Below are 123,237 nucleotides of genomic sequence, written 5' to 3' on the forward strand. Positions count from 1 at the left end.
GTGGTAGGATTAGGCGTGAGCCACCGCGCCCGGCCCTTTTTTAACTCAAGAATGACATAGGCCAGGCGCGTTGGCTCAAGCCTGTAATCCCAGCACTTTGGGAGGCCGAGACAGGCGGATCACGAAGTCAGGAGATCGAGACCATCCTGGTTAACCCAGTGAAACCCCGTCTCTACTAAAAAATACAAAAAAACTAGCCGGGCGAGGTGGCAGGCACCTGTAGTCCCAGCTACTTGGGAGGCTGAGGCAGGAGAATGGCGTAAACCCGGGAGGCAGAGCTTGCAGTGAGCTGAGATCCGGCCACTGCACTTCAGCCTGGGCAACAGAGCGAGACTCCGTCTCAAAAAAAAAAAAAATGAATGACATAATTGGCTGTGAATGGTGGCTTATGCCTGTAACTCTACCACTTTTTTTTTTTCCTTCTTCTAGATGGAGTCTCACTCTGTTGCCCAGGCTGGAGTGCAGTGGTGCAATATCTCGGCTCACTGCAGCCTCCGTCTCCCAGGTTCAAGCAGTTCTCCTGCCTCAGCCTCCTGAGTAGCTGGGATTACAGGCAAGTGCCACCATGCCCAGCTAATTTTTAGTAGAGTCGGGGTTTTACCATGTTGACGAGGCTGGTCTTGAACTCCTGACCTCAAGTGATCCGCCTGCCTCAGCCTCCCAAAGTGCTAGGATTACAGGTATGAGCCACTGTACCTGGCCAGTAACCCTACTACTTTGGGAGGGAGGCGGGAAAATCACTTTAGCCCAGGAATTTGTGACCAACCTGGGCAACATGGCAAGACCCCATCTCTACTAAAAGTACACAACATTTGCCAGGAGTGGTGGTACATGCTGACAGTTCCAGCTCCCTGAGAGGCTGAAGTGGGAGGATCACCTGAGCCTGGGAGATGGAGGCTGCAGAAAGCCGAGATCACACAACTGCACTCCAGCCTGGGCAACAGAGCGAGACCCTGTCTCGAAAAAAAAAAAAAAGAAAAAAGATTATCCAAACAAATGGAAAACATCTCATGTTCATGAACTGGAAGACAACATTGTTAAGATGGCAATTCTTCCGAAACTGATCTACAGATTCAGTATAATCCCTATCAAAATCCTAGTTTTTTTGCAGAAATCAATGAACTGATTCTAAAATTCATATAGTTTTGGGAGGGCGCGGTGGCTCATACGTGTAATCCCAGCATTACGGGAGGCGGAGGTGGGTGGATCACTTGAGGCCAGGAGTTGGAGACCAGCCTGGCCAACATGGCAAAATCCCGTCTCTACAAAAAATACAAAAATTAGCCAGGCATGATGGCGCCTGCCTGTAATGCCAGCTACTCTGGAGGCTGAGGTGCGAGAATCACTTGAACCTGGGAAGTGGAGCTGAGATCATGCCACTGCACTCCAGCCTGGGTGACAGAGTGAGAGAGATTTTGTCTCTAAAAAAAAAAAAGTATAAAGTATATATATACGTATATATAAATGTGTGTGTGTGTGTGTATATGAGTGTGCGTATAAATCTCTTGACAGCGCCTTGCACTCTGTCACCCTGGAGTACAGGCACATAATCATAGCTCACCGCAGCCTCAACCTCCTGAGCTCAAGCAATTCTCCTGCCTCAGCCTCCTGAATAGCTGTAACTACAGGTGTGCACCACCACACCCAGCTAATTTCTATTTTTTTATTTTTTGTAGAGATGATGCCTCACTTTGTTGCCCAGACTGGTCTCAAACTCCTGGATTCAAGCAATCCTCCTGCCTCAGGCTCCTGAAGTGCTGGGATTACAGTTGTGAGCCACTACTCCCAGCCTGGTCAACTGTTTTTTTGACAAGAGGACCAAAATAATTCAATGGGAGAAAAAGTCATCTCAACAAATGGTACTGAAACAACTAGATAATCACATGCAAGAGTAACAGTTGGACTTCTACCTCATACCATATACAAAAATTAACTCAAAATGGATTCCAGACTTAAGTAAAAGCTAAAACTGGAAAACTCTTAGAAGAAAACTAGGGGGAAATCTTCATGATATTGATTTTACAACCCAAAATTGGATCTGGCAATGATTCCTTGGATATGACACCAAAAACAAGCAAAAAATTGAAAAATAGATGTTTTAGATTTAATCAAAATTGACAACTTTTATGCAAAGGACTACTGAGTGAAAAGAGGCTGGGTGCAGTGGCTCACGCTTGTAATCTCAACACTTTGGAAGGCTGAGGAGGGCAGATTGCTTGAACTGAGGAGTTCAAGACCAGCCTGGCAACAGGATAAAACCCATCTCTAAACATACACACACACACACACACACACAGTGAAAAGGTAACCCAAAGAATAAGAAAATAAATTTTAAAATGGACAGGGCTGGATGTGGTGTCTCACGCCTGTAATCGTAGCACTATGGGAGGCTGAGGCAGGCAGATCACTTGAGGTGAGGAGTTTGAGACCAGCCTGGCCAATGTGGCGAAATCCCATCTCTACCAAAAATATAAAAATTAGCCGGGCATGGTGGCACGCACCTGTAATCCCAGCTACTCAGGGGGCTGAGACACGAGAATTGCTTGAACCTGGGAGGTGGGGGTTGCAGTGAGCTGAGATCGTGCCACTGCATTCCAGCCTAAGCGACAGAGACTCCAACTCAAAAAAAAAAAAAAAGCTCTGAATAACATTTCTCCGAAGAAGATACACAAATGGTCGGTAAACACAAGAAGAAATACCCATCATCATCAATTATTAGGGAAATGCAAATCAAAACCACAATGAAGCTACTCTGCCTATGGAGTAACTATTCTTTTACTTTCTAAAAGTAACAAAATAAAAAAAACAACTACACACACAATGAGATGCCATTTCATGGCCATTAGGATGGCTAATATATATATTTAAAAAGCAAATAAGATTACAAGTGCTGGCTATGAGGTAGAGTAGTTAGGATACTTGTAATTTACTGGTAGAAATGTAATATGCCACAGCCACAAAGAATTACCACATGATCCTGCAGTTCCATTTCTAAGAATAGATCCAAATGAACTGAAAGAGATTCTAACAGGTATCTGTAAACCAATGTTCACAGCAGCATTATTCACAATAGCTAAAAGGTAGAAACAATTCAAGTGTCCAATGATAGATGAATAACAAAATGTGGTATGAATACAACAGATTATTCAGCCTTAATGAAGAATGAAATTCTGATATATGCTACAACATGAATGAGCCTTGAAAACATTATGCTAAGTCAAGTCAGACACAAAAGGACAAATACTGAATGATTCACTTATAGGAAGTACCTAGAACAAGCAAATTTGTAGAGATATAATAGAATAGTGGTTACTAGGAGAAAGAAATGAGGATTTTTTAATTAATTAATTTATTTATTTTGAGACGGAGTCTAGCTCTGTCGCCCAGGTTGGAGTGCAGGGGCACTATCTCGGCTCACTGCAAGCTCTGCCTCCCGGGTTCATGCCATTCTCCTGCCTCAGCCTCCTGAGTAGCTGGGACTACAGGCTCATGCTACCATACCCAGCTAATCTTTGTACTTTTTGTGGAGACAGAGATTTGCAATGTTGCCCAGGCTGAGATTTTTTTTTTTTTTTTTTTTTTTTTTATGGGTAACATTGCAAAACCCTTTCTGTTGCCCAGGTTGGGATTTTTTTTTTTTTTTTTTTAACTCTACATGGGTAGAGTTTCAGATTGGAATGATAAAAAAGTTCGAGATAGTAGTGATGGTTGGAAATCAATGTGAATGTACTTAATGCCGCTGATTTGTATACTCAAAACTAGTTAAGATAGTGGCCAGGTGCAGTGGCTCACGCCTGTAATCCCAGCACTTTGGGAGACCGAGGCGGGCAAACCACTAGGTCAGGAGATTGAGACCATCCTGGCTAACACGGTGAAACCCTGTCTCTACTAAAAATACAAAAAATAAGCCGGGTGTAGTGGCGGGCGCCTGTAGTCCCAGCTACTTGGGAGGCTGAGGCAGGAGGATGGCGTGAATCCAGGAGGCAGAGCTTGCAGTGAGCCCAGATCGTGCCATGCACTCCAGCCTGGGCAACAGAGAGAGACTCAGTCTCAAAAAAAAAAAAAAAAAAAAAGTTAAGATACTAAAATGTTGTTATATATATTTTACAATAAAATAACAAAAAGGCAACCCACAGAATCAGAAAATATTTGAAAATATGTAAGAAACTTATATCTAGAATATGTAACTCTTAAAACTCAGTAAACATATAACAATTAGAAAATGGGCAAATGATCTTAATAAACTTTTTTTTTTTCTTTTTATGAGACAGAGTCTCGCTCTGTTGCCAGGCTGGAGTGCAATGGCGCAATCTGCACTCACTGCAACCTCTGCCTCCCGGGTTCAAGTGATTCACCTGCCTCAGCCACCCAAGTAGCTGGGACTACAGGCACGTGCCACCATGCCCAGATCATTTTTTTTTTTTTTTTAGTAGAGATGGTGTTTCACCATGTTGGCCAGAATGGTCTCAAACTCCAGACCTCATGATCTGCCCACCTCGGCCTCCCAAAGTGCTGGGATTACAGGCATGAGCCTCCACACCCAGCCTTAATAGACATTCTTTAAAAAAGATATACAAATGGCTAATAAGCAAATGAAGAGATGCTCAATATCATTAGTTATCAAGAGAATGCAAATCAAAACCACAATGAGATACCATTTCACACTCACTTTGATAGCTAGAATAAAAGAGTAAGTTCATTACACAGTGTATGCTTATACCAAAATATCACATGTACCCTATAAATATGTACAACTATTACATACCCATAGAAAATAAAAATAAAAACATCCCCCAAAAGTCAGATGAGTGTTGAAAGGATGCTGAGAAATCAGAACCCTCAAGCACTGCTAGTGGGAATGTAAAATGGTACAGCTGGTTTGCAAAACAGTCTAGCAGTTCCTCAAATGACTAAATGTAGAGTTACCATATGACCTAGCAATTCCACTCTTAGGTATGTACCCCAAAGAAATAAAACTTCTACATGAATTTTATCAGCATTATTTTTAAGAGCTAAAAAATGGAAACAGCTCAAATGTCCACCCACAAATGGATAAACAAAATTTGGTATAGCCATATAATAAAATACAGTCACTAGAAAAAAGTACTGATACATGGTACAACACAGATGAACCTTGAAAACATGCTAAGTGAAAGGAGCCAGTCTATTGCATGATTCCATTCATATGAAAGTCCTGAATCAGAAACCTATGAACAAGTTCGTAGTTGCTTAGGGCTGGGAGTGGAGCAGGACGGGAAACAGGGGAGTAATAGCTGAAGTGTATAGGGTTTCTTTTTTAGGTGATGAACATGTTCTAAAATTGACAATGGTGATGGTGTCCCATGTTTATAAATATACTATAAACCAATGTACACTTTAAATGGGTAAATCATACGGTATGTGAATATTTAATGAAGCTAAAAATAGCACCCAAAAAAGATCATTGACAAGAATGAAAAGTACTTATTACACCTAGGAGTTACTTTTCATTTATACATCAAGGTTTTAGAAAATCAAAACACAAAATCACAGTATCAACCCTACCTCTGTGCCTCCAGGGCTCTCTCCAAATAGATATATTGAAAACCTACATAAAAGCGCTAGCATCCACACAAGACCCAGTCAGTAACATAACCAGTCACTACTACGAGCTTAGTAGGAACAGTTCTAAATTGAGCTGGAAAAAAAACCTGTGGGGGTGGAGTGGAGGGAGCTAAGCAAATCAGCAAAAAACAAACCAAAACAAAAAACCTTCCCTGGCTTCCTTTCATAAGGTCAGAGGTTTTAAATATATAAAGAAAAAAATATACTTCCAAAGTCTTGTACACAGGTTTTCTTGGAAAAACATGCAAGGCAATTTCCTTTACATGAGTGGGGCAAATGTTATATTGTTCTATGTGACTCGATTGATTTATATATGCTAGTTAACAAGGAGAATTAGTATACTGTTCACCAATCACACTAAAGCAAGAGAAATGGGTTATACTGCCTACTCTCTAGTCCTAGTGAGTCTCAACTTCTTGAGGATTTCGGTGACATTAGCCTCCCTTTCACCCTGAAAAAGAATCAAAAGTCGAGCTCTGGCCAGCTTTTAGACACTTCCTCTCTCCCCCAAAATGATCACTTAAAAGCAATCTTTAATGAAACACACACAAAATTTATGCCATTGACAGAAATTTATTCTTCCATTAAGACCACAGCAATGTGAATTGCCAATTTATAGCTGCAAGTCCATCCAGGATGTAAGCTAATTAAGGATGTTTCTCTATCAAGAATAAGACTCCTATGAAAAGAAAGAAATCACTCAAGGAAAAAAATGTAAAGTTCTCCACAATAATTATATTTCATTTAAATTTGGAAATAAAAAAAGGCTCTGTAACAGCAATTGATGTTATCCCTTTATCCTGATAGATGCCATAGAAGGTACTAATCTACACAGGTTCCTCTTTACACAACACATGCTGCATTTAGACACTTAATATATGAAGCTTTCTCTTGAAGGCACACATAGGCACACAGTAGTTACTTTGCCAAATAGGCTCAAGGTTTTAAGAGGACCATTTGTTAACGACAGGTGCACTTTGTAGCTATCATATCTTCATACTCTTTATAGGCAATTGAGCCATCGGGCTCAATGGTCAAAACACTCAAGGGGCTGTATTTGGCAGGTACACATGACGGTCTTGGCACTGAGGAGTCCAGCTTCTCGTAGATGATGTTCTGTACCATGGTGTGAACTGGAGAGCCATACCGATGTCCAACTGCCCTTGGACAGTCCCCTTTACAGTATCGAGGGTTGTACCTGTGCGGAGCCACAATCCAGTTGTCCCACTTCAGCTGACTAAAGCTAAGTCTAAAGTCATGGAGCTCACACTCATTTTGGGGAAAAAGAAACTGTTTGAAGTATTCACTCAGATTGAAGGAAGCTGGGACCAAGGGTTTCTTCAATTCAGAACTGACAGTTTCCTGACCTCTGCGGTGACGGTGATGGGAAGATCTCCCATCCTCAGCAGCATCTTCTCCCACAGGATAGGCAGACAGACTTCTCTCCTGGTCAGGACCCTGGGAAGGCCTCCTTTTATAGTAAAGGGAATACCACCTGTGATAAGCCTGAGCACTTGTGTCATTCAAATATAAGATCAGTGAGGGGGGCACCAGAAGAGTCATGTTAAACAAACCATTCTGTGCTGAAGGATGCTCCAGCTGGTCTTTCATGCATGTAAAATTTATAGACATATGAATGCTTCTCTTGTTGGAGGCCACTAAAGGTTGAAGGAGGCTGGTGACATCAATCTCAATCCATTTATGTTTCTTTCCAAATTCAAACTGTGAGTTAAAGGTTAATGAGTACGGAGCTCTGCGGAGAGTCTTGCTAGGAGACTTTGGCTCCTTTATCATTAGGTTGCACACACATTTGACAGCAGAGGAAAAAGAAACTGAGTTGTTGATAGTGTACAACAAGACTGACTTGAATAAGTGTTCAACGGTAGTAATGCGATCCAGGTTAAATAACAGGTCCACTGATGGAAGGATTCCTAAGAAGAAAAATAATCTACCAGTAGTGCTTGAATATGAGTCAACATAACAGGTAGTCAAGTCAAAGAAATAGTACTTCGTAATATGCTTTCTCCCTTCTCTTTTCCCCCACTTTCTCAAGCCTCAAAAAAAAAAAAAAAAAAAAAAAAATGGCGGTTAATACAGAAAAGGAAGGCAATTGGTACCATTACTAATTCCCAGCAACCGTACTGGACATTTTATCTCCAGAAAGTCAGATTTGATGGTGAATTAAAGTAACAGGGAAGCACTACATTCTGAAGTTTCTTTTTCTTTTTTTTTTTTTTTGAGATAGGGTCTGTTACCCAGGCTGGAATGCAGTGGCACCATCATGGCTCACTGCAGCCTCAATCTCCCAGGACCAACTGATCCTCTCACCTTAGCCTCCCAGGTAGCTAGGACTACAGGCATGAGCCACCACGCCCAGCTAATTTTTTGTTTTTGTAGAGACAAGGTCTCGCTATATTGCCCAGGCTGGTCTCGAACTTCTGGGCTCAGGCGATCCTCTCACCTCAACCTCCTAAAGTGCTGGGATCACAGGCATGAGCCACTGTGCTCAGCCTGAAGCTTCATTCTGAGCAATTTGCTCCAAACACAGAAGCAGTTGATAAGGAAAGTAGTATTTTTCTCTTGGACAGTCTCTAGAGGGAAAACCATAATAAAAACACTTACCAGACTTATTAAGATGACATTCTAAGCCCTAGTGAAGAAAGTCAATTTAAAACAATGTAATTGTCCTAGTTAATTTAGAACACTTGAGAGGAAAAACGGATGCTCTAAAACCACTGCATTAAAATATGATATTAAGGAAGGAGAAAGGGTTTTAAGCAGACAAAACTACCCTGTTGAGTTAGAATGATTTTAAATCAAGAGCTAGTAGATAGAATTATTTATTTATTTATTTATTTATTTATTTATTTTTAAGATGGAGCCTCACTCTGTCACCAGGCTGGAGTGCAGTGGTGCAATCTCAGCTAACTGCAACCTCCGCCTCCCTGGTTCAAGCGATTCTCCTGCCTCAGCCTCCCAAGTAGCTAGGACTACAGGCACGTGCCACCACGCCCAGCCAATTTTTGTTATTTTTAGTAGAGATGGGGTTTCACTACATTATAATTTTTTAAAGCACCACACCCAACTGCTGAGTCAAACTGTGGACTGACACTTTGTTCTTGTAAGGATTGACTCTTCCAAATGGGAACTTTAAGCTTTTCTCTCACAGAAAGTAACAAACGAGAAAAATACCCTATTTAACATTTCACACCAATAGCTGTAAGAGAAGTTTAAGGCCCATTCCTGGGCCAAAAGCTTGGTGGACTAGAAAGAGATGCTAACATTCTCTAGCAGCACTTCCCCTCAGCCCTGAAAGCCAGTAAGTCTCTGGTATTGCTTTAAAATTCCATCATATTAGCCCACCTTAACCAATGAGAGCATTAGGAAGAAACAATAAGCTCAAGTCCCAAATTTGTTTCAATTGGATATTGAGTTTTATGCAAAATAAAATGCAATTCAAGGAACTAGGCTCAGCTCTTTTCTGTAATTGAAATGCAGAAGTGTCTATCATCTTCCCTCCACCCAGTTAACCAATCTGCTCTTACATACCTGTTACCTGGTCTCCAGGAACCTGCTTGTGCTGGGTACAGGGGGTGAAGAGCCGAACAGTGTTGTAGAGGTGACTTCTATTGGATTTAGGAATCCCTTCCTTGGTAGCGTATGTCTTATAGAGCTTCTTCATGTAGTGCAAAGCTCTGGAGTCTGGTTGCAGCCTAGGTGCCCCACCTCGCCCAACAGATAGAACTTTGAAAAGCCGGGGAAGGAGGCCAGCTCTGTCTCTCTCATCTATAGGCTGCAGCAAAGACCAAGGTGTAGCCCCAGATTCCAACCCAGCACTAGCAGCAATCTGAGCATCTCCCCCAGAAGCCCGAGAACCAATCTGAGCATCTCCCCCAGAAGCCCGAGAACCAAGGCTAACAGGAAAACACAGCCAGGCAAAGCAGTAAAACCAAAGGAGAAATTTGTTGGGAAGCGCCATGGCCTGGGAGAACTAGTGAGGAACATATTTCTCCATGCCAGTCCTCTTCCTAAAAGCCAGGAAGAGCCTAGCTTGTTCTCTTAAATAAATCTCAGGTGTGTGGGTGGACTAGGGTCGCTTCTGTAATCAGGCCTCAAGTATGCCTAGCTGAAGATGATTTTTATCAGCTCTATATCGAGCAGCTGATAACACCTTATTTTGCCAATTAGTTCATTAGATACAGATTTAGTTGGTTAGCTTTCCTCTCTTTTCCCCAGGCATTTCTTAAAACCTGTTATTGTTATACTACCGGACTAGCTATGTAGCTGAAAGTCTAAGATAAATTGAGGAATGATCTTAAATAAAATCTCTCATTTTTTAAAGAAATTTGGATTAAGATGTTTGCAAGGTGCCTGCCGAAACTTCGGAGGCATGTGGAAAAGCTAACCAATTATTCATGATGATACTCAGATCTGTTGGTATGCAACTTATGGTATTAGGTTTACTCTTCCTCTCAATTTATCTTCACGGCCTCTTGCACTTCCAGGTGTTTACAATATGTAATTATTCGCTGCATGTTAATTTGAGGGGTGAGAAAGTCACAACTGGCATAGAAGTTCCAGAGAGCAGAAAACCGTTAGGTTTCTCAGTCCTCCCAGGTGGCTGGGTACAGAATATGTACTTGGAGTACTGGAATTTTATTTGCAATGTTCTTAAAAGAGGACATCGCCTTTAACTTTGACTTATTTTTAAATATAACAACTTGATGTCCCTACTGTGGTCTGCACACTCATCTATACATATTTTGATTGAAAGGTTTTCGGATGTTTGCAGATGCTATAACATAAATGAATGTTTTTTATTATTATTATTCACCCAAATGGTCGTAGAATTCGCTACAATATTTCTGTCCTTACCTGTAATTCTGTTCTTGCCTTGGAGCTGAGACCAGGCTAGACATTAGGGTTTTAAAAAATGAGGCAAAGGAGCACCATGAAAAGCTGAAATGAGGGGATATCCAGCGCCACCCCGAAGAAGACTATGCTGGAAGAAAGTCAACCCACATAGTACAAGATACAAAGCCAGTTTGTGCAGTACCTATATGAGAAAACTAAGGTATGTCTGCAAAATACGAGTTGACTGCCTGCCGAGCCTCCGTGGGCCGTAAGCTGTGTTATAAAACACACCCAACTGCTGAATGAGAGCTTAGTCCTAGATTAAATATGGCCAGCAATTCCATTAACAACACTGACAGACGCCTCATGGCAAGCTGTACAGGACAACAGCATCGTCAAGCAGAATGCACTTCAGAGAAAACACAGTAAGGCCTCTCACCGGACTTCCTTGCTTCTCACGTGGGGAGAGGAAAGAACTGGGGCATCGTGATACCCCCCCATCCCACGCAAACCATCTGGGAGGCGGTCTCAGCATTCATCAGTTGACGATTATTCGATTATTTTTGTGGCTGAATTTGAGGAAACGTTTGTATTATCTCTTGGGAACGTTTACAGCCTGCCAGTGGACTCTACAACAGAGGTTACCAAGAGAAGCCTTAGATGTGTGTCCCTGATTGTGGTGCTGGGGTCGCTGATGGCTTGAAAATAACAGAGCCCCCTTTGAGTTACTGGCCAAGGCCAAATAAAACCTCGTGCTCCTTTGCTGTGGGGCGGTCCGGCCTCGGGGCTCAGAGGCGCTCTGTCCACCGCTGGGAGAATTCGCAGGCCCCAAGCTCCTGGCCAGCGCGGCCCCTGAGGTCGGCAGGCCCCTTGCTCGTCACCTCGTTGTTCCCTCACCCGCCTCCCGCATTCAGCCGCTTCCTGACTGGAATTCCACAGAAAGGCCGAGGGCTGAGAAGTGTGAGCGCCTCCGCCTGTCCACTGTCCCCCAAAGTCAGTTCAATCCCCGACGTCCTCCGCTAGGCTCCACCCCACCGGCCCCGGCGGGGCCTCCAAGGCACCGCCCACCTACGGGTCACCCAGTCAGGCCACTTCTTTCTGGGACAAACGCATCATCCCTTAAAGACAGCAGGAAAATGGCATCTCCCGGAAGTTACCTCACGACCTCCAAGCGCGGCTTCCAACCTTGCCGGAAGTGACGAAAGAGTCAACCGGCTCGGTGACTGCGGAGGGCGAGCTAACATCTGTGCGTGAGTAAGAGGCTGGTTGTGCAGTGTTGGTGGACCCTGGGAGGCCACGGGCGCCCCGCTGGTCTGGGGTAGGATAAGGAGTCCAGGGGCAGGAGTCTCGGGTTGGGGATGGTCCGCCGCGGGGACTGCGGCGCTTTGCGAAAGCGAGTCAAGCGCCTGTCCGCCCTCGGTCCTGCAGGGCCGTCGCCACGATGGGCCGCGAGTTTGGGAATCTGACGCGGATGCGGCATGTGATCACCTACAGCTTGTCACCTTTCGAGCAGCGTGCCGTCCCGCACGTCTTCAGTAAAGGAATCCCTAACGTGCTGCGCCGCGTTCGGGAGTCTTTCTTTCGCGTGGTGCCGCGTGAGTGCCCTGGGCCTGTGGGAGCGGGAGGCTGAACCCCAGCAGCAGCAGCAGTCCCTGCGTCTCCCCTCTGAGCGCTGGCGGCCGGGCAGGCGCTCTGTAACTTGCCGTACACACCTTTCTCGTTGAATATTCCTGACCGCCCTTAAGCTGGTCATATTATCCTCCCCATTTTACACGGGGAAAACTAAATTACAGAACTGAAATGACTGGCCCAAGGTCACTCGGATGATTCCAGCGTGTTCCTCTGAGGTCATCTTTATCGAGTTCTTACCAGTGGTGAAATGCTTTGAATTAAACGTGCAGCAGATAGTGATGATAGTTGCACGGCCTTGGATATGCTAAGAACTACTTAAGTGTATACTTTAAAGAATACAACAGGACTGAGACCTTTTTTTTTTCTTCTATATGTCTTATATATGTGCTCTGTTTACTCTCTTAATTTTTAAAGAGTTTGTAGTGTTTTATCTTATCTACACATGGGGGACTGAAGAGTTCGAGAAATCCAAGAGGAAGAATCCAGCTGCCTATGAAAATGACAAATGAGCAACGCATCCGGATGACGGTTCCCTGTCTCTGAAAGACCTTTTTCTGGAAGAGGAGTCTGCATTGTAGTGTCTCAAAGACACAATAAACTTCCTATGGTCTGCACTGTTGTGATTTTACATTTTTGTGAGTAGAATCCTGTGTGACCACTAAATATTCAAGTTAATGAAGCGCCCCTCCTCAGCATGACTCTTGACGTTTTGCCTGGTCTTGGGTTTTGGTGAAAGAGCAGGGCTCGCCCTTTGTTCCATAATCTACAAGAAAGTAGCTGCAGCTACTCCTGCAGCTAACCATTTGTGGGTGACATGGGCTATGGGGAGTGCTGGTTCTTGGCCCTCTGCTCCCATAACAGCAATAAAGTCTAGTAACTATATTGTAATTAGTATGTGTCAGGTACACTTTTATTTTTTACTTTTTGAGATGGAGTCTTGCTCTGTCATCCAGGCTGGAGTGCAGTGGTACAATCTTGGCTTACTGCCATCTCTGCCCCCTGGGTTCAAATGATTCTCCTGCCCCACCCTCAGAGTAGCTGGGATTACAGGTGCAAGACACCACACCCGGCTAATTTTTTGTATTTTTTGTAGATACAGGGTTTCACCATGTTGGCCAGGCTGGTCTGGAATTCCTGACCTCAGGTGATCTGCCCACCTCAGCCTCTCAAAGTGCTGGGATTACAGGCATGAGCCATGGCACTCCGGGCCTCAAATACTCTTCTTAGCTACACAAATGAACTGTTAAACCTCACAAGCACCTTTAATGTATCCTCATCTGGTAGATGAGGAAACAGGCACAGAGAGATTAAGTAATTTGCCAGAAATTATACAGCAGTGAAAGGTGGAGTCTTGCACTCAAGTGATGCTCTTAAAGCTATGCTCTACTGCAGGGGTGTCCAATCTTTTGGCTTCCCTGGGCCACCCACAAAATACACTAACACTACAATAGTTGATAAGCTTTAAAAAAATTTGCAAAAAAAACCTCAGCATTTTCAGAAAGTTTACAAATTTTTGTTGGGTGGGATTCAAAGCCATCCTGGGCCGCTTGCTGCCAGGACTGCGGTTGGACAAGCTTGCTCTACTGCCTTTCCTCCTAAGGCGGGCCTTAGCCTGAAGGGATATAAGCTGTAAAACGGATGAGGTGATCTCTTGGCCTCCACAGCAGTTTTCTGTTTCTGTGCCAGGAAGCCAACAATGTTTTCAACCGTATGTGGTTCATAAAGCCTCAAATATTTACTCTGGCCTTTTATGAAAAAAGGTTTACACCTGATCTAAAGCCTTTAAATTATCTTTTTGGTATTAAAGGTACCATTTTCCCTTCTCCCACTGGCAGATGGTGGGGGTAGGTGTGGTTGGCAGTTTTATGCCTCTAGTTTCTTAGAGAGGCTACTCTAAGCTTCAGGGCATGGATCTCACTTGTGGTAGCGGGTATGTGGAATATGATGAGTTGTCATAGCTCAGTCAGTACCATACATGACATGGGATCTGAGATCCGTTTTTAGAAACTCTTCCTGCTAGCAGCAACTTTGATTCTGGCTCAGACTTTTTTTTTTTTTTTTTTGAGATGGAGCCTTGCTCTGTCGCCAGGCTGGACTGCAGTGGTGCGATCTCAGCTCACTGCAACCTCTGCCTCCCGGGCTCAAGTGATTGTCCTGCCTTAGCCTCCCAAGTAGCTGGGACTACAGGCACACACCAACACACCCAGCTAATATTTGTATTTTTGTTTTTTTTTTTAGCAGAGACGACATTTCACCATGTTGGCCAGGATGGTCTTGATCTCTTGACCTCGTGATCCACCTGCCTCGGCCTCCCAAAGTGTTGGGATTACAGGCGTGAGCCACTGTGCCCGGCCAGACTGTATCTTTATTTATTTATTTATTTATTTATTTATTTATTTATTTTTATTTATTTATTTATTATTATTTTTTTTTGAGACGGAGTCTCGCTCTGCTGCCCAGGCTGGAGTGCAGTGGCCGGATCTCAGCTCACTGCAAGCTCCGCCTCCCGGGTTCACGCCATTCTCCTGCCTCAGCCTCCCGAGTAGCTGGGACTACAGGCGCCCGCCAGGTCGCCCGGCTAGTTTTTTGTATTTTTAGTAGAGACGGGGTTTCACCATGTTAGCCAAGATGGTCTCGATCTCCTGACCTCGTGATCCACCCGTCTCGGCCTCCCAAAGTGCTGGGATTACAGGCTTGAGCCACCGCAGACTGTATCTTTATTATCCTAAATACTGCTATTGCCTGTTAAGAATCAAAAGTTAAGATACTTCAAAACATGGCTGGATGCGGTGGCTCACGCCTATAATCCCAGAACTTTGGGAGGCTGAAGTGGGTGGATCACTTGAGGTCAGGAGTTTGAGACCAGCCTGGCCAACATGGTGAAACCCCGTCTCTACTAAAAATATAAAAATTAACTCAGCATGGTGGCACACACCTATAATCCCAGCTACTCAGGAGGCTGAGGCAGAATCACTTGAACCTGGGAGGTGGAGGTTGCAGTGAGCAGAGTGCCACTGCACTCCAGCCTGGGTGACAGAGCGAGACTTCAAAACAAAACCTAAAAGATGAACTACATTGTGAGGCAGGATATGGGGAGAAGGCTGAGTCTTACAATCTTGGGCTTGTCCTCTTAGCCCATCACTTCCTCATTATGTGATACAGGGAAGAAACCTACCTTCATGAGCCTTAAGCTTCACACCCATAACATGGAAATATAAAGTTCTTGCGGCCGGGCGCGGTGGCTCAAGCCTGTAATCCCAGCACTTTGGGAGGCCGAGACGGGCGGATCACAAGGTCAGGAGATCGAGACCATCCTGGCTAACACGGTGAAACCCCGTCTCTACTAAAAAATACAAAAAAAACGAGCCGGGCGAGGTGGCGGGCGCCTGTAGTCCCAGCTACTCCGGAGGCTGAGGCAGGAGAATAGCGTGAACCCGGGAGGCGGAGCTTGCAGTGAGCTGAGATCCGGCCACTGCACTCCAGCCTGGGCGACAGAGCAAGACTCCGTCTCAAAAAAATAAAATAAAATAAAAATAAAGTTCTTGGGCTGTGATGATGGTGAAATGAGTGACAAGTGTCTGTCAAGATGGTATGGGTTTAACATAGGGCAACTGAGGAACTCTTCTACCCCACCCCCAAAAGACAGGCCAGTTTTCCCATTTTTCTCTGTCCAGATTCCTTCCCAGCTCTTGCAACGTATTTGGGTCATAGACTTCTTTGAGAATGATGAAAACTGTGGACCCATCCTTACCGTGCATAGCTTCAAAAAGTTCATAGCCCAGGGGAGGACCACTGCTTTGAGAGGCCGTTAATGTCTTTCTGCCTCTGGTGTTTGCCCCAAGCTGCCGGGTAGATGGCCACCCTCTCCCATCTTGCTCGCCTTTTTCTACACTTAGACTATTTCTCCCTGGTTCTTTGACTCCTTTGGAGAGACCAGCTCAAAAGATCGAAACCCATTTTCTCAGCCCAAACCAGGCATTGAGCCTATTCTTTTTATTCCAGGAGTGCTCTACTGAGATGACTGTGCCGTAAGCCCTGTGATGTGCGGAGCTTCTGCTTTGGATGAAATTAGTCTGCTTTAAGCCTGTGTCTCATCAAAGGGCTTCCCTCTCTAAGCTTGGAGGAATGGATCTCACCTGTGTGGCAGGAGTGCTGAGGTGGTGTGTGTGTGGAATGTGGTTTTAGTCGCTCAGTGCTCCCATACATGATCTGGGATCATTTTAGGGGACATTCTATTTGTGTAAGTCCTCAGAGGAGGACCTGAGTAAAGCCTTTTAAGGATGGACAACTGCTGTGGGTTTCAGTGCTGGTAACCCATCTGGAGCCTCCAATCCTGGGTATGGATCCCTTACCTGCTATTCTGGCATAACCACTTGCTCCATTTAACCTTTCTTTCTCCAAATGCTCCTGCCCCCACAAGCGTTTTTAATCTATGGGCTGCAGAGTCTGGTGAAAGGAACGCCCTCGCTCTTTTAGTTTGCAAACAGTCCTCAAAATGCAGGCCTAGGGTAGGCCCAAAAGTCTATGCCAGTTCCAGCTAGCAAAAAAGCAAATACACTTTGACCTTTTGTTGAAATTTTACCTGGTAAAGTTTTTCCATTTCAGAGTCTTTCCTCTTTTATTAGGCATCTTCTGCTTAGGGACAGCAAAAGGTTTCCAATTACTGCCAACTCCCAGTGATCGACCTGGAATGTGTTTCAAACAGCTGCTCATGTAGCTATACCCTCTTTCTCCCATTTCATCCTAAGCATTTGCCTCAGAAGCATAAAATCTCTGAGAGTTGTATCCAGAGTTACCAAGCTCTCGGCTATCAAATCTGCTTCAGTCTCATTTTCTTCTTGTAAATTAATCATTTGAACCCCCAAAGTGACAGAATAGGAGACTAAAGCCCAAAGAGGGGAAGGGCCAGCCTACTGGCAGTTGCACTCTGTAGACCCCAGGCTGCTGCTTACCAGTCAAGCATTCTATCTTCTTATGGCTGAAACTGTTAAAGGCTACTTAGGTCTTTCTATTGGATAAGGAGCATGTAGTTACGTGTATATTCACTGAGCAAAACACTTGATTGTAGAGTCCGTGAATTTTTTTTTTTTTTAATTTCAAGAAGAGGCCTTCCCAGTCTCTCAAATGTGGGATATCTGTGGACAAATGCTGTCAATTCAGCTAAGTGCTGCCTGGATGTTGCTTTGAGTTTGATTTTTGTGCCACACTTAACTAAAACAACTAGAGTTCACGTAGACATATGTTAAAATACTTTCCCCTTCCCCAACAGTGGTTCCTTCAACAGTGACTAATGGATTTTTTCTTTTGGGGAGAGGGTGGCATACAACATAGAAGCTTGAACCAAAGTCCTCTGCAGTGTTGTCACACTCATGAAGATGAATGGTCCTTTCCCCCTACACAGAGGGGCAAGGGCTTCAAGCTTTCTTTCCTTGACTGTGTTATCGGCTTTACAAATTAACACAACAGGCTAGTTTGATCCTGCTAGAAGTACAGGAAAGCAGAAATGGAGGAGTGAATTATTCATCTTTTGGATGAACAGTTTCCAAATCCCATTTGGCGCGTCACTCTAGACTGGTAAAGGGGAGGCTGGCACTGAGGCCACAGACCCAACTGGCTCTAGGACATCACGTTGTTCAGTCCTTTGCTTATCTAATCACATTTGTGTTCTTACCCAATGCTCACTAGGTCACCACATAGCCACTTCCCCTCCCAACAAAAGTTCCCAGTTAGGCCCCGTCTGGGATCATCCAGTATCCAAGCTCAGGGGTGAAGGGAGGGAGCAGATAACTAGTCTCAACTGGTTAGTTGGTATATAGGTCTCTTCTCAGTGTTCCTAAAGTGCATGCAGTGGCATCCCCCTCAAGGCCTAGCTCCATGAGTCTGAGAGGACTAGAACCAGGACAGTCAGATCTGTGGTCACATCCTGCCCAATTCCAGTTCTGAGGTCCATCAAACCATCTGCTTCTCCCTTGGCAAGAAGCCAGTCAGTGGCCATCCTTTTCTACCTTCAGCTGTTGTGCATCTCCTCCACTTTTTCTAGGGTAAAGGAACAAGCAGGTTCTTATCCAAATACCCAACCTGTGAAGATGAGACGGCCCTTGGGAAGAGGTATTAGCCACGTTTTCAGTGTGATGCCTGGCAGAAAGAATTTATTGTATTTGTCTTAAGCTTATTATCCTCCCAGGTCATAGGAACATCTAAAGTTCAATGAATCTCCTTACTCTGAATTCACACCTTTCCCCTCAAACTTAAAATGCCCACATCATTTCACTAATACCCATAACTACTCATGGTTTAGATACATGTCCTCCCTTGGTCTAGAAATCTGCAGCAGTGGGCTGGGCGCGGTGGCTCACGCTTGTAATCCCACCACTTTGGGAGGCTGAGGCAGGCGGATCATGAGGTCAGGCGATCAAGACCATCCTGGCTAACACGGTGAAACCCCGTCTCTACTAAAAATACAAAAAATCAGCCTGGCGTCGTGGCAGGCACCTGTAGTCCCAGCTACTCGGGAGGCTGAGGCAGGAGAATGGGGTGAATCCGGGAGGCAGAGCTTGCAGTGAGCTGAGATCCCATCACTGCACTCCAGCCTGGGTGACAGTGCAAGAGTCCATCTCAAAAAAAAAAAAAAAAAAAAAAAAAAGAAAGAAAGAAAGAAATCTGCAGCAGTTCCTACTTAAACTGATGGATGCTTTGGGCTTTGGAGGTATCTCGTCCCTATGCCTGCTGCCCTGAGGAAGAAAAGGCCCCACTCAACTACTGGGAAGAAAGCCCATAATTCAAGGCGCTTAATACAGTCACTACACAAGCTATCCCTCTGATTTAGGAGATCTTGTTACCTCCTCATCTGCATGTGCTTAAAGACAAAACGAAACCTATAATTATTCATCACCTGTGGTCCAAGTAAGTCTCACATCCAGCCATTCCCCTGAGAGGGCAGGAGGCCAGACTTTGAACTTTGCACAGCTGGGTCTTCATTTTACTAGTGAGATGAACTGGAGCAGATTAGGGTGATAGTCCATCTAAGCAAGTGGAGGATCTGGGGAACTGTAGACCTTGCTGAAGCATCCTTCCACAGAAAGGAGATAAGGGCCTTAACCAATTGCCTGTACACAATAGATCAGTGCTGCTTTCCTAGACAAGGCCCAAAGGGGTCAACATTATTTCTGAAGACTTCATTATTGGAATTCTATGGGAGTGATCTCACTGAGCTATTTTGGAATAGCAATGTGGCTAGTTGCTTGACCTCCCTCAGTGGTTTCACGTGGCTTTTAAAGGGAAGGAAGGGCAGTGCTGACTTGTGGTAAAATGGGCAACAGGGTCCATGCCAGCAACACAATCACTCAAAGTCCAGATGAGGGATCAGTAAATACAACGTGCCTGAAAGGCAGCCCTTGAGCACACTCCTCTGGTAGATATTAACTTATTAAATTGATTCTGATTACAAATACAAACTTTGCCCCCATCTCACCTGGTAACAATGTAAGAGTCGATGTCAGTCTATAAAAGGAAGTAGGAACTGTCCCTGGCTTTCAGGCTCCAACATCCTCCCTCTGTCAAGATGTGGCACCTCAAACTTTGTGCAGTCCTCATGATCTTCCTCTTCCTGTTGGGCCAGGTAAGGAGGGAAGGATACATATGTGTATGTGTGGAGTGTGGAGATGATAGTGGTGGTGGAACTTGAAAGCTAGATTCAGTCTGGAGGAATGGTTCCTCTGTGTCTACAGCATCTGGGGAATGATCATTCTTCCAAGGTGTGCAGCAGGGTGTCAACACTTCCATATGTGAATGTCTTTGCCCTACAGATAGATGGCTCCCCAATACCACAAGTGAGTTCAGCAAAGAGAAGGCCACGGAGAATGACCCCATTTTGGAGAGGGGTTTCCCTCAGGCCCATTGGAGCCTCCTGCCGGGATGATTCTGAGTGTATCACAAGGCTATGCAGGTACTCCACGAACCTGGGAGCAGGGTTGGGCCAGAGAGCCCTGGAAAGCTGGGCAGAGGAGTGACGAGGGGACACATGAACCTAAGAATAAAGCTGGGATGGAGGAGTTCTAGGCTGAGACTGGGAGCTCCATGGAAAATCCCTTAGGAGTTAGAAGCCAAGAACAGCTCCATGTGGGTACCATGAAAGAGTGGTGCCTTTCCATTCTTCAGTCTTTCCTGAACTGGATAGATCAAGCGAAGAGGAAGGAAATACAGCATAGGAGGCCCTGGTCATCCCTAGACCCAGTCTTAAACTACCCTTTCTTTTCCCCTAGAAAAAGACGCTGTTCCTTAAGTGTGGCCCAGGAATGATGTACATACCAGGGGAAGAAAGGACAGCAGTCACCTCTGGCAATGCTCCGTTCTATGGAATATTAACTGCATTTTGGCTGGAGACACACAAGTGAAGCAATCTTGTATTTTTAATATTTAAAGGCAGATGTATGCTTTAAATTGGTCTCCATTTCTTCTTAGAATGTTGATATGTGGATAAGTATAACTAAACTTGTCAATTTAGAGTTTATTTTTCTATGGATACTATTAAATGTCTCAAATTGAAATTTTAGCAGTTTGGAATTCAAGCTTTTGAGGGAAAGAAGGATTCACTTTGTATACTAAAGAAAAAACCAGCATTGCCCAATAATGTGTTAACTTCTCAATCTGGAAAGTGTGGTGACAGCTACATAATCAACAGCTCCGTAATCAACTTCAGTAAGTTCCTAAGTTGTGGATCCCTTCATTCCATAACTCTTCAGGGAGGTGTCAAAGGTGGTCACGCTTGGGAGGCTGAGGCAGGAGAATCACTTGAACCTGGGAGGCGGAGGCTGCAGTGAGCCGAGATCATGCCACTGCACTCCAGCCTGGGTGAGAGAGAGACTCTGTCTCAAAAAAAAAAAAAAAATAGATGGTCAAGCTTGGCACTTGCCATCTAATGAAGCACCCAGGTTTGTCTATGACTGCCTGAACATAAGGTAGAACAGAAAGAAAGATCTAGTTTAATAAAGCAATAAAAGCCCAAGCCACCAAAAGCACCAAAAGAGATTTATGTTGGGACAAGGTGAATTTTGACATATGCACAAGGACCCATGGCCAGCAAGTTCAGAATTTCTGTAATCAGAAAATGAAACCTCAGCTGGCGGGAATAGACTTTTAAAGAGTAGTAATGGACCTTAAGACACAAAACAAGAATTGCATGGAAAGGGCTCAGTTGAAGAAATATGAAGAGCACAGTGTTCATTAACTTTAATACAGAAAATCTATTTGATATTTATTAAACTTAGTTTCTCCAGCTATGGTTTGGCATTGTACAAAGCATCTTAATGACACAGTAAAGTTAAAAAGATCTTTACAAATTGAAATGTGATACCCTTGTCTCCAAATATTTTAATTGCCATAAATTTGTTTAAAAATACACATTAAACGCATGTTTGACACTCTAAACTTTCTATACTCTCAATACCACAAAATACATATAATATACTATACAGATGTGGAAAAATCTAGTTAGTATATAATACTTTGCTCACCATTAACAGCTTTATCATGTGAAATGCACATACTGACTTAGAAATCCTAGCTTTTGAGCCCCAAGTACCTCTGAAATTTTAATGTATTGCAACAAATAAAAATCACAGTATATAATTGAAATTCTGGTTGAAAATGTCAGATGCCTAAATATTTTGGATAAAAGAAATGTAAAACAAAGATTTGGTTCATGTACAAAACAAAGGCATCCTATCAGTCACTAACAGTACCTTTCTGCAAAATCAACAGGCTTTTAATTTATCAGTGACATTACCTCCCCTCCAAAACCCTCCCCAAATATCAAACAATTATTTACCAAATAATTTTAATTTCAAATAAAAGGATTTTCAATAAATATATAAGCATTTCCATCCTCCATATACAAAATTTCTTAAAACCATTCAAAACGGAGGCTAGATAGAAATTTTCATAACTGTGCTTACCAACACCACAACTGGCCCTCAAAGGTGGTGCCTTTTCAGGCAATGTCAGCTGGCCAGTTCTGTTGGTGAGCCCCCCCACCCCCCACCCCACCCATCCCAGTACTGTTGAATGCTCATGTTAATGATTTGCCAGGTGTGTGCATAAAGTTGTAAAATGGGGACACTTCTGGAACAGCAACAACAAACTCAACAATATGGAAAATCATGGCATTGATTTGAAAGGCAGCATTTCCAAATTGATATTTTCCAGAGAGGAACATACCAGGTAGAAAAATTCCAATGGTTAAAAGCTGAAAAGAAATCCCACATGGAAGCAGTTAAGAGGTCAAAACTGAGTATTACTAGAATTTCTGGGTGGGAGCTTTTTTATTTTTAAGAATGGCAAGTTATGGTTAGCTGAGTATCAGCGGCAAGGAGAGGTCAATGCTGACATTCCTGAAAGTCAACTTCTTTACATGATGACTACTTAGGCTGCTATTTTAGGATACTTAAAGATCTCTAAGACTTGGATTAGACTTAACTTGAATACCTTATTCTGTGACCAAATTACATGAAAAGATACACAGTTATTCTTTCCATTCCCTTTTCTGGAGACAGCAAGTTCTAATTAACCATAGGGTTCATGTGAATAGGAGCTTTGTAAGACCAGCATCCACTTTACAAACTATTAATAATTTACTTTTTGTCACTTGCTAACTTGGTTTTGGGGTCTAGAGGTCTAAAGTGAATTTCTCCATTAGTGAGTATCTGAAAGACGTGCTCACAAACATGAAAAATTTGGCCTCTTGTTACTACATATTCCAAGGCATTCAATAATTATCTCTTCTATTAATTTTACTGAATAGCAACCTTAGATGTACAGTATTATTACTGGAAAAAAGCCTGCCTCTTCAATACATTAATGCAAAAAGCTGAAATGAAATTTATGTTCCATGTATTAGGGGATATACAGATATGATAGTTGTCTATATGGGTTTGAAATGCTCTGGCTCCCCAAGTTACTTAGGTTTTTTAAAAAACATCATCACAAGCTGCCTAACAGTCACCCCCAGTAGATGTTCCTGGGACCCAGACACAAACTCCTATAAATCAAAATATATAATGAGGCCATACTGTTCAATTAGCAACTGGAAAATTAAAATCTTTCCCACCCTGTAAGAGCCCTACGACACTACAGAAGGGCTCAAATACATTTTAAAAGTTAATTTACTACAAATCATAGTAATTAAGCTTTAACAATCTAAAGGAATACACATTGCACCCTTGAACATTAATATTCAAGGTGTCAACAAGAAAGTGTCTTAGATCAATTTAATAAATAATGTGGAAATAGTTGCACTAAGCTAAAATACTAAACACACACATTTTTGACAAACTAATTTCATGTTTTCATACATACATACATATATATAAAGTGTGTATGTGTACATAATTTTAAGATCCAAAGTTGCATACCCTTACACCTAGAAGAGTGCACAGTATACCCCTCCTCTATATAACTAAGCATCACTGACTGGAACAATCACTGGCTGCTCTGACACTCCACAGAGTACTGGCCTCCAGAGCCAGAACTTTCATTCATAACAGGTGCCTTTTGTAGGCTCTTGCTTCAGAATGCAAGCTCATTCATGAAAAAAATGTACCAACGTTTCTGTCGTTAAATACAAAATGATGCTGTCTGATCTGTCTGATTAAACCTTTAATGAAAAGAAACAAACAACAATTTTTAAAAAACTAGTGAATCTAATAAAGCCACAAGTGTGTCATTCAAAGTGCAGCCCAAGTGCCTATGAATCCGCCACTGTGAGAGCTCCCAGAAACACAGGTGACTGTGGGCTCACGCACACACTGCTCTCCATTGCTTTTACACTAGAGAATTAGATCAATGATGGTCAACCTTCTCCACTCTTCGGCAGCTATAGCTGTAGGTTTATCTGAAGTACTCACTGTGTATAAAGTCACTTCTTGGCTACTTGCCCAGACAAAGGTAGCACTGAGGCAAAGAATGGGCTGGATGCTCTCTAGCCAGACTGGAGCCTGGGCTGAACTGTGGAAACTCCCCTGAAGGGGAATACTCCCCACAGCCCAGCCCAGTCCAGCCCAGGCAAGACTACTGTGACGACTGCATCCACTGCAGTTGGTTCGTTGGTTGCTTGTAAAGAGTCTAATGGTGTATAGGCTGCTGCCTCCTGGCATACAAGTGTAGTCATAAAGAGCAGTCAACAGAGTAATTGTTAAAATAGTTGTTGTTTCTATAATTAACCATATATTCAGTACAAGTCTCAGACTAAGTTTTTAGCCACTTGTCAAATTCAGTTTTAAATGGTTAGAAAACACTGAGGACACCTATTGAGGAGGGAGGGAGGAGGGTCACCTGTAAAGGAGTCCAAAGTATGTGCTGGAGCAGATGATGACAAAGACAGAACATCTAAGAAGACAGACGTGAAGGAAAGGGAGTAGTATTTCCATACACTATGACATTGAAAATTCAATCATTTACGATAGGATTTTGATCCACTGCCCATTACTACCTTGTGGGAAAAACCCTCCACATTGAAAAGGTTGAAAAATTCATTCTCCAAAAATTGACACAGTTTTAAAGAGAAAATATTAGAGCAGCACCATAAACCATGCAGGAAAGTCTGCTTTAACAAAACATCAGTGTGACCCCAGAAATGCTCCTGCTGCCTTTCAGGACATACAAGAGACTAGAACACACTAGAACGTAGAGGTATCCCATTGGCTGTTGTTGCTGAAAGTCTGAAAGCCCAGAGGATATTCTTTCCATTTCTAAGACATCACTGCAAATTAAGGAATCTGAGTCAGAGAAATCAGAGAATGACAAGACATACATGTACTTGATTAACAACTATTATTTCTTACTAAATAACTATCATGATCATTGAGAAGTTGTCCTCTTATGGAAAACTGTTCCTAGAACACACTAAGATTAAGTTAGAAAGATATCAGAGGCAATTTCTCCAAGGGAAACTGGTTAAATTCAACATAATTTGTACATCTCAATTTTCAATGATATCTAAAAACAATCTGAAGTACAAAACAGTTAAGAAGCTCTATAAACATGAGGCCACAAGGACAATGAAAGTTCACTAACTTCAGAAATAAGTGTAAAAAAGACTCAAACACAAAGGATTCACTGCACTACTGGACTTGAAACTTTTCTATGCCTTTGTTCCCCTTTCCTATTTCAAGCCTTAGCAATCATCTACAAATAGTAGTATAATCTTTTTTTCTGACTGGATGGATTCATTTCTGGAATGGGGAGAGGGACAAACTATTTTTCAAAGCAGCATTACCCAATTAGTTAGACTAAGTCATGTACCAAAGCAATAGCTTTTCTGAAAGAACTAATCTTTATAGGACCCTAAAGAAAGATTTAAAACGAAAGAGAATTTAACATTATTATTGTAGAAGACCAATCATGTATGGACGATCTGGTCCTAGTGTAAAACTTCAATTGTAAACAATCCATAGAGTCTTCATTTAAAGGTAAGATTTAAGGCACACCAAACATGATAGGGGCATGAAAAATAAAGTATAGAGGGTACATTTCTTACCTTAGACTTCTATATGCACCTTGCAGCAAAAGGTACTTTGATATACAACTCTTACAGAGCCAGCTTCTTAAGCTCTACCCTTGGCTCCCCTCCCTGTCCCGAGAGCTCACACTGAATCAAGTTAGGTACACTTTTCTAGTGTGAAATTTTCTGATTCCATCAGAAACACACATCATTGAAGAGGGCCTTCATAATACAAAAGCAGTAAACACAAGATAGGTTTAAAAAGGAGAAATTCATTATCTCTACATCAGGCATTAGAACTGTAAGTTGTATAGCAAAAGCACACACCGAAGCTCCAGCCTGTTTCTGTATCAGTCACTGCATGCTCATATCAGAGCATCACAATCCAGTATGAGGGGGAAAATCTGAAAAATAACTCTAACCATCAAAGATAATCAATTAAAGACACATAGGCAGCAATCCTCAGGAGTTGGATCATCCTTTTTTCCACAGTAACTTATTCTGTTTCGATTAAGTGTCAAATAATTAGCAACAAAAAATAACATATGGTTTTAATAAAATCCGTAACGTTCAGGATTGTCCTTTTATGAAACCCTTCAACACAAAATGCTTCTTCTAGAAAGTTTGCCCTCCCTCTTTTGTAATGCATTAAATGCAAGTTATAGTCACCGTGTGATTGCTGTAGTGTTAACACACATTCACAGTTTTTGAAATAATGCATACCAAATCAGACACATTTCATAGTACATACATGTAGAATGCCATTTTCTCATATTTAAGTGATTTTTTCATGTGTAGAAGAATATCCTTAATAGTAACTGTAAATTCCACAATAATAAAATTGGAGTTAAGATTTCAAATATCAGGTCAGGTAGTAGGTGTAGAAAGAATATGTCCTTATTTTAGATGAACCAATTCTTACTCTTAGAACAGCTACCACAAAAAGATATTAGGTAATAAAGCTCCCGAAGTATATAAATAAAAATGTCTACATTAAATTTATGCTAAATATTCAACAGAGTAAATTTATAGGCAGAAATAACTAAGTCTTAAACTAGCCCCAATCTGGGAACTTAAAAAAATTAAAATAAATAAAATTTCAATTCATTAGCTATGAATTGCAACTGGAATTTCAATCTTATCATAGCTCATGGAAACCATCTTATCAATGTGCTGCAGAATTAAAAGCATTTAAATAACTGTTCACATTGGAAATATTAAAGGGGCCAACTGACATGATGGCTTTGGGTTATCAAAAACAACAACACATGAACCAACGAGGAGAAAACTATTCCTCATTCTTAGTGTCGACTAGGTGGTATGTTATGGCAGTTTTCCTTCATGATGTGACACAGTGTTGTGGAGAAAATCAGAGGCAACGAGAATGTGTTCAGTTCAAGATACCAACTTGGCATCCTGGCGAAGCCAGTGCAGTCCCTGCCGGGTATAACGAACTAGATCTGTCATGATGCTTGCATTAAAGATGAGAGGGCCCATTACTTTATCCAGTTCAGCAAAGAATTCTAGAAAACCAAAAATATTCATTAAATGATATATACTCTTTTGAATCACTGCTTTAAAATTATGAGATTATAAAATAGCATTCATAAACTCAAAAAATACCTCCTTCTACACTAAAATGCTTACTGTCCATGTTTTAGAGCAAATCATTCCACAGTCTCTCAAGTTATGTTTGTTCCCTAAGTCATGCAACATTTTAAACAGAATGTATCATCAGAAATTAAGTGTTAGGTATAAGCAGGATTCCATGAATGGAAATGATAAATTGCTATTATGTAGTAAATATTATTAAAATGAAGACTTAGTGCCATAATGTGCTACTGATCACTCAAAACATTTTGTGCTTTTGTATAAGAAGCAAGTGATACAAAAAGGAGGATGTTTTTTGCGGGTTTCCTGTAACAGCCTCTGTGAGGTTAGATACTTAAGATTGTATCAAACTTTCAGCTACAATCATATGCCATGAACCAACTGATAACTAAATCTCATGTTTTTATTTATTTTCATTTATTTTTAGACACAGTCTCCCTGTCGCCCAGGCTGGAGTGCTGTGGCGTGATCTCGGCTCACTGCAACCCCAGTCTCCTGGGTTCAAGCGACTCTCCTGCCTCTGCCAAATACAAAATACAAAAAAGGTTTTTTTTTGTGTTTTTTTTTTTTTAAGTAGAGACGGGGGTCTCACCATGTTGGCCAGGCTGGTCTCGAACTCCTGACCTTTGGTGATCCACTCGCTATGGCTTCCCAAAGTGCTGGGATTACAAGGTGTGAGCCACCATGCCCAGCCACAAATTGTATTTTTATAAATACAGCTTTATGTTGAATGTTGGGATTCCTAGCCTGAGCAACGTAGTAAGACCTTATCTCTACAAAAAGTAGAAAAATTAGCTGGGTGTGGTGGCACGCATCTGTAGTCCCAGCTACTCAGGAGGCTGAGGCAGGAGGATCACCTGAGCCCACCCAAGAGGTAGAGGCTGCAGTGAGCTGTGACTGTGCCACAGCCTGGGTGACAGAGTAAACCCTGTCTCAAAAAAAAAAAAAAAAAAAAAGTTGGGATTCCACTTTTACCTTTCTCTCACCATAACCTCTCTTTAGGGATAGGAATCTTTCATTTTCATCTGATTACCTGTTCATACTGTATTTAAATATACTCTGTGACAAAATGACACTTGATTGGCTAATGTAGTGTTTCTCTGCAAAGGAAGAGAAGCTGCATGCAAATATTTGCTAATAACATCTACTAAATAAAATGGTGGTTATACAGTACTTTCCAATAAGGTCTTCAAAGACTTTATAATTCTCAATGTCTTTGGTTTGGGAAATAATAAACTTTTAAGGGGCAAAGCCTCAAACAACCTAATTTTAAAGAATGTTAAGAATTCTGGCCGGACGCAGTGGCTCACACCTGTAATCCCAGCACTTTGGAAGGCCAAGGTGGACAGATCACAAAGTCAGCAGTTTGAGACCAGCCTGGTCCACACGGTGAAACCCCATCTCTACTAAAAATACAAAAGTTAGCTGGGCGTGGTGGCGGGCACCTGTAATCCCAGCTACTCAAGAGGCTGAGGCAGGAGAATTGCTTGAAACCAGAAGGTGGAGGCTGCACTGAGTCGAGATTGTGCCACTGCTCTCCAGCCTGGGCAACAATAGTGAAACTCCATCTCATTAAAAAAAAAAAAAAGAAAATTTCTATGCATTTCCTAGTCTCCTTTATTTCATAGGTTTCTTCCAATACACTTAAAAATCCAGTATGAATATGCTTTCTTATACATTAACCTTCTCAGATGTACAGAGGTTTGGATGTAATCCTATGCCTATTGCCAAATTTACTGTTAATCATCCTAGGGTAGAACATATATTTTATTACTTTTATGGTATGAGCTACATTTAATGTGCCAGACTAGAGGCACATTCATCTTAGACCAAGAACTATTTTCAGTTTAGTTTTGTCACCAGAATCACGAGAGGTATCTTTTGACCAAATTCAGTTTCATTTAGTGTAACTGCTAAGCAATGAAGACTATTAACAAAGATTATCATTAACTCTAAAGTAAATAATAAAACTAAATATAGACTAAATACTTACTTAACTAAATTACAAAAGTTCCTTCTAACAATTCCATCCCTTGAAGTTTATCCAGAAACCTACCTACCTTTTTGCTCTTTGGAAAGCTGTTCAGCTTGGTCCCAAATTTCGGTGGCATAGAGGAAGTTGGACGTGACCTGAACATAGCTGGCTGCCATCTGGTGGATCTTCTGTGGAATGGTCACTGAAGAGCCACTTGCAGAAGCACTACTGGCCCCAGATGAATAATTTCCTGAATTGCCTGGTGACAGCTTTGGAGAAACGGGGGAAGGCATCCCCACAGCTTTGCTACACAACAGAAATAGGAAGCTTGTTCATATGGACATGGTGAGCATTATAAAATCAAGTACTACTAGCTCTTTCTTCATGAAAGCATTTAAAATGTAAAGATTCTCTTAAACTAGATGGGTTTGCAGACAACTACAATTTCTTCTAAATAAGTACTATAATCTTGTAATTCATAACCTTATTATCTTAGAATCTATACCCTTTGATTTAATGAAAACAAGAGATGGACAATAACTGAAGAAGTCATGCACCTTGTTAGTGACAGTTCAAAGACTTAAAAGCCAGATCCCCTCACTCTCTACTTAACACTTTCCATCTATTCAGGCATATAATTATGTATTTTTCACACTGTTTTGTAGACAGTTTGGTGGAATTCACATTTAACCTAAAAAACTGTGGTAGAAGATGGGAACATCTTTTATTGAACTCCATAATTTCTGACACTTTCCTAGTTTAACCAAATTACTCAGAGCTGACAGAGGTACAGCTCTCTCAAGCAACTGTAATCACCCCAACCTTCCTGCCAATTAAATATGTCTTAGAAAACACGTATGTTGAAATCTGGCAGGTTCATTTCAGGAGTTCTAAAATTTGTGAAATGTTCAAGACTGTGATCACACACTAAAAGAAAGGAAAAATCAAAAGTTGGAGGAAAAATAAATTTGTGTGTGTGTGTATGTGTATGTGTGTGTGTGTGTGTGTGTGTGTATATAAATATATATATTTTTTTTGGGGGGGGGGGGAGACACTCTTGCTCTGTCACCCAAGCTGGAGTGCAGTGGCGCAATCTCGACTTACTGCAACCTCCACCTCCCTGGTTCCAATGATTCGCCTGCCTCAGCCTCCGGAGTAACTAGGATTACAGGTGTGCACAACACCACACCCGGCTAATTTTTGTATTCTTTAGTACAGATGGGGTTTCACTATGTTGGCCAGGCTGGTCTTTAACTCCTGACCTTGTGATCTGCCCGCCTCAGCCTCTCAAAGTGCTGGGATTACAGGCGTGAGCCACCATGCCCGGCTTGTTTATATTTTTATCTGCACTTTTAACATTATAAACTTATGTAAAAAAATACATTCAGGACAAAGAACATCAATTCTTATAAACATAATAACTGAACAGATAAAATTAAAAAGGTTCCATGGTGTTTTTCATCCTTTGGGAGATCGGCGGGATGAGAGTGACATGGAGATGGAGGAGAAATCACAATCATGTCACTGTTACTAAATTCTGGCAGTGCCAAGATTTGACTAAAGATAAGCCTGCTGTGATAAGTCCAAGTAACTATGGAAATCAAACTGTGAAAAGGGTTGAGTGCTAGTAAAAACTCAGATTTCTTAATAGGTGAAATGTCTCATATCTATAATCTTTATGATTACGTTCACTTATATTTTCAATTCATAAAAAATAGAGAAAAAATTATAACTTCTAAAAATATTTTATCAGAGACTGTTTTACTTATTTTATTTAAAAAGCAGTCATCTTTCCATTTTTGGAAATTGAACCATACTCATTTCACTTTTATTGTCACAAATAATATTTTACATAATAAAATTTTACCTACCTTCCCAAGCCAGGCGATGGTGCTTGAGAATTATTATAAGAATTCTGTGGAAAAAATAAAATGTACTTAACAACAACAAAAACCACCACTACTTTATAAAGTTCTAAATATATTTAAAAGCACTGAGTCAGAGCTGATCGCAAGCAGCTTTAAATATTTAAGACACCAAAATACGTGTGTGTGTGTGTAAAAGTACAACAGTAAGAAATTATTAGGTGAGAGCTGGGGTGTTCTGGAAGACTTCACAGAAAAGGCAAGGAAAGAATGAGTAACACATGGATAAAGGAAAGGGGGATAAGTCCCAGCTACTCCCAGCTACCTGAGAGTAGGTGCAGTGAGCCATGATCTTTTTTTTTTTTAAAAACTCTCTCTTAAAAAAAAGGGTGGGTGGGTGGGTGGAGAGTGGGGAGAGATGAATCATACTATGCACAAAGGCTGCAGAAAAGACAATGTATGTGCCCCACGCAGTTTGCCTAAAGCAGAGGTGTAGACAAGGAACAAGAGAGAGACCCCTTGGGGCCAGGGTAAGGAGTTTAAACTTGACCTAGCAGGCAACTACTGAAGGGTTCCAAGTCATAATCAGAGGCAGATTTTAGCAGGATTTATGTGGTGCTGGCCTGAAGAAACACAGGAAAACCTTTTAGGCAACTAAGATAGGAGTCAGAAAAGGATGGCATGAAAACAAAAGATTTTTTTTTTTTTTTTTTTTTTTTGAGACAGAGTCTCTCTGTCACCAGGCTGGAGTGCAATGGCCTGATCTCGGCTCACTGCTGCCTCCGCCTCCGGGGTTCAAGTAGTTCTCCTGCCTCAGCCTCCCAAGTAGCTGGGACTACAGGCGTGTGGCACCACGCCCGGCTAATTTTTGTATATTTAGTAGAGATGGGGTTTCACCATGTTGGCCAGGATGGTCTCGATCTCTTGACCTCGTGATCTACCTGCATCGGCCTCCCAAAGTGCTGGGATTACAGGTGTTAGCCACCTCACCTGGCCGAAAACAAATTATCATTTAAAAAGTAAATACAGCCACTGCACATGGCTACCAGAGTTCTACCATCAGATACACATACATTAAAAAACTTGAAGAAACCTCCAACTTATTTGAAAGGTCCCAAACAGTAGCTCCTCCCCTGGTGTGTTTTGCATAAACATGAGGGCAGTTCTGGGGTGGGGATGGGAGACTACATATTTTGTCTCCTAGGAAACGGACCTTGTGCTTTTGTATGCTTACCTTCAGGTGCTCTGTCAGTGTCTTTGAGTACTTCAAAGCATTTTCTTTCTTCAGTTTGAAAAGCCTCAGGTACAGCAAAGACTCGCATCGCAGGCTAGCCAATGGAAAAGGGCAGCTTATTTACCAGGACAGCAAACTGTGGCCATATCTGCACAGCCTTTGCATTGTGCAGGAGACTGGTTCATGTGACCATGGCAGAGGCCACAACATTAATCCTTAGGCAAAACCAACAGATGTGCTCTTATTGTGGTACACATCCTACGGAGGGGAAGATGGCTAAGAAGCCTAGGACTAGCCTCTCATTATTTGCTGACATTCCAAAATCCAAACCTTATCAATAGGACACCAACGTGTCATGAAGTTTTAAAAATTATGAAGGGGTAGAATTTCCAAACCAAAGTGTAAACAATCTAAAATTAAAAAAACAAAAACTAGGAAACTCAACTACAAATATTACAAACCAAAACATAGCTTACAAAGACCCTGCAGGATCATCCCTGCCTATCTCTCCAGTCACACCCACTTCTCGCTGCTCTTCTTTTAGTTCCTTGAAAGTTTCCCATTCCTTTCCACCATCCAGCCCTTCCTTGTACATGTTGTTCCCTCTAAATAGAGTAGGTCTTCCTACCCTCTACTGTTACAGTTACATATACTTTTCTTTCAAAACACTTAATTCATATGGACTTGTATGATGATTTGTTTGATTTCTGTCTTCTCACACTAGACTATACTCCATGATGAACAGGGCTGTGTTAGTTTTCTTCTTAGCTGCATTCCCAGTGTTAAATACAGTGCCAGTTAAAGACCTATAACAATTGAACTGATAATATCTCACTGGGATGAAGCAAACAAGTCACATCCTTTATTCTGAGCAAACTAGATGCTTGCTCCCTAAGGAAAAGCATGGGTGAATGGAGAGAGAGGGTACCAAAAGAAGAGTGTGGAAAGGTGATTATTCAAGACCACGGAGGTTTCTACTATCAGTCCCACAAAGCCAAGGCTTTCATCAAGAAGGAAATGGATCAGCGACTGACAACTCAAACCTTTCAGTAGGAATTTTGAGTTACTTCCTGCTTGACCCGTCAAGAACAGATTTAAGACAGGATTATGGAAGGCTGATTCAAGGAAAACATTCAGAAGAGCACACACAGCACTATTTATTATAGAACTTCCTGTCATCTAGCAGAGGCTAGAACACAGAAAACTCACCAAAGTACTGTGAGTCGTTTATCTGCAGCTGTAGCATCTGGTGCCAAGTAATTCTTTAGCTTCATAGTGTATCTGTTGAGTTACAATAACAAACAAATGACAAACAGAACACTTCACCTTGATCTTATGATTTCACTTGTCCTCAAAACATTAGAATTTCAAACCTAAATAAAAGCAAAAATACTCATTGAAGTATCTACTTCTCCTTTATCAAGGACATTAAAGGATTATACACCCTCTTCAGTTTACTGTATATCAGCCCCTTCCTAGATGGACCAGAGAAATAATGTTATTGCCAATGATCTGCCAAGTTTTTCCACTTACTTGATGAGATCCACTGTCTCTGAATACATAGGGAATGGGGATTTGGATTCCTGAGCATTTTTCTCTAATGCATTCCCACATTCAATGAAAGATACCACAGCATCAAGATAGTATACAGCTTTCTCAAACCTATCAGACTGAAGAAAGGAGAGAATGCAAGTAATGAGTAGTGATCTACTATGGCTACAAACATCAAAAGATTACTTAAGTTAATTTGATTAAATATGTAAGTGTAAGGAGAATATTTACATACCAATGCATCTGCATTGTGCTTTAGCTTTTTTGCTTCTTGTAAATAATGGTCTGCTGAATAATTTCTGCAAGGTAAATTTTCATCATAAATAGAATAGTAAATATTTTCATAATACGAGTTCATTTCAGTATCTAGTATCCCTCAGTTTTTATGTCCTCAAACAAAGAAAATGAGCTATTACTAAGTATTTGTTTCAATATTTTCTGACAAATGTTTGTATCAGGTTAAAAGCATAAGTTGTTTTGACCAACTCATGGCAAATCTAATTAGGAAAATAGAAATCAAGCTCCCTAGTATCAAATACTAAGTTACTCAAGTTGACTGAAAGATTAAGCATAAATAAAATGAGAGTAGGAGAAATAACCCTTTTATTAAAATAGAGGAAAAAACAATATTGCTCTTCCTCATCTAAGAAACCCTCCATTTTAACAGTGATATCAGCAGTAGTAAGATTCTTCTACTGGAAGGCAGATCATTCACATCCCCCATGGGAGTCATGGAGTTAAGCTAAAGGAACAGTACTTGGACTAGAGGGTACTGTTCAAATTGAAACCTGAATATTCTGCAGATCATACATAAGTATACATCCTTCTGATCAGATAGATTTATTTATTTATTTTTTTGAGACGGAGTCTCACTCTGTCGCCCAGGCGGGAGTGCAGTGGCGCGATCTCGGCTCACTGCAACCTCTGCCTCCCAGGTTCAAGCAGTTCTCCTGCCTCAGCCTCCTGAATAGCTGCGATTAGAGGTGCACAACACCACACGCAGCTAATTTTTGTATTTTTAGTACAGACATGGTTTCTCCATGTTGGTCAGGCTGGTCTCAAACTCCTGACCTCGTGATCCGCCTGCCTGGGCCTCCCAAAGTGCTGGGATTACAAGCGTAAGCCGCCGCACCCGGCCGATGATAGAAATTAAAATGAGTTTCTTATATGCTGACTGGAATCATTTCTTAAATACACATACAAAAAATCATATTATCTCACCTGTCATCAAAGACAAGCTTTGTTCTCCGAGGCTTAGAAGAATCAAGAGTTGGTGCAGATGGAGGACAATTAGAGGAGCTACTTGGAGCCTTTTCCTGACCAAAAAAATATATAACTACAATGAAAACTGTAAGGAGATTAAAAATGAAACTAATAGCATCTCTTCAGCCACTGGTAAAAAGGAAACGAAATTTCACTGCCTTTCGTAATGAATTTCCTTGTTACAAAACTTTTATAAACTTCATAATGTAAATTAAATAAAAAAAAACAATGGGTCCATTTTATATAACTGAAATATTCATTCTAATATTTATGTAAGGGTCTACTATATGCCAAGCACTGGCCTAGGCAGTTATTAAAACATAAGGAAGACAAAAGCCTAGTATGAAAATGGCAGCACTACTTATGGCAAATTTATTGGTAGTTACTGGTCAATGAAAACAGCAATAATATTAACAGCATCTAATGTTTATTATGTGCTTACAACTTAGCAGGCACTAAGTTAACTAAGTACTTAGCACTATTGTTTTTTTTTTTTTTTTTTGAGCTGGAGTCTAGCTCTGTCGCCCAGGCTGGAGTGCAGTGGCCGGATCTCAGCTCACTGCAAGCTCCGCCTCCCGGGTTTACGCCATTCTCTGCCTCAGTCTCCCGAGTAGCTGGGACTACAGGCGCCCGCCACCTCGCCCAGCTAGTTTTTTTTGTATATTTTAGTAGAGACGGGGTTTCACTGTGTTAGCCAGGATGGTCTCGATCTCCTGACCTAGTGATCCGCCCGTCTCGGCCTCCCAAAGTGCTGGGATTACAGGCTCGAGCCACCGTGCCCGGCCAGCATTATTGTTAATCCTTTAACAAACCTATGAAATAAGTACTGCTACTAAGATAAAATGAAAAAGCAGTCTCAAGGAGGTTGAGTAACTTGCCTAAGTTCAAACAGGTTTTAAGTGGCATTCCTGGAATTTGAGTTTTAAATTCAGAATTGCCAGACTTCAAAAGCCAAGTTACTTTCTTAACCTTTACTCTGCCTCTCATCCACATGTCTTTTTTTTATTTTAAGAGATGGAAGTCTTGCTGTGTTGCCCAGGTTGATCTTAAACTCCTAGGCTCAAGTTGATTCTCCCGCCTCAGCCTCCTGAGTAGCTAGGACCGTAGGCATGTACAACTGCACCTGGCTATATGTTTCTGCCTCCTATCAATATAGCCCTTTATGAAAGAGCTATGACTCTCTCTCAACTGCCTCCCATCCAGCCCTATCTTTAATAAAACGAACATACATTTTTCCATAATAAAACACCATAAACAAGTGGAATTTATTCCAGGAATGCATGGATGTTTCAACATTAGAAACCCCAATAATATATAATTTTACTTTACCTAACAATTTACCCAATAATATAAAATGTTTTATATTTATATAAAAAATATAAAATTTTAAAATATATAATTGTACTTTGAAATGGCTTTCTGAATATTATGTTGTACTGTAACATTACTAGGATAGCTTTCCCTCTGTTTTATTTATTTATTTGTTTGAGACAGCGTCTCACTCTGTTGCCTAGGCTGGAGTGCAGTAGTGCAATCATGGCTCACTGTGGCTTCAACCTCCTGGGCTCAAGCAATCCTCCAGCCAGCCTCCCAAAGTGTTGGAATAATAGGCCGTGAGCCACCATGCCTGGCTGCCTCTATGTTTTATAAATAGACCCATAAAGACCTACATTCAGATATGCTTTTCAGAGGATTTCTGAAAATAAGTTTCCAAATATTTAAACACAGTTTTCTTATATAAAAACTATGTGTAATATTGGTTTTCCAGATCTAATTTTTTCTTTAGTTGATAGTATAAAAAATCGCGTATTTCCTAACTAAATTACAGATTGTTCTCTAAAAAACTCAAATGTCACTGCCTAACTTGGGAACGGTCAAGACTAACAAGTATTAACTTCAATAACTGTTAAGTGTCAAGAGCTATTGAAATCAAAGTGGTAAGGCCCTATTCTGTATTTTGTTGAAAACAACAGAGTACCAAATGACTACATTTGATCCAACAAATATTTCCTCATTACCCAGCAAGTTAAGCACCGGATAAAACACAAAACAAGACACAAATCTCTGCTTTCAAGAAGCTGACAAACTTCTTGAAGAAACTCCCTTATGTGTGATAGAAGCATATACAGTGATTTTTACCTATGAGATAGCAGAATCCAAAAGAGGAGAGCTCACTTACTTAAGAGCCAAAAAAAAAAAAAAAAGCAATAGCAGGTTTCAAGAAGCAAGCACAGAGGCCTCAAATCCTACAGTTAAAGGATGGGAAATAGAGAAAAAACATGAGCAGGCAGATGGAGAACTGGAGCAATAAAGCTGGCCAATGTAAGAGTCAAGGTCCTAAGCACCTTGTGCTAACACTAAACTACTACAGAAGGAGCTTGTTCAGCTAGAGAAAAAGCTTTCTGTGTATTTAAATTTAAGAAGTTGTTAATTAAAATAATCTCAATTAAAAATTTTTTAATTTTACCACAGTTAATAAATATAAGAGCTTTAAGGAGTCTTATTTTTCAATTCTCAAACCTTTGCTTACTAAATAATAGGTATTTTCTGATTTGAGTAAATTTGCTTCTGATCAGAACAGTTTAGAAAGCAAATGACCTGGTAAACAAATTGAGGGTGAGAGACTATTAAAGTACAGCCTTGAACAAACTCCTTTGATCCAAATCTCCATCTATAAATGTGAAGAATACTTCCCCCTACATTGTGAGTATCCTAGGAATAATAATTAGAAATAATTTCAGTGCTAACTTAGCTAAAGATTTCTTTTTCTATTTCATGAATCAAAGCCAAATGATTGCTTTGTCACTTTACATAATATAACTAGTTTGTAAAGTATAATTCTGAGAAACTAAAAGCCTATTTCAAACAATATACAAGAACTCAATCTTAGCAACTAAAACCATTTAGTTCTTATTTTAAAAACTTCCATAACCAACTTTTCCAATTACTGGTTTCTATCTTTTTTTTTTTTTTTTTTTTTTAATTCTAAAGCTCTTTTACAGACAGGGTCTTACCACATTGCCCAGGCTGGACTCAAATTCCTCAAGTGATCCTTCCATTTTAGCCTCCCAAATAGCTGGGACTACAGGTATGAGCCACAGTACCCAGGGGTTTTTATTTCAATGGACCAGCTGACTTACTGCCTTCACAGTCTTACATCACTGTATTCATTTATTAGGATTATTACATATAGAGGGTAAAAGGCATAGGCCTATGTATTTATTAATATGTTACAATAATTTCAAAGCACAGTGTCACCCTGGAAAAGTCACATGGCAAGTTGAGTGATTTTCAAAAGCCCCAGGCCCCCAACACTTTACCTTAACCTCCTTGGAGCTACTGGAAGTCTTCCCTTCGGTCTTCTTCTGCTTCGATGTAGAGGAACTGTTTCTGCTGCTGCCACTAGTCTCCTTGTTGTTGTTACTGCTTGACTTGAAGGAAGAAGACTGACTAATAGTCCTCTTCCGAGAGCCATGCTCTGTTTTTGGATCTTTTGAAGGAACAGGCCCAGCAGGAGAAGGCAACAAGTCCTTTTCTTTTGCAGCACTCTGCTTAGATGACCTGCCAAACCAAACAAAAAAATGCCCTCATTTCTCCACACAGTAATACAAGGGTAGCTGATTTTTCCATTTCTCTTTGTCTGCTTTCAAGACAAATCTGTTTTTCCCCATTTGATTACTAGGACACATGATTTCTATAAAACAAAATAAGACTGTAAATTCCATGAGGGTAGGCATCTTCTGTTTTTATTCCTGTGGTTGTATATCCAGGGCCAAAAACACGACCTACCACTCAGTAGTACTCAATAAATATTGGCTGAATGAATGAACAAAATGATGAATAGTGAATGAAGAGATTACCACTTTTAAGTTGGCAACCAGTCTCTTGGAAATTACAGGTAAGTTTGCCATCTAACCAGAAAGCATAGCTTTACTTTAATTCTCCCCCAATACTCACCCCTACCACAATAAAAAATGAAGAAAGGAAGAATTAATTAAATTTTAAATGTTTTCCATTCCTATTAGCTAAAAGCGAAAGCTCCCACTATTTGGCATATGTTATGTGTGTGCATTTATATAACACTCGCTTACTAAAAGGAACACTTAGAGCATGTTAGAAAGTACCCAGTATCAAATGATACACATATATTAACAACATTAGCATGCAACATGTTTTGGGGACGTACTCTCTGTTGCTGGATGGCTTATGGCCTGCTGAATTCTTGTCCTCTGTTTTGGGTTTCTTGCTCTCGCTGGCTCGGCTATCATCTTCATTCTAGATGAAAAATAGAAACCGTGGTCTGATTTTTATTCAACTAACTTCAGCTTCCAGCACTAGCTACCCACAAAGAGTTTATCCCTTATTAGGCATCAGAAAGATAAAACAGAAGTACAATAATTCATTTAAATAATATTCAAAAAGATTAGGTTTTAAGGCTGAGGTCTCCTATTTTAGATATACAGAACCCAAAGACTGAAACAGATTTCCTACAGTCTCTAAGATGGCATCTTTTCAATGTAATGATTTGGGGGGTGGTATCTGTGAAATTATAATTAAGATATAATTTACATAACATGAAATTCACTCTTCAGAAGTACACAATTCCATAACATTTGGTATATTCAGAGTTGTACAACCATCACCACAATGAATTTTAGTTTTATTTATTTATTTATCTGTCGCCCAGGCTGGAGTACAGTGGCATGATCTCAGCTCACCACAACCTCTACCTCCCGGGTTCAAGCGATTCTCCTGCCTCAGCCTCCTGGCTAATTTTTTGTATTTTCAGTAGAGACGGGGTTTCATCGTGTTAGCCAGGATGGTCTCAATCTCCTGACCTCATTATCCGCCCATCTCGGCCTCCCAAAGTGCTGGGATTACAGGTTTGAGCCACTGCACCCGGCTTAATGAATTTTAAAATATGTTCGTTATCCTGAAAACACACTCCATACCCATCTCTTCCTCCCCCAGACACTGACAATCACACTTCATCTTTATAGATTTGCCTATTCTAGACATTTCAGGAAAATGGTATCATTCAATATATGTGGCCTTTGTGGCTCCTTTCATTTAGTGTAACATTTTTAAGGTTCATCTATGTTGTAGCATGGATCAGTACTGCATTCTCATTTATGGCTGAACAGTATTCACTGCATAGAATTTATTCATTTCGTTGAGTCATTCATCAGGTGATGGCCATTTGGGTTGTTTCCACTTTTTGGCTAATATGAATAATGCTACTATGAATATTCAAGTACAAGTTTTTGTGTGGACATATGTTTTCATTTCTCTTGGATATATACCTAGGAGTACAATTGCAGGTCAAAAGGTAATTCTATGTTTAACTTTTTCAGTAACTACCAAACTATGTTCCAAAGCAGTGGTATCATTTCCATTTTCATCAGGACCGTATCAAAGTTCCAACTTTTTCACAACTTTGCCAACAATTTTTATGGTCCCTACTTTTGATTATAGCCCAGCCTAGTGACTGAAAAAACTTTTTGATGGAAAACACAAGTGGTGGGCCCATCCACTGCCATGTTACTTTTCTAAGTGAATCTAAGTTTTCCTTTTGTTTCAAATATCAGGGCACAAGAATGTAAATATTCTACCATAACAAAAGAATCTGTTCCCCTAAACAAACGATTAAAGACAGACAAATGAAAACATGAGAAAAAGAAATCTGCATCCTTTATTACCCTTAACTGGGTCTTCTCTTAGTACTACCTGCTTTATCTCCAGGTATTGCCCTTGACACTTTATATTTTAAATGTTTGAATATCTTATACAAGGGCCAGGTGTGGTGGCTGACACCTGTAATGCCAGTGCTTTGGGAGGCTGAGTGGGAGGATTGCTTGATTCCAGGAGTTTGAGAACAGTTTGGGCAACAGAGCAAGACACTATCTCTATAAAATATTAGCCAGGTGTGGGGTCGCATGCCTGTAGTCCTAGCTACTTGGGAGGCTGAGGAGGGAGGATCACTTGAACCTGGGAGTTTGAGGTTGCAGTGAGCTATGAATACCATGGCACTCCAGCCTAGGTGACAGAGCAACACCCTGTCTCTAAAAGTAAGAAAAATAAAATAAAATGTTATGAAAAAAGTAATACTTTTTAAGCACAAAAGGACCATTCTTTTTAAATTCCATAAAAAAATCCTAGGTTCCTAAAGAGCAGAGTCCATCATACACAAGCTCTTATTCCACATAATTCTATGAATTAAATCCCAGTCAAGTCCAGCAATCTGAGGCTGTGGGCTACAGGGGCCAGTGGCCCTAAACAGCTTACTAGTTCAGCAAAACATCCCTGTACAATGATAATGGAAACTCATTAGGTATAGCAAGGCGAGCAGTAAGCACTGGTTTTCTAAAAATTCAAATAATGTGGACAATTTCAATTTTTAAAGATTCAAAAAAGAAGTGAGGTATTATTCTAATTTGTCTGAATATATATCATCTGCACATGGCACTGTGGTTTTATGAAAAGGAGAGAGGAAAATATCTCACGCCATTTTAAGAAAGTGCTCTACTCTCCCTGTAGTATACGTGATTTTCAGGTCAAATGGAGTGGTGTTTATGTTCCAAGTTTACTTGGTAAGGCCATTCTGGTACCTATCTGTTCAGCTACTCAAACTTAACTTCTAGTCTTTCACAATCATACACATGTATCAGGGGAAATTATAGTTACTCTTTGATACAGACTACTTAAAACTTTACGTTCTCCTGAAAATTCCCCACTAGAGCTGAAAAGATCAGGCTGTTTTTCCCACAGAGTCTCTATATTTGTAGCGATTCAGATCACTTCATTGTATGATTATTATCCTCCAATCATAGACATGTGTGAATTTTCATATTTCCTCAGTCTAAGAAAAGCAGACCTTAAATGTACAAATTTTGCCTCTATATCCAAAATTATCTTGGAAGTATTTAGGGATGAGAGCTGGCTATGAGCCAGCAATATTTTTAGTTCTGACCTTTGTTAAGGAAGAGAAGCTGGGGCACAGAGGTGCACAGTAGATGAGTTATTAAAAGTGTGCCTTGGTCTGGGTATATGACATAAGAGAATGGTAGGGGTTATAACAATCCGGGGAGTATCCAAAACTAAAAACACCTACAACCAAAATGTTGAGAATGTTGCAAATGCCTGTTTGCAAGTTGCTGCTCTCTAACCTCTACACCGGTCAGCACATGCTGAAAAGCACTGGCTCATTTCTTATTTCATTAGCAACTATCCTGCTTTAACTGAAGGACACAGGCAGAAACACAGAAATCTTCAAGAGACTGTTCCATAAGTAGCCTCAAGTGGGCCTTGGGTTTACCCACTATTTTCCTCCACAGTTTATGACCTGCCTTGTTACTTTGTGGCTTACTGAGATTTCCACTGCATTTCAGATTCCGATGTTTCAAAACAAACAACAAAAACCCTTCACAAACCTTATGCTTCCTCTTGCCTTTGTTGGAAACTTTTTCTGAGGCTTGTTTCTGAGCCTCTCTCGTGTGCTTTTCTGGCACATTTTTCTTTTCCCCCTTGGGCGGCTCTGTTTCTTTGTAAGGCTTTCCTGGTATTCTAGTCAAAAGATTCAGGTCAATCTTCACAATAAGTGGGTACCTGTCATCAGGCTCACTGAGGGGTGAAAGAAGTTCCTTCTCTTCCATAGGAGAGAACATTCGTTGCCGAAAAAAGCTATCTTCTTCCTCCACTGAGGAGGGCTTAACAGGAGTCCTATTGCTCTCGGGGTACTTAGGAGTTTGTGAGGAAGGAGGAAGGCTCTCGCTTTCATCTGAATCTGAGGATGAGGTATCTGTTTCTATGATTTCCCTTGATTTCTGGGAAGATTTACTTGTTGACTTATATTTCTTTTTCTCTGCTGTAGGTCGAGGGGAAGACTTAGACTCCTTCTTTATATTGGGTTTCCTTGAGCCTTTGGTGGCTGCTTTGTGTCTGCTGGAGGGCATGCTGCTAGCCAAGTCTACAGGGGTTTCACTTTCTATCTTCAGGCCTCCACGAGGCTCTTCAGCAGCTGTCTTCTCAGCCTTTTTGGGTTGTTTTTTGCCTACAGTTCTTCTCTGTGTTGTGCTGTCACTCTGTGCAGGAGATTTCTGCCTCCCACGCCCACTTTCTGATCCCTTTTGGATGGTTTTGGAGTCTCGTCCAGGAGTAGCGGAACTCGTTTCTTTAGGTCCACTTGTATCAGTGTAGCTATTCCCAGTGCCCTGCTCTCGGCCTTCCTTTTTGTAGCCTTGAGATGATGGGATGTTACTGTCCACTGAAGAAGCGGGTGACACTTTATGTGGGTTCACTTTATTCAGCCAATTATCAAGTTGCCATTTGTTTGTTGGCGGGGGTTCAGGCTGAAAAACAGAGAAACATATATGCTTTTTTCCATACTGAAGCATTCTCCCCCCTTTACAACCTCAAAGAAGAGGAAAAACCACAATGCCTAATGCAACAAAAGCATTTACTTGCCATGGTTCTCTATGAACCAAAGCAAAGGGCTGAGTATTGACTATTAGCTCTTATCATCTGATCATCTGAATAAGAAGATAAGCGGCCAGGCACGGTGGCTCACACCTGTAATCCCAGCACTTTGGGAGGCTGAGGTGGGCGGATCATGAGGTCAGGGGTTTGAGACCAGTCTGACCAACATGGTGAAATCCCGTTTCTACTAAAAATACAAAAATTAGCCAGGTGTGGTGGCACACGCCTGTAATCGCAGCTACTCAGGAGGCTGAGGCAGGAGAATCACTTGAACCCGGGAGGCGGAGGTTGCAGTAAGCCAAAATTGAGCCAATGCACTCCAGCCTGGGTGACAGAGTAAGATTCCGTCTTCAAAAAAAAAAAAAAAAAAAAGATAAGCTTAATGTTATATGTAACCTTTAAATAGGAAATATTCCTATTCAAGAATCCAATTTCAAAGGTGTAATTACAAATGGCCATACAGAATATTTAATTCTAGAAAATAAACAAATGATGTAGGTACAAAGAGAGATTTTTAACTGCAATTTAACAAGCTATACTAAAACTGTATTACATAAGATTCTTTTTATCAACACGTGATGTTCTTTGTAACTACAGAACATCAATTACCATGTTGAGTTATAAAAATAAAAGACCAAACTAAAGGTACACAATATTTTAGTGACCTGTAATATGCCAAGCAGTTCCTAATCTAGACCGAATTTGTTCAAACAACAAGGAATCATCTAGGTTTCCTCCGAGGTACACAGTACAATTTCTTTTTGTCAGAATATGGAAACTTCTTTCCTTCTCCTTTTATATTTGAATCAGGTTTTAAATGGACATCACCAAGGACCCTGAGAGGGACTATGGGAGGTACCCCCTTCCCTCTGTCTCACCTCAGGAGATGCACTCTGGGATGGCTCATTTGCCTCACTGTCACTGGAACTACTTTCACTCTCTGAGTCAGATCCAGAGCTGCTTTCAGATCCACTGTGGCTACTAGAATCATCCCTGGAGTTATCTGCTCCTTCACTATTATGATGTGAAGGTTCAGAATTACTAAAAGAGATGAAATATACAAATGTCCAAAGTTTATTTTACATTGACAACAGGAAAACATCCAAATCGGACAACCAACTTTCTTTTTTTCTTTTCTTTTTCTTTTTTTTAGATGGAGTCTTGCTCTGTCGCCCAGGCTGGAGTGCAGTGGCGCAACCTCGGCTCACTGCAACCTCCGCCTCCCAGGTTCAAGCAATTCTTCTGTCTCAGCCTCCCAAGTAGCTGGGACTACAGGCGCCCGCCACCACGCCCGGCTAATTTTCGTATTTTTAGTAGAGACGGGGTTTCACCATATTGGTCAGGCGGGTCTCAAACTTCTGGCCTCAGGTGATCCGCCCACTTCGGCCTCCCAAAGTGCTGGGATTACAGGCGTGAGCCACCACGTCCAGCCACAACTTTCTTTAAAATGTTTACTATGTGTTACATTGCTGTAATTCTATGAATCCAGAACTTCACTGTAAATGAAATGAACAATTCTTTTTAAAAATTTCTGATGTGCTACTTAGGTATTAATACTCACCTTTTAAAAACAGTTTGAGGTATAATACACAAATCACCCACTTTTAAGTGTATAATTCAATTAATTTACAGAGTTGTACAACCACTATCAAAACTGATATTTACTTATAAGGCCACTTATTATATCCCTGCAATGTTATCAGGCTGACCTAACTCTTACCAATAAAACAGAAAAGAAAAGGATGCCCACCTTCCTGGTGTACTCCTCGGCATTGTCTTATCACAATCCTAAAATTAAAACATAAGAAGAAATCTGTGAATGAATAAACAGTATTCTATTTGCTTAGTGTGAATAATATCTGAACTCTTAACAGAAAAAACTGGCTTCTCTAATGTATGCAACAATGTTTAACACTTACACTGTTTTTACCTAAAGAGTAACTGAACTGCTAGAATAAGATCAAAAGCTTTGTTAATAGTTATTATTGTCAATAATCTACTGCTTCACGAGTATGTTTTGATCCATAATAAATGTTGAGGAAAACCCAATTTTTTAAAAAAATAAGAAAAAAATGGAGATTTAAATATAGAGAAGAAAACTACAACATTCCAGTGTCAGAAAGTTTATAAGAAGAAATTTATTTTAAGTAACAAATGCATTATTCAATTATCATTTTTATAAAATACAAATACTATGTGAGACTGGCAAAATAAGACAATAGTAGACACACCTGTTCCCCATCACTGTCTTCACTGCTGCTTAGTTTTAAGTCATCTTTTAACATACTAGAGGGAAAAGGCAGAAAGGATTATTATTTTTGGAACAGTTTACATGGTATGCCAGGGTACTAAATATCTACTAAAAATTCTAGAAATAATCACTGTGGTAGCCACAGATTAACCAAAAAACAAAATACTAGTAAGTCTTATTCTATCTGGTTTGGTTCAAAATCTCAAATTGAGAATGGAGGAATTTAACCATTCCATAAGCTCTATCCTTCCCATGAATAAAATATTGATCTTTTCTAATTAAACAAAATCTACTTTCTATAAACTCTCATATTCAGTTCTGTAGTCTCTAACTTTTCCCCTAGGTGCACACACACATTCATTATTAAAAATTAACAAAGTCATACCCAACAATCCACTAGAGAGATATAACTCCTAAAAAGAAGGAAGATAAAATGAAAGCATCAAGCAATTCTTCCTTTGTCCCCCATGTTCCACAAAGAGAGGTTAGTATAACTGTTGACAACTGGGTAACTGTGAAAACCAGAACAGTTTCCTAAGCCAAAGTTCTAGTTCATAAATGTCTTGCTATGAAACAAAGCGCCCTCTGTAGAAATAAATATTTTGGGTAAAAGTCTTGGCTATATAGCAAAAATGACTATGTAAGTATGTGTATGTATATGTATGTATGTGTGTGTGTGTGTGTGTGTGTGTGTGTGTATATATATATATATATATTTTTTTTTTTTTTTTTTTGAGACCGAGTCTCGCTCTGTCATGCAGGCTGGAGTGCAGTGGCGCAATCTCGGCTCACTGTAAGCTCTGCCTCCTGGGTTCACGCCATTCTCCTGCCTCAGCCTCCAGAGTAGCTTGGACTACAGGTGCCCGCCACCACGCCCGGCTAATTTTTTGTATTTTTACAGAGACAGGGTTTCACCGTGTCAGCCAGGATGGTCTCGATCTCCTGACCTCGTGATCCACCTGCCTTGGCCTCCCAAAGTGCTGGGATTACAGGCGTGAGTCACTGCGCATGGCCGACTATGTATATATTTTTTAAACTCCCAAATTCTGGCCGGGTGCGGTGGCTCACGCCTGTAATCCCACTACTTTGGGAGGCTGAGGTGGGCGAATCACCTGAGGTCATGAGTTTGAGACCAGCCAAGCCAACAGGGTGAAACCCTGTCTCTACTAAAAATACAAAAATTAGCCTGGCGTGGTGCTGGGCACCTGTAATCCCAGGTACCTGGGAGGCTGAGGTAGGAGGAGAATCACTTGAACCCAGGAGCTGGAGGCTGCAGGGAGCTGACATCCCATCACTGTACTCTAGCCTAGGTGACAGAGTGAGACTCTGTCTCAAAAAAACAAAACAACAACAAACAAACAAACAAACAAAAAACTCCCAAGTTCCACAATCTCCCTTCATCAAAATTCAAATCAATTTAAACACATACACACAAATACTATAAGCTGACAGTTTCTGGAATTTGTTTTTGAAAGCAAAATTAAAGACGTAAATTTTCTTTTAAAGTCATAAAATCAAAATCATTAAACTTAAAATTTTCTACATAACAGCCCACAAAACATTCCTTGTCTTTTTACATGGGAGGAAAAATTAATACAAAGTTTAGGGAGAACTACAACTAGAAAAATGTCTAATTTCTCATTACCAGTAATTCCATTACCTTTCTTAAAATTTCATGACAATCTCCAATCAGCGAGAAGGAAATCTTCTTTCACTCTAATAACTACTTGTACTTTTCCCCCTCAAAGTTTAACCTACATTTCTATATCTGACCCTAAGTTCAAAATATTACATATTAAATATCACCCTGAAATAAAGTAACTAGATGATTTTTAAGACTGGCCCAATTAAACAGAACAGGGAAAAAAGAGTTTTCTTTCAGACAGGGGCTTAGTGCATCTATCTCTATGACTGATTTTCCTCTAAGGAAATGTACTTACTCTGAATTCTCTTGGCCCTTATGATTTAACAATGGCAGCTCAATGAACTTGTTTACACATGTCAATATGTCAAAGCTTTTACCAGACTGCTCAGAGCCGTGCTCGAGTTTGTTCCCTCACAACCAAAGTAATAGGTATAGATATGGTAAGTACACTTCCGTTCTTTACATATAAATAAGTATGATGAATAGGAATATAATTTGAATTTTTCAGCAGTGAGGGGGGTGCTTCTTGTGTCCTTGTATTTTCATTCTTAGTTCTTTTATTCAGCTGAAGTGCTACCAGTCTAGGGTCATCACAGTACAGTTTGTGACTGTGGCATGGTAAGCTGACACTGTAGTCACTGCTTCTTTAGAATTTTGTTTTAATCACTGAGTTAACCTGTGGTCTCAGGAATTCAGGAGTTCATTCTTTAAGTTGGAATTTATTTTCATCCAATACATTACCCTGTTACGTTTTTATATATATTCCTGCTTCTACCAACAAAATAAAAATAAGAAAACTTAAAGACAGTACAAACTATGTACGTTACTTAATCTAGTGGTTAAATGAATGGCTTGGCCTAAAGAAGAATCCTGTGTTTATTTTATGACTTCTTTATTCAATATAAATTAGGAATACACACAGAAAAATATACACATACAACTCTCAGATGAGAAAAAACCATGATCTCAGAGCAGAGGTAGGCAAACTGTGGCCCACAAGCCAAATCCAACCTACCACATTGTTTTAAAGAGTGTGGCTGGAATACAGCCACACTTATGGTCTGTAACTCCTTTCATACTACAAATGGCAGAGCTGAGCAGTCAAAACACAGACTATGTGGCTCTGAAAGCCTAAATATTTCACTATCTGACCCTTTACATAAAAATTTGCATGCTCACGCCTTAAAAGGTCAATATTTATTTTTTAATTTTTCTGAGACCAAGTCTCGCTCTGCTGCCCAGACTAGAGTGAAGTGGCACGATTTCGGCTCCCTACAACCTCTGCCTCCCAGGTTCAAGTAATTCTCCTGCCTCAGCCTTCCAAGTAGCTGGGATCACAGGTGCTTGCCACCACGCCTGGCTAATTTTTTGTATTTTTAGTAGAGAAGGGGTTTCACCACGTTGGCCAGGCTGGTCTTGAACTCCTGACCTCACGTGATCTGCCTGCCTTGGCCTCCCAAAGTGCTGGGATTACAGGTGTGAGCCACCCTGCCCAGCCTCAATATTTCTAAATATTGTTCAAAATACCCAGATATTACAGGTAACTTTTAGCGAAAACAATACACATTGAACTCATTAAGCAATAAACTTACGATTTAGACTGGTGCCCATTTGAAGTTTTAGAAGGATTATATCTTTCTGGAACAAAAAGAATGAAGTGAGCAACTAAAGTATGGCTATTTAGACTGTAAAATGTCTATGTAAAATACCCTCAAATAAATGTAAATCAAACAATGAAATATAATTCTTCAACCACCAAAATGGTAACACCATCAAACCCAATAATATGACTACAGGGGAAATAAGCATGTGTACATGTTGCTGGTAGGACTGTAAACTCATACGACCTTCTTGAAGAGCAATCTGGTAATACCTTCTCAGTACTGTAACTACACTGCTGAGTGACTTAGTAATTCCAATGAAAGGAATTTACATTACAGGTATAATCTTGAGGAATACACAAACACACAAGCACACACTCGGGAATGTTTATTATAGCCTGGTTTGCAATGGCAAAAACTGGGAAAAAAAATGTCCATCGATAGGGGACTAGTGAAATAAATTACCGTATTTTCATACTATAACTAGAGTTGTATGCTGTTATAGAAATAGCTCTAAAACAAACAAAGTCAAAAACACAAATAATGAGTAGAGGCAGCTTATGATCCCATTTGTGAACAGCTTTCAGAAAAGAGAATGGGAGAAGAGTAGAAGGATGAAGTATTCTTAAAAGAAGATGACTAAGGAAAACAAGCTGAGAAAAAAAAGAAATAAAAAGAGAGAAAATGTAAATTTTCTGGCCTATAGTTAGCTATTTTCTGCATTTTAACATTTTCTGCATATTAACAATGTCAGATCCCTTTTTCCTGTAGCTACAGCCTTTAAGGTGGAACTAAGAAATTGATATACAAATAAAGAAAGCATAACATCAAAAGAGGTATTCTTCTAGTTTTATCTCTGCATTAAGATCACTGAAGATAAATTAAGGATCAAACAGTTGCACATTTTCATTTCCAAAATACCTTATGACTACTATAAAATACCTTATGACTAGTATAAATCTACCTTAATTAAGAAGTTACTGCTCTTGGCAAAAAGAATACCTGTTTTGTTACAGAGGTATACGGTGAAGCCCAGACATTTGCAATGGTTCCCTCAATCTACACAACCACAATCTCTTGGGACCATATTTGAATTCCCCACGACTATCTTCCCCAGAAATTCTTCTGACAGGCCAAGAAAGTAAGGGTGAAGGTGAGGGTACAGCAGGCAGCAGACTTTCTACCCAGATCAGAAAACCAAGGAAGAATAAACACGGACTGTACAAATATAACAAGAAAAGAGCCATGGTCAGCTAAATAAAATGACCCCTTCTTGTGTGGAGTTTTACCATCATGGAACCAAGTACTTTCATAAAGGAAGTTAAAAGAAAGAAGAATGACTCTTGAGTTTACGAGGTGCCCATTAAATTGTATTCATGAACTGTTAGTTCAAATGCTTAATAAAAGTAGTGTATTTTGATCTCCAATGACCTGCAGTTCCTGAATTTTTAAAGAATAACAATTTTTCAGCTCGATCCTCACTACTCATTAGATCATAAAAATTAGAATACGAGGTTATAGTGGCTCACACCAGTAATCCTAACACTTTGGGAGGCGAGGCAGCTGCATCACTTGAGCTCAGGAGTTCGAGACCAGCCTGGGCAACATAGTGAGACCCTATTCTACTAAAATTTAAAAAATCAGCCAGGCATAGTGGCATGTGCCCATAGTCCCAGCTACTGAGGAGGCTGAGGCAGGAGGATCACTTGAACCCTGGAGATCGAGGCTGCAGTGAGCTACGACCACACCACTACACTCCAGAAAAAAAAAAAAGAAAAATGAAAAAGGATATGACATGTAAAGGTATTACTAAAGTTATATATGCTGTGACCATGAAAATTCAATGTTCAATAAATAGCTTAATTTGAAAACCAAGAGGAAAAGAAATACTCACTTTGTTCTCCAGGGCCAAAATTGGACTGCTGAGATTCCTAAGAAAAAGGAACATAAAATTATACAAAGTGACACTAAAAAAGAAAGGTTAATTCGTGAAAAATGCTTAAAGTACATAAAAACATTTCAAGTACTTGAAAAAGCACAGAAAGAATGTAATGATCCTGTCTGATCAGCCTTGGCAATTTTGTGATCAATAATGGACTTTCCCAGAGACTAATACAAAAAGCATTAAGCCACCTAAATTCTTTATCATTCAATTCTTTCAGCAGCATCCATTGTAGTCATATCCCTATTTACAGCCCTTTATAAAATAAGTAATTTTTGGCCGGGCGCAGTGGCTCAAGCCTGTAATCCCAGCACTTTGGGAGGCCGAGACGGGCGGATCATGAGGTCAGGAGATCAAGACCATCCTGGCTAACACGGTGAAACCTCGTCTCTACTAAAAAATACAAAAAACTAGCCGGGCCAGGTGGCGGGCGCCTGTAGTCCCAGCTACTCGGGAGGCTGAAGCAGGAGAACGGCGTGAACCCGGGAGGCGGAGCTTGCAGTGAGCTGAGATCTGGCCACTGCACTCCAGCCTGGGTGACAGAGCGAGACTCTGTCTCAATAAATAAATAAATAAATAAATAAATAAATAAATAATTTCAATTTAAAATTCTTAGTCTTAAGAAAACACTTCATTTAAAACTAAAGGTAATACTGAAGACAGTGTACTAAGTAAAAATAGCTGTATATGTTTATCCATTATAAGTATACCACTTTTTTGGGAGGCAGAGGCTGGTGGATCATGAGGTCAGGTGATTAAGACCATCCTGGCCAACACAGTGAAACCCTGTCTCTACGAAAAATACAAAAATTAGCTGGGCATGGTGGCGTGCACCTGTAGTCCCAGCTACTCGGGAGGCTGAGGCAGGAGAATTGCTTCAACCCCGGGAGGCGGAGGTTGCAGTGAGCCGAGATCGCACCACTGCACTCCAGACTGGCAACAGCGCGAGACTCCATCTCAAAAAAAAAAAAAAAAGTATACCACTTTTATGGACTAAAAAAACCCATATGGATATTTCCACGTCATTTTAATCCCTCCTTCTCCCTGCTCCCAATATTTTATATACATTAGCAACATGAGATGGTCATTTACTTCCATGTAAGCCTTGTAACCGCATAGTGTCTGGCACTCGGGAAGTGCCAATAAAAACAAGCCAAAATGTCACCCTCAGTGAAATATGGCTTTCCAAACTCAATTTTCATGACCAGAACAGCTGTTCCATATATGCAAACTATGCATTTCTCAAAATTAAATCTGGGTACAAGACGTAGCACTAAAATTACACAAATATTCCTAAAAGCCTACTTAAAAATAAGCATACTCTTCCTTTAGTTAACAGAACTGTCTGTGAAAGAACAATATAGTTTTGCTGTTAAAAAAACATTAAAAACCTATTTCTATACTCAACTGATTTTCCAAGAAGATGCCAAGACCATTATATGAGAAAGAATAGTCTTTTTAGCAATGGTGCTAGGGGAACTGAATAGCCATGGGCAAAATAAAGCTGGGCCTTTATATTACATCATTTTAGAAAAACAAAAACAAACAAACAAACAAACTCAAAATGGACCAAAGACCTATAAATGTAAAAGCTAGAGCTATAAAATCCTTAGAAAAAAACACAATGCCAAATCTAAATGATCTGGGATTTGGCAAGATAAACTGGACTTAATCAAAATTAAGAACTTCTGTGCTTCAAAGGCTGCTATCCAAAAAGTGAAAAGACACCTCACAGAATGGGAGAAAATATTTGCAAATGATGTATCTGATAGGGGGCTGGTATCCACAATATACTATAAAGAGCTCTTACAATTTAATAACAAGACAATCCAATTAAAAAACAGGAAAAGGGCCTGAATAAACATTTACCCAAGGAAGACATATAAATGGCCAATAAGCAGATGAAAAGATGTCTCACACCCGTCATCACGGAAATACAAATCAAACCTACAATGAGATACTACTTCTCACCCACTAGGATGACTAGAATCAAAAAGACAAATGTAACAAGTGTTGACAAGGATGTGGAGAAATCAGAACCCTGGTAAGAATGTGAAATGGTACAGCTGCTTTGGAAACATTCTGGCAGTTCCTCAAATAAGTTAACACAGAATTACCACATGACCCAGCCATTCCACTGTTAGGTATATAACCAAAAAAATGTAAATGTAAGTCCACACAAACATTTCTATATAAGTGTTTATAGCAACATTATTCATAATAGTCAAAAAGTGGAAACAACTCAAATGTCCATCGGCTGATAAACGTATAAACAAAATGTGATATATATCCATACACTGGAGTATTATTGGGACATAAAAAGGAATGAAGTACTGTTACATGCTACAACTTAGGTGAATCTTGAAAACATAATGTTAAGTGAAAGAATCTAGTCACAAAAGACCATACACTACGTTATTGTATTTATATAAAATGTTTAGAACAGGGAAATTATAGACATAGAGGAGATTAGTGGTTGCTTAAGGCTAGGAAGGAAGATAGAGGGAAAAAGGGATAACAGTTAAAGGGTACAGTTTCTTTTTGAGTTGATGATTTACAAACTCAAAACTACTGAACTCTACACTTGAAGTGGGTGAATTACATGGTAAGTGAATCCCACCATCTCAGTGCTGCTGTTTAAAAACTATAAATTCTTGCAGTGGGCAAGAGGTCACTTTTGTGACTTTTGTTTAAAATGAAGATTCCAGGATGGGTGTGGTGGCTTACGCATGTAATCCCAATACTTTGGGAGGCTAAGCAGTGAGGATCACTTGAGGCCAGGAGTTCAAGACCAGCCTGGGCAACATACCAAGATCCTATCTGTACAAATAATAAAAATAAAATAAAATGAAGATTTATTTACCCCCTTGAATTGTTTATTGTCTTATATTCATTTACTTGATAAATGGCCTAAAAGTTAATAGCCCCATATTCCAAATAATCTCTGATTTCTTTGTCTTATATCTGACAATAGTCAGCAGGTCCCCAAATACCACTGGATTCTGTCTCTTAAACACCCATCAAAGGCAAGACCGTCTGAACTGGAAAGACTTCAGGTCCTCATCTTTTTTACCTACAATGGCCTTCTAATGGATCTTCCTAGCTCTAGTCTCTTTCCTTTACTCAACTATAGCCTCCAATTTACCCTTCTACAGCCCAGGTCTTAGTATGCGTCATCACTGCTCTCCTATTTTTCGCAGAACCTCCGATGACTTTTTGTTTTTTCCTAGGGATGAAACCCAAACTCTCTGGCATCACACTTACTCGTGTATCAAAGTACTGAGAAAACAATGATAAGCAAAAACTGACAAGGGCCCTGCCCCCAAGGAGTTTAACACGTATTTGAATGCCAATAATGACTACCTTTGCAATCACTCACACAAATCCAAGTAAAATGGCAACTGTAATAAATACAATGAAGGGCAAACACACAGAATTATATTAAGAGTTTGTAATTGTGCATGCATGTGTACCTGTGTGCGTGTGTGCATGTGTGTGTGTGTATGTGTATGATCTAGCCAGGAAGATGAGCAAAGGCTTCCCTGAGGAACTGCCATTCAGACTGAAATTTGAAGGATATATAGGAAATAAACTGGGAAAGGAAGAGATAGGCTAAGTGCTGTAGGGAGAGAGAAAACATGTGTAAAGTCCAGCTTAAAGGGAAGACCATGGCTGGTACAAGGAACTTAAAGGCAGCCCACAGAGAGGAAAAAGGAAAGGTGGAAGAGTGGTGAGACATGAGACTGAAGGCCTAAAATGCTAGATCACATGGTTTACAGACCTTATAGACCATATTAAAGATCTGTGTGTGTGCAGCTTATTAAGTAGGAGAGTTACACAACTACATCTGCATATTGTGAAGACCATCTCACAATATAAGTGTTTCTATATAAGTGTTTATAGCAACATTATTCATAATAGCCAAAAAGTGGAAACAACTCAAATGTCCATCGGCTGATAAACGTATAAACAAAATGTGATATATATCCATACACTGGAGTATTATTGGGACATAAAAAGGAATGAAGTACTGTTACATGCTACAACTTAGGTGAATCTTGAAAACATAATGTTAAGTGAAAGAATCTAGTCACAAAAGACCATACACTATGTTATTCTATTTATATAAAATGCTTAGAACAGGGAAATTATAGACATAGAGGAGATTAGACCTTATATTATATCCACCTACTAAGTGGATAACAGCTTTAAGAAAGCTAGAATGGAGTTAAGGATACAAAATGAGGTTACTGGAATAGTATCAGTAGGAGGTAACTACATCTTAAAGTTTGTCTTCAAGCTTTTTTTTTAATCATATACTCCATTACTAAGAAATTTTTCCATTTGTATCTTCAAAATATGTATAGAATATGCATTACTACTTAACATATGTATAAATACTGTAATTTTAAAGGCATAACAAAAATTAAATACCATTTTTAGAGTAATTTTTAAATTATATTTATGAAAGACAACAAAACCTTTCTTACACACAAAAATATAATGCTTCAAAGGTATGACACTAAGATGGACTTATTTTTGATATCTGGTTTCATTAGATGCCACAAAGATATAGTTATACTCATGGAAGAAATACTATGTTTATTAAATCACAGTAACAAAATTTCAGCCCTATACATTAATTATGTAAAGGATTCGATTGAATTAGATTTCCATGTTCCCTGGTGTAAATCATTTAGGAAAATAAATTAGAAGGTGGCATTTTAATCTTTTTAGCAAATAGGTTCAAACCACTGAATAGAAATTTTTTTCAGCTCTTTCAAGTTTGCACATTAGAACTGTGGTTTTTGGTAACAAAAAAACTAAAAATACATAAACAACGACAATATTATTTTTTAAGTGTTATTTTCCTAGCTCGTATGTGTGTATATATATATATACACACACACTTGTATATATATTATACACTATACACACACACACATACATATATATATATATGTATTTTGAGACAGAATCTAGTTCTGTCACCCAGGCTGGAGTGCAGTGGCGTGATTTTGGCTCACTGCCACCTCCAGCTCCCAGATTTAAGCGATTCTCCTGCCTCAGCCTCCCAAGTAGCTGGGATTACAGGCACCCACCACCAAGCCCAGTTAATTTTTGTATTTTTAGTAGAGACGGGGTTTCACTGTGTTGGCCAGGCCGGTCTCGAACTCCTGACCTTGTGATCCACCCATCTTGGCCTCCCAAAGTGCTGGGATTATAAGCGTGAGCCACCATGCCCAGCCACTCAAGTATATTTTTTAGGGAAGCAGTTACTTCATTCATTGTTAAAACATCATTTTTATTTTTTTTTTTGAGACGGAGTTTCATACTCCTGTAGGATGTTTCATACTTGTTGCCCAGGCTAGAGCGCAATGGTGTGATCTCTGCTCACTGCAAACTCTGTCTCTTGGGCGCAAGTGATTCTCCAGCCTCAGCCTCCTAAGTAGCTGGGATTATAGGTGCATGTCACCACACCCAGCTAATTTTTGTATTTTTAGTAGAGATGGGGTTTCACCATGGTGGCCAGGCTGGTCTTGAACTCCTGATCTCAGGTGATCTAGCTGCCTCAGCCTCCCAAAGTGCTGGGATTACAGGTGTGAGCCACCACGCTCGGCCAACATCATCTTTACTCTTAAGAGAGAGGGGGGTTTAATTATTTTTTTAAAAATACATTATGAAAAGACACATGTAGCATATTTGGTGGTGGTATGCATGTGCATGCGTGTATGTGTGTGTGTCTATATGTGAGAGAGATAAAAAGAAAGAGGTGTCTAACTCATTTTTAAGTGGGATAACTGATATAACGAAACAACTTCTATGTTAGTGTAAAAAATATTCAGATTCATTTCTCATTTCATTACAGAATATATTGTACAGAGCATGATTCTATAACCGAGTTGAAGATATTCCACAGTTCCAGACATTTCTGGCTTCAACATCATTGTTCCAACACTGCAACTGTGCATAAACTGCACTTGTACCATTACTCTTGCCTTGTCCTGGGTCCCTTTTTGTAATTCCTGTTAAAGCAGCCACTGTATCAACAGTGGCATGTGGAAGGGCAAGGAAAAGAGGGAAGGAGACGGGGAGGAGAAGATGATAAGATAAAGATTTGTGAAGAACCTAGGTAAAGAGGTTCTAAGTAAAGAACAGAACACAAAGAAGACAATGTATGTCTAAGTATGATGCACACAACTACACATCCAATTAAACACTAATAAATAATTCCTATTGCTTTCTTTTGTATTATTGCTTTCTACAAGCAAATGTTTGGTATAGGCAAAACGCATTTCTTGTTTCACACTTCCTTACAGCATCCAGCAAAATACCAGGGGAAAATAGCAAATATGAATCAATATTTAGTAAGTTTTGTTCTAAACCAAAGGAATGACTGAGGAATCACAAGGAACAGAGGGATTGAATTGTTTTTGTTTTTAAATGGGACCAATTCAAGGAGAGAGATGAATACACTAAACCAGCTCCCCAATATGATCCTAAACTTAGCACCATTTGCCACCTGTGAAGTGCTCTTTCAGACTTATCAACGGTGTGAAGTGCTTTCTGATGTGTTCCTATCTTCCCACATCTTGCTAACACTCCTCTACTTCTCCTTTAAACTCTAATTGGTGTCACCTCCTGTAGGATGCTAAACCCAAATTCCCTAGATATAACAACTTTCTCCCTTCTCTGTCCTCTCATTGAACTTGGTACATATAACTAGTGCACATGGAGAGTAAGTACCTATTAAAGAATCACACAGAGCTTTTAGCTATATTACACATGAAGTTCCACCAACTTAAATTCGGAGAATGAGATAAGCTATCGGTAAGAAGCAACCCACCTTAGCGACAATCAGTCAGTAGCTGAGGTGTCTCACAAACACCAAAATGTAAACACTGTTACTTGAGTATATATATCCATATTCAGTTAACAAACATTCATTGAACTGCTACTTTGTGCCCGAACTATTCAAAGCATTGGCACAGCATTTTCCTATGTTCTTTAAATACCCATCTTAGAGCAAGAACATTTAAATTATACAGTGTTCTATCTCCAGTGTCAGGAACACTGCTGGAGGTTGTTCCAAACATGGTAAATAAGTGCAAAGGCAATCAAAATCTTTAATATTCTCCAAACTATCACTGGAAAATCTCCCAAGCTATCCCCAACTATATCCATATTCTCTGCTTCCCTCTGGTGCCAATGAAGTAGTGGTGCTCTATTCTAAAGCTACTCTCCTCTACGTGGGCACTGAATCTTAATTGCTCTTATGAAGATTTCCTAAGGTCACCTCCTCTCTTTCCCATGGATCATTTGTTTTTCCCTTTCTACTAAACTATCAGCATTATAAAAATAACAAAATATCTTCATCTTATAAAAACACTCCCCTGACATACCAAGACCATACAGTTCTTGGTACCACATTCTCTGTTCCTTTTTACAGTAAATGCTTCAAAAGACACTTACTCTGATATCTTTTGAGCCTAGTACAACTAGTCTTTTACCCTCATCTTTCTACTAAAACTCTTTGTCATTAATAAAGAACAAATTGTCAAAGCTCATGCCAGGAACATAGAAGTTAATAAGTATCCGTTTAATTAATAAATATATAAGCATTATCAAATTTTTATAAACAATTTTATAAAATTGTTGTCTAACATAAAAATATATATTCCATAAAAATATATATTAAGGCCGGGCGCGGTGGCTCAAGCCTGTAATCCCAGCACTTTGGGAGGCCGAGACGGGCGGATCACGAGGTCGGGAGATTGAGACCATCCTGGCTAACACAGTGAAACCCCGTCTCTACTAAAAAATACAAAAAACTAGCCGGGCGAGGTGGTGGGCGTCTGTAGTCCCAGCTACTCGGGAGGCTGAGGCAGGAGAATGGCGTGAACCCGAGAGGCGGAGTTTGCAGTGAGCTGAGATCCGGCCACTGCACTCCAGCCCGGGCGACAGAGCGAGACTCCGTCTCAAAAAAAAAAAAAAAAAAATATATATATATATATGTTAAATGTGTAATAGCAGATTAGACATCGCAGAACACAGATTAGTGAACCTAAAGACACAGCAATACAAACCATTCAAAATGGAGCAATACAATATGAGATCCACCCCCCCAAAAAAAGAAAAAAAAAAGAAAGAACAGAACATTAGTGAACTCTGGGACAACTTTAAGGGGCCTAATATACATGTAATTGGAGTCCTTGAAGAAGACGAGAAAAGGGGAGAAGAGAGTAAAAAAAAAATTGGCCGGGCGCGGTGGCTCAAGCCTGTAATCCCAGCACTTTGGGAGGCCGAGACGGGTGGATCACGAGGTCAGGAGATCGAGACCATCCTGGCCAATACGGTGAAACCCCGTCTCTACTAAAAAATACAAAAAACTAGCCGGGCGAGGTGGCGGGCGCCTGTAGTCCCAGCTACTTGGGAGGCTGAGGCAGGAGAATGGCATGAACCCAGGAGGCGGAGCTTGCAGTGAGCTGAGATCTGGCCACTGCACTCCAGCCTGGGCGACAGAGCGAGACTCAGTCTCAAAAAAAAAAAAAAAAAAAAAAAAAAAAAAAAAAAAAATTGAATAAGTTTCTCAAATTTGATGGAAACTATAAGTCCAAAGTTTCAAGAAGCTGAACAAACCCCAAGCACGAGAAAGATAAAGAGAACTATAGCAGAACATATCATAACTGAACAGATTAAAAGCATGATAAAAAAAAAAAAACTTACAAGCAGCCAAAAAAAAAAAAAAGGACATTTTACATATAAACAAAGAAAAGAATGACAACAATGTACGTATCAGAAACAACGCAAGCTGGCAGACAGTGGCGGCAAGGTCCTCAACCTAGAATTCTATAGCTGGCAAAAACACTTTAAAAAATAAAAAAGGAAAGGCAAAATAAAGATTTTTTCAAAGTGCTAAAAGAAATATTCAAGTCCTCCAGATAATAGTAAAATGGGCCAGGTGCAGTGGATCACGCCTGTAATCCCAGCACTTTGGGAGGTGGAGGTGGGTGGATCACCTGAGGTCAGGAGTTCCAGATTGTCTCTACTAAAAATACAAAAAAAAAAAAAAAAAAAAACTTAGCCGGGTGTGGTGGCAGGCACTTGTAATCCCAGATACTCCGGAGGCTGAGGCAGGAGAATTGCTTGAATCAGGGAGGTGGAGATTGCAGTGAGCCAAGACTGCACCACTGCACTCCAGTCTGGGTGACAGAGCACGACTCTGTCTCAAAAAAAAGTAAAGATAACAAACTGTGTGTTTATTTATTTAGAGACAGGGTCTCACTGCCACCCAGACTGGAGTGCAGTAGAGTGATGATGGCTCACTGAAGCCAAGACTTCTGGGGCTCAAGCTATTTTTCCACCTCAGCCTCCTGAGCAGCTGGGACCACAGGTATGTATCACCACACTCAGATAATTTTTTCATTTTTTGTAGAGACAGGGTCTCACTATGTTGCCAAGGCTGGTCTCAAACTCCTGGACTCAAGTGATCCTCCTTCCTCGCACTCCCAAAGTGCTAGGATTATAGGTATGAACCTTTGCACTCAGCCTAAAAGATAATAGATTGTTTAAATAAAAATAGTAACAATATTGTGCCATTTATACTTTATGTGGAAGTAAAACGTAAACAACAATAATACAGATTCTATGAGGGGAGAAATGCAAGTATAATGACAACAGGGTCTTATACAGTAGAAAAGGAAGGTATAAAATCACTTGAAGATAGACTGACACATATACACACACACAAAAAAAGGCCTGATGAGACAAACAGAAATCAAAAAGCAAGACAGTAGATTTAAGCCCAACTGTATCAATAATCACATTAAATGTAAGTGGTCTGAACACCCTAAAGAGCAGAGTGTCAGACTTAAAAAGCGTAACAAAATCATATACTACCTACAAGAAATGCATTTTAAATATAAGAACATAAACAGGTTAAAAGCAAAAGGCTGGAAAAAAGTATACCATGCTAACATTAAATAAAAGAAAGTTGGAGCTGGTCCTATTAATATCAAAGTAAATTTTACACAAAGAACATTATCAGGTTTAAAAGGGGTTTGTTTCATAGTAACAAAGGCTCAACTCCTTAAGAGGTAACAATCCTAAGTGTTTATGCACCTAAAAACAGAGTTTGAGAAAGCATGAAGAAACAAAGCAAGAACATATATACAAATCCAAAATTAAAGTTGGAGTCTACTCTCAATAATAGATCATTGATAGAATAAAATTAAAATGAGTAAGGATATAGAAGATTAGTATAAAATTATAAGCCAACTTGACCTAACAGGATACTCCAGAGACAGGGTCTTTCTCTGTCACCCAGGCTGGAGTACAGTGGCATGATCATGGCTTACTGTAGCCTTGACCTCTTGAGCTCAGGTAGTCCTCCCGTTTCAGCCTTCTGAGTAGTTGGGACTACAGATGCCCACCACCGTGTGCGGCTGATTTTTAAATTTTCGGTAGAGATGAGGTCTGGCTATTGCCCGGGCTGGTCTCAAACTTCTGGCCTCCAGGGATCCTCCCACCTCAGCTTTCCAAAGTGTTGGGATTACAAGCGTGTGCCACCACACTGGCTGGAATACACATTCTTTTCAAGTGTACACAAAACATTAGCAAAAAAAGACAATAATCTGGGACATGAAATAAGTCTCAATCTCATACAATGTATGCTTCATGACCACAATGGAATTAAATCACAAATCAATAACAAAAAATATGCAGAAAATCTCCACATATTTGGGAACCAACACAATTAGAAATAATCCAAAAAACAAGAAATCAGGACGGGCATGGAGGCTCATGCCTGTAATCCCAGCACTCTGGGAGGCTGAGATGGGCAGATCACTTCAGGTCAGGAGTTCAAGACCAGCCTAGCCAACATGGTGAAACCTCGTCTCTACTAAAAACACAAAAATTAGCCAGGCATGGTGGCACACGGCTATAATCCCAGCACCTAGGGAGGTTGAGGCAGGAGAATCACATGAATCCAGAAGGCGGAGGTTGCAGTAAGCTGAGATTGCTCCCACTGCACTCCAGCCTAGAGGACAAGAGCAAAATTCCGTCTGGAAAAAAAGAAAGAAAGAAATCAAAAGGTGTGTTTTTTTGTTTCTTTTTGGAGATGGAGTCTTGCTCTGTTGCCCAGGTCAGAGCACAATGGCTCGATCTTAGCTCGCTGCAACCTCCACCACCAAGGTTCAAGCGATTCTCATGCCTCAGCCTCCCGAGCAGCTGAAATTACGGGTGCACGCCCTACCATACCCAGCTAACTTTTGTACTTTTAGTACAGACGGGGATCTGCCATATTGGTCAGGCTGGTCTCAAATTTCTGACCTCACGTGATCCGCTTGCCTGAGCCTCCCAAAGTGCTGGAATTAACTGGCGCGGCCACTGCACCCGGCCCTCAAAAGGTATTCTGAACTGAATAAAAATGGGTATGGTGGTTCACACCTGTAAAGGACAAGACTCCAACCTGAAATTAAAAAAAAAACAAAAACTACATCAAACTTTGTGACGTGCAGATAAGTATTAGAGGGATGTTTTTACAATAAAATCCTGTATTAGAAAATAAGGGCTGGAGGCAGTGGCTCATGCCTGTAATCCCAGCACTTTGGGATGCCGAGGTGGGTGGATCACTTGAGGCCAGGAGTTTGAGACCAGCCTGACCAACATGGTGAAACCCAGTCTCTACTAAAAATACAAGAATTAGTCAGGCATGGTAGTGTATGTTTGTAATCCCAGCTACTTGGGAGGCTGAGACAGGAGAATCCTTTGAACCCAGGAGGTGGAGGTTACAATGAGCCGAGATCACGCCACTGCACTCCAGCCTGAGCAACAGAGTGAGATTCCATCTAAAAATAAATAAATAAATAAAATAAGAAAATAAGAAAAATCTCAATTATATGACCTTAGCTTCCACCTCAAGAAATCTGTTAAAATGACGAGCAGGCCGGGCACGGAGGCTCATGCCTGTAATACCAGCATTTTGGGAGGCTGAGGCAGGCAGATCATGAGGTCAGGAGTTCGAGACCAGCCTGACCAACATGGAGAAACCCCGTCTCTACTAAAAATACAAAAAAATTAGCCAGGCACAGTGGCATGTGCCTATAATCCCAGCTACTCAGGAGACTGAGGCAGGAGAATCGTTTGAACCCGGGAGGTGGAAGGTTGCAGTGAGCCAAGATCACACCACTGCACTCCAGCCTGGGTGACAGAGCAAGACTCCGTCTCAAAAGAAAAAACAAGAAGAAGAAGAACAAATTAAACCATAAAAAAGCAGAAAAGTAAAAGATCAGGGTGGAAATCAATGCAATAAAAAACAAAAACAACAGAGAAAGAAAAAGCAGCTCTCCAGAAAACTGACTATCTCTAGCCACGGCACTCAAGAAAAAGACAAGAAAACAAATTACCACAATACGTAATAAGATAAGTGCTATCATAATAAAATATGTTAAATGTGTAAGGGAATATTATAAAAAATTTACAACAATTTGTTAACTTTGGTAACTCATAGATAAAATAGACAAATTCCTTGAAAGATATAAACAACCAAAGATCATTCAAGGAGAAATAGGTAATGTGAGTAGCCCTATAGCTACTAAAGAAGTCTAATTTTTGCTTAAAAACCATCTTACAAAGAAAGCTTATATCCAGAGGTAAATTCTAACAAACACTTAAAGAAAAAAAATACCATTTCTGGCCGGGCACAGTGGCTCATGCCTGTAATCCCAGCACTTTGGGAGGCCGAGGCAGGCGGATCACGAGGTCAGGAGATGGAGACCATTCTGGCTAACACAGTGAAACCCCGTCTCTACTAAAAATACAAAAAATTAGCCAGGTGTAGTGGCGCATACCTTTAGTCCCAGCTACTCAGGAGGCTGAGGCAGGAGAATGGCATGAACCCAGGAAGCAGAGCTTGCAATGAGCCAAGATCGCGCCACTGCACTCCAGCCTGGGTGACAGAGCAAGACTCTGTCTCAAAAAAATAAAGAAAGAAAGAAAAAATACCATTTCTATGTACACTATTCCAGAAAATGGAAGGGGAAGCAATTATTTCCCAATCTATTCTATAAGGCCATCATTACTCAGATACCAAAACAAGGCAAGGATATGAAACCATCCTCACAGGGTTAAACAGAATTCTGGACAAAAATACAATTATAATTAAGCATTAATTATACTGCACTTTGACTCACTTGTTTTTTGGTTTTTTTGGTTTTGTTTTTTTTTTTTTTTTTTTTTTTGAGATGGAGTCTCGCTCTGTCACTCAGGCTGGAGTGCAGTGGTACGACCTCAGATCACTGCAACCTCCATCTCCTGGGTTCAAGAGATTCTCCTGCCTCAGCCTCCTGGGTAGCTGGGAACTACAGGCACCTACCACCAAACTCGGCTAATTTTTCTATTTTTTGTAGAGACAGGGTTTCACCATATTGGCCAGGCTGGTCTTGAACTCCTGACCTTGTGATCCCCCCACTTCAGCTTCCCAGAGTGCTGGGATTACAGACGTGAGCCACCACACCTGGCTGACTCACTTCTTTGTAACAGAAAGTCACTAACACTAGATACTGACCATTGGCATCCCCATTGTTCCTACAGATAGAATTTTTGACATTAGAAACTTAAAGCTTTTGTTTAAGAATTGCTTAAGGCCAGGTGTGGTGGCTCACATCTGTAACCCCAGCACTTTGGGAGGATGAGACAGGTGGATCACGAGTTCAGGACCAGCCTGGGCAACATTGGGAAACCCTGTCTCTACTAAAAAATATAAAAATTAGCCGGGCGTGGTGGCGGGCACCTGCAATCCCAGCTACTTGGGAGGCTGAGGCAGGGAGAATCACTTGAGCTAGGGAAGCAGAGGTTATAATGAGCTGATATCATGCCACTGTACTCTAGCCCTCTAGCCTGGGTGATAAGAGTGAGATGTTGTCTCAAAAAAAAAAAAAGAATCGCTTAAGCAGGACAGTCTCATTAGCTCATGCTTACCAACCCAGTGCTTTGTGAGGCCTAGGCAGGAGGATTGCTTTAGGTCAGGAGTTTGAGGCCAGAGTGGGCAACATCATGAGACCATTTCCACAAAATTTTTTTTTAAAAATCAAGAGTTGCTTAAGCACAGTGGAACAGCTGAAGCCAACCAGTTTAAAGATCCCCACAGAGGAACAGAATTAGCATGAGAATACTGCTTGTACATCTCCCCAACCCATGATTTCACCCAGCATTCTTTGACAAATCAATGATCTTAATACTTCAGCCCACTCCATAATCCTTAAAAGCCATGGTCTCAACTCCTTGGGAAGATAGATTTGAGGTTTCCTCTCATCTCTTTGTTTGGAGGCCCTATAATTAAACTCCTTCTCTGCAGCAACCCAGTGTCTCTGTTATTGACTTGCTGTGTGCATCAGACAACAGATCTGTTATGGTTACAGATATAAGAACAGAACAATACAGACCAAAATAGCCCAGGAATACAGATGCAAAAATTAGAAAAAACTTTTAAAATCAATTTCAGCACTATAAAAAAATACATCATGACCAGGTAGACTTTATATCAGGAATGTAATATTGATTTAACATTTAAAATTTAGCCAATGTTTTTTATTTTTATTTTTTGAGATGGAGTTTCGCTCTTGTTGCCCAGACTGGAGTGCAATGGTGCAACCTTGGCTCACCGCAACTTCTACCTCCCGGGTTCAAGCGACTCTCCTGCCTCAGCCTCCCGAGTAGCTGGGATTACAGCCAAGCGCCATCACGCCCAGCTAATTTTGTATTTTTAGTAGAGATGGGGTTTCTCCATGTTGGTCAGTCTCGTCTCGAACTCCTGACCTCAGGTGATCCGCCCGCCTCAGCCTCCCAAAATGCTGGGATTACAGGCGTGAGCCACCACGCCTAGCCAAATTTAACCAATGTTATTCACCATATTAATACAAATAAAAACAGGAAAATCTTATGATCATTCCAATAGATTTAAAAAGTATTCAACAAAATTCAAAATTCATTCCTAATGAGAACTCTTAGGCAAACAGGAATAGAAGAATTTCCTTAATGTAATAAATGACATCCACAAAAAGCCCACAGCTAACACATCACACTTAATAATGAAAGACTGGATACTTTCTCCTCTATGATAAAAAATAAGGCAAGAATGTCTAATCTCACTACTGGCATTCAACATCATACTAGAGATTCTAGCCAGTGCAATAAAGCAAGAATATAAAATAAGGCATTCATTTGAAACAAACATAACATCTTTATTCACAGGTGAAATGATTGTCTAAGTAGGAAACATGGTGTCTACAAAAATGCTATTAAGTAAATTTAGAAAAATTACAAGATAAAACATAAAATTACACATGAAAGGTATTTATTTTCTTTTCTTTTTTTTTTTTTTTTTGAGACAGAGACTCACTTCATCGCCCAGGCTGGAGTGCAATGGCGTAATCTTGGCTCACTGCAACCTCCGCCTCCCAGGTTCAAGGAATTTTCTTGCCTCAGCCTCCCAAGTAGCTGGGATTATAGGTGTGTGCCACAGCACGTGGCTAATTTTTGTATTTTTTAGTACAGATGGGGTTTCACCATGTTGGCCAGGCTGGTCTCGAACTCCTGACCTCAGGTGATCCTCTTCAGCCTCCCAAAGTGCTGGGATTACAGGCATGAACCACTGCATCCGGCCCATGAAATGTATTTCTATAAATTAGCAAGGAAAAATCAAATACTGAAATTTTTATAAAATTCCATTTACAATAGCACTAAAAAAATCAAACAGGGCCGGATACAGTGGCTCATGCCTGTAATCCCGGCACTTTGGGAAGCCGAGGTGGGCAGATCACTTGAGGCCAGGAGTTCAAGACTATCCTGGCCAACATGGTGAAACCCCGTCTTTCCTAAGAGTATAAAAATCAGCTGGGTGTGGTGGTGCAGGTCTGTAATTCCACCTACTTAGAAGGCTGAGGCTACACTGAGCCAAGATCGTGCCACTGCACTCCAGCCTGGGTGACAGAGCAAGACTGTCTCAAAAAAAAAAAAAAAAGGGCACAGTGACTCACATCTGTAATCCCAGCACTTTGGGAGGCTGAGGCGGGCAGATCAATTGAGGTCAGGAGTTTGAGACCAGCCTCGTCAACATGGCAAAACCTCGTCTCTACTAAAAATATAAAAATAAGCTGGGGACATGGTGCACGCCTGTAATCCCAGCTACTTGGGAGGCTGAGGCAGGAGAATCGCTTGAACCCAGGAGGCAGATGTTTCACTGAGCACCACTGTACTCCAGCCTGGGCGACACAGTGAGACTCTTTCAATAAAACAAAAAGAGTAACTGACAAAAGATGTCCAAAATCTATATACTGAAAACTACAAAACAATACTGAAAGAAATTAAATTAGACTAAAATAGAAATAAGGACTCATGGGTCAGAAGATTCAATACTGCTAAGACATCAATTCTCCCCAAATTGATCTATAGATTCAACTCAATCCCTGTTAAAATCCCACAAGGCTTTTATGTTGAAATTGACAAGGTGTCCTTCTTCTTTCTTCTTTTTTTTTTGAGACAGAGTCTTGCTCTGTCGCGCAGGCTGGAGTACATGCAGTGGCATCATCTTAGCTGACTGCAACCTCTGCCTCCCAGAGACTCCTGCCTGAGCCTCCTGAGTAGCTGGGATTACAGGTGTGCACCACAACGCCCCATGCACAACTACTTTTTGTATTTTTAGTAGAGACGGGGTTTCACCATGTTGGCCAGGCTAGACTCAAACTCCTCCTTAGGTGATCCACCTGCCTTGGCCTCCCAAATTGCTGGGATTACAGGTGTGAGCCACTGTGCCCAGCCTAAAATTCTTATGAAAATGCAAATGGCCTAGAAAAGTCAGATCTACTTTGAAAAACACTAATACAGGCCAGGCGCGGTGGCTCACGCCTGTAATCCCAGCACTTTGGGAGGCCGAGACGGGCGGATCACGAGGTCAGGAGATTGAGACCATCCTGGCTAACACGGTGAAACCCCATCTCTACTAAAAATACAAAAAAAAAAAATAGCCGGGCATGGTGGCGGGCGCCTGTAGTCCCAGCTACTCAGGAGGCTGAGGCAGGAGAATGGTGTGAACCTGGGGGAGCGGAGCTTGCAGTGAGCTGAGATCCGGCCACTGCACTCCAGCCTGGGCGACAGAGCGAGACTCCGTCTCAAAAAAAAAAAAAAGAAAAATACTAATATAATCTGAGGATTTACATTGTAGTGACTTTACAGTAAGTCCTGAAGTCGAATCATCAAGACAGGCTCATATTGGCACCATGACAGACAAACAGGTTAATGAAACATAAAGTCAGAAATGCACCACACATACAGAGTCAACTACAACTGCAAAGGCAATTCAATGGAAAGAGAAGGCTTTTAAATAAAGATGCTAATTGGATATGTACATACAAGAGGATAAAACTTCATTCCATATATTGTAACAACATAGAAAAATTAGCTTAAGATAAATCATAGGTCTAAATGTAAAACCTAAAATTATAAAAAAAATCTAGGAAAGGCTGGGCACAGTGGCACATGCTTATAATTTTAGAACTTTGGGAGGCCAAGGCAGGTGGGTCACTTTGAGCTTAGGAGTTCGAGACCAGGCTGGACAACATGGCAAAACACCATCTTTACTAAAAATATAAAAATTTGCAGGGTGTGGTGGCGCGCACTTGTAATTCCAGCTATTCGGAAGGCCAAGGCATGAGAATTGCTTGAGGCCAGGAGTCAGATGTTACAGTGAGCCAAGATCACACCACTGCACTCCAGCCTGGGTGACAGAGTGAGACTCTCTCTCAAAAAAAATAAAAATAAAAAGTCTAGGATAACTGAGAGCAGAGTCCCAGCTATGCAGGAAGCAGAGGAGGGTGAGGATCACCTGAGCCCACAAGTTCAAGACTAGCCAGGGCAGCACAGCGAGACCTGGTCTCTTATTTAAAAGAAAAAAAAAAAAAAAGACGTCTAGGAAACAACATAGGAGGATTCGGTTAGGCAAAGATTTCTCTTTTTTTTTTTTTTCAGATGGAGTCTTGCGCTGTTGCCCAGGCTAGAGTACACTGGCGCAATCTTGGCTCACTGCAACCTCCGCCTCCTGGGTTCATGCGATTCTCCTGCCTCAGTCTCCCGAGTAGTGGGATTACAGGTGTCCGCCACCATGCCCGGCTAATTTCTGTAATTTTAGTAGAGTCAGAGTTTCACCATGTTGGCCAGGCTGGTCTCGAACTCCTGACCTCAAGTGATCCGCCCACCTCAGCCTCCCAAAGTGCTAGGATTACAGGTGTAAACCACCAGCCCAGCCGGCAAACATTTTTTTTTTGAGACAAGGTCTCACTCTGTCACCTAGGCTGGAGTGCAGTGGCATAATCATGGCTCACTGCAGCCTCAACCTCCCAAGTTCAAGCAATCCCCCCCACCTCATCCTCCCAAGTAGCTGGGACTATAGGCTGTGCCACCACGCCTGGCTAATTTTTACATTTTGTGTAGAGGTGGAGTCTTGCCTTGTTAACCAGGCTAGTCTCACACTCCTGGCCTCGAGTGATCTACCCACCTCAGCCTCCCAAAGTGCTAGGATTACAGGCAAGAGTCACCTCGCCCAGCCAGGCAAAGATTTCATAGACACCAAAAACATGACCTGTAAAAGAAAACACTAAAGAAGTGGATTTTATACAAATTAACATGTGTTCTTAGAGGGATACTACAAAGAGAATGAAAAGGTAGTCCACAGAGCAAGAAAACAAATTTTCAAATCACATATATGATAATGGCAATAAGAATCTGAGCCCATTTCAGGCCGGGCGCAGTGGCTCACACCTGTAATCCCAGCACTTTGGAGGCCGAGGTGGGCGGATCACGAGTTCAGGAGATCGAGTCCATCCTGGCTAACATGGTGAAACCCCATCTCTATTAAAAATACAAAAAATTAGCTGGGCATGGTGGCGGGTGCCTGTAGTCCCAGCTACTCGAGAGGCTGAGGCAGGAGAATGGCGTGAACCCAGGAGGCGGAGGTTGCAGTGAGCCGATATCCCACCATCGCATTCCAGCCTGGGCCACAGAGTGAGACTCCATATCAAAAAAAAAAGAATCTTAGCCCATTTAAAAATGGGCAAAATATTCAGACACTGCAACAAAGAAGATAAGCAAGTGGCAAATCAGTACATGAAAAGATGCTCAAGATACTCTGTCTCTACAGAAGTGTAAATTGAAATCACAATGAGGTACACAGAGTAGTACTATATCAAGTGTTAGTAAGGACAATATCAAGTGTTAGTAAGGACATGGAACAAGTGGAACTCTCTCATATACCATTGGCAGGAATATAAAATGGTTCAACCACTTTGGAAAACAGTATGACAGTTGTTTTCTTTTCTTTTTTTTTTTTTTTTTTTTTTTTTTGAGACGGAGTCTCGCTCGCTCTGTCGCCCAGGCTGGAGTGCAATGACGCGATCTCGGCTCACTGCAACCTCCGCCTCCCTGCTTCAAGTGATTCTCCTGCCTTAGCCTCCAAGTACCTGGGATTACAGGCATGCGCCATCATGCCTGGCGAATTTTGTATTTTTAGGAGAGACGGGATTTCTCCATGTTGGTCAGGCTGGTCTTGAACTCCCAACCTCAGGTGATCCACCCAACTTGGCCTCCCAAAGTGCTGGGATTACAGGTGTGAGCCACTGTGCCCAACATGACAGTTGTTTTCTAATTTTTTTTTTTTCTTCCCAGACAGGGTCTCTCTCTGTAACCCAGGCTAGAGAGTAGGGGCATGATCTCTGCTCACTGCAGCCTCAACCTCCTGTGGTCAAGCAATCCTCCCACCTTAACCTCCTGAGTAGCTAAGACTACAGGCCTGTGCCACCATGCCTGGGTAATTTTTAAAAATTTTTTTGTGGAGACAAGAGTCTCATTATGTTGCCTACACTGGTCTCAAACTCTTGGACTCAAGTGATCCTCCCGCATCAACCTCTCAAATTACTAGGATTACAAGTGTGAGGCATAGACGCCTACCATATACCTAACCACCCCACTAATAGGATTTATAATACAGAAATAAAAGCGGCCAGGCGTAGTGGCTCATGCCCGTAATCTCAGCACTTTGAAAGGCCAAGGCAGGAGAACTGCTTGAGTCCAGGAGTTCAAGACCAGCCTGGGCAACATGGCAAAACCTTGTCTCTACAAAAAAATACAAAAAGTAGCCAGACATAGTTGCATGCGCCTGTAGTTTCAGCTATTTGGGAGGCTGAGGTGAGAGACTGCTTGAGCCTGGGAGTTCGTGAGTGCAGTGAGCCATGATCATGCCACTGCACTCTAGTCTGGACAACAGAGATCTTGTCTTTAAAAAAAAAAAGAAGTAAAAGTAAACGTTTATACAAAGATTTATACACAAATATTCACATCAGCTTTACTTTTAATAACCAAAAACGAGGCTGGGCGCAGTGGCTCACACCTGTAATCCCAGTACTTTGGGAGGCTGAGGCAGGCGGCTCACAAGGTCAAGAGATGAAGACCATCCTGGCCAACAGGGTGAAACCTCGCCTCGACTAAAAATACAAAAAATTAGCTGGGCGTGGTGGCGTGTACCCGTAGTCCCAGTTACTCGGGAGGCTGAGGCAGGAGAATCACTTGAACTTGGTAGGCAGAGGCTGCAGTGAGCCAAGATCACGCCACTGCACTCCAGCCTGTGCAACAGAGCAAGACTTTGTCTCAAAAAAAAATAATAATTTTTTAAAGTCAGCCAGGCATGGTGGTGCATGCCTGTAGTCCCCACTACTCAGGAGGCTGACGCAGGAGGATCACTTGAGGCTGGGAGGTCGAGGCTGCAATGAGCCATGATCATGCCACTGCACTGCAGCCTAGACCACAAAGTGAGACCCTGTCGCAAAGAAAGAAAGGAAAGAAAGGAAAGGAAAGAGGCCAGGCGCAGTGGCTCACACCTGTAATCCCAGCACTTCGGGAGGCTGAGGCGGGCGGACCACTAGGTCAGGAGATCGAGACCATCCTGGCTAACACGGTGAAACCCCGTCTCTACTAAAAATACAAAAAATTAGCCAGGCGTGGTGGTGGGCGCCTGCAGTCCCAGCTACTCGGGAGGCTGAGGCAGGAGAATGGCGTGAACCCGGGAGGCAGAGCTTGCAGTGAGCTGAGATCACACCACTGCACTCCAGCCTGGGTGACAGAGTGAGACTCTATCTCAAACAAACAAACAAAAAAAAAAAAAGAAAAGAAAAGAAAAGAAAAGAGAGAGAGAAAGAAAGAGAGAGAGAGAGAGAAAGCAAGCAAGGAAGGGAGGGAGGGAGGGAAATACAGTTTTCAGTTTGCTATAAACTTAGTGGTGGGTACTGTAGCTTGTGCTTGTGACACTGAAACAGAAGGATGGCTTGAAGTCAGGAGTTTGAGACCAGCCTGGGCAGTATAGTGAGACCCCCATCTCTATATAAAAGTCTGGCATGGTGGTAAGCATCTGTCGTCCGAGGTACTCAAGAGGCTGAAATGAGAGGATTGCCAGAGCTCAGGAGTTCAAGTGCATAGTGAGCTATATGACAACTGTACTCCAGCCTAGGTAAGATCAGCCTAGGCGAGACCTCAGTCTCTAAAAAAATTAAAATATAATAAATAAGTAAAATCTAATATGCACTTACCCTATGAACCAGCAATTCTACTTTTTACTATGTGACCCAGTATTTACCCAGGATAAAAGAAAACATGAATGTTTATAGATGCTTTATTCTTTTTTTTTTTTTTTTTTTTTTTTTTTGAGACGGAGTCTCGCTCTGTCTCCCGGGCTGGAGTGCAGTGGCCGGATCTCTGCTCACTGCAAGCTCCGCCTCCCGGGTTTACGCCATTCTCCTGCCTCAGCCTCCCGAGTAGCTGGGACTACAGGCGCCCACCACCTCGCCCGGCTAGTTTTTGTATTTTTTAGTAGAGACGGGGTTTCACCGTGTTAGCCAGGATGGTCTCGATCTCCTGACCTTGTGATCCGCCCGTCTCGGCCTCCCAAAGTGCTGGGATTACAGGCTTGAGCCACCGCGCCCGGCCAGATGCTTTATTCTTAACAGTCTAAATCTGGAAATAACCCAAATGTTCATCAACAGGAAGCAAATTTTGGTATTTCCATATAATAAAATACTGATTGGGAACAAAAAAAGAAAAACTGGGCCAGGCGTGGTGGCTCACACCTGTGATCCCAGCACTTTAGGAGGCCGACACAGGCGGATCGCAAGGTCGGGAGTTTGAGACCAGCCTGACCAACATGGTGAAACTCCGTCTCTACTAAAAATACAAAAATCAGCGAGGCGTGGTGGTGCATGCCTGTAATCCCAGCTACTTAGGAGACTGAGGCAGGAGAATCGCTTGAACCCAGGAGGCGGAGGTTGCAGTAAGCCAAGATCGTGCCACTGCACTCTGGCCTGGGCAACAGAGCGAGACTCTGTCTCAAAAAAAGAAAAAGAAAAAGAAAAACTATGGATACAATCAAGAACATGGAAGAATTACAAAACTATATACCGAGAAAATGAAGGTAAATATATAAAAGAAGCACATGATGTACTGATTGATTCCATTCACATGAAATTCTAGAAAAAACAAAACTTATCTAGAGTGACATAAAATAGATCAGAAACTGCAATAGGGACAGTGGTGGAGGCAAGGGAGACTACAAAGGAATATGAAGAAATTTGGGGGTAATGGAAATGTTCTAATTCTTAATTACGGCAGTGGTTATACAGGTGCACATACCTATCAAAACTCAAACTGCAGGCCGGGTGCAGTGGCTCACGCCTGTAATCCCAGAACTTTGGGAGGCAGAGGCAAGTGGATCACCTGAGGTCAGGAGTTCGAGACCAGCCTGGTCAACCTGGTGAAACTCTGTCTCTACAAAAAATACAAAAAATTAGCCAGGCGTGGTGGCTCGAGCCTGTAATCTCAGCTACTCGAGAAGCTGAGGGAGGAAAATCACTTGAACCCAGGAGGCGGAGGTTGCAATGAGCCGAGATCGCACCACTTCACTCCAGCCTAGGCAAAAGAGCAAGACTTCATCTCAAAACAAACAAACAAACAAACAAAAAACAAAACTCAAACTGCACATTAAATACCAGTGCATTGGCCAGACGTGGTGGCTCACACCTGTAATCCTAGCACTTTGGGAGGCCGAGACGGGTGGATCACCTGAGGTCAGAGGTTCAAGACCAGCCTGGCCAACATGGTGAAACCCTGTCTCTACTAAAAATACAAAAATTAGCTGGGCGTGGTAGTGCGCACCTGTAGTAACAGCTGCTCGGGAGGCTGAGGCAGGAGAATTGCTTGAACCCAAGAGGCAGAGGTTGCAGTGAGCACTCCAGCCTAGGTGACAAGGGGAGACTCCATCTCAGAAAAAAAACAAAAATAAATAAATACCAGTGCATTTTGTATATGTAAACAAAGATATAAAAGGTAAGAGTGACATGGCATAAATATAGATAGAAAGTTTTTAAATCTACCTGACATCATTCACGAAGGTAAACATAAAAAATAAAACTAAAAACCACATTGAAAGAAAAATAAGAGGGTATGTTTATGATCTAGAGAAAGAAAAGTCTTCTTTAACATTAAAAGCAAAAACTATAAAGGAAGAGAAAGGTAAATTTTATTCATGAAAAATTAGAAACTTTACACCATAAAAAGAAAAGAATCTAACTGGTAGATAAATTTTCAGCATGTATAAGAAATTATTAGAATCCAGAATTCAAACAAAACAACACAAAACAAAAAAGGAAGACCACCTAAAACTCAATAGGTAAAAAACGCAACCCAAAGGACAGTGAGAATAAGCAAATTTACCCACAAAGAAACCAAATGGATAACAAATACATAAAGATGATGAATCTCACTAGCAATCAAGCAAATGGAATGCCATTTTCACTCAAAACAGTGCTGTTTAATAATATCAAATGGTGGTGCGCATGTGTGAAACAAAAGGTAATACAAGTGGGAATACTGGCTGGTACCAATCCTGTAACAGAACTATGGAAGGAATTTGTGAGAGTATATATTAAATATATACTCTCAACACTCAGCAATTCTACTTTTTGCTTTTTACCCTAAAGAGAATCACATGAACACAGAAGGCATGAACAAAGACACCAACTGAAGAAACATTTATAGCAATGAAAACTTGCTATCAGCTTAAATACCAAAGAGAAATGGCTAAACAAACTAGGATACATTAACACTACCGATGCAATTCAAAGAAACGAAACACCTCTACATGTAGTAACATGGACAGGTCCCCAAGACCTACTGCTGACTGGTGAAAGATACAGAACAATATTATTTGTGTAGAAATAAATGAGAAAATGCTTACATGTAATGATTATATATGTATTACACGAATATAGACGTGCAAAGGTACTTATGAAAGGAGCTCTGTTGGGATGAGGGGATGGAATTGGGGAAAGGCTATTATTAGGGGTCCTGGTCAAACTTTCACAAGGAGAATGTATTTCTGTATTATTTGTGTTAAGTGTAAATTAATACTGTTAAGTACAAGTTTAAAAAAAAATCAATCTGCTGATTTTAAACAACCTTGGAACTGTTATCTGAGGAACCTCCTTCCATGGGACATAAGTATGGTTGCTATGTCTTATAGAAACAGGTTCTTAAAACGACAGTTTGAGAAGCCCTTACCACCTCTGGCCTACAATACCATAATAGTTTGCAATAAATATGAATGTCTTTTTTTTTTTTTTTTTTTTTTGATAGAATCTTGTTCTGTTGCCCAGGTTGGAGTGCAGTGGTGCAATCACAGCTCACTGCAGCCTTGACCTCCCAGGTTCAAGTGATCCTCCCATCTCAGCCTCCCCAGTAACTGGGACCATAGGCATGGGCCACTATGCCAAGGTTTTGTTTTTTTTTTTTTTTCTTCAATTTTTGGTAGAGACAGGGTCTTGCTATGTTGACCAGGGGGTCGCAAACTCCTGGCCTCAAGAGAGTCTCTTGCCTCAGCCTTCCAAAGTGCTGGGATTACAGGCGTGAGCCACTGTGTCCGGCTATATTAAGTCTTTTAAATCTCTCTCCCATATTACCTTCAAAGCTTTCTTAGATACCTCTTGATCCAAGATGCTCTCAATTCCATTACCCTGCTAATTATCTTCATAACAGTTGTCACTATCTGAAATTTATCTATTTATTTACTTATTTACTGTCTGTCTCCCACTAGAATGGGAATGGCAAGACAATTTTTAATCCATATGATTTTAGTCAAGCCATTTAGAGTTTTCTTACATTATGAAAGACACATTTTATTTACTTACCTTAGTTGGAAAAGGAAATTTGGAAGGTTCTGTTTTGCATGGTGTATGAATAGCCGTTAGAGGGGGAGGCCATGAATGCGTCATCTCCTGAAATGTAATTATTACAGTTTGTTTTCAACCAGGTCAAGGATAAAAATTATACAGCTAAAAACCAGATTTGTATTTATAAATACTGGTTTCATGACAGCTCCTCCAAAATTCTACATACTTAGTCAATATTAAGCACAATTGTGTGCAAGGCACTATGGTGTAGGTAGTAACAAGAAGATTAGTAAACACTCCCTGGCTTTGAGGAGTTTACAATTCAAATTATGAAACCTGTGAATAGTTACAGAAATCAGCCTGTAATCAAATACAAGGCACATAATAAAACACTAAAAAGGAAGAGCTTGCTGTGATAGTGGGAGGAAGGGGACAATGATAAGGAAAACAGCTAACATTTACTGTGTACCTTGAATGGGCCAGACACTGTGCTAAGTGTTTTACATGTTTATTACTCATTTAGTACTCACAATGACATGATGAGGTTGATACCACTATCATCCTATCTTTATTTAGGATGAAACTGAAGCACAAAAGTTATTTATTCAAGGCCACACACTTAGTAAATAATGAACATTATATTTCATCCTCAAAAGTCTGGCTATAGAGTCTATATAATCGTAGAAAAAATTTGTCAGGGGAAGAAATCAGAAGAAAAATTTCAAAAACACATGAGGAGGAAAACGGAAAAGCAAGACCCTAAGTTTGATTTCATTCAATGCCTTCTGCCTTATCTTAATGCCAAATATGTCTGGGTGAGGTCTGGTAAGATTACAATGTGTATGTTAGACAAGCCGAGAAGACAGAGGTATGAGAATAAGGAGAGAGTATATTATTTCTGGCATTTAGTTCAAAGTAAGTCATCAGGTAAATTAAGGAAACGCAACAAATTAATAGTGGTATAACACCTAGGAATTTATCGCATAGCAATATCCACACAGTTTTGTAAAGATACACATACAAGGGGCTCACACTTCAAAAACTGAAACAACCTAGGCAGTCAATGTGAAAGTTGTAAGAATCAAAATGGAGTCACTAATATTTATATATATTAAAAAAAAAAAAAAAAAAACACCCTTGGCTGTGAAAGACCATGAAGAAAAGTTTCTCATGCTTATATGCCTGATAAACAAAAAAAGTCTACAAAAACCACAACCTTGCACAAAGGTCATCAAAACCCTAAACCAAAAAAATACTTCCATAAGGACATCTATCCAGCTTGTCCGAACTCAGACTGGTGTCCTCTTTACTACTGATCTTTGTAGCCAAGGATAATTATTTCAAAAACAATTACGTAATTGTCCTCATTTTTTCCTTTAAAAACCTTTGTCTCTCTTTACCTCCTTGAATATGCACATAGACTACTATGGCACGTGTACTCCCAATGCAATGCTCTATTCCCATAATCTTTTCTTTTAGAGAGTCTCTGTTATTTAGGTTGACACCAATCAACACAGTACAGATTAAATAAATTACCAGACATCTACAAAACAGAACACCAAGTAGACATTAAAATGAGAAATTTAACTGTTGATATGTAATGATGTCCATAGTATTTTATTAACTGACAAAGACGAATCACAGTCTATGTCCTAGTTAATGTTTAGCTTTGGGCAACAGAATGACAGAAGGAAGAAGAGACAAAGGAACTTCATATTTTACTACCTGAACCTCTTAAAACAGCCACCTGCACATAATTGCTCTTTATCCCCTTAAAATACTTTGTTTTTTAATAGAATTTCACTTCCTGAAATAATCTTATATAATAGATTGCTTCCTACATCCAGCTCTAGAATATCAGCTCAAAGGCGTAACATTATGACCACTATATTCCCAGTAGTTGACACAAAGTAGGTGCTCAATGAGCATGCCTTGAATAAATCATTTTTTCAATAAATATACATTACTTTTAGAGTAAATTTTTTTTTAAGTTCATGATGGGGCTCCTAAAAATGATATGACTACAAATACAAAGAAAACATGAAGGGAACACACACCTGAAGTTCCTTGCATACTACAGACAGGAAAGGGAAAAGGAAACAAAAATTCATAAACTCAGCTTTTTAGCAGTGGCATTTTATATCTCAAATAGCAAAACTCTCAACTGAAAATTTGATTTAATACTCCAAGTATCATCGAATCACTGAGCACCTATTAACTAAAGGCCAAATGCCAAGCCCTTGTACATATAAAATATAGATGTCAATAACATTAAAGAGATCATTAAATGTAAGAAAATCTTTCAGGTACTAATAATTCTATGCACTGTTGAGGATTCAGAGGAAAATATTTATGCTCCCTTAAACTTTTTATATACATGACAACTAAGAAATGTACGACATTCAAATGAAAGAGCTGTCACTGTGGTCTCATAATCTGATATGGGGGAAGAAGGATTTCATTGGGATTCCAGGAAAAAACAATCTATATATAACTGAAGAGGTAGGAGAAATACATTCCAACCTTACTTTATTTAAGGAGGTAAAAGAGCAAGAAAGTATGTGGCTTAGGGAAACCAGTTTGGCAAAAGTGGTCAGTCAGTAATGAGACAGGTTAGGATTGGCCTGCGGATATTAAATTTGGATACTATTCTTTCTATAGTCTTAGAGAGCCACTGAAAATTTTTAAGGGAAAAATTAATTTATGAAGACTAGGGCCTGAAGTAAAGAATCAGGTAGCAATGCAAAAGACATATGAGCAGGGAGATTCTGGAGGCAGAAAGGCTGAATGAGGACTCAGTATTATAATTATTGAAGCTCAAGGTGGCAGAAATGGGAAGAAAGGAATGGATATTTAAAAAACAAAAATTTTAAAAGTCTACATCCAGTTTTGTAACTACGTAGAACATGAGGAAGAAATTAGAGATATTTAGGATTCTACACTTACAAGCATGGGAAAGTGTTGTGCTACTAATCCAAGGAAGTCTGATAAGTACGGCTTTAGACATGTTGAGTCTGAAGCAGCAAAGAGAAATAAATCCAAATGGAAACTCAGCTAAGAAGCAATTAAGAGACAAACCAAAACCCAAAGGAGGTCAATGCAGGAGAGAAAGACTAAACAGCTGTCAAACAGATAAAACCAAGAATGGTGAAAAAGGCAAGTCAAAGAGCAGAAAGAGCAGAGGCTACAAGAATGCACCTGCACTTAAGAGATAAGAGAAGACACAAGGGTTCCAAAAAGGGCAAAAAAAGAGAGGCAAGAAAGGTGGAAGGCAAACAAAAACAATGAAGCAAAAAAACAGTCAAGGAAAGAAGAATGTTTCCAGAAGGAAAAAATAAATAGCAGAAAGAATAAAAAAGAACTCAAATGATGCCTCTAGATGGAGAGAGAAAGATAATGACCACAGAGAAACAGGTTCTGCAAAATGGCAGAGGTAAAAGGGAGATTACAGTGGGCTAAAGGAAGGAATGGGAAAGAAAAGAGTGGAAGCAACCAATGCAGGTAGTCTTTCAAAGGTGTTCACAGTGAAATGCAAGTATAAACTACAAATTCAGGAGCTCACAAAAAAAAAAAAAAAGGAAAATACAAGTAATTATGTGACTCACAGTTTTCTCCACTAAGCAAAAAGTAGTCACTGTCATTCACTAATGCACTGGACTTTCTCTTTTTCTAATATAGTAATGTACTTTTTGGTCAGGTGTCAATTTTAAACACGTTTCATTAAATATCCAAAATGTTGGCTGCGCATGGTGGCTCATGCCTATAATCCCAGCACTTTGGGAGGCCAAGACAGGCGGATAGGAGTTCCAGACCAGCCTGGCCAACATGGTGAAACCTCATCTCTACAAAAAAAAAAAAAAAGTAGCCAGGCATGGTGGTGGGTGCCTATAATCCCAGCTACTTAGAAGGCAGAGGCAGGAGAATCACTTGAACCTGCGAGGTGGAGGTTACAGTGGGCCGAGATCACGCCATTGCACTCCAGCCGGAGTAAAATTCCAGTTCAAAAAAAAAAAAAATGTGTAAAACAGCCAGGTGCAGTGGCTCAGGCTATAATCCCAGCACACTGGGAGGTCGGGCAGGGGGGTGGGGGAGGGGAAGTAACTTGAGGTCAGAAGTTCAAGACCAGCCTGGACAACGTGGTGAAACCCCATCTCTACTAAAAATACAAAAATTAGCTGGACATGGTGGTGGGCGCCTGTAATCCCAGCTACTCAGGAGGCTGAGGCACAAGAATCACTTGAACCCAGGAGGCAGAGGTTACAGTGAGCTGAGATCATGCCACTGTACTCCAGACTGGGCAACAGAGTGAGACTCCATATCAAAAAAAAAGAAAAAAAAAAACCCAAAATGTGCAAAACTGGAAGGAAATCTATTACTGTAAGATTTGACCAGTATGTACAGATGAACAAAAGCAAGGTATTTTGATCATAATGGTTTGACTGACAACTACTGAGTTTTTTGCACTTCAAATTATTAACAGTTAAGCATGAAAAAGTAAGGTTATAATTGGCTTGTTGATATATTCCAGGCAAAGTAAGTGTTAAGATTAAAATCCGTTTTACTTAAAAGAAAAGAACGTGGCTGGGCGTGGTGACTCACACCTGTAATCCCAGCACTTTGGGAGGCTGAGGCAGGTGGATCACCTGAGTTCAGGAGTTCCAGGCCAGCCTGGCCAACATGGTGAAACCCCATCTCCGCAAAAATACAAAAATTAGCTGGGCATGATGGCGGGCGCCTGTAATCCCATCTACTCAGGAGGCTAAGGTGAAAGAATCGCTTGAATCTGGGAGGTGGAGGTTGCAGTGAGCTGAGATCGCACCATTGCACTCCAGCCTGGGCGACAGAGTGAGACTCCATCTCAAAAACAACAACAAAAAAACCCCACAAAGAACAAAACTAGCTCTTTGAAGGCAAATGGTAAACAAAGAAGATAGTAAATTATTTATGATGGACATAATCAAGTTACAAATATAAGCAAACTGTTGCTTCAGATCCTTTGTGAAATACAGAGGGTAAGAGGGTGGCAGAGCATAAAAAATTAGAGATTGAAAAGATTTTTTTTAAAAACTTACTTTTAGGATTTCATCCACACAGCTCACATCACCAGAAGCTGATGCCTTGAGAGAAAAAGCAGCACACATTAGATTTTTATTAGTAGATTTTTAGTATTTGCTTCACAGACTTAAAAACATTATTAAAAGTATTTATGACCCCACTACTCTAAATCAGTATACTGTTTAGAATCTTTGGATTAATTTCCTTAAATACAAATTTTTCGAGCACCAGAAAATTTTAATCACCAAACTATACAAAGCTGGGGGAACTTTACAGTTTTCAAACGTTTTAAGTTTTTTATCCTATATTTTAGATTATAAATAATTTTTAGAATGTAATTTTTCAGGTGTGCAGCTTGTCCAAAAATTTAAGCTTATCTATATATAAAATCTATCATGATACTGAGATACATCATTTCACATAAACAAAGTTAACCCATTTATGCCAGGGGTTGCAAATTTTTTGTGTGAAGAATCAGACCTTGGCGATGACCTTGAGCAGTAGGATATAAGTAACTCCCACGAGCTTAGCATTCCAATAATGGAACACGAAGCATAAATGGGTTAAACAAGTATTACTGAAAGATTACTAGTCTGGAACATGGACATTTTACATAGTCTTTCTAAATCACAAAAAGCAAATTGCTTATTCTAAGGCACAAACAGGAATTAGAGAGCCAAACTCAAGTCAAATTCTAAAGATCACGTTGTTTAAAGAAATAAATTACCATTTTACTGTTCTCTTGAGAGGAGTAATTAGATAACAAATGCCACTCAAAATGAGTTTCCCAAGGCTACTGGAAAGGTGTTTTAAACATTTGCAAAACAGCATTTTACATTACCTGGATTCTTCCTTCCTTCCACCCTTTTGAGCTAAGAGTTGTTAATTTTTTGGCTACTGACATTGTTTTCCAATTTTTTTTTATTGCACAAACTACATGAAAAGATAAAATTTGGGGTTGGGCACGGTGGTTCACGCCTGTAATCTCAGCACTTTGGGAGGCCAAAGCAGGCGGATCATGTGAGGTGAGGAGTTCAAGACCAGCCTGACTAACATGGTGAAACCCCATCTCTACTAAAAATACAAAATTAGCCGGCCATGGTGGCACATGCCTGTAATCCCAGCTACTCGGGAGGCTGAGGCAGGAGAATTGCTTGAACCCGGGAGGTAGAGGTTGCAGTGAGCTGAGATCGTGCCATTGCACTCCAGCCTGGGCAACAACAGCGAAACTCCGTCTCAAAAAAAAAAAAAAAAAAAAAGACAGAGAGAGAGAGAAAATTTGGGCCAGGCATGATGGTCATGTCTATAACCTCAACACTTTGGAAGGCCAAGATGAGAGGATCACTTGAAGCCCGGAGTTCCAGACCAGCCTCGGCAACATGATGAGATACCCGTCTTGAAAAAAAAGATATAATTTCAGCTATTTCACAATGAAATGTTCCAGAAGGCTTTGGTAAGCAATTCAATTTAAATTTCAAACCATCACTATGAACCTGGAACAGCTGTCTCCATCCTTTAAGTATAACCAGAGAAAAGGATCATAGCATTCAAAGTATACAACATTACCATTTCCACAGACCCGAAAGTCCCATTTATCATAACCATACACCATGACCTGCATCTCATTCATCAGTATCAATGTAAGCATAGAAAAGTTAATTTTGTTTTTAAACAACAAAGGTATATTGTTCTATAAAATCAAAATGCAGAAATTGAAGATATCAATTGGTCATTCTTTTATTCTATAACTGACTTGTCATCTTAATATTTGAAAACTGTGAATGACATTTTCTCCATTTCCCAAGAGGACAAGTTAAAAGATCTACGGATCCACTTAGGAGTAACTCACAAGTCTGTCTTTACATTTTTTTTCATCTTTCAACTTTTACATTCCTTACTATTAAGGCAAAGAAGCAGTGTTCAAGTTCAATCGTAATTTCATGATCAGTCAATTACTTCATATAGTCACAATGTTAAAAGCTCTAAATGTGTGACTTACATCCAGCGGTTGGGAAGGTATTTTCAGCTTGGTGAGATGTGCTTTGCTGCTGGGCTTCAGCTCAGTCATGCTGTTGCCATGAGATTGGCTGCTGTAGTGCTCAGAGGACAGCTTTGGTTCCATGGACTCCTGTCCGTCCATGGGCCGCACATAGGCAGTGGGTTTCTGTAACATTGAATTGGACTTTGACATCAATGAGGGTGGGAAAGATTGATTTGAGTGCTGCCCACTTGAAAAAGGTACACGGGAAGGAGAATCCCAGTTTGCATCAGGGTCCCGAGGTGATTTGGAGCGTTGATGTTCCTTGCTATGGTGATCATTCCCATGAGACCTGGAATGACTAGAGCTTAATGAAGAAACAGCCTGGGGTTTTCCAGGGCTGGAAGAACGTGATTTGGAGTGTTCTGATCCATGCTGGCCTTTTTTCCGGCTACTGCTCCCACTACTGTTATATGACTCACGGTCATGCCTCTGACCACTACTGTTAGTGCCACTACTGCTACCTGCACTGGTCCGCTGGCTACTATGTCCACTCTGTAAGCCTGAAGACCGTTTCTGAGACTGAGAAGTGCTGGGTGCGGGTCCTACTGGAGTCCATTTGCTACTCTGATGAGAGCCTCCATGTCTCTGTTCAAAGAAATTTGGGTTAGATTTTTCATCTGCTGATGGTGGTACTGTAGGCTTGGGAATTGCAACAAGCTTTGGTATAGATCTGTCTCCTATGAAATCCTTCATTTCATCGTAGTTTCCAAGCATACTCTGAATACGACTTGATAACTTATCTTCTTTGCTAGTCTGCAAAAAAATAAAATAAAATTATACAATGAGCATAATCAGAAATAAAATATGCTTCTGAACTAATTTTCCAAACTTCTAATGGAAAGGGGCTTTTCAAAGGAAGGCTTTACCTCATATCTTAACATTAATACCTTGAAGCATACTCCAAATTTATCATTCTGTAGTGAAAAAAAAATCATTGAAAAGTGCCTAAAAATAACCATACTAAAATATAATCCGAGCGCAGTGGCACGTGCCTGTATTTTCAGCTACCCTGTGTAGCTGAGGCAGGAGGATTGCTCGATTCCAAGATTTTCAGGCTCCAGTGCACTATGATTTCACCTGTGAACAGCAACTGCACTCCAGCATGGGTGACATAGCAAGACTCTTGTCTTTTAAATTCACAAAGTATTTTGAAGGGCCAGGTGCAGTGCTTCACACCTGTAATCCCAGCACTTTTGGAGGCCGAGGCGGACAGATCACCTTATGTCAGCAGAGTTCCAGACCAGCCTGGCCAACATGGTGAAAACCCATTTCTAGCAAAAATACATAAGTTAGCCGGGCGTGGCTGGACATGGTGGCTCACACCTATAATACCAGCACTCTGGGAGGCCAAGGCGGGCAGATCACCTGAGGTCAGGAGTTGAAGACCAGCCTGGCCAACATGGTGAAACCCTGTTTCTACTTTAGCTAGGCGTGGTGGCAGATGCCTGTAATCCTAGCTACTCAGGAGGCTGAGGCAGGAGAATTGCTTGAACCCAGGAAGTGGAGGTTGCAGTGAGCCGAGATTGTGTCATTGCACTCCAGTAAGACTCCATCTCCGAAAAAAAAAATTAGCCGGGCAAGGTGGTGCATGCCTGCAATCCCAGCTACTCAGGAGGCTGAGGCAGAAGAATCACTGGAACCCAGAAGTCAGCGGTGGCAACGAGCCGAGATCATGACATGGCACTCTAGTCTAGATGAAAGAGCGACACTGTGTCTCAAAAAAAAAAAGTCTTTTGAAGAACAGTAATCTGCCTTTATAAAATTAAGTTCCATAGGCCAGCAGATTAGCTAACGCTTATATTATGGCAGTTTATGAAAATACTATATTCCTTATAATTCAACGTTATAGTTAGAAGCAGAAACAAAAATTTAATGAACAAATGATACCCAAATGACTGTCTATAACAATAGAAAAATCAGACTGATACTGAAGACACATTTATTCAAACATACTAATAATCTCTGAAACTTTGTAAACTAAGTAGCAAATGGCAGTGAGGAGTAACAAAAGCATCTACGAAATATTCATTTTTTATTGATATCACACTTAAAGAACACCTAGGAAAAATCAAACAGTGCAAATTGATCACAAAATTCTAATTTAATTCAAGGCTCAGAATGGTGAAGTACCCGCCCATAGTTAGTAGCACAACTAGGAAAATAGAGATAAATGTATGAGCCAACTCAGAACACATTTTTAAGAACACAAGACAGTAATAGGAGGTGGTTTGGAAGATGACTTTTAGGGTGCTAGTAACGTTCTATTTCTTGATCTGAGTTGTATGAAGCTGTTGATGCTGTGAAAATTCTTCAAGCCATAATACCTATTTTGTGTATTTTTCTGTAAGCATAATATACTCCAAAGAAAAGTTTATCCCCAAAAAAGTATGTTCTATGTAAAGGACAGGAAAAAAAAAGTTAAGTAGTATTCATAGTAATTCTTTTCTAATATAAACATTTAAGTAGGAAACATTTTAAAAGCAAAAATGTCATGCTAATGGGAAAAAAACATTCACAGAAGGGCAACTTACAACTTTGTATGGCTCTGCAAAAAGAGGAGAGCTAGGTGGGAAGGCGTCTTCACCCTGCTGAATTTCCTGATTCCGCCTTTCCCGTTCTTTCATACGCAGCACATTCCGGTCTTCACGGTTCATGTTGCTATGAAAAGAAACAGTCTTTGTATCACAAAAATAAAAGGAAAAATTAAATATTCTGTACAGATTTTGTCAGTTTAACACTTCAATCACAGATTCCCTTTTGACCTCCAAGTAAAAACAGGCATTAGTGCCGAAGCTGGGTTTTGGTAACGGTTTTATCAACATATACCAATAGTGTCTTCCACAACTATTCCAAGGAAACATTAGTCCTGAATATTAGAACCCACCCCAACAAAACACTTAACTTTATCAATGTTTGAAGTACTCTGTTAGCTAAAAGCAAAAACTTGTACATTCAGAGGGAAAGTAGTATTTGAACACAAATCCTCAATATTTCCTTTAGGGCCTTGCCCTTCAGAAATCTGCCTATTCTTTGCCCTTAGAAGCATATAACCCACTCCCAACTACCACCCTTCCCCCCAGGGTCCAGTTCTTTTCTCTACTTTGCATCTACCTTATCTTGATTTCTTTTTGTCCCAAACACAGCTTCCTTGGTGTCCATCCTTACAGTAGTTTGACCTCAGCTTTGTTGTTGCTCTAGATTCCCTAAAAAATGACATTTCTGCTCTAAATATATTAATATTTCAATTAACACCTCAATAAATGGCAAAACCCAGGTTTTCAGTAAATGGCAAAACCCAGGTTTGATTCCAAGTTAATCAAAAATTAACTTGGGTTAGTTAACAGTAACTAAAATTGCATTGAAAAAGGAAGTCTTTGGAGTGGGGGAAAAAATGGAAGTCCCATCTCTATAATCATGACAGTTTGTCTTATTTTCACTAGAACAAACCAAAAGAAATACAGCCCATTTATAGCAGCAAGGATTTTGGTTAAATAGACAATGGTAATAAAGGCTGTCAAACTCTGGCACTAGGGATTACCAGGGAATCTGCAACTCTTCCCTGGAGACAGATTAAATAATCAGACCTGGTTTTGTTTTTTTTTTTAAAAAAAAATGTCCCACTGGAGCCCAGAAGGAAACAATCAGGTTATATGTGTGAAGCATTTCTGGCCTATAATGCATAAATCTAATCAGAAAATTAAAGTTCATCAAAAACTATAATTATAAAATTAGAATTAGTAACAAAACCAGTATTATACTCTTTTTTTTTTTTTTTTTTGGAACACAGTCTTGCTCTATCATCCAGGCTGGAGAACAGTGGTGTGATCTCTCAGCTCACCACAACCTATGTCTCCCAGGTTCAAGCGATTTTCCTACCTCATTCTCCTAATTTTTTTATTTTTAGTAGAGACAGGATTTTACCATGTTGGCCAGGCTGGCCTCAACTCCTGACCGCAAGTGATCCTCCCGCCTTGGCCTCTCAAAGTGCTGGGATTACAGGCACGAGAGCCACCAAGCCTGCCTCAATACTGTACTTTTGAGGCCTTTAATCAGTGGTTAGAATTAGTGAAAGCAAACATTTAAAATTAAAACTTCCTGATTTGCATACTAAGTGTCATGCAATAAAAGCAATTTAAAGTTTAGAAAAAAAAAAAAGAAGGGACCTCAGGTGGGAGGATCACTCGACCTGCCTAGCCAACATGACAAAACCACATCTCTACTAAAAATAAAAAAAATTAGCCAGGTGTGGTGGCGCACGCCTGTAATCTCAGCTTCTTGGGAGGCTCAGGGGGGAGAATCACTTGAACCTGAGAGGCAGAAGTTACAGCGAGCCATGATTGTGCCGCCACTGGACTCCAGCCTGGGAGACAGAACAAGACTCTGTCTCCAAAAAAAAAAAAAAAAAATGTTCTAAGTGTTTCAGATATGTTTTCAAATTGTTTTGTATGTGTACAATTTTCTAATAAGCTTAAACAGGATTTCTTTGGTTTCGCTAGTACTTAGCACTCTACAGAACCACAAAAAGTATTTCAATTTTTCTTTAAAAAATACCACAAAACTTAAATATTCATAAAACAAAACCAAAGAACATACTCCATCACATTTGAACCAAGTAATAGTTTTACATCACTAACAACCATGCTTCAAATAGGCCTCTTGGGTTATGGTTCTGCCAACATACCTGAGAGACGAAGGTGTATGTTAACTACCAATTTCCTTAAATTTTAATCCTGAAAGATCTGAAAACTTTTTTTTTTTTTTTTTTTTTTTTTTTTTTGAGACGAAGTCTCGCTCTTGTCCCCCAGGCTGGAGTGCAATGACACGATCTCAGCTCACTGCAACCTCCACCTCCCGGGTTCAAGCAATTCTCCTGCCTCAGCCTTCTGAGTAGCTGGGATTACAGGTGTCTGCCACCATGCCCGGCTAATTTTTGTATCTGTAGTAGAGATGGGGTTTCACCAAGTTGGCCAAACTCCTGGTCTCAAATTCTTGACCTCAGGTGATCTGCCTGCCTTGGCCTCTCAAAGTGCTGGGATTACAGGCGTGAGCCTGAAAACTTCTTTAAAGTATAGTTTAAGGCCAGGAGCGGTAGCTCACAACTGTAATCCCAGCACTTTGAGAGGCCGAGGCGGGCAGATCACTGGAGGTAAGGAGTTCAAGACCAGCCTGGCCAACACAGTGAAACCCCATCTCTACTACAAAATACAAAAAAGTAGCCTGCCAAGGTAGCAGGTGCCTGTAATCCCAGCTACTCGGGAGGCTGAGACAGGAGAATTGCTTGAACCTGGGAGGCAGAGGCTGCAGTGAGTCAAGATTGTGCCACTGGACTCCAGCCTGGGTGACAACAGCAAGACTCCATCTCAAAAAAATAAAAACAAAAAATAAAGTATGATTTAATTTTATAGATTGAGCAGCATTAAAATCATCATTCAGGAAATATTTCTATATCTCTTGTAAAAATAGGTGATTCCCATAATAAAATTATTTCTGTAATTCAACACCAAAGAAACTGTTTTTTTTTTTAACTGGCTACCTGTAATCTCAGCACTTTGGGAGGCCGAGGCAGGCGGATCACCTGAGGTCAAGAATTCAAGACCAGCCTGGCCAACATGGTGAAACACCAACTCTACCAAAAATACAAAAATTAGCCAGGCGTGGTGGCAGGTGCCTGTAATCCCAGCTACTCGGGAGGCTGACACAGGAGAAAAGCTTGAACCCAGGAGGTGGCTGAGATGTTGCAGTGAGCTGAAATTGCATCAATGAACTCCAGCCTGGGTGACAAAACGAAACCACATCTCAAAAAAAAAAAAAAAAGAAAAAAGAAAGAAAGAAAAGAAAAAATTAATATACCAGTTATAGCGCTTATTCTCTTATTTTTTTCTGATCTTTTTGTATCAAATATATGGGGCTTTTTCCCTCCTGTGTCTCTTATCATCACTATCTCCACCTAAGATGAAATAAAGTTTGCTCCAAAAGCAATAATTCCAGTAATCTGAACTACTCTAATGTTAACATGAAATTTAAATGAGTCAATGTGAAGTATATCTTTGTCATACGGGCAAAACTATTTTATAGGTCTGAGAATACAGGAATAAACAAGCTCAGTTTCCTTTTTTTTCTGAGACAGAGTCTGGCTCTATCTCCCAGGCTGGAAAGCAGTGACACAATCTCAGCTCACTGCAACCTCTGACTCTCGAGTTCAAATGATTTTCATGCCTCAGCCTCCCAAGTAACTGGAATTACAGGCACACGCCACCACACCTGGTTAATTTTTTTTTTTTTGTATTTTTAGTAGAGACGGGGTTTCACAATGTTGCCCAGGCTGGTCTCCAACTCCTGACCTCAAGTGATCTGCCCACCTTGGCCTCCAAAAGTGCTGGGATTACAGGTAGTGAGCCACAGTGCTCAGCCAACAAACTCAGTTTCTCACACAATACTCTAACAACATCCTTCTAACACCAGACGTGTGGGGGTTTTATCCCACACACAAGTAAGCAATTGCACAGTGGCTCACGCCTGCAATTCCAGCACTTTGGGAGACCAACGAGGGCAGATTACCTGAAGTCAGGCATTTGAGACAAGCTGGCGAAACCCCTCCTCTACTAAACCCCTCCTCTTCTAAAATACAAAAATTGACACAGCATGATGGCACATGCCTTAATCCCAGCTACTTGGGAGGCTGAGGCAGGAGAATCGCTTGAACCCGGGAGGCAGAGGTTGCAGTGAGCCAAGATCCCACCAGTGCACTCCAGCCTGGGCGACAGAGCAAGACTCCATCTCAAATTAAAAGAAAAAGTAAGCAATCAACTCTTCAGAAAATACCAGCTGGGTGTCCTCTATCTCCTACCTGGAGATAATGTCAGACCCCATAGGTTGAGTGAGGGTTCAGTCCCTAAGGCTGCCCCCCACTGTTGATGTCAATCCCAAGTCCCAGGTTGTTTTACCTGTGCTTCTGACCAACTGGCTAAAAATTGGGATTCTGCAATCCCTTCCTTTGGTTTTAATAATTTGTTAGAGAAGCTCACAGAATGAATGGAAACCTGGTCACTGGACTCTTACAAACGTTATTTTAAAGGATATAAATAAACAGTAAAATAAAGAGTTACAGAGGTGAGATGTACAATGTTGTAGGAGCTTCAATTCCCTTGGAGAATGGTGTGCCACCCTCTCAGCACATGAACATGTTCTAGCTTACCTTTCTGGAAGCCCCCTGAACTCAGTCCTTTTGATCTTTTTTTTTTTTTTTTCCCCCACGATGGGAGTTTCGCTCTTGTTGCCCAGGCTGGAGTGCAATGGCACCATCACGGCTCACCGCAACCTTCACCTCCTGGGTTCAAGTGATTCTCCTGCCTCAACCTCCTGAGTAGCTTGGATTACAGGCATGCGCCACCATGCTAGACTAATTTTGTATTTTAAGTAGAGACAGGGTTTCTACATGTTGGTCAGGCTAGTCTCAAACTCCCGACCTCAGGTGATCCGCCCGCCTCAGCCTCCCAAAGTGCTGGGATTACAGGTGTGAGCCACCGCACCTGGCCCATGTCAGGTATTATTAATCCTGCCGCTTGACAAAACACCATTTATCACCTGGGTGCAGTGGCTCATGCCTGTAATCCCAGCATTGTGGGAGGCCGAGGCATGAGGATCCCTTGAGTTCAGGAGTTCAAGACCACCTTGGGCCACATGATGAGACCCAGTCTCTACAAGGCTACTGAGATGGGAAAGGGGTCCTTCAAGTACACCTGGGTCTTGGATAAACTGAAAGCTAAGTGTGAGGGTGGTGGTACTGATGATAGTTCCCTGTGGGAACTTGAGGCCAGAAAGTATTATGTAACTAGTTGATGCCCCAAGACAAAGACATTTAAAAAAAACATGATCACAGGCACATCTCAGGCTGACTGTGTGACCCTGATTGTTGCAGCTGGTGAATTTGAAGCTGGCATCTCCTTCTGACTTACATACTGAATGTGAAATAGCTAATTGTTGGAGTTAACAAAATGGATTCCACTTAGCCACCCTACAGACAGAAGAGATACAAGGAAATGGTTAAGGAAGTCAGCACTTACAATAAGAAAGTTGGCTACAACCCCAACACAGTAGCATTTGTGCCAATTTCTGGTTGGAACGATGGCAACATGCTGGGGCCAAGTGCTAACATGCCTTGGTTCAAGGGATGGAAAGTCACCTATAAAGATGGCAATGTTAGTGTAAACACTCTGCTTGAAGCTCTGGATTGCATCCTACCACCAACTTGTCTAACTGACAAGCCCTTGTGTCTGTCTCTCCAAAGACCGCTCTCCAAGCGGTCACCTTGGCTCCAGTCAATGCTACAACTAAAGCCAAATCTGTTGCAATATACCATGAAGCTTTGAGTGAAGTTTTTCCTGGAAACAATGGGGGCTTCAATATCAAGAACATATCTGTCAAAAATGTTCATCATGGCCATGTTGCTGGTGACAGGAAAAATGACCCACCAATGGAAGCAGCTGGCTTCACTGCTCAGGTGATTATCCTGAACCACTCAATCTAAATCAGTGCTGGCTATGCTCCTGTAATGGACTGCCACATGGCTCACACTGCCTGCAAGTTTCCTGAGCTGAAGGGAAAGACTGATTGCCATTGTGGTAAGCTGAAAGATGGCCCTAAATTCTTGAAATCTGGTAATACTCGCATCTTTGATGTGGTTCCTGTCAAGCCCATGCGTGTTGAGAGCTTCTGACTATCCTCCTCTGGGTTGTTTTGTTGTTCATAATGCAAGACAGCCAGTTGCTGTGGGTGTCATCAAAACAGAGGATAAGGCCAGGCACAGTGGTTCATGCCTGTAATCCCAGCACTTTGGGAAACTGTGGCAGGAGAATCACTTGAGCTCAGGAGTTTGAGACCTGCCTGGGCAACATGGTGAAACCCCATCTCTACCAAAAATACAAAAAATTAGCTGGGTGTAGTGGCATGCATCTGTGGTCCCAGCTACTCAGGAAACTGAGGTCTGGGGAATGCTTGAGCTGAGACGTGGAAGTTCAAATAAGCCAAGATAGCACCACTGCACTCCAGCCTAGGTGACAGAGTGAGACTCTCAAAAAATTAAAAAATGGCCAGGTGCTGTGGCTCACGCCTGTAATCCCAGTACTTTGGGAGGCTGAGGCAGGCAGATAACCTGAGGTCAGGAGTTCGACACCAGCCTGGTCAACAGAGTGAAACCCCATCTCTATTAAAAATACAAAAATTAGCCAGGTATGGTGGCAGGCACCTGTAATCCCAGCTACTTGAGAGGCTGAGGCAGGAGAATCACTTGAACATGGGAGATGGAGGTTGCAGTGAGCCATAACCACACCATTGCACTCCAGCCTGGGCAACAAGAGTAAAACTCTGTCTCGAAAAAAATTTTTTTTAATTAAAAAAAAAAAAAAACAGTGGACAAGAAGGCTCCTGGACCTGGCAATATCATCGAGTCTGCTCAGAAAGCTCAGAAGACTAAATGAATATCATCCCTAATACCTGCCACCCCAGTCTCAATCAATGGTAGAAGAACAGTCTCAGAACTGTTTGTTTCGATTGGCCATTTAAGTTTAACAGTAAGAGACTGGTTAATGATAACAGTGCATGGTAAAACCTTCAGAAGGAAAATATGACTGTTTTGTGATCCACTTTGAGTTTTTTTCACATGGCAGTTTTAAATTACTAGTTTTTAAAATTAGTACTGTTTAACGGAAGCAACAGGACCAAGAATCCATCTCAGAATTTTGAGACCCATGAAACAAAGTTTAATGAGAGGCTGGTTCCAAGGTAGTCAGTTATCTCAACTGATTATTCACAGTCAAGTTATAGACTGAACTCCTTGTTCTAGTCTTTGACCCCTTCTCACTATCACAGTTGACTGCCTAGTTTTAAAAATAAACAAGCAAGGCCGGGCGCTGTGGCTCATGCCTATAAACCCAGCACTCGGAAGGCCAAGGCGGGCGGATCACCTTAGATCAGGAGTTCAAGACCAGCTTGGCCAACATGGTGAAACCCCATCTCTACTAAAAATACAAAAATTAGCTGGGCATGGTGGCAGGCACCTGTAATCCCAGCTACTTTGGGAGGCTGAGACAGGAGAATTGCTTGAACCTAGGAGGTGGAGGGAGGTTGCAGTGAGCCGAGATTGCGCTACTGCACTACACTCCAGCCTGGGCGACAGAGCAAGACTCCATCTCAAAATAAAATAAAATGAAATAAAATAAAAATAAAAATAAACAGGCCGGGCACGGTGGCTCATGCCTGTAATCCTAGCACTTTGGGAGGCTGAGGTGGGCGGATCACCTGAGGTCAGGAGTTCGCGACTAGCCTGACCAACGTGGAAAAACCCCGTCTCTACTAAAAATACAAAATTAGCCAGGCGTGGTGGCACATGCCTGTAATCCCAGCTACTCAGGAGGCTGAGACAGGAGAATCACTTGAACCCGGGAGGCGGAGGTTGCGGTGAGCCAAGTTGTGCCACTGCACTGCAGCCTGGGCAACAAGAGCAAAACTCCGTCTCAAAAAAAGAATAAACAAGTAAAGTTTAATGAGAAAAAAACCCACAATATCACTCCACACCCATTAGGATAGCTATGATAAAAACAAAATCACAAAATAACACATGTTGGTGATGATGTAGACAAACTGGAACCTTTGTGCACTGCTGGTGGGAATGTGCAATGGTGCAGCTGCTATGGATTGGCAGTTCCTCAAAAACTTTTAACAAATAATTACCATAGGATCCAGCAATTTTACTCCTAGGAATATATCCAAAAGAACTGAAAGCAGAGACTCAAACAGATCCACGTACACCAATGTTCACAGTGGCATCATTCACAATTGCCAAAAGATGGAAACAACCCAAGTGTCCATCAACAGATGGTGATCCATCAACACAGAGAAGCAACGTGTGGTATATATATACAATAGAATACTGTTTAGCCATAAGGAATGAAATTCTGATACGTGCTACAACATAGATGAACCTTGAAAACATGATGCTATGTGAAATAAGTTAGACACAAAAGGACACATATTGTATGATTCTACTTAATATGAGGCACCTGGAATAGACAAATTCATAGAGACAGAAAATAGAATAGAGGTGGGGAGGTTCTGTTTGGGATGATGAAAAAGTTCTGGAAACAGTGTTGATGTGTACAATACTGTGAATGTACTTAATGCCACTGAATTGTATCTGTAAAATTATTAAAATAGTACATTTTATGTTATATACATTTTGCCACAATAAAAAAATTAGTACACCGTAAAAATAAAAATTTAAATGTGTATTCCTATGAATTTCATTCTATAATTTTTTTATAAACACATACATTAGTTATAAAACATTTTAGGTCAGGCGTGGTGGCATGCTCCTGTAGTCCCAGCTACTTGGGAGGCGGAGGCACAAGAATTGCTTGAACCGGGAGGCAGAGATTGCAGTGAGCCAAGATCACACCACTGCACTTTGTGACGACAGAATAAGACTCTGTCTCAAATAAATAAATAAGTATATAAAACACTTCGTGACTTTTTACAATTTTAATTTTAAAAAATTTTTAAACAGCCGAGCATTGTGGCTCACACCCGTAATCCCAGCACTTTGGGAGGCTGAGGCAGTGGATCATTTGAGGTCACAAGTTCGAGACCAGCCTGGCCAACATGGCCAAACCCCATCTCTACTAAAACTACAAAATTTAGTCGGGTGTGGTGACATGCACCTGTAGTACCAGCTACTCGGGAGGCTGAGGCAAGAGAATCATTTGAATCTGGGAGGCGAAAGTTGCAGTGAGCCAAGATTCTGCCACTCCACTCCAGCCTGCACAACAGAGTGAGACTCTGTCCCCCGCCCCCCAAAAAAAGAAAAGAAAACAGTTTAGTGTAAAATATGTACTCTAACTTTCCCCATTCAAGTAGAGGTCAGAATTTGTTACAATTTTTTTTTTCACTTAGTGTCTTAGAATAACTATCCTACTGAAAAACGGAGCCATTCAGCTATAAGATTATTGAGTGATTTAAACTCCGAAAGTCAAAATGAGGTTTAAGCTAAGATTTCAATTATTTTCAAATTCAGTATATTACAACTGCTATTAAACTGTAACTTTACCACAATGCACTATGTTAAAGCACAAAGCCTCAACAGTACGTAATCCCCGTTGGCCTCATTTGGTAAGATTTCTCTACCCATGAGACAGTCTGAAGAGGTCCCTTCCTGCAAGTCAGGGAAACAAAGGTTGTACACTTAGAGATCAAAGCCAATAACAAAACATCAGGTCCCAAGACAATATTCAGCACAGAAGGACCTTTGCCTCAAAGTTAGTCATGAGACTTCTATAGCCTTCAGGTTTAAAATAATGTAGTGAAAAACATGAAAGCAAAGATAACAATTCCACACATTTTTGCTTTCTTCATCACATCCTTATGCATTATCTGAATTTCTCATTGTATTTCATAAATCACTCTCAATTGGACCCTCAAAGTTTCCCAGAAATTGTGTTTTTTTTTTTTTTTTTTTTTTTGAGCTGGAGTCTTGCTCTGTCGCCAGGCTGGAGTGCAGTGGCACGATCTCGGCTCACTGCAACCTCCACCTCCTGTGTTCAAGCAATTCTTGTGTCTCAGCCTCCCGAGTAGCTGGGACTACAGGCGCATGCCACCATGCCCAGCTAACCTTTTGTATTTTAGTAGAGACAGGGTTTCATCATGTTGGCCAAGATGGTCTCAATCTCCTGACCTCATGATCTGCCCACCTCGGCCTCCCAAAGTGAAACTGTACTATTTTTCTCTGATGAATGCTCTTTCCCATTCCTCACAAGTATTTCATGAAGTTCTATGACTCCCCACAATCCTAATTTCCATTCACAAATAACCTTGTCTTAATGGACAAAGATTAAAAAACAGAATACTAAAAATCAGAGAGAGGCAGCTCCAGCAGCAAAGATGGTATATCATGGCCTCACAGTGATGAGCATGTCCTGGGGCTTTGCTGGCTTCTTTGTGCCCTGGTTCATCCCTAAGGGGCCTAACTGGGGAGTCATCATCACCATGACGGTGAGCTGTTCAGTTTGCTGCTCTTTTGGCTGACTGCAATTCTGGCCTAGTGCAACCCTCTCTATGCAACATGCTTGAAAGATGAAACCACCTGGTATCTGAAGCATCATTGGCCTTGAGGAAGAAGACACGTTCTACAGTGTTCAGTGATTGAAATCAAGAAAGTGAATTCCTTTTTGGATGCAAAATTACCTCCAAATGCAGGCCACCTTCTTTGACTTTGCCTATTTGGGGCATCAGCTGCCTTAAATGTTCATAACACATTTGAATTTTCTTTTTCACAATGCAGTATTTTTTTCCTTCACCTGATTTACACTTTGATGAATTATGTGTGTACTTAACCTAAACTATGCTGATTCCACACAATGTTTATGGACTCCTGTAAGTCAGAAGATGCTCTCTTCTGAGAAATATATTAATCTATCCCTTGGAATTTATAGATTTGAAGATGGCTCTTGCCTTATCAAAACATGAGAATCAGTGAAGGGTCTAAAAACTGCTGTTAGACAAACAAGACTCCAGTGGGGCAGTCGGTAGGAAGGCATGTTGAGAGGAAAGATCTGTCCCAACAAAACTACACCAAATTATATTTTCAGGATGAAAATCTTATTTCTGCCATCTTTTGTCTTTTTTTTTTTTTTTTTTGAGATGGGTCTTGCCACGTTGCCCAGGCTTGTTTCAAACTCCTTGGCTCAAGCAATCCTCCTGCCACAGCCTTCAGAGTAGCTCAGACTACAGGCATGAGCCATCATACATGGCTCTCTGCCATCTTTTGGAATAAATTATTTTTCTGCTTTAAGAAACAATGGGCCAGGCCCAGTGGCTCACACCTGCAATCTCAGCACTTTGGGAGGCCAATGTGGAAAGACCACTTGAGCCCAGGAGTTCCAGACCAGCCTGGGCAACAAAGTGAGACCTCATCTCTTAAAAAACGTAAAAGTTAGGCCGGGCACGGTGGCTCAAGCCTGTAATCTCAGCACTTTGGGAGGCCGAGGCAGGCAGATCATGAGGTCAGGAGATCGAGACCATCCTGGCTAACACGGTGAAACCTGGTCTCTACTAAAAACATACACACACACAAAAATTAACCAGGCGTGATGGCGGGTGCCTGTAGTCCCAGCTACTCTGGAGGCTGAGGTGGGAGAATGGCATGAACCCGGGAGGCGGAGCTTGCAGTGAGCAGAGATGGCGCCACCGCCCTAGAGCGAGACTCCGTCTCAAAAAAAAAAAAAAAGTAAAAATTAGCCAGGCAAGGTGGTGCATGCCTGTAGTCCTAGCTACGTGGAGACTGAGGCAGAAGGACCACTTGAGCCCAGGAGTTTGAGGCTGCAGTGAGCTATGTTTGTGCCACTGTACTCCAGCTCGGCCAACAACAGAGCAAGACCCGGTCTTAAAAATAAATAAATGAAAATAAAAAGCCGCCAGGCAAGGTGGCTCATGCCTGTAATCTCAGCACTCTGGGAGGCCGAGGGGTGTGGATCACGAGGTCAGGAGTTTGAGACCAGCCTGGCCAACATAGTGAAATCCCATCTCAACTAAAAATACAAAAAATTAGCTGGGCCTGGCCGGGTGCGATGTTCACACCTGTAATCCCAGCACTTTGGGAGGCTGAGGCAGACGGATCACCTGAGGGTGGGAGTTCCAGACCAACCTGACCAACATGTCTCTACTAAAAATACAAAATTAGCCGGGAATGGTGGCACATGCCTGCAATCCCAGCTACTTGGGAGGCTGAGGCAAGAGAATCGCTTGAACCCGGGAGACAGAGGTTGCAGTGAGCCGAGATTGTGTCACTGCACTCCAGCCTGGGCAACAAGAGTGAAACTCCGTCTCAATAAATAAATAAACAAACAAACAAGCCAGGCATGGTGGTGGGTGCCTGTAATCCTAGCTACTCGGGAGGCTGAGGTAGGAGAATCGCTTGAATCCAGGAGGCAGAGGTTGCAGTGAGCCAAGATCGCCCCACTGCACTCCAGCCCAGGCGACACTGCGAGACTCCATGTCAAAAATAAAATAAAACTAAAAAACAATGGAAGAAAAATATTTTTATCAATCAACGATCAGCTTTCAAACTATCAGCGTCTACATCTATTCTCCTCCCTCCCAGTGACAAAGGAAAAAAACTCGAATCTTCCTAACAAAGAACAATTATCCCCATTTTGCTGTCTTCTAGACCTTTAGCAGTCGTGACTTTTTCTCAAATAACTTCAACTTCTCCATCTCTAATGAATCCTTTGAATCCTTTCCATCAGCATTCAAACATATTCTTTAAAAAAGAGTTTAAAAAGGCCAGGATGGTGGCTCATGACTGCTGTAATCCCAGCACTTTGGGAGGCTGAGACGGGCAGATCACTTGAGGCCAGGAGTTTGAGATCAGCCTGCCAACATGGCAAAACCCTGTCTCTACTAAAATTACAATTAGCTGGGCAGGGTGGTGCACACCTGTAGACCCAGCTACTCAGGAGGTTGAAACAGGAGAATCGCTTGAACCAGGAGGCAGAGGTTGCAGTGAGCAGAGATTGCGACACTGCACTCCAGAGCCTGGGCAACAAGGTGAGACTCTGTCTCAAAAAAAAAAAAGTCTTCACTGGCCCCCAACTCTCTCCAGCCAAGCTTCTCAAAAGGACTTCTGGTGATTCTCCACTTCCTCAGCAACCATTCATTTGATAAAATGTTATCCCAAAAGGTAAGGACCAATACAGTGAACAGTTGTGCTACCCATCAAACAACCACCTTAGGAAATAAAGCATTACCAACATAGTAGAAGGCTACCGTGTACTTCTCCTGGATCACATCTCCAAGTACTCTCTCCCCCTATAAGCAGTAGACACTATTCTGATTTTGGTGTCAATCATTCTCAGGAATTTCTTTTCTTTTTTTTTTTGAGACAGAGTCTCACTTGGTTCCCCAGGCTGGAATGCAGTGGCACGATCTCAACTCACTGCAACCTCCGCATCCCAGGTTCAAGCAATTCTCCTTGCCTCAGCCTCCTGAGTAGCTGGGACTACAGGCATTTGCCACGACACCAGGCTAATTTTTGTATTTTCAGTAGAGATGGGGTCTCAAACTCCTGACCTCAAGTGATCAGCCCACCTTGGCCTCCCAAAGTGCTGGGATTATAGGCATGAGTCATCACGCCAAGTCAGGAATTTCTTTATACTTTTACTACTTATGTATGTATCTCTAAATAAGAAACTGAATTGTTTTACATATTTTTTCAATGTTATTAAAAAGGTATACTCTTAACAACTCAATTTTTTTAATGCTCAGCATTACAAGGTTAATCCATTGCTGCAGTTTATTTATTTTCACTGTGTATCCACACAGTTTACTTATCTACTCTCCAGATGACACATATTTAGGTAGTTTCCCCTTTCTCTGCCATTAAAAACAATACTAAATGATCATTTTTATGCACATCTCTTCACACCAATGAGTGAGAGTTCTTCTAGAATAGACAGCTAGAAGTGGAACTACTGGGCTGCAGAGGATGAGCATTTTCAACTTTAGTAGATACAGCCAAATTATTAATACTTTCCAAAATGCTGTATCCAATCACTATTCAACATTCTACTGTTTCCAATTTCCCAACATTCTGTTTACAATTTCCCACATCGTATTTCTTTGCCAAGATCATTAGCAACTTCCATATTGCTAAATCCAACAGATATTTTACCATTTTACTTGACTTATCATTCAATACATTCAGCCACTTATTTCTCCTTGATACACTCTTTGGCTTCTGTAACACTTAGCCTTCCCAGTGTCCCCAGCTCCTCTGGCTCTTCCCATCCTACCTACCAGACATCTTCAAAATTGGTGCTCCTCTGGTGCTCAGCCATGGGTCTTATTCTCATTCATTTTATATCCTTTCCTTACATTCCCAAAGCTTAAAATATCTCTATGTGGCCAGGCGCAGTGGCTCACACCTGTAATCCCAGCACTTTGGGAGGCCAAGGCGGGCAGATTACTTGAGGTCAGGAGTCTAACACCAGCCTGGCCAACATGGTAAAACTCTGTCTCTGCTAAAAATACAAAAAAAATTAACTGGGCATAGTGGTGCATGCCTGTAATTCCACCTACTTGAGAGGCTGAAGCATAAGAATCACTTGAACCTGGGAGGCAGAGGCTGCAGTGAGCCAAGATTGTGCCACTGCACTCTAGCTAAAGTGACGGAGTGAGATTCCATCTCAAAAAAAAAAAAAAAAAAAAAAAAAAACAACTCTATGCCTACAACCAGAATGCCCACATATGCTCCCCATGATACTTTCTCTTCTGAAATACAAAACCGCACATCCAGGGACCTGTTTGACAGTGCTCTTTGGCTATCTAAGAAATCTAAATCAGGGCTAGGCACTATGTCTCATGCCTGTAATCTCAGCACTTTGGGAAGGCAAGGTAAGAGGACTGCTTGAGCTCAGGAGTTCAAAACCAGCCTAGGCAACATAGGGAGAATCTCTCTATTAAAAAAAAAAAAAAAAAGAAAAAAAGTGTACCTTTTTTTAATCCCAAAGGCTTCAAAACTAAGATATCTCTTTTTTTGTTTTTATTTTAATTTTTTATTTTTCAGAGACAGGGTCTCAGTCTGTCACCTAGGCTGGAGTGCAGTGGTGCAATCATAGTTCACTGTAACCTCAAACTCCTTAGGTAAGTGATCCTCCCACCTCAGCCTCCTGAGTAGCTGGGACTAAAGAGTGCATGACACCACACCTAGATAATTTTTTTTTCTTTTTAATTTTTTGTAGAGGCAAGATCTCATTATATTGCCCAGGCCGGTCCCAAACTCCTGGCCTCAAGTAATCCTACCACCTCAGTCTCCCAAAGTGCTGGGAGTACAGTAACTTTGTAATGAGTCACCATGCCCAGTCCCAAAAATCTCAATCTTAATACATCTAAAATTAATTTTCTGATCTGCTTTCCCTTACCGCCAACCACTCCTTCTCCAGTGATCTTCATCCTAATAGTAGTGTATCCAGCCAGCCAACTGCTTTTGCTGAATTCTTCCTTCAATCTCTTTCCAAATCCAATCCATCACCATAACCTCCAAAATATATTTTGAATCTCCCTCCTCACTTATTTTTCCACTGCCACAGTTCAAAACACACAACATTTTATCTTTGGCTTGAATAAACGCTATAGCCTTTCTAATTGGACTTCTACTTCCCTCGGTCTCTCTTTATATGCCACACAGCAGCCAAAGTAATCTTTCTAAGACGCAAATCAGGTCAGATTGCCTAATTCCTGCTTAAAATTTTTAAATAAGCTTTCCATTTACCTTAAGATAAACTTTAGGTAAATTTTAAAGTCCTTAACACGGCTTACAATATTCTACTTGATCTGACTCTTGTCTCCTCATCAGATTAATCTCATACTTTCTACCAGTCCCTTCCAGTTCCAAGGGCCTTTTCCTGGGCTTCTGGAACACGCGGTACGCATTCCAGATTCAGGAAAATCATGCAGATGAGCAGTCCCCAATCTTTTTGGCACCAGGGACCAGTTTCACAAAAGACAATTTTTCCATGGATGGACAGGGGTTGCAGGGAGATGATTTTGAAAGAAAACCATTCCACCTCAGATCATCAGGCATTAGTTAGATTCTCAGAAGCAGTATGCAACCTAGATCTCTTGCATGTGCAGTTCACAACAGGGTTTGAGCTCCTATTGACACGGTATAGTTCCCTCGACCCCACCACATGACTTGTGACAGAGGTGGCTCACTTGCTTACCCACCATGCTCAAACCCCCTGCGGGAGGGGGAGCACACAGGGTGAGTGGGTGCAGGAGCCTTTGGGTGCCAGCAGGAATGAACCCCATCCCGGCCCATGGCAGCATCTAGGGGTGGTTGCCCACGACCTCTGGAGCCCCAGACAGTGTGTGTTACAAACAATGCTCTTTTATCATTTGCTGTCCATGGATGGCTAAGTGTTAAGCTCAGTGGAAGGTCAGGGTGATAGCCTTTCACATCCTGCTTTCTTGGTACCCAGGTTCTTCTCTGGTATTCAAGAAGAATCAGGTCACATGAACTTAAAGGATGGTGAATGCAGAAATTTTATTGAGTGGTGGAAGTGGCTCTCAGCAGGATGGGCAGCTGGAAAAGGGATGGAGTGGGAAGATAACCTTCCCCTGGAGCTCAGCTGTCCCTAGCTGAAATCCTCTCCAACCCATAGTCTCTGGTATCCAGCTGCTGCTTCTCTTCTCTACTTCTCTTCTCTCCTTCTCTGCCATACCACTCTGTTCCTCTGCTAGTGGAGCTTGGGGTTTTTATGGATACTGGGTGGGGGCGCGTGGCAGGCCAGGGTGGTTATGGAAAAGGCAACATTCAGGCAGGAAAACAGGGATGTGAAGTTCTTATTTAGGGCTATGGGTCCAGGCTTGAGGGGCCCTCACCAGGTATCCCACCCTCTTCTGGCCAGTATTTCCCTGCCTCCTGTCCATATCACTATGAGAATCTGATCTGATAGGAAGCAGAGCTTAGGCGGTAATGCTCACTTGCATAGTATACTACATAATAGTGTACCTATAACTATACAGGTCGGGTGTGGTGGTTCACGCCTGTAATCCCAACACTTTGGGAGGCCGAGGCGGGCAAATCACGAGGTCAGGAGTTCAAGACCAGCCTGATCAACATGGTGAAACTCCATCTCTACTAAAAATACAAAAATTAGACAGGAGTGGTGGCATGCGCCTATAATCCCAGCTACTCAGGAGGCTGAGGCAGGAAAATCACTTGAACCCGGAAGGCAGAGGTTGCAGTGGGCCAAGATCGTGCCACTGCACTCCAGCCTGGGCAACAGAGCGAGACTCTGTCTCAAAAGAAAAATATATATATATATATTAAAAAATATACAACATGTATTACATAGATTATATAGTATATAATATACAGCAGAGTATATTATATATACTACATATAACATACGCTATATGTACTATATATAATATATACCATATTTACTATATTTTATAGTATATATAATGCACAAGATGTGTAATATAAATATATAATACATGTAATATATGTAATATATGTGTGTATTATACACATATGTATTACACAAATATATATATTCTACAAACAAAAAACCCTAACAGCCACCACAGTAAATAGGGACCTTGTAACTAACTGCTCAACGCTAAGAAAATCCTCAAACCCAAGTATCCACTAAGGCCCATTTGATCTGCTAAGGCAGGATTCAACAAATGTTTTTAGAGAAGTAAATATTTCAGGTTTGGCAGGCCATATAGTCACAATTACTAAATTCTGCCATCACAGCAGCAAAAGCAGCCACAGACAATACATAAACAAATGGGTGTGCTATCTGTGTTCCAATAAAACTTTATTTATGGGCATTGAAATCTGAGTTTCCTGGCCGGGCCCGGTGGCTCATGCCTGTAATCCCAGCACCTTGGAAGGTCAAGGCAGGCAGATTACCAGAGGTCAGAAGTGCAAGACCAGCCTGGCCAACATGGCAAAACCCCATCTCTACCCAAACTACAAAAATTAGCTAGGCATGGTGGCGCAGGCCTGTAGTCCCAGCTACTCGGGAGGCTGAGGCAGGGAGAATCACTTGAACCTGGGAGGCAGAGGTTGCAGTGAGCCGAGATCACACCACTGCACAGCCTGGACAACAGAGCAAGACTCCATCTCAGGGGAAAAAAAGAGAGAGAGAGAGCGAGAAATCTGAGTTTCCTAAAATATTCACTTGCTAAAAAAAAGACTTTTTCCGACCATTTAAAAATGTAAACATGGGCCAGACAAGGTGGCTCACACCTGTAATCCCAGCACTTTGGAAGGCTGAGGCAGGCACATCTTAAGGTCAGGAGTTCGAGACCAGCCTGACCAATGTGGTGAAATCCCATCTCTACTAAAAACACAAAAATTAGCTGGGCGTGGTGGCAGGCGCCTGTAATCCCAGCTACTCAGGAGGCTGAGGCAGGAGAATCAGTTGAACCTGGGAGGTGGAGGTTGCAGAGAGCCAAGACTGCACCACTGCACTCTAGCTTGGGTGACGGTGTGAGACTTTGTCTCAAAAAATAAGTAAAAATGGCCAGGTGCAGTAACTCATGCCTGGAATCTCAGCACACTGAGAGGCTGAGGTGGGAGGACTACTTGAGGCCAGGAATTTGTGACCAGTCTAGGCAACACAGCAAGACCCCATCTTTGCAAAAACCAAAAAATTTAGCCAGGCATGGTGTCTCGTGCCTGTAGTCCTAGCTACTTGGAAGGCTGAGGCAGGAGGATTGCATTCAGCAGATCTAGGTTGCAGTGAGCCATGACCGCCCCATGCACTCCAGTCTGGGCAACGGAGTGTAACCCTGTCCAAAAAAATAATAATTATTAATTTAAAATCTTATTTAATTCAATGGTAAATCAGACCAGACTTCTAGATGTTAACTATTAAAAGCTACAGAAAGGCTGGGTGCAGTGGCTCACACGTATAATCCCAACACTTTGGGAGGCCGAGGCGGGCAGATCACCTGAGGTTTGGAGTTCGAGATCAGCCTGGTCAACATGGCGAAACCCCGTCTCCACTAAAAATACAAAAATTGGCTGGGTGTGGTGGCAGGCGCCTGTAGTCCCAGCTACTCAGGAGGCTGGGGCAGGAGGACTGCTCGAAACCCAGGAAGTAGAGTTTGCAGTGAGTTGAGATCATGCCACTGCACTCTAGCCTAGGTGACAGTGCGAGACTCCATCTCAAAAAATAGAAATAAAAAAAAATAATAAAATGTACAGAAAACACAAGGGACAAAAGAACATATTACATGAAACCACTGGGATCTCATCAACACAATCTAGATTCTGAGAAGTATCATAGGGCAAAGACCTGGCTTCTCCAACAAACCAACTGTATGGGAATAACCACAATAAAAAAACAGAGGAAAACTTACAGATTAAAAAGAAGGCGGCTGAGATGTACTTAACCCCAATGTAATATATACAGACCTTATTTGGATCCTAATTCACACAAATTGTAAAAACAATACAAAAACTATAATCAGGGAAATGTGAACACTTAACTGGATATTGATGATATTAAGGAATTAGTGTTACTTTTTTTAGTGTATAATATTGTGATTATTGTTTTAATCTTTATACTTTAGAAACACATAATGAAATATTACAACAGTTACAGTCCTTCTTTTACTAGTGTCTTCCCTAATTCATTTTTCATGATGTTACTCAGCAGGCTATAGTCCACAGTAGCTGCATAACAAATAATTAAAAGAGGTACACCAGCCTGGACAACAGGGTGAAACCCCGTTTCTATAAAAAATACAAAAAAAATTAGCAGGGCATGGTGGTGCACACCTGTAGTCCCAGCTACCCGGGAGGCTGAGGCATGAAAATTGCTTGAGCCTGGGAAGCGGAGGTTGCAGTGAGCCAAGATCACACCACTGCACTCCAGCCTGGATGACAGAGTGAGACTCTGTCTCGGAAAAAAAAAAGAAAAGAAAAGGAGCTACAAAGTGATGCAAAGATTGAAAGGAAGTAGATCACAATTGGAATGGGGTGAAGAATTAAGCAAAACTTCAAGAAGGCAATGAAATGTGAATTAGGCCTTTAAAAATGGTGGAATTTTAACAGGTAAGAAAGAAGACAGAAGAAATAATATTCCAACTGGGAGAAATGGAAGCAACTGCAAAAAGGTGAGAAGGTGTGTCTCTGCAGAGTACTGACTGGTACTCACCTCTCCATAAAACTGTACCTTCCCTAACGATGACACGAAAAGTCATAACCCACTAGGCAACTCCAAACTGACAAAATCCTGGGAGAGCTATTAGGCCCAAAGCAACCCCAGGAAGCCCTGTCCCCAAACAGATCTCTGGATAATCAAACCATACTGGCTTTCCAGTGCAATCTATTCATGTCAGTCCCTGATTTCTTCTACCCAACAACCTTGGGAAAAGAATACATGAAGTTCTCTTACCTGTCCTAGGAAATTATTATTGAAGTAATTAGTTTAAAACAGTATCCACTAATAAGCTATGTTTCCTTGCCTAAAAGCCACCAACACAGTTCATTAAGCACTCCAAGAGAGAAAAAGTTACATAAAATGCCTTCTGTCAGAACATTTCTCAGGTTACAGATTTTTTTTTTTTTTTTGAGATGGAGTCTTGCTCTGTTGCCAGGCTGGAGTGCAGTGGCGCGATCTCGGCTCACTGCAACCTCTGCCTCCCAGATTCAAGTGATTCTCCTGCCTCAGCCTCCCAAGGAGCTGGGACTACAGGCACACGCCACCATGCCCAGCTAATTTTTGTGTTTTTAGTAGAGATGGGGTTTCACCATATTGTCCAGGATCGTCTTGATCTCTTGACCTCATGATCCTCCCGCCTTGGCCTCCCAAAGTGCTGAAATTACAGGCATGAGCCACTGAGTCCGGCCAGGTTACAGATTTTTTTAATAAAGAATAGCTGATAAAGCAGGTAGTTAAGTACGATTTTTTTTTTCTTCAAAAATAGAATAGGTAGGCCGGGCGCGGTGGCTCAAGCCTGTAATCCCAGCACTTTGGGAGGCCGAGACGGGCGGATCACGAGGTCAGGAGATCGAGACCATCCTGGCTAACACAGTGAAACCCCGTCTCTACTAAAAATACAAAAAAAAAATTAGCCGGGCGAGGTCGCGGGCACCTGTGGTCCCAGCTACTAGGGAGGCTGAGGCAGGAGAATGGCGTGAACTCGGGAGGCGGAGGTTGCAGTGAGCTGAGATCCGGCCACTGCACTCCAGCCTGGGCGACAGAGCAAGACTCCGTCTCAAAAAAAAAAATAGAATAGGTAGTTCTAGTATTAAAATGTTTTGGAATACTCTGGAATTGAATTTGGTGGTTCTAATATTTTCTGTGCCCCAGTACCGTTAAAATTTCCAAGATATGATACCAGTGAAAATGAACATCAAGACAAATAGGAATGCAGATGATGTGCCAAAACTCAGTAACTGGAGCATATATTACTGCTCTCTTCCATGTATTAGAGTAACACTTCAAATAACCAAGAAGGGTATGTATAGGGAGTTAACAACAAGTAGGAGTGCTTTTCTTTTTTTTTTTGAGACAGAGTCTCACTCTGTCGCCCAGGCTGGAGTGCAGTGGCGCCATCTCCGCTCACTGCAAGCTCTACCTCCCGTGTTCACGCCATTTTCCTGCCTCAGCCTCCCTTGTAGCTGGGACTACAGGCACCTGCCACCACGCCCGTCTAATTTTTTGTATTTTTTTTTTTAGTAGAGACGGGGTTTCACTGTGTTAGCCAGGATGGTCTCGATCTCCTGACCTCGTGATCTGCCCGCATCGGCCTCCCAAAGTGCTGGGATTACAGGCGTGAGCCACCGCGCCTGGCCAGTAGGAGTGCTTTTCTTAAACCAAAGGAAAAAGCAGCAAGGTAACAGGTCAGGTTAGCTTTATGCAGTCTTTAGTCACCAGCTTTCACAATAACTGAGACTAGCTAACACCCTCCCAGAAATCAAATAGAATCGTCCCAACTTATCAGAGGAAATGAATAAGGGAATGGGTAAAACATAATAAGGATGCAGGAGAGCTGGGAACCTTTATATCACATAGAAAAGTCTTTATAGTGAGATATCTGTAGAATAAAGCTAAAGTAAAAAAAAAAAATCTAAGTCATCAATTTTTTATAGTACATGATGTACTTCTGGGTCATTGTCCAGGTGTGCTCTCAATACTTCAGAATACCTCTTTGATTTTATTAAAATACCACAAAGAAAAGTCAAGTCCTCATAGATTCTGAACTCCATTCTAAACCAGTAGATGGCCACAAAGGAAGAAATACCTGTTTTATTTGTTCCTCTTAGGTACACATAAAACCATGGCATTTACCTTACCTTCTCAAAAAAGGCAAAATGCGTAACTTCTAGAAAGCTTCATATTCTGTCTTCTCTTCTGAAACTGATTGGTTTTTCCCTTTCAAATACTGATCTTTTGCTCATACAGCTTTCTTTACCTTTTTGTGAAATCTTAGATAACTTGATAGAACAACAATTTCAAGTTCAAAATATTATCACATTCAAATTCAATCTAGTAATTGTGCAAAATACTGAGGAAGATAAAAAGAGGAATAAATATAGTACTTCCTCAAAGACCCTGTAACAGATCTATAAGAAAATTATTATGCATCCCTCAATATCTGCAAGAGACAGGGAAAAAAAGAAAATTACAATGCAAAATATATAGTGGGCTTCTGTTTGTTTTGAGACATCGCCCAGGTTGGCCAGGCACAGTGGCTCACGCCTGTAATCCCAGCGCTTTGGGAGGCCGAGGCGGGCAGATCACGAGGTCAGGAGTTCGAGACCAGTCTGACCAACATGCTGAAACCCCGTCTCTTCTAAAACTACAAAAAAATTTAGCCGGGAATGGTGGCATGCACCTGTAATCCCAACTACTCAGGAGGCTGAGGCAGGAGAATCGCTTGAACCCAGGAGGCGGAGGTTGCAGTGAGCAGAGATCAAGCCACTGCACTCCAGCGGTGTGATCTTGGCTTACTGCAACCTCTGCCTCCTGGTTCAAGTGATTCTCAAGCGATTCTCATAGCTCAGCCTCTGGAATAGCTGGGACCACCATGCCTGGCTAATTTGATTCTCATGCCTCAGCCTCTCAAGTAGCTGGAACTACAGGTGTGCACCGCCACACTTGACTAACTTTTGTATTTTTAGTAGAGACGGGGTTTCACTATGTTGGCCAGGCTGGTCTCGAACTCCTGACCTCAGGTGATTCGCCACCTTGGCGTCTCACAGTGCTAAAGTGCTAGGATTACAGGCGTGAACCACCAGGCACGGTTGCAGAATATATTGTTACGAAAAGGATACAATAACTCAAGAGTACACAGAAGAGAATGTATCAACCTGAATGTGAGAATCTGACAAGTAGAAAGTGATTCAGAACAAAAATATTCTATCTTTAAGAATTCTTAATTACACAGCTTCACCTTACACTCCCAAACTGTAGATCATATTCCAATTAACACAGCTAGGCTCTTTTTTCAGACACCCTATCTTGTCCCCACTTGAAGCAAAATTTTATTTAAAGTAAAATTTGCCTACTGTTTCTACAGAGCTAACAAAAATCCAAGTACCAGACTGCAACCCACCACAAATTGAAAGAAACTGCTGGTAATAAAAAAAGAAAAATTTGACTGCTACCAGGTTTTTAGTTAAGTTAACTCTGAAAGATAACTTAAAGTAACTTATTGGGAATTGTTTTTACGTTGAAAGATGCAGTGATAACAAGGAAAACGAACCTGAGAAATTTAAATAAGCCAGCTTTGTTGAAAACCAAGCTATGTACATATGACCAAAGATGATTCTAGGCAGACTCACAGACCACAAAGGCTCGCTATCAAATCCCGAATTAAGAAAGTTCTCATAAATATTTCAATTTTGATAAGTTAAAGGCCAGTTAAGTTTTAAAAAGCACTTTATGAAGTGCAGAATCAATATAGAAACGACGCTTTGCGCTTTTCACATCTGAGCCCTAAAACTAGCACACATTTTATGTTACATTTACAGTCTATTCACAGACAATAGCTTAGATTCCATCAAGAAAAACATTGGTCAATGGAAAAGTGACTGGCCTTAGTTTAAAATTTCCGTATGGCCAGCAGGGAGGAAACCGTATAATTCTGAATTACAACTGACAAAACTACGAGAACCCTAAATCGAACTCTTCGCCTTGAACTCCATATACAAACATTTCAGATGTGTACTTCCACTTCCTGAAAATAATATTGTTTGTAAACAAAAAGGCAATAAGGTTACTCCCAAAACTCCTGTACTCCACGATCCATCCTCAAAGAGTGGAAGGAACAGCAAAGTAGAAGGAACAAAGCACTGACGTCAATTACGTGATTAACCCCAAGCACAGGCAGCTGGAGGAAAGGCCTAAACATCAATATCCACGCACAAGCTACTGGGATAACTAGGTAACAGACCGATTCGGAAGTTGTGGGGGGGAGTATTAGAGAATTATACCCTCCACGTTCCCATTTTTAGTCAACCCCCTTCACAAGTCGAAGGCGGAAATTTTTCCTTTTTTTTTTTTTTTTTTTTTTTTTTGCGGGGGTGGGGGTGTGGGAGAGGTGCGCAGGATCGCGAGAAGGAAAGCGAGAACTAGTTGGGTAATGTTAGCCAGAATCTGGGCCTATTTTCTCTTTAAGTAGAAATAATTTGAAATTGAGGAGGATATGAAAAAGTAACAAATGAGCCGATGGAATGCCTGAGGGAAGAAAGAGGAAAGGAGAAACACTAAACAGATGGATTTCTGGGAATTTTTGTTAGGACTGGGTTAGCTTTTTTTATTTTCTTATTTTTGCGGCAAGGTGGTGGGGTGGGACGCGAAGATGAGGGGAGGGGTGAAACCTGATCGAGCAGCCCCAGCCCGGAGGGTCTCCCCGAGGCTCCCCGCGGAACTTGCGGGGCCCCTCACCCACCCCACCCGGCCCCGGCCACAACCCCCGCAGCCCGGCCCGGTCCTCGGTCAGTCTGTCGGCCCTTCTTACCTCCAGTCCCGGCTCCGCTAGGCCCGAACCATCTCCTGGTTGCGGCAGTGGCGGCGCCGGGCCTGCACCTTCACCGGACGCGCATTCGAGCCCGCCCAGGGGGCGGTGACAGGCTGCCAAGGGCGAGGGGCTCCGGGAGGCGGCGGGGGTTCCGGAGGCCTAGACAAGCGAAGGCGGCGGCGGCGGCGGCAGCGACGCGCCTCACACGGAACAGGCGTAGGCCCCGCACCGCTCCATGACGGTCGGGCCCGGGCTGGGAGTGCTGACTGAGGCGGCGGGGGCGGGTTGACGAGGACCTGGCACCAGGATCCCCGCCCCGTCCGCTGGCGGCGGCGACGGCAGCTGGACTCCCGCAGCCAGGGCTGTGACTGACGCAGCGGCCGTGCCACCATGTGACCAGGGCCGGGCGGGTGCGGGGCGTCACGTGATGCCTCTGCGCCCCTCCCCGCTGGGGGAGTAAGGGGCGGGGGTCTGTGGGCCGGCTGGGCCGGGAGGCGACGCCCGAGGTGGTGACGTGCCCGGCTGTGGGGTCCGATGACCCGGGCCAGGCAAAGGACCCGCCCGAGCGGTTTAGGCCTGAGCCTCTGGGCACTGCGGCAGCTTCGGGCAGGGCTGTCAGGGCAGGACAGGGCCTGCACATCCGGGAGCGCACGCCCTCCTGCGCGTAGCCCGCTAGTGAGGTTCCGAAGGGCGGTGCCGGGCCGAACCGGATATGCCGGTTCTGGGGCTCAGGTGAGGGACCCAGGTTTTCCGCCCCTCGCCCCTGGTGGGGATCCGACCCAACCTGGAGCCCCCAGACGTGGATCCAGGTGTGGAAGCCTCGAGTCCTCAATAGGTGCAGCAAAAAGGCAAAGGACGCAGGAGGCTGTTCGGTATTTCCAGTAAACTTATCCTAAGAAGCCAAACTGTCCCTCTTTCTTCGTCATCTAAACATCTTTGCCACTAATGTTTTTATTTATTTAAGACAGATCTCGCTGTTGTCGCCCAGACCGGAGTGCAATGGCGCTATCTCGGCTCACTACAACCTCCACCTCCCAAGTTCAAACGATTCTCGTACCTCAGCCTCCGGAGTAGCTGGAATTAAAGGCGGGCGCCACCAGCTCCCGCTAATTTTTGTATTTTTATAGACACACGGTTTCACCATGTTGGCCAGGCTGGTCTCGAACTCCTGACCTCAACCAATCCACCCGCCTTGGCCTCCCAAAGTGTTGGGATTACAGGCGTGAGCCACCACACCCGGTCCGCTAATGTTTTTCTTCGCATATCATTCTGAACACTTCTTTCACCTCTAAACATCCTTTCAGTCAGGGCAAGCCATAATTTAACTCAGAGTAAAATGATACAGACTTTACAGGGTTTTCAAAAGGTCTCATGGAGTCTAATAGGGTGACTGTCCAGGGATGAACCTTTTGTTCATCATTTCAAAAAGAAGATATTGGCCGGGCGTGGTGGCTCACGCCTCTAAACCCAGCACTTTGGGAGGCCAAGGCAGGTGGATCACGAGGTCAAGAGATGGAGACCATCCTAGCCAACATGGTGAAACCGTCTCTACTAAAAATACAAAAATTAGCTGGTCATTGTGGCATGTGCCTGTAGTCCCAGCTACTTGGGAGGCTGAGGCAGGAGAATCACTTGAACCTGGGAAGCGGAGGTTGCAGTGAGCTGAGATCGTGCCACTGCACTCCAGCCTGGTGACAGAGCCAGTCTCCGTCTCAAAAAAAAAAAAGAAAGAAAGAAAAAAAAAGAAAAGAAAAAAAATGAAAAAGCAAGGTATTAATATAATCTCATGTCTCTTGCCTGTTTACTTTCACTGAAGAAGCCTTATGAAGTTTTTTGTTGTTTTCTTTTTGCTGTTTACTTTCTGATTTTGAAGCGATCAATTCAGATATTGTTTTTAATAAGATTCAAAAGTTTTGAGGAACTTTGTAATCAAGTAGTATAAGAAATACGAAAAATGCTTTTATGAGCCTCAAAGGTAGCAACAGAAGTATACAACTTTTTTGTTTTTGTTTTTTTGGGGTGGGTTTTTTATTGTTGTTTGTTCTGTTTTGTTTTGTTTTTGGTAGAGACAGGGTCTCACTATGTTGCCCAGTCTGGGCTGAAACTCCCGGGCTGAAGCTATCGCCTGCCTCAGCCTCCCAAAGTGCTGGGATCATAGGCGTGAGCCACCAAATAGCACCCAGCCCTTTGTCATTTCTAAAATTCCTGACTACCGACCGGCTGCGGTGGCTTATGCCTGTAATCCCAGCACTTTTGGAGGCCTAGGCGGGTGGATCACAAGGTCAGGAGTTCAAGACCGGCCCGAACAACATGGTGAAACCCCGTCTCTACTAAAAATACAAAAAATTGCCGGATGTGGTGGTTGTGCCTGTAATCCCACCTACTCAGGAGGCAGGAGAATTGCTTGAACCCAGGAGGCTGAGTGTGCAGTGAGCCGAGATCTAGAGATTGCACCACTGCACTCCAGCCTGGGCGACAGAGCAGGACTCTGTCTCAAAAAAAAAAGAATTCCTGACTACCTACTATTTCTTTTAAGCTTCACTATTTATATACATTTTCTCTATAGAGCTATATAAATTAGAAAATGTCTTCATACAAAATTCAAAACATGACAGAGTAAAAAATAATTGATTCTCCCATCTCTGTTAGCTGTTCCAGTCCTGGAAGGCAATCACTTTGCATTGTATAATGTACCCTTCCCTACATATTTATAAATAATACATTAAAATATAGGGATACTTCTTTTACACAAAAGGTAACACACTATATATGCTGTTCAGTCCTTTTTTTCTGACTTCAAATATCTTGGATAGGCTGGGCACAGTGGCTCAGACCTATAATTCCAACACTTTGGGAGGCCGAGGTGGACTGATCGCTTGAGACCAGGCAACAGGTTTGAGAGCAACCCTGGCAACAGGGCAAAACCCCATCCCTACGAAAAATACAAACATTAGCTGAATGTGGTGATGTGTGCCTATAGTCCCAGCTACTCTGGAGGCTGAGGTGGAAGGATCACCTGAGCCCAGGAGGTCGATGCTGTAGTGAGCCAAGAGCGTGCCATCCAGCCTGGGTGACAGAGTGAGACCCTGTCTCAAAAAAAAAGAAAAAGAAAAAGAAAAATGTCTTGGACATCCTGCTGTATCAGTATATAATGAACTACCTTTTTCTTCCTGGAGGCAGAATAATATTCCACTTATGCAAATATCCTAATTTATTTAACCAATCTCCTACAGGTGGATATTCAGCTTGTTGCCAAGCCATTACTATTACATGCTAAGCTGCAATGAATAACCTCATACAAGACAAGGCAACATAGTGAGACCCCATCTCTACAAAAAATAAAAAATTAGCCATTTGTGGTGGCACAGGCTTGTGGTCCTAACTACTAGAGAGGCTGAGTTGGGAGAATCGTTTGTACCCAGGAGGTGAAGGCTGCAGTAAGCCCTAATCCCACCACCACTGCACTGTAGTCTCAGTGACAGAGCAAGACCCTGTCTCAAAAAAGTTAAAATAATTAAAAATGAAAAACAGCCTCATATAATGAGCAAATTATACCTATATGAGAAATCCTTGCCCTGGAATCTTTAGATCAAAAGGAGTTTTAATTTTGATAGATATTACCAAATTATCCTACACAGAAATTGTGCCTATTTCATTTACTTTCAAATTCTGCTTAAGAAGACTTACAAGGCTGTATAGGTTGGAGGGTTGAGGGGATGGAGAGTGAAAAGAAAAGAGTATTTGTCACTTTACACCATAATAAATTTTTTTTTGAGACGGAGTCTCGCTCTATTGCCCAGGCTGGAGTGCAGTGGCTCACTGCAAGCTCCGCCTCCCAGGTTCACGCCATTCTCCTGCCTCAGCCTTCTGAGTAGCTGGGACTACAGGCGCCTGCCACCACACCCAGCTAATTTTTTGTATTTTTAGTAGAGATGGGGTTTCACTCTGATAGCCAGAAGGTGCAAACTGAAAATATATAACAAACTTTATAAGTAAGTTTCCTTGCTTATTTTGAAGTAAATGTTATTTGGCTAACGCAAATAATGATATGCTTTTGTTCTGTAAAGGATAGTGTTACTTTTTCAATACAAAATGAAACCTTATTTAAAAACCAAAAAGGGGAGGAATGGCCAGTGTAGCCTTTTATTTGGCATTATTCTGCAAATAAGAAGCTTCTGGCCAGGTGTGATGGCTCATGCTTGTAATCCAAGCACTTTGGGAGGCCAAGGCGGGCAGATCACCTGAGGTCGGGAATTCGAGACCAACCTGACCAACATGGAGAAACCCAATCTCTACTAAAAAATACAAAAATTAGCTGGGCATGGTGGCCAATGCCTATAACCCCAGCTACTCAGGAGGCTGAGGCAGGAGAATCGCTTGAACCCAGGAGGCGGAGGTTGTGGTGAGCTGAAACCATGCCATTGCACTCCAACCTTGGCAGCAAGAGCGAAACTCCATCTCAAAAAAAAAAAAAAAAAAAAAAAAAGTTTTCTCTGTTTCAGCAAATAAAAGAAAAAGTTCCTAAAATTATTTCTAAATTTTTAGTATTTTAATACTGTATCATTTCGTTTAAGAAGGTGCATCTGTTTTAACAAAGTGAATGTTCTGTCTCTAACTTCATTGTTCCAGAACAGTGTAAGACTACTGTGCAGAATGGAGAAATTGCAGAAAATAACCTACCATAAAACTGAAAGAGAAACGAAAATCTCAAAGCAAAATATGATTGTTTTACTAGCATGCAAGATTTTAACAAAGTATTTAAGCTGTGCACGGTGGCTCATGCCTGTGATCCCAGCACTTTGGGAGTCCAAGGCAGGTGGATCACCTGAGGTCAGGAGTTCGAGACCAGCCTGGACAACATTGTGAAATCCTGTGTCTACTAAAATACAAAAATTAGCTGGGCATGGTGGCGCACACCTATAATCCCAGCTACTGGAGAGGCTGAGACAGCAGAACTGCTTGAACCCTGGAGGCGGACGTTGCAGTGAGCCAAGATTGTGCCATTTACAGTCCAGCCTGGGCAACAGAGCAAGACTCTGTCTCAAAAAAAAAAAAAAAAAGGATTTAATGTATATTGTTAGAGTAGCAATACTTAGTAGAGTACTGTTTTTAAGTTAGGTTTTTGGAGGTATAATTTACATATCATAAAATTCATCCTTGGCTGGGCGTGGTGGCTTATCCCTGTAATCCCAGCACTTTGGGAGGCAGAGGTGGGCAGATCACTTGAGGTCAGAAGTTTGAGACCAGCCTGGCCAACATGGTGAAACCCATTCTCTACTAAAAATACAAAAATTAGACAGGCATGGTTGGTACACACCTGTGATCCCAGCTACTCGGGAGGCTGAGGCAGGAGAATCACTTTAACCTGGTGAGTGGAGGTTGCAGTGAGCCAAGATCTTGCCACTGCACTCCAGCCTGGGCAACAGAGTGAGCATCTGTCTCAAAAAAAAAAAAGGATGCAATGTACAGTTTTATGAGTTCTGACAAATGATATAGAACATTTCAATCACCACAAAATATTCCCTCTTGCCCCTTGGTAATGAACCCTTCATTTCAACCCCAGTTCCTCAAAAACATAGATCTACTTTTTGTTCTTATACCATTACCTTTTCCACAATATCAAACCAACGGAGTCATACAGTATATAGCCTTTCAAGTCTGGCTTCTTTCACTTGGTATAATGCTTGTGAAATTTATCCATTGTTATTTTCATATATCAGTACTTTCTTTTTTTTTTAATCACTGAATAGTATTCCGTTATGTGGATATAACATAGCTCGTTTAGCAATTAATCAGTTGAAGAACATTTGGGTGGTTTCCATTAACAAAAAAACAATTAGAAGTCATTGTAGAAGTCCAAAAAATAAAAATAAAAATTATGAATAAAGCTACTATAAATATCCATGTACAAGATTTCATTTCGGCCTTAAATGATCTCCACCAATATTTTCTGAAAATCACATCTAGATATAGGAGCTACCAAGTCACAACTACAGCTACATAAACATTTCCATATTATTTTAGAAACTCAGATAATTTATTCATTATTTATCAAATATTTATTAAACATCTACTACATAGCAGGTACTGTTCTAAGCACATAGATAAAACAATTGTCAGATACTAGCTCCCCCAAAATACCACCAAGACAACCCATTGGCGAAACCCCGTCTCTCCTAAAAATACAAAAAACTTAGCCAGGCGTGGTGGTGGACGCCTGTAATCCCAGCTACTTGGGAGGCTGAGGCAGGAGAATTGCTTGAACCAGAGGTGGAAGGTTCAGTGAGCCAATACTGCACCATTGCACTCCAGCCTGGGCTACAGAAGGAGACTGTCTCAAGAAAAAAAAAAAAAGCAAAACTGAGTTATTGTTCACTTCAATAAAAAAGATCACTACCTTAACACAGTCTCAGTAACACCTTTAAGGGGGAAAGCAAAGTTAGAATATATATAAGGTTTGGGGATCTGATTTAAGAGAGTTTTTCAATTCAAGGGACTTGATTACAACTTGGTAGGAATCATGATACATTGGGATTTGTGGACATAGTTTGAGACAGAGTTCTGCTCTTGTCACCCAGGCTGGAGTGCAGTGGCGAGATCTCTCGGCTCACTGCAACCTCCGCCTCCCAGGTTCAACTGATGCTCCAGCCTCAGCATCCCGAGTAGCTGGGATTACAGGCGCCCACCACCATGCCCAGCTAATTTTTGTATTTTTAGTAGAGACGGGGTTTCGCCAGACTGGTCTCGAACTCCTGACCTCAGGTAATCTGCCTGCCTCGGCCTCCCAAAGTGCTGGAATTATAGGCATGAACCAGAGCACGGGCCAGGAAAGGGTTTTAGAGTCTGGGATAGTGTATTAGTTTTCTACTGCTGTGGTAATGAATTACCACAAATTTAGGGGCTTCAAACACCACAAATGTGTTATCTTACAATTGTGTCAATAGAAGTCTGACACGAGTCTCACTGGATTAAGACAATGTATTGGCAAAAGAGTCCTTCCCTTTTCTAGCTTCTAGAGGCTGCCCTCATTCATTGGCTTGTGACCCTTTCCTCCATCTCCAAGCCAGCAATGGCTGGTTGTGTTCTTTTAAAATCATATCACTTTGACTTTCTATTCCATCTCCATTATTTATTTTATATATATAAAAATATATATTTGGCCGGGCACGGTGGCTCACACCTGTAATCTCAGCACTTTGGGAGGCTGAGGCGGGCAGATCATGAGGTCAGGAGATCAAGGCCATCCTGGCTAATACGGTGAAACCTTGTTTCTACTAAAAATACAAAAAATTAGCCGGGCGTGGTGGCGGGCACCTGTAGTCCCAGCTACTTGGGAGGGTGAGGCAGGAGAATGGCGGGAACCCGGGAAGCAGAGCTTGCAGTGAGCAGAGATCTCATCACTGCACTCCAGCCTGGGCGACAGAGCAAGACTCCATCTCAAAAAATAAAAAAATAAAAAAATTTAAAAATATATATATATATATGCGCTATATATGTATTATATAAAAGTAAAGGACATTTCTTATTATTTTGGGCCAACTCAGATCATTCAGAATCTCATCTACTTGTTTTAAGGTCAACTAAATAAACAACCTTAATTTCATCTGCTACCTCAATCCCCCATGCCATATAAAATAGCATATTAGGGCCGGGCGTGGTGGCTTATGCCTGTAATCCCAGCAATTTGGGAGGCCAAGGCAGGTGGATCACGAGGTCAGGAATTCAAGACCAGGCTGGCCAACGTGGCGAAACTCCATCTCTACTAAAAATACAAAAATTAGCAGGGCATGCTGGCATGGTGGCAGGTGCCTGTAATCCCAACTACTCAGGAGGCTGAGGCAGGAGAATTGCTTGAATCTGGGAGGCAGAAGTTGCAGTGAACTGAGATTGCACCATTGCACTCCAGCCTGGGTAATAAGAGTGAAACTCCATCTCAAAATACAATAAGATAAATAATAAAATAGCATATTAGGTTGGGTGGAGTGGCTCACGCATGTAATCCCAGCACTTTGGGAGGCTTAGGCAAGAGGATCACTTGAGCCCAGGAGTTTAAGACCAGCCTGAGCAACATAGTGAGACCCCATCTCTTAAAAAATTGAAAAATTAGCCAGGTGTGGTGGTGCATGCCTGCAATCCCAGGTACTTGGGAGGCTGAGGTAGAAGGATAAATTGAGCCTGGGAGGTGGAGGCTACAGTGAGCCATGATCCTGCCGCTGGGTGACAGGGAGAGAGCCTGTCTCAAAAAAAAAAAAAAGCATATTAGTATATTCACAGGTTCACAGGTTCTGAGGATTAGTACATGAACATCTTTGGGGAAGAATTATTCTGCCTACCACAGACCATAAAGTCACTTGAACTCATCTGTTGAAAAGCTGAGCAGTTAGATGTTCTTTAAAACATTGATATGGTGGCCGGGCGCGGTGGCTCAAGCCTGTAATCCCAGCACTTTGGGAGGCCGAGACGGGCGGATCACGAGGTCAGGAGATCGAGACCATCCTGGCTAACCCGGTGAAACCCCGTCTCTACTAAAAAATACAAAAAACTAGCCGGGCGAGGTGGCAGGCGCCTGTAGTCCCAGCTACTCGGGAGGCTGAGGCAGGAGAATGGCGGGAACCCGGGAGGCGGAGCTTGCAGTGAGCTGAGATCCGGCCACTGCACTCCAGCCTGGGCGACAGAACGAGACTCTGTCTCAAAAAAAAAAAAAAAAAAAAAAAAAAAAACATTGATATGGTTTGGATCTGGGTATTACCACCCAAATCTCAAGTAAAATTGTAATTCCCAGTGTTCGAGGTGGGGCCTGATGTGAGGTGATTGGATCATGGAGGTGTTTTTCATGAATAGTTTAGCACCATCCTCTTAGTTCTGGTCTCATGATAGTGAGTTCTCACAAGATCTGGTTGACTAAAAGTGTGTGGCACAGCTAGGCATGGTGGCTCATGCCTGTAATCCTAGCACTTGGGAGGCCAAGGCGGGCAGATCACTTGAGGTCAGGAATTTGAGACCAGCTTGGCCAACATGGCAAAACCCCATCTCTACAAAAATACAAAAATTAGCCAGGTGCGGTGGTGTGCACCTGTAGTCTCAGTTACTTGGGAGGCTGAGGCAGGAGAATTGCTTGAACTCAAGAGGCGGAGGTTGCAGTGAGCCAAGATCACGCCACTGCATTCCAGCCTGAGCAACAGAGTGAGACTCTGTCTCAGAAAAAAAAAAAAAAAAACAGAAGTGTGTGGCACCTCCCCCATTATGCTCTCTTGCTCCTACTCTGGCCTCATGATGTGTGTGGTCCCTCTTCACATTCTGCCATGATTGTAAGTTTCCTGAGGCCTCCCCAGAAGCTGAGAAGATGCCGGCATCATGCTTCTTGTACAGCCTGCATAACTGTGAGCCGATTAAACCTCTTATCTTTATAAATTACTCAACCTCAGGTATTTCTTTATGGCAATGCAAGAACGGACTAATGCCTGTCATTCCAGCTACTCAGGAGGCTGAGGCAGGACAATCACTTGAACCCGGAAAGCAGAGGTTGCAGTGAGCCAAGACCCCGCCATTGCACTCCAGCCTGCGCAATAGAGTGAGACTCTGTCTCAGAAAAAAACAAAAACAAACAAAAACCAAAAAAACAGACTAACACAAACACGATTTTGAAAAGTTCTGAAATTGTTAGAGGTGTTCCAACCAGAGTGACTCCATCTTGAATACGGGCTGGGTGAAACAAGGCTGAGACCTACTGGGCTGCATTCCCAGGCGTTAGGCATTCTTAGTCACAGGATGAGATAGGAGGTCGGCACAAGATACAGGTTGCAAAGACCTTGCTGATAAAACAGTTTGCAGTAAAGAAGCTGGCTAAAACCCACGAAAACCAAGATGGTGATGAAAGTGACCTCTGGTCGTTGTCACTGCTCGTTATTCCGTAATCATAAATCATTAGCATGCTAAAAGACACTCCCACCAGCACAATGATAGTTTACAAATGCCATAGCAATGTCCGAAAGTTACCCTACATGGTCTAAAGTGGGGAGAAACACTTAGTTATGGGAAATCCCCGCTCCTTTCCTGGAAAACTCATAAATAATCCACCCCTTATTTAGCATATGATCAAGAAATAACTAGAAGTATACTTAGTCAAGCGGCCCATGTCACCATTCTGTCTATGGAGTATCATTCTTTTGTTTCTTTACTTCTCTAACAAACTTGCTTTTACTCAACTTTATGGATGGACTCCCCTGAATTCCTTTTCTTTTCTTTTCTTTTTTTTTTTTTGAGAGGGACTCTTGCTCTGTCGCCCAGGCTGGAGTTCAGTGGCGCGATCTCAGCTTGCTGATACCTTTGCAACCCAGGTTCAAGCTATTCTTCTGCCTTGGCCTCCTGAGTAGCTGGGATTGCAAGCACATACCACCACGCCCAGCTAATTTTTTTGTATTTTTAGTAGCCACAGGGTTTCACCATGTTGGCCAGGATGGTCTCCAACTCCTGACCTCAAGTGATCCACCTGCCTCAATCTCCCAAAGTGCTGGGATTATAGGCATGAGCCACCATGCCTGGCCTAGCAAACTTTCTATGTAAGAAACAGATAGTAAAGTATTTTTAGGCTTTGCAGATCAAGTGGCAAAATCAAAGATTTTTTTCTTTTTTTTTGAGACGGGATCTCACTCTATTGCCCAGGCTGGAGTGCAATGGTGCGATCTCGGGTCACTGCAGCCTCCGTCTCCCAGGTTCAAACGATTCTCCTGCCTCAGCCACCTGAGTAGCTGGGATTACAGGCACCCACCACCACACCCAGCTAATTTTTTTATTTTTAGTATAGACGGGGTTTAATCAAGTTGGCCAGGCTGGTCTTGAACTCCCGACCTCAAGAGACCTACCCATCTTGGCCTCCGAAAGTGCTGGGATTCCAGGTGTGAGCCACCATGCCCGGTTAAATCAAGGATTTCATCTAGGTACTTATATAATAATATAAAAATTTCCATGAATATTTTATTGATAACATTTATACTTTCTGGGTGTATTTATGGAAAACAGAGTCTCAGTGTATTGCCCAGGCAGGTTTCGAACTCCTGGGCTCAAGCTGTCCTCCTGCCTCTGCCTCCTTAAGAGCTGGGATTACAGGGTTGAGCCATCACGCCCAGCTTATTGATAAAATTTAAAATATAGTAGTTACGTTTTCAGGCCTGTTAATAAGAATAAAGCAATTTTGGCTAGATGCAGTGACTCACTCCTGTAAACTCAGCACTTTTGGAGGCTGAGGCAGGAGGATCACTTGAGGTCAGAAGTTTGAGAGCCGCCTGGCCAACATGGTGAAACCCTGTCTCTACTAAAAACACAAAAATTAGCTGGGTGTGGTCGTGCGTGCCTCTAATCCCAGCTACTTGGGAGGCTGAGGTAGAATAGCTTGAGCCTGCGAGGCAGAGGTTACAGTGAGCGGAGATTGATCACACCATTGCACTCCAACCTGGGCTACAGAATGAGTCTCTGTCTCAAAAAAAAAAACAAAAAGAAAAAAGAAAAAGAAAATATCTTTTCACACAGGTAGGTACTGCTAAATATGATATCAATCCACTGTCATGTGATATTATTTGAGAATAATCATTGCTGGAGAGAAATTTATAAAATTCTACTATAGACTGGTCCCAGTGGCTCATGCCTGTCATACCAGGAATTTGGGAGGGCGAGGCAGGGAGATCACTTGAGGTCAGGAGTTCGAGACCAGCCTGGCAAACATGGTGAAACGTCGTCTCTACTAAAAATACAAAAATTAGCCAGGCATGGTGGTGCTCACCTGTAATCCCAGCTACTCAGGAGGCTGAGGCAGGAGAATTGCTTGAACCAAGGAAGTGGAGGTTGCAGTGAGCTAAGATGGCATTACTGTACTCCAGCCTGGGTGACAGAGCGAAACTCTCTCAAATAAATAAATAAATAAATCGTATTAGACTCTTCTCTTAATATATGCCTTTGAGCATATACATTGAAAAGTAATCACCTCCAATTGAAGATTAGATGGGAGATCCTCAATTGTACATTTAAACTGCTTTTGAAATATGGAAATTTCCAGCTGGGAGCAGTGGCTCACACCTGTAATCCCAGCACTTTGGGAGGCTGAGGTAGGCACATCATGAGGCCAAGAGATGGAGACCAGTCTGGCCAACATGGTGAAACCCCATCTCTACTCAACATACAAAAATTAGCTGGGCAAGGTGGTGTGCACCTGTAGTGCCAGCTGCTCAGGAGGCTGAGGCAGGGGAATCACTTGAACCCGGGAGGCAGAGGTTGCAATGACCTGAGATCATGCCACTGCACTCCAGCCTGGTGACAGAGCGAGACTCCGTCTCAAAAAAATAAAA

At 41.6% G+C, this 123,237-nt stretch overlaps 4 protein-coding genes and 2 pseudogenes across 17 annotated transcripts; 4 read left to right on the forward strand and 2 right to left on the reverse strand.

Annotated features, from left to right (window-relative positions):
• Positions 1 to 6,161: 6,161 nt before the first annotated feature.
• On the reverse strand, positions 6,162 to 11,063 carry GDF9 (growth differentiation factor 9). 9 transcript variants are annotated; one of them, XM_030927496.1, is made up of 4 exons: positions 10,898 to 11,063; positions 10,480 to 10,515; positions 9,154 to 9,397; positions 6,162 to 7,535 (listed from the first exon to the last, which is right to left on the reverse strand). In XM_030927496.1, exons 1-4 carry the CDS (start codon positions 10,991 to 10,993, stop codon positions 6,565 to 6,567), a joined length of 1,347 nt encoding a protein of 448 aa, XP_030783356.1. In that variant the 5' UTR covers positions 10,994 to 11,063; the 3' UTR covers positions 6,162 to 6,564. The 9 variants fall into 9 exon arrangements, with proteins under 9 accessions (XP_030783356.1, XP_030783359.1, XP_030783355.1 ...); XM_030927499.1 differs by having other exon boundaries at positions 6,162 to 7,658; positions 9,154 to 9,330; positions 10,898 to 10,955; XM_030927495.1 differs by lacking the exon at positions 10,480 to 10,515 and having other exon boundaries at positions 6,162 to 7,658.
• Positions 11,064 to 11,576: 513 nt separating this feature from the next.
• On the forward strand, positions 11,577 to 12,705 carry LOC104659826 (cytochrome b-c1 complex subunit 8). Of its 4 annotated transcripts, none has more exons than XM_010359971.2 (3): positions 11,577 to 11,704; positions 11,887 to 12,053; positions 12,505 to 12,704. In XM_010359971.2, the coding sequence occupies exons 2-3, from the start codon at positions 11,900 to 11,902 to the stop codon at positions 12,597 to 12,599; spliced, it is 249 nt and encodes an 82-aa protein (XP_010358273.1). In that variant the 5' UTR covers positions 11,577 to 11,704; positions 11,887 to 11,899; the 3' UTR covers positions 12,600 to 12,704. The 4 variants fall into 4 exon arrangements, with proteins under 4 accessions (XP_010358273.1, XP_010358271.1, XP_010358274.1 ...); XM_010359969.2 differs by having other exon boundaries at positions 11,594 to 11,708; XM_010359972.2 differs by having other exon boundaries at positions 11,600 to 11,712.
• A 6,856-nt stretch (positions 12,706 to 19,561) lies between these two features.
• LEAP2 (liver enriched antimicrobial peptide 2) lies at positions 19,562 to 21,100 on the forward strand. Its single transcript, XM_010359965.2, has 3 exons — positions 19,562 to 19,708; positions 19,896 to 20,035; positions 20,352 to 21,100. Exons 1-3 carry the CDS (start codon positions 19,652 to 19,654, stop codon positions 20,386 to 20,388), a joined length of 234 nt encoding a protein of 77 aa, XP_010358267.1. The 5' UTR covers positions 19,562 to 19,651; the 3' UTR covers positions 20,389 to 21,100.
• A 212-nt stretch (positions 21,101 to 21,312) lies between these two features.
• On the reverse strand, positions 21,313 to 111,298 carry AFF4 (AF4/FMR2 family member 4). Of its 3 annotated transcripts, none has more exons than XM_010359966.2 (21): positions 110,900 to 111,298; positions 85,888 to 86,014; positions 83,315 to 84,109; positions 81,333 to 81,377; positions 76,279 to 76,365; positions 50,951 to 50,987; positions 49,048 to 49,093; positions 45,791 to 45,845; positions 45,310 to 45,347; positions 44,438 to 44,600; positions 42,515 to 43,432; positions 39,271 to 39,359; positions 38,405 to 38,645; positions 35,043 to 35,137; positions 34,057 to 34,120; positions 33,804 to 33,940; positions 33,480 to 33,551; positions 32,271 to 32,364; positions 31,043 to 31,086; positions 29,257 to 29,477; positions 21,313 to 27,108 (listed from the first exon to the last, which is right to left on the reverse strand). In XM_010359966.2, the coding sequence occupies exons 2-21, from the start codon at positions 86,008 to 86,010 to the stop codon at positions 26,981 to 26,983; spliced, it is 3,492 nt and encodes a 1,163-aa protein (XP_010358268.1). In that variant the 5' UTR covers positions 86,011 to 86,014; positions 110,900 to 111,298; the 3' UTR covers positions 21,313 to 26,980. The 3 variants fall into 3 exon arrangements, with proteins under 3 accessions (XP_010358268.1, XP_010358269.1, XP_010358270.1); XM_010359967.2 differs by having other exon boundaries at positions 44,438 to 44,573; positions 110,900 to 111,293; XM_010359968.2 differs by lacking the exon at positions 76,279 to 76,365 and having other exon boundaries at positions 110,900 to 111,293.
• On the forward strand, positions 91,037 to 92,832 carry LOC104659860 (annotated as a pseudogene).
• On the forward strand, positions 96,287 to 96,516 carry LOC115896435 (annotated as a pseudogene).
• Positions 111,299 to 123,237: the final 11,939 nt, after the last annotated feature.

This window comes from Rhinopithecus roxellana, chromosome 3, assembly GCF_007565055.1.
Source record: "Rhinopithecus roxellana isolate Shanxi Qingling chromosome 3, ASM756505v1, whole genome shotgun sequence".
Taxonomy (NCBI): domain Eukaryota; kingdom Metazoa; phylum Chordata; class Mammalia; order Primates; family Cercopithecidae; genus Rhinopithecus; species Rhinopithecus roxellana.

Coding starts and splice junctions, on each gene's coding strand:
- GDF9 (XM_030927493.1), bottom strand. CDS start 9,583: ATGGCGCTTCCCAACAAATTTCTCCTTTGGTTTTACTGCTTTGCCTGG. Junction 7,659..9,153: donor TCCTGGAGACCAGGTAACAG/GTATGTAAGAGC, acceptor TTTTTTTTTGAG/GCTTGAGAAAGTGGGGGAAA.
- LOC104659826 (XM_010359971.2), top strand. CDS start 11,900: ATGGGCCGCGAGTTTGGGAATCTGACGCGGATGCGGCATGTGATCACC. Junction 12,054..12,504: donor TTTCTTTCGCGTGGTGCCGC/GTGAGTGCCCTG, acceptor TAATTTTTAAAG/AGTTTGTAGTGTTTTATCTT.
- LEAP2 (XM_010359965.2), top strand. CDS start 19,652: ATGTGGCACCTCAAACTTTGTGCAGTCCTCATGATCTTCCTCTTCCTG. Junction 19,709..19,895: donor TCCTCTTCCTGTTGGGCCAG/GTAAGGAGGGAA, acceptor TTTGCCCTACAG/ATAGATGGCTCCCCAATACC. Junction 20,036..20,351: donor TGTATCACAAGGCTATGCAG/GTACTCCACGAA, acceptor CTTTTCCCCTAG/AAAAAGACGCTGTTCCTTAA.
- AFF4 (XM_010359966.2), bottom strand. CDS start 86,010: ATGAACCGTGAAGACCGGAATGTGCTGCGTATGAAAGAACGGGAAAGG. Junction 76,366..81,332: donor GTGTGGATGAAATCCTAAAA/GTAAGTTTTTAA, acceptor ATTACATTTCAG/GAGATGACGCATTCATGGCC. Junction 49,094..50,950: donor TTTTGGCCCTGGAGAACAAA/GTGAGTATTTCT, acceptor TTTTTGTTCCAG/AAAGATATAATCCTTCTAAA.